The following is a 130,146-nucleotide window of genomic DNA, read 5'->3' on the forward strand; positions in this document are numbered from 1 at the left end:
AAGGGTAGGGAAGGTCGTGAAGAGTAGGGTAGGTGGTGAAGAGTAGGGTAGGTAGTGAAGGGTAGGGAAGGAGGAGGAGGGTAAGGAAGGAGGAGGAGAGTAGGGAAGGTTGTGGAGGGTAGGGAAGGGGGTGAAGGGTAGGGAAGGTGGTGAAGGGTAGGGAAGGTGGTGAAGGGGAGGGTAGGTGGTGAAGGGGAGGGAAGGTGGTGAAGGGTAGGGAAGGTGGTGAAGGGGAGGGTAGATGGTGAAGGGGAGGGCAGGTGGTGAAGGGGAGGGTAGTAGGGTAAATTGAGACTACGACCGTGTGCAGCACCTGAGCAGGAGCGTTCATTAGGCCCCCTGCTCAGGGGGTGCAAAGGTGTATAGTCTCAAGAGGTTCTGGGGGATTTCCCAGGTGTGGGCGCGTGCCGGGCGTGTGCCGTCCGGCCGCGCGGCACTTGACAGTGGGTAGAATCATGTTGGAGTGGGGGAGTGGCATGTGGGGGTATGTGGGTCATGTAGGATAAGTATAGGAAGCGGAGTGATGAACGTGTGAACAGGTGAGGAAGAGTAGTAGATGAATATGTATGAGTATGTGCCGTAGAGTTAATCCTGTGTGTAGATAGGTCTCTGCTGTCAAAACTGTATTGGTCCAAACACTCTGATCTGATAGGAAAGAACTTACTGACTCCCAACGACCTGAAAGTACTTGTAAAAAAAGCTATGATTTGTTCAGATCTGAAACCTATATCAATGGGCAGCACAAAACGTCCACTAGACTGTGCGACACAGTGGTTGCAAGGATCAGGTTGGGTTACCGTTACCTGTGGCAGGTGGCTGCAGGTGACAGATCTCCCAATCCTGAGCACTCCAGTTGCAAACCCTGTGAGCAGGAACTACGGCACGATCTCCCGCACTACATCACTGAATGCCCAGTTATTAGACCTTTCAGACCAGTTGGCATGGGGTACCTGGAGCTTTGCAATTACTTTATTCACTCTCGTATTCTTGAAGATATCCTCACAGTGTACCCAAAATTTGCCAGTGCCGGCTACTAAACATATAGCCCTGTATGACTAACCATCCTGCGAGATGGGGACTTGTATTACCACTGCTATCTTATTCAATCTTGTGTTGATGATATCCTCAAAATGCATCCGGAGTCTGCCAGTGCAGACTGCTTATCACATGCCTCTGTATGACTAACCATCCTGTGTGATGAGGATTTTTTAGCATCACCTAGTTAGCTTTTTTTTGACACACTGTACTCCACTTCATATAGTCTAGGGCGGCTGCACTAATGCAGATGTACCTCATATTTTAATAAAAAAAAAATAGATGAGAGTATGTAGGATATGTTGAGGCGGGAGGGGCCCTCCCTCCATCTTCCCTACCCTTCACCACCTTCCCTACCCTTTACTACTTACCCTACCCTTCACCAACTTCCCTACCCTTCACCACCTTCCCTACCCTTCACCACCTTCCCTACCCTTCACCACCTTCCCTACCCTTCACCACCTTCCCTACCTTTCACCACCTTCCCTACCCTCCACCACCTTCCCTACCCTCCACCACCTTCCCTACCCCTCATCACCTTCCCTACCCTTCACCATTGTCTCTACCCTTCACCACCTTCACTACCCTTCACCACCTTCCGTACCCTTCACCTACCCTACCCTTCACCACCTACCCTACCCTTCACCACCTTCCCTACCCTTCACATACACACACACAAAAAAAAAAAAAATTATGCCAAAATTATGAGAAGGATTAAGACAGAAGAGGACTGTTTGAGGCTTCAAGAAGACCTAGACAAACTGCAGGAATGGTCGAACAAGTGGTTGTTAGAGTTTAACCCAACCAAATGTAATATAATGAAGATAGGTGTAGGGAGCAGGAGGCCAAATACAAGGTATCATCTGGGAGAGGAAATTCTTCAGGAGTCAGAGAAAGAAAAAGACTTGGGAGTTGATATCACGCCAGACGTGTCTCCTGCAGCACATATCAAGAGGATAACATCAGCGGCATATGCCAGGCTGGCCAACATACGAACGGCATTCAGAAATTTGTGTAAAGAATCATTCAGAACTTTGTATACCACATATGTCAGGCCAATCCTGGAGTATGCAGCCCCAGCATGGAGTCCATATCTAGTCAAGGATAAGACTAAACTTGAAAAGGTTCAAAGATTTGCCACCAGACTAGTACCTGAGCTGAGAGGTATGAGCTACGAGGAGAGACTACGGGAATTAAACCTCACTTCGCAGGAAGACAGAAGAGTTAGGGGGGACATGATCACCACATTCAAGATTCTCAAGGGAATTGATAGGGTAGATAAAGACAGGCTATTTAACACAAGGGGCACACGCACAAGGGGACACAGGTGGAAACTGAGCGCCCAAATGAGCCACAGAGATATTAGAAAGAACGATATTAGTATCAGAGTGGTTGACAAATGGAATGCATTAGGAAGTGATGTGGTGGAGGCTGACTCCATACACAGTTTCAAGTGTAGATATGATAGAGCCCGATAGGCTCAGGAACCTGTACACCTGTTGATTGACGGTTGAGAGGCGGGGCAAAGAGCCAGAGCTCAACCCCCGCAAGCACAAATAGGTGAGTACAACTAGGTGAGTGTACACACACACACACACACACACACACACACACACACACACACACACACACACACACACACACACACACACACACACACAGGGAAAATGGCTGGTCAGGGAAATGGTTACTGGAGTTTAACACCAGTAAATGTAAAGTTATGGAAATGGGATCAGGTGACAGGAGACCAAAGGGACAGTACACAATGAAGGGGAACAGCCTACCTGTAACGATTCGAGAAAGAGACCTGGGAGTGGATGTGACACCTAATCTAACTCCTGAGGCACATATAAATAGGATAACGACAGCAGCGTACTCTACACTGGCGAAAATTAGAACTTCATTCAGAAACCTAAATAAGGAAGCTTTTAGGGCGCTTTACACTGCCTACGTGAGACCCGTCTTAGAGTATGCCGCGCCATCATGGAGCCCCCACCTGAAGAAACACATAAAGAAACTGGAGAAGGTTCAGAGGTTTGCGACGAGGCTTGTCCCAGAGCTACGAGGGATGGGATATGAAGAGCGGCTGAAGGAACTGAACCTTACGACACTAGAGAAAAGAAGGGAGAGAGGAGATATGATAGGGACATATAAAATACTCAGGGGAATTGACAAAGTGGAAATAGATGAAATGTTCACACGTAATAATAACAGAACGAGGGGACATGGGTGGAAACTGGAAACTCAGATGAGTCACAGAGATGTTAGGAAGTTTTCTTTTAGCGTGAGAGTAGTAGAAAAATGGAATGCACTTGGGGAACAGGTTGTGGAAGCAAATACTATTCATACTTTTAAAACTAGGTATGATAGGGAAATGGGACAGGAGTCATTGCTGTAAACAACCGATAGCTAGAAAGGCGGGATCCAAGAGTCAATGCTCGATCCTGCAAGCACATATAGGTGAGTACATATAGGTGAGTACACACACACACACACACACACTAACAAAGAAGGCACTAAAGGGCCGCCTTTTGGTACTGTTAGGGGGTTCAGTCAGGGGGTACTGTCAGGGGATTCAGTCAGGGGGTTCAGTCAGGGGGTACTGTCAGGGGGTACCATCAGGGGGTTCAGTCAGGGGGTTCAGTCAGGGGGTACTATCAGGGGGTACTGTCAGGGGGTACAGTCAGGGGGTACTGTCAGGGGGGTTCAGTCAGGGGGTACTGTCAGGGGGTTCAGTTGACGTCCCTACCCTTCCGTTCTAGGCCTTCGCCAGCAGCTCGGCCAGAACCTGAAAGGCTCTCAGCATCACTGGGGTTGAAACACCTTAGTCGGGAGATTCTTCCACGTTTTCTTTACTGCGAACGGGATGGAGCGCGACTTCGTGCCGAGAATGGCGGTCTGTCGTATCTTTAGACACGCTCATACGCTCGTTATACTCATAATGTCCTTCACAGCGTCATTAACATTCTCCAAAGACCCGGACACTTGCACGTCAGCCTCCTTGTCGCCCTCCGGAGGGACGGTGATCTTCACATCATACTTGGCCTGTAGCCACCTCAGACGCCTTGAGCGTTTTCCTATTATGCGGCGCCGGTTGTAGTAGGGCACCGCTACACCGATGGTTACCGTCTCTAAGTCGTCGTCGGTGTTGTCGCCATCGGTGTCGCTACCGCTGACTGCGGTGTCGTCCCCGCCAACTGCGGTGTTGTCGCCGTCAACAGCGGTGTTGTCGCCGTCAACAGCGGTGTTGTCGCTCGTTATACTCATAATGTCCTTCACAGCGTCATTAACATTCTCCAAAGACCCGGACACTTGCACGTCAGCCTCCTTGTCGCCCTCCGGAGGGACGGTGATCTTCACATCATACTTGGCTTCTAGCCACCTCAGATGCCTTGAGCGTCTTCCTATTATGCGGCACCGGTTGTAGTAGGGCACCGCTACACCGATGGTTACCGTCTCTAAGTCGTCGTCGGTGTCGTCGCCGCCGACTGCAGTGTTGTCGCCGTCAACAGCGGTGTTGTCGCTCGTTATACTCATAATGTCCTTCAGAGCGTCAATAACATTCTGTAAAAACCCAGACACTTGCACGTCCACCTCCTCGTCGCCCTCCGGAGGGACGGTGATCCTCACATCATACTTTGCCTATAGCCACCTCAGACGTCTTGAGCGTCTTCCTATTATGAGGTGTCGGTTGTAGTAGGGCACCGCTACTCCGATGGTTACCATCCCTAAGTTGGCGTTGGTGTCGTCCCCGCTGACTGCGGTGTTGTCGCCGCCGACTGCGGTGTTGTCGCCGTTTTCGGCGTGTTGTGTTGTGTTGTTATATGTTTTCCCCATTTTGTTGTTTTGACCGTATGTCTTAAAACACAATTACCTTGTTTGAAGGAAGCATTATAAACTTGATATCAGGATTATATCTAAAAGTTTGGTTGGAATCTCACAGAAATGATAATATAGATATTTGTTTATGTATAGATTTTTCAGACAGCTTTATGTACAGGAATCTTAGCAGATTCCACAAAAATGGTAAGAGAGAAGACACACTATATTACAAACCCTTATCGTTGAACTGCATGGTAGTTAAAATACCAGACAAATATAATTCCAACTTTTGACACGTGTATAATACTGGAGAACAATTATCATTGTCAACATGAACGATCTACCAGAGAGAACATAAAAATATATGAACATGTTTGCTGATGATGCTAAGCTACTGGGTAAATTGAGACATTTAGACGATTCTTAGGCCCTTCGTGAGGACCTGGACAAAATAGGTGTAAGGAGCAATACTTCGCTGATAGAATTTAACGTGAGTAAATGCCACATTAGGGAATGTGGAATAGGAGAAAATAAGCCACACACAACCTACATATTAAGCGACAAAGCAATAAAGAGCTCTACTTTACTTGGCACCTTCTTTTGAGAACTACTACTTTAGTGCACAACTTTTTATACACTGCTTTAATGTATATAAAATGTAATGACGATTGTTCGTAGTGAATGTCTCTCCTGCTCTTCCCCTTCAGAGCAGGAGAGATTGCTGAAATAGAAGGAATACAGAGAACATATACGACATGCAGAGACGCGATAAAGCACCTAAATTATTGGGTTCGTCTCAAAGCTCTCCAAATGTACTCTCTGGAAAGGAGACGAGAGAGATACCAAATAATATACACGTGGAAGATACTAGAGGGTCAGGGCCCAAATCTACACAGTAAAATAACAACGTACTGGAGTGAACGATATGGAAGAAAATGCAGAATAGAACCAGTGAAGAGCTGAGGTGCCATAGGCACAATCAGAGAACACTGTATAAACAGACCTGTATAAACATCAGAGGTTCACGGTTGTTCAACATCCTCCCAGCGAGTATAAGAATTATTGCCGGAACAACCTTGGAATTCTTCAAGAAAGCCTGCACAGTTTTCTGCAAGATGTGCTGGACCAACCAGGCTGTAGTGGATATGTCTACCCAAAACACTAGTAGTGAAAACTAGGCCTATAAACCGTGCGCGACCTTCATTCAGTTTAAATTTATTCGGTTGAATTCAGTTTAGAGAAACGTTGTAACACTTCGGAACGTCCACCCAGGGTGTTGAGTGACATGGCAACTATGCAACACACACGAGAGATCTTGAAGTGTCCTGACGTTTCAGGATGTAAAACTGACAGTTGAGTTGGGAAGACAGTTTAGTGAGGGAGTGAACGCTGCAGATGACGAGCTGTTTGTAAAGTAACAGTATAGAGGGAGAACAAATACCTGTGAGCCCTCGAGTCTTTCACTCCCACTCCAGGCTGTCCGCTCCAACCTTCACAACGTCACTAAAATGATGTACTAGTGGGCCTGACGGCCGAGTGGACAGCGCTCGACGTTAGCTGTTCACTTGTTCAGTCTGTTCACCTAGCAGTAAATAGGTACCTGGGAGTTGCAGCTGCAGCGGGCTGCTTCCTGGGGTTGTGTAACAAAAGGGAGGCCTGGTCGAAGACCGGGCCGTGAGGACGCTAAGCCCCGAAATGATCTCAAGATAGGTGGTGGTGATGATGGTCCCGTGTTGCGGTAGTACGACACGTGGTACAGCGATGATTGACCACGTGCAACAGACAGGTCGTTGCACGTGTCTGTCTGTGGCAGGTGATAACTGATGGTTTCCTCCATCCCCCAACAGTCTGTACGGTCACGGTGATTCCACTTGACCTAAGTAACTTTTAACACTATCACTCTAGTTCACCACCTACAAAATTCTCAGGGAAATTGACAGGGTGGATAAGAACAAACTATTTTGCACGGGCGGGACACGAACAAGGGGACACAGGTGGAGACTGAGTACCCAAATGAGCCACAGGGACGTTAGAAAGAACCTTTTCAGTGTCAGAGTAGTTAACAAATGAAATGCATTAAGCAGTGATGTGGTGGAGGCTGACTCCATACACAGTTGCAAGTGTAGATATGATAGAGCCCAGTAGGCTCAGGAACCTGTACACCAGTTGATTGACAGTTGAGAGGCTGGACCAAAGAGCCAGAGCTCAACCCCCCTTCCCCACGAGCAAAACTAGGTGAGTACTTGAATCATATGTGAATGGTAGTAACGAATTTGGATTAAGTTTAGTAAATAGCCAGCCAATGTTGACCTGGCATGACTGGGCTCCTGTGTGTAGTGAGTGTGGAACCTGGGATCCAGGGAGCAGAACTCCCACAAGTAACGTAGTGGAACACTCACCTTAGAATGCTTGCTTGGTGGAACACTCACCTTAGATAGCTTGCTTGGTGGAACACTCACCTTAGAAGGCTTGCTTGGTGGAACACTCACCTTAGAAGGCTTGCTTGGTGGAACACTCACCTTAGAATGCTTGCTTGGTGGAACACTCACCTTAGGTAGCTTGCTTGGTGGAACACTCACCTTAGAAGGCTTGCTTGGTGGAACACTCACCTTAGAAGGCTTGCTTGGTGGAACACTCACCTTAGAATGCTTGCTTGGTGGAACACTCACCTTAGAAGGCTTGCTTGGTGGAACACTCACCTTAGAATGCTTGCTTGGTGGAACACTCACCTTAGATAGCTTGCTTGGTGGAACACTCACCTTAGAAGGCTTGCTTGGTGGAACACTCACCTTAGAAGGCTTGCTTTGTGGAACACTCACCTTAGAATGCTTGCTTGGTGGAACACTCACCTTAGATAGCTTGCTTGGTGGAACACTCACCTTAGAAGGCTTGCTTGGTGGAACACTCACCTTAGAAGACTTGCTTGGTGGAACACTCACCTTAGAAGGCTTGCTTGGTGGAACACTCACCTTAGATAGCTTGCTTGGTGGAACACCCAGCTTAGAATTCTTGCTTGGTGGAACACCCAGCTTAGAATGCTTGCTTGGTGGAACACTCACCTTAGAATGCTTGCTTGGTGGAACACCCACCTTAGAATGCTTGCTTGGTGGAACACCCAGCTTAGAATGCTTGCTTGGTGGAACACTCACCTTAGAATGCTTGCTTGGTGGAACACCCACCTTAGAATGCTTGCTTGGTGGAACACCCAGCTTAGAATGCTTGCTAAATGGAACACCCAGCTGAGAAGGCTTGCTTGGTGGAACACCCACCTTAGAATGCTTGCTTGGTGGAACACCCAGCTTAGAATGCTTGCTTGGTGGAACACCCACCTTAGAATGCTTGCTTGGTGGAACACCCAGCTTAGAATGCTTGCTAAATGGAACACCCAGCTGAGAAGGCTTGCTTGGTGGAACACCCACCTTAGAATGCTTGCTTGGTGGAACACCCAGCTTAGAATGCTTGCTTGGTGGAACACTCACCTTAGAATGCTTGCTTGGTGGAACACCCAGCTTAGAATGCTTGCTTGGTGGAACACCCAGCTGAGAAGGCTTGCTTGGTGGAACACCCAGCTGAGAAGGCTTGCTTGGTGATTGATCTCCTCAGCACAAAAAGTCTGGTTATGAAATAACTAATTGAAGTGAAGCATTTCCGCAGGTGCTCTTGTGAATGGTGGTCATGTCAAGAGCCCCAGGAAGCGGAATCCCAAAACCAATCTGAAGCTCGACCGTCACTCTACCGTCCACCCCAAGTGGTTGGGCCGGGTAGAGACACCAAGACTTCAGAGTCTTACGGAATCGAGAACTGATCAAATATTATCGTTGTCCAACAGCAAATATTCCGATGCTTAAACGATTTGTTTATTTTCAGGAGCCTGGTGACTGAAGCCTTGTGGAGTGGTCGACTCCATTTATGTGGAGGAACATAGGTAGGTGAGATGGTTACTTTGTTTATAATCCCTTAATACAAGGTAACCCGATGACATTGAGATTGGTCGCTTTATTGGAGGCGATTGCCCAATACTGTCACTATGGCGGTGTGTCCACTCACAAGATGAGTGGCGCTGCCCAATACTGTAAATATTACGGTAATATTGACAGTCTTCGATGTCAATATTACGATGGTTTGCTCGTTTTAAACGAGTTAGTTGGGCAGCACAACTTGACCCACAGTTGAAAACAGATGCCTGCTCATGGAGCTGCATGAAATTTTTTACCTGTGCTGGGAAGAAGGAGAGGTGCCACAGGACATGAGGGATGCCAACATCGTCACGCTGTATAAGAATAAAGGTGACAAGGGCGACTGCAACAATTACCGTGGCATCTCCCTCCTCAGTATTGTCTGAAAGCTGTTTGCTCGAATAACATTGAAGAGGCTCCAAGTACTTGCAGAGAGAGTCTATCCAGAATCACAATGCGGATTCAGAGCTGACAGGTCCACCATCGACATGGTCTTTTCTCTCAGACAACTGCAGGAGAAATGCAGGGAACAGAAGCAGCCACTCTTCGTAGCCTTCATAGATCTGACGAAGGCCTTCGACCTCGTCAGCGGGGATGGCCTGTTCAAGATCCTCCCCAAGATCGGATGCCCACCCAGGCTCCTCAGCATCATCAGATCTTTCCATGAGAACATGAGGGGCACCGTGGTCTTTGATAGCCTAACATCAGACGCCTTCGACATCCGAAGTGGAGTAAAGCAGGGCTGCGTCCTGGCTCCAATTCTATTCGCGATTTTCTTCGCAGTTATGCTGCAGCACGCCATCGGATCTGTCACAGAAGGCATCTACCTCTGAACCAGGTCGGATGGAAAGCTCTTTAATCTCGCCAGGCTGAGAGCCAAGACAAGGGTTCGGCTGAGGTGTCTGTGCACTTCCTTTTTGCTGACGACGCAGCAGTCACAGCCCACTCAGCCGAAGACCTCCCACGGCTCATGACCCGCTTCAGCGAGGCTTGTCAGGCTTTCGGACTCACCATCAGTCTGAAGAAAACACAAGTCATGGGACAAGGAGTGGACTCCCCACCTGACATCGGCATCTCCGATTCCAAACTGGAAGTCGTTCACGACTTCGTGTACCTGGGCTCCACAATCTCTGACTCCCTCTCTCTTGATACGGAGCTAAACAAACGCATTGGTAAGGCATCTACTACCATGTCCAGACTGACAAAGAGAGTGTGGGCCAACAATAGGCTGACTGAGTGTACAAAGACCCAGGTTTACAGAGCCTGTGTCCTGAGCACTCTCCTATATGGCAGTGAGTCTAGGACACTCTGCGCCCATCAGGAAAGACAGCTGAATGCGTACCACATGCGCTGCCTCGGACACATCTTGGACATCACCTGGCAAGACAAGGTAACAAGCAACAACGTCCTGGGGAGAGCTAGAATCACCAGCATGTACACAATGCTGAAACAGAGACTGATGCCCTGGCTCGGGCACATTGTGCGAATGGGCGACGGCAGGATCCCCAAGGATCTCCTGTACGGAGAGCTGATGCAGGGAAAGAGTCCAACAGGCATGCCCCAGCTACGGTACAAAGACGTATGCAAGAGGGACCGGAAAGCCATGGACGTCGATCTTGCCACGTGGGAAACACTGGCCGCAGACCGTTCAGCCTGGGGGAGGGGGAGGCAGTCTGTTCAGAGAGTTCTCTCCAAGTTCGAGGAGTCACTTGCCAAGAAACCGGAGGCAAAGAGACAGAGAAGGAAAGCCGGTAGCCGGGAAGACAGATCAGAATCGGACTTCGTTTGTGCTCAGTGTGGGATGGACTGCCACTCTCGGATTGGCCTCATCAATCACACCAGACGCTGCACCAGGATTGACAACCAGGGCGCAACGCCATAGTCTCCTGAGACTTAAGGATGCCTACTACTACTATGTACAGAACTACATTCACAAAACTATTCTCAAAATCCTTTATTCACATGACGATCTTCACAATACTGCATTCAAAATACTTCATTCCCAGTATCGACTTGAGAATGGTCCAAGACGGACCAAACGTCGTCGTCCCTTCACCTTCTAGTGTGTGGTCTGGTCAACATCAATCGCAGTACTTTATACTTAATACTGCATTCACAACAGTCTAGTCACAATACTGCATTCTCAGTAGGTTTACTGCATTCAAATTGCTGCATTTACAACATTAGGCATAATGATATTAAAATAAATCTGAGTTATATATATATAAATGTATTTATTCTCATATTTACATAATTGACCCCTATCTGTACACAAATAAAATAAAACATTATAAATTAGGTTGTGAATCATCCGTCATCATTAAGGACAATGGACCGCCCAGCATGTACGCGTCAGCACCTACATTCATTATTATTTAATGCTTTCCTGGATTACTTATACATGATTGAACAAAATGTGAACACGTTGATAAAATGTTTAATATCATGTTTAACGCTTAGGCTGCTATCAACGCATATAAACGTTTTGTAACACTTAAACTCATGCTGATAACTTTTTTGTTTAAACTGTTCAAATGAGTAAAACTGAGTTCTGGTTATAAATTATTCCTGTGAAATAAGTGAGCAGTATACGGCTGAAGTGAGAGAATCGGGAGTGATAGGTGTTCTTTGATGACTATCCGCAAGCTGGGACTATCCTTCCTCCTATCCCTGTGGCGAATATCGGAGTTCAGAGTTTAGCCACACCTCGGGGGATAACTGGCGCCGTTGACGGTACAGTAGTAAGAGAGGGAGAAGGTGATGGCTGTGTTGGTGGAGGTGACGGTGACGGTGTAGGTGCTGGAGGTGGTGGAGATGAAGGTGAGGGCGATGCGAGGCTCCCTAAAGTCTGTGTTGGCGCCCTTCTCGTACTCAGCCAGCGACCCCTCCAGCTGCGCCGCCCTGTAAGTTAATAATAATAATAATACTTATAATAGTTCAAAACTCTTCCCACTCAAACATGCCTCCCAAGCCACCAAGCTCTATCTATACAAAACACTTATTCTCCCACTCCTAACATATGCACCGATCCCACTCTCACTTGCAGCACCAACAAATAGGAAGAAACTCCAGCGTACCCAGAACAGGGCTTTGAGATGGGTGTTCGATACCCATTGGCAGGACTTCACCACCAGTGAGGCCCTGCATGAGTGGGCGAACATCCCACCTCTGAACATAACCTGGGATACTATGGGGAAGAAACAGATTAACAGAATTCTCACCTATCATGACAACTACGACACGTTCCTCAGAAACGTCCTAAGCAGACCCAGACATACGCACAACCTCTTTAACCTGATCGACGACCCACCTCCTGCTCCGTCCTTTACATGACCCCTCTCCTCTAATACCACTACTCAAATCACCAAACTTCCAACTATAGCCTCCTAACTCTTCTCCCCCCTCTTTAGGGGGGGACCAATTAGCTCCCGTTTTCTGGTGCCTTGGGTGGGGCACGATGCTGATTAGCAGATCTAAGACCACATCTGGTGTGAGCCTCCAGGGCACACCCAGCTGAGGGCTGCTGTCTCCGTGGGTGCTCAGAAAGACGAAATGTTGTCACAAAGATCCGATTCCTTGCCTTCACTGCCTAGTCTGGTCATAACGATTTCAATGCCATGCAGCTGGGTCTAGCCCTGGCACTTTACCTCATACTGAAAACCCTTCCTCTCACCCCCACTAAGTCTTCCCCTATCCCCACTTCCACGCTCACCCATTAGGGCATCTTGACCTATATTTAATTCATTCATTCATTCATAATAGTTTGGGGGTAGAAATAGCCTAAGCTACTCTATCCCTTTGAGATGTATTTCTTTCTTGTCTCAATAAACATACTTGAACTTGAACTGAACTTATAATAAAATAGGTTATTCTTGTAAAAGTACGTTCATTTAAAATAAGTTACAAACATAATGTTGGATTTATAGATAGGTTTAAAATTTACTGTGCCTGAAGCCACTAATATGCACAGCGTTTCTGATCATGTTTGGCACATGCCATACAGTAATCAGGGTGTAAGTGTTACACCCTTTTGTGTGTTCCAGTTAATCACAACGTTCACTCTGTCCTCCGTCCTCCACTACAGTAGCCGCCATTCATTATGTACAACTGCATTTCTACACACATATATATATATATATATATATATATATATATATATATATATATATATATATATATATATATATATATATATATATATATATATATAACACGAATTTTCTCAATCTTTCGTACATTTCTTTTCACTGTTGGAGGTAATTCAAAAATCAATTCTCCAAAATTCATTTCATTTCTAGTCCATCTATAAAATAAAATGAATTTTGGAGAATTGATTTTTGAATTACCTCCAACAGTGAAAAGAAATGTACGAAAGATTGAGAAAATTCGTGTTAGAATTATTAATCTTACTTTTTCGGTCATATTTAATAATATATATATATATATATATATATATATATATATATATATATATATATATATATATATTATCCAAACATTGTAATGTCTTGTCTGTCTGTCTCTTGGAGGCTCGAAGCCAGACATTTGGGGTATCCTAAGAAAACTTTACATACTGATTTCTGTAGGACATGTTCCACACATGATCAGATTAGAACATGTGAAACAAATACAACTTGAGACTGTGACTGGCACCCCCACGACAATATTTTTGCTCTATGTTTTTAGAATGATATAAAATATTATGCACTGAGGTCTTCAAATATTCAAATTTTTTTATCCATCATATTTTGCCTGTTATAAGCTGTAATATATACATTGATGATGCCACTCTCCGTGTCCCAACATCCTCCCACTGCTGGCCAATATATGACAGTCCGCCCCACCATGCAGCGTTGATAACATGTTTACACCCGGGGCAGGTCACCACATTGTTTCCCGTTACCCCTCTGTCTCCTGTCTCCCGACACCATCTGTCCCCCGTCACCCTCTGTCTCCCGTCACCTGTCAGCCAGAACAAAGTTCCTTACTCATTTGCTATAATCCGCTCATCCTCAATGGGAGTGTAACGCTTGAACCGGCGACGCTGACAGACAGGTGCGTTGACGGTGAGGGCGCAGGTGTAGGGCCGGATGGTGGTGGAGGTGGTGAGGATGATGGCTGTCTTGGTCGACCTCTTGGCCACGATCCTCGCGTCATCACTGTCCCGAGCTGTCAGGAGAAGACCACGTTAGTCATCTTTGATATATATATATATATATATATATATATATATATATATATATATATATATATATATATATATAACTGAAAACTCACACCCCAGTTGTATATAGTCCTGGGGACCATTCAGGCTTGTTTGCATATATATATATATATATATATATATATATATATATATATATATATATATATATATATATATATATATATATATATATATATATATGTATATATATATATATATATATATATATATATATATGTATATATATATATATATATATATATATATATATATATATATATATATATATATATATATATATATATATATAATGCACAGACTACCTTATTCCAGTAGCTGAAGTTTATAAGTTTTTAGACACTCAACCCACCAGGGGACTCGAACACTGGCCAACAAGGTGGCAGTTGCATACTGTATCCACTACACCATACTCATGGCTTTGAAGTATGGTGTAGTGGATACAGCATGCAACTGCCACCTTGTTGGCCAGTGTTCGAGTCCCCTGGTGGGTTGAGTGTCTAAAAAGTTATATATATATATATATATATATATATATATATATATATATATATATATATATATATATATATATATATATATATATATATATATATATATATATATATATATATATTAGTATATTTTGGTAGCAGTCTTTCCTGTAGACATATATTATTAAATATGACCGAAAAAATAAGATTAATAATTCTAACACGAATTTTCTCAATCTTTCGTACATTACGCTTCACTGTTGGAGGTAAATCAAAAATCAATTCTCCAAAATTCATTTTTATTTCTAGTCTGACGCGACACGGGCGCGTTTCGTAAAACTTATTACATTTTCAAAGACTTTAGTTCACAAATACACAACTGATTAGAACTTACGTATCTCCGATTTTATATCTACATTTGAGTGAGGTGGGAGGGGTGATGTGGCATTAACACAACACAGAACAAGAGGGGATATTAATAGGGTATTAAAAGTATCAACACAAGACAGAACACAAACAATGGGTATTGAATAGAAGTGTTTGTAGAAAGCCTATTGGTCTATATTTCTTGATGCTTCTATATTGGAGCGGAGTCTTGAGGTGGGTAGAATATAGTTGTGCAATAATTGGCTGTTGATTGCTGGTGTTGACTTCTTGATGTGTAGTGCCTCGCAAACGTCAAGCCGCCTGCTATCGCTGTAACTATCAATGATTTCTGTGTTGTTTACTAGGATTTCTCTGGCGATGGTTTGGTTGTGGGAAGAGATTATATGTTCCTTAATGGAGCCCTGTTGCTTATGCATCGTTAAACGCCTAGAAAGAGATGTTGTTGTCTTGCCTATATACTGGGTTTTTTGGAGCTTACAGCCCCCAAGTGGGCATTTGAAGGCATAGACGACGTTAGTCTCTTTTAAAGCGTTCTGTTTTGTGTCTGGAGAGTTTCTCATGAGAAGGCTGGCCGTTTTTCTGGTTTTATAGTAAATCGTCAGTTGTATCCTCTGATTTTTGTCTGTAGGGATAACGTTTCTATTAACAATATCTTTCAGGACCCTTTCCTCCGTTTTATGAGCTGTGGAAAAGAAGTTCTTGTAAAATAGTCTAATAGGGGGTATAGGTGGTGTGTTAGTTGTCTCTTCAGAGGTTGCATGGCTTTTCACTTTCCTTCTTATGATGTCTTCGATGAAACCATTGGAGAAGCCGTTATTGACTAGGACCTGCCTTACCCTACAGAGTTCTTCGTCGACTTGCTTCCATTCTGAGCTGTGGCTGAGAGCACGGTCGACATATGCGTTAACAACACTCCTTTTGTACCTGTCAGGGCAGTCGCTGTTGGCATTTAGGCACATTCCTATGTTTGTTTCCTTAGTGTAGACTGCAGTGTGGAAACCTCCGCCCTTTTCCATGACTGTTACATCTAGAAAGGGCAGCTTCCCATCCTTTTCCATCTCGTAAGTGAAACGCAGCACGGAACTCTGCTCAAATGCCTCCTTCAGCTCTTGCAGATGTCTGACATCAGGTACCTGTGTAAAAATGTCGTCAACATACCTGCAGTATATGGCCGGTTTCAAGTTCATGTCGACTAAGACTTTTTGCTCGATGGTACCCATGTAGAAGTTTGCAAACAGGACACCTAGGGGAGAACCCATGGCGACCCCATCTACTTGCTTATACATGTGCCCATCCGGGCTCAAGAAGGGTGCCTCTTTAGTACAAGCTTGGAGTAGTTTCCTCAGAATATATTCTGGCATGTCAAGAGGAGTACAGGCTGGATCACGATACACTCTGTCGGCTATCATTCCGATTGTCTCGTCCACAGGTACGTTGGTAAACAGCGATTCTACGTCCAACGAGGCTCTTATCCCTGTGGCCCGTGTGCCCCGCAGTAAGTCAACAAATTCCTTTGGAGACTTCAGGCTGAAGGCGCAAGGATCATAAGGAGTCAGCAGGCCATTGAGTCGCTTCGCCAGTCTGTACGTGGGTGTGGGTATCTGGCTAATGATTGGCCGAAGTGGGTTTCCAGGCTTGTGCGTCTTGACATTTCCATACGCATATCCAGGTTTATATTCCCCAATGATCTTTGGCAGGTGGAGTCCGGATTTCTTGGCGTTCACAGTTTCGATCAGTTTGTTGACCTTTGCTTTTAATTCGGCTGTAGTGTCCTTCGTTACCCTTTGGAACTTAGTTTGGTCAGAGAGTATGATGTTCATTTTCGCCAGATATTCGTCTTTTTTAAGAATGACATATATTGGCGACTTGTCACCTCTCCTGACAACTATCTCCTTGTTCTCACGAAGGCTTTTAGCTGCCGCTTTAAGCTCGGGGGACAGTATGGTGCTTCTGTAGTTGCCTCGATTCTTTCCTCCTTCTGCAATAAGTTCTGCTTGTAAGGTATCTTTGGTAGTGACCTTCTTTTGTGTCTCGAGGTCGAATATGTCGTCCAACAGAATTTCCAACTCTACTTTCCGGGCCATCTCACTCGGTCTGGACATAACATGACAGTTTATGCCCAGATTTAGGAGAGTGACTTGGTCCTCAGTGAGGTTAATTCCTGCAAGGTTCAGGAAGCCATCTCTTGGTCGTGGATTTTCGAATTTTGGAGAATTGATTTTTGATTTACCTCCAACAGTGAAGCGTAATGTACGAAAGATTGAGAAAATTCGTGTTAGAATTATTAATCTTACTTTTTCGGTCATATTTAATAATATATATATATATATATATATATATATATATATATATATATATATATATGTATATATATATATATATATATATATATATATATATATATATATATATATATATATATATATATATATATATATATATATGCAACATCTATATAAAGAAAAATGTAAATGTTCGTTTGTTTTTATATACATACTATATAGCTGTCATGTCTGTGACAGGAAAAAACATGCTTTTTCGAAAAACTGTATTTTTCATGTGAGGGAAATCTTCGAAACCTCTTTAAAGATTGCTTTGAAATTTTGACACAACGATGCATTCAAATAGGCGCGTGTTTTTATATTCCTAACTATATACATGACTCACCTGTGACAGAAAAATATTTTTTTTTTTTTTTTAAGTAGCGCCATCCGTTGGACGCAAGAGTAACACACGCTGTAACGTTGGACGCAAGAGTAACACACGCTGTAACGTTGGACGCAAGAGTAACACACGCTGTAACGTTGGACGCAAGAGTAACACACGCTGTAACGTTGGACGCAAGAGTAACACACGCTGTAATCTCCGAAAGTTCTTCACCTTTGCTTTGCTTTGCTTTGAAATTTTGATACAACGTTCCATTCAATACGTGCGTATTTTTATATACAATTTATTTATTTTTATTTTTTATTTAGGTAAGGTACATACATACAATAAATATTTACAAGGATTGTTTAACTTATAGGTATAGCTAGTACATACAATGCCTAAAGCCACTATTACGCAAAGCGTTTCGGGCATAAAATACCTAATATACCTACATAATACCTACTATATACAGGCGAGGAGTCACAATAACGTGGCTGAAATATGTTGATCAAACCACACACTAGAAAGTGAAGGGACGACGGCATTTCGGTCCGTCCTGGGCCATTCTCAAGTAGATTGTGCATTCTCACAATCGACTTGAGAATGGTCCAGGACGGAACGAAACGTCGTCGTCGATTCACTTTCTAGTGTGTGGTTTGGTCAACCTACTATATACATGCCACACCTGTGACAGGTAAAAACTTGCTTTTTTTCTAAAAACATCGCCATCTGTTGCATGTAAGTGCAACACTCGCAATACTAAATATGTTACAATTCCATTTCAATATTTCCGACTGCATTGATAAATTGAAGTTTCATAGATTTCGATTTATTTCTATTTTGATATAATTATTTTGTGTGACATTGCGTTGGAAATGAGCTGTGTTGTTTACCATACTGTTCATTTCGTGCGTAAAGTTTATTTTTTATTTTTTCATTGTTTTTCATTTCGTTTTTTTAACTTTTTCTTATATTTCAATGATGAGAACATCAGGTCATTTTATGTTCCTAATTTTCTGATGGGAACATCAGATCATTTGGTAATACATCGGACGAAGGAGTGGGGAATGGTGGGGAGGGCGAGGGGATGGGAGAGGGGGATGGTGGGGGAGGACAAGGGAACAGGGTGAGGGGGGGGGGTTAATTGGGAGGAAGAGGGGACAGGGGAGTTGGGGATGGTGGAGACGAGGGGACGGACAGGGGAATGGAGAATGGTGGGGAGGACAAGGGGACAGGAGAGTTGCGGATGGTGGGGGAGGACGAGGGGATGGGGAAAATGAGAATGGTAGGGAGGACGAGAGGACGAATAGACGGTGGAGTGGAGAATGGTTAGGAGGACGATGGGACGGGGGAGTGAGCAATGGTGGGGAGGACAAAGGAAAGGGGGGAGATTGAATGGTGTGGAGGACGAGGGGACAGGGGAGTGGGGAATGGTTGGGAGGACGATGGGATGGGGGAGTGAGCAATGGTTGGAAGGATGAGGGGATGGGGATTTGAAATAGTGGGGAGGACTGGGAGACACGGAAAGGTTGCTGTGGTTCAGCAACACACACATGCATTGCTCTTCCACAGCAATGCATGGCCAGGGTGCAGCTGTGTTTTTCATGTGAGGGAAATCTTCAAAACCTCTTTACTGATTGCTTTGAAATTTTGACGCAACATTGCACTCGAATACGCGCATGTTTTTATATACCTATTATATACATGCCACACCTGTGACAGGTAAAACAGATTATTTTTTAAAAACAGCGCCATCTGTTGGACGTAAAAGGAACACATGCTATACTAAATATGTTATGATTCCATTTTAGTGTTTCCAATTGCATTGTTAAATTGAATTTTCATAGATTTCAATTTATTTTAATTTTGATTTAATTATTTTGTGACACTGCGTTGGAATTGAGCCGTGTTGTTTACCATACTGTTCATTTCGTGAGTATAGTTTATTTATTTTTGTTTTTTCATTTTTTCATTTCGTTTTTTTTTAACTGTTCTCATTTTCTTCATGGGAACATCAGATCATTTGGGAACGCATCGAACGGGGGAGTGGGGAATGGTGGGGAGGACGAGGGGACTGGGGAGGGGGGGATTTTGGGGAAGGACGGGGGGGGGGACGGAGGAGGGGTTGCTGCGGCTCAACAACGCCCATGTGTTGCTGAGCCACAGCAACCAGTGGCCGGGTACAACTACTACTGCTAATAATAATTAAAATTAATATAACAAATAATTATTAGGGCAAGACTGACCTTTGGCTCCGACAGAGAGATGACCCAGACACACGATGAGAACCAGCCACTTCATCCTGTGGGAGACACGCCATTACTAACAGCTGGTAGACGGTTGGAACAAGTTAGTTGAGAAGGTGGTGGAGGCCAAGACCGTCAGTAGTTTCAAAGCGTTATATGACAAAGAGTGCTGGGAAGACGGGACACCACGAGCGTAGCTCTCATCCTGTAACTACACTTAGGTAATTACAGCTCCCTCAGACACCAGTATGTGTCACACAGCTCTCTCAGGCACTAGTATGTGTCACACAGCTCCCTCAGGCACCAGTATGTGTCACACAGCTCTCTCAGGCACTAGTATGTGTCACACAGCTCCCTCAGGCACCAGTATGTGTCACACAGCTCTCTCAGGCACTAGTATGTGTCACACAGCTCCCTCAGGCACCAGTATGTGTCACACAGCTCTCTCAGGCACCAGTATGTGTCACACAGCTCTCTCAGGCCCCAGTATGTGTCACACAGCTCTCTCAGGCACCAGTATGTGTCACACAGCTCCCTCAGGCACCAGTATGTGTCACACAGCTCCCTCAGGCACCAGTATGTGTCACACAGCTCTCTCAGGCACCAGTATGTGTCACACAGCTCCCTCAGGCACCAGTATGTGTCACACAGCTCTCTCAGGCACTAGTATGTGTCACACAGCTCCCTCAGGCACCAGTATGTGTCACACAGCTCTCTCAGGCACCAGTATGTGTCACACAGCTCTCTCAGGCCCCAGTATGTGTCACACAGCTCTCTCAGGCACCAGTATGTGTCACACAGCTCCCTCAGGCACCAGTATGTGTCACACAGCTCCCTCAGGCACCAGTATGTGTCACACAGCTCTCTCAGGCACCAGTATGTGTCACACAGCTCCCTCAGGCACCAGTATGTGTCACACAGCTCTCTCAGGCACCAGTATGTGTCACACAGCTCCCTCAGGCCCCAGTATGTGTCACACAGCTCTCTCAGACACCAGTATGTGTCACACAGCTCTCTCAGGCACCAGTATGTGTCACACAGCTCTCTCAGGCCCCAGTATGTGTCACACAGCTCCCTCAGGCCCCAGTATGTGTCACACAGCTCCCTCAGACACCAGTATGTGTCACACAGCTCTCTCAGGCACCAGTATGTGTCACACAGCTCCCTCAGGCCCCAGTATGTGTCACACAGCTCCCTCAGACACCAGTATGTGTCACACAGCTCTCTCAGGCACCAGTATGTGTCACACAGCTCTCTCAGGCACCAGTATGTGTCACACAGCTCTCTCAGGCACCAGTATGTGTCACACAGCTCCCTCAGGCACCAGTATGTGTCACACAGCTCCCTCAGACACCAGTATGTGTCACACAGCTCTCTCAGGCACCAGTATGTGTCACACAGCTCTCTCAGGCACCAGTATGTGTCACACAGCTCCCTCAGGCACCAGTATGTGTCACACAGCTCCCTCAGGCACCAGTATGTGTCACACAGCTTCCTCAGGCACCAGTATGTGTCACACAGCTTCCTCAGGCACCAGTATGTGTCACACAGCTCCCTCAGGCACCAGTATGTGTCACACAGCTCCCTCAGGCACCAGTATGTGTCTCACAGCCCCTCTCACATCTCCTGGCGCCTATTTACTTATAGGTGAACAGAGGCATTAGGTAAAAGATAACACGTACAATCATTTCTTTTCCGCCGGGAAACAAGCCCGGGATTCCGGATTATGAGCCGGGGTTGTTCACCCAGGAGGGTTGTTGAACAAGCCAAGAGGGTTGTTGAACAAGCCAGGAGAGTTGTTGAACAAGCCAAGAGGGTTGTTGAACAAGCCAAGAGGGTTGTTGAACAAGCCAGGAGAGTTGTTGAACAAGCCAGGAGGGTTGTTGAACAAGCCAGGAGGGTTGTTGAACAAGCCAGGAGGGTTGTTGAACAAGCCAAGAGGGTTGTTGAACAAGCCAGGAGGGTTGTTGAACAAGCCAAGAGGGTTGTTGAACAAGCCAGGAGGGTTGTTGAACAAGCTAGGAGGATTGTTGAACAAGCCAGGAGGGTTGTAGTGACCCGAAAGGGTCCCTTCAGCAGTCTCCAGTTAATTTTTTTAATTAACTGTGTTCTAGTTAGTTGAAGGGGTCCACTCCATCCGCCTCCAGTCAGTTAACTGTTGTATGGTGACCCCTGAAGGGTCCACTCCAGCGTCATACTGGGTACCAGAATGAGCGCCAACAGGTAGACGACCCGACCAGAGGACGACTAATGCTCCGTCAGACGACTTCAAGACAAATCCGCAAAAAATAGAGAATAATCCGCCTTATGATCCAACCCACTTACGTGGAATGAATAGAGCAAGGACGTTTCCCTCCCTCCAGGACATTTATTATGTGATCACGAGGACGTTTCGGTTCATCCTGGACTCTTATCGTGTTACTCTTGATAAGGGTCCACGATAGACCGAAACGTCGCCCTATTAGCGTACAGAAAGAACCGAAACGTCGCCCCATTCGCGTACAGAAAGGACCGAAACGTCGCCCCATTAGCGTACAGAAAGGACCGAAACGTCGCCCCATTAACGTACAGAAAGGACCGAAACGTCGCCCCATAAGCGTCCAGCAAGGACCGAAACGTCAACCACTTCCTCTACTTTCATGAATGGTTTTGTTACGTGTTTCCGAGAGACTGTGAGTGTGTGGAGGGGCGGTGGAGCCCATACATCACCTCACTAGTACACCGGCGTCGTCAACACTTCCAGGTCTGCAGGTACACTTGACACTACCCGGCCAGCCACGAACTGTGGTCCCCACTGCTGCCTGGGTTTTATACCCCTCAGTGACTTTCTACCTGGGTTATCCTACGAGTGTCGGGGACTTGTTATAAATAGTTCCTACAGGACTTCCTCGTCTCTCCAGCAGCCGCCGCAGAAAGTTACCTGGAGGCTGAAGTTGCTGTTACACTGTGGTTCTACTTCTGGAGACTGGTTCTACGTCTGGATTAACCCTGGGATTGACCGGTACACGGCAGGATAATAACATTTTCCACTTGAAGGACGAGCAAAACCCAGAATTAAATGGGCCGCAAATAGTAAGATCAATTAATATTCCATACAGTTTCCTGCTGCGGGATGTATGAGGAAAATAGTGAGAGGTGGAGTATATTTAGTGTGGTGGAGGCTGGTGTGTGAGGGTGTGGGTGTGAGGGTGTGTGGGTGTAACACGCCACAGTGGGCGGTTCATCCACCCACTGAAGGATGACAACAGTTCCAAGCACCAAGGCAGATGCTGTAGACTCTCCTCACAGCCTCTACCCCTCACACTTGTGGCTCAAGGGTTCCGCTACACAATAAGACTCGTTTAGTGATGAAGCAACTCAATATATTTATACAAAAATACATAGATGACCCCTAAGAACTACTGTACAACAATATATGACCTTTCAGGTGGTTCCAAGAGACGGTGACAAAGATTTCCAAATAAATTAACATTGATCATCCCACAGGCTGACCACAGAGGGCGTTCACAGCGCCATCCCCGCGGCGTGGCTGGCTCCTGAGGGAGGAACCCCGCAGCAGGAGTGAGATCTAGCCGCACAGGGGCGGGAAGGAGGCGCCGTTGACGGTGCAGTAGAAGGAGACGGAGAAGGTAGTGGAGCTGTTGATGGAGGTGGTGGTGACGGTGTAGACGGAGGTGGTGGTGCTCCAGATGGTGAGGGCGATGCGGCCCTCCCGGCCCCCTGACGACGACAGCTCCGGCACTGAGCCGTGCAGCTCTTCGCTGTAACGAAAACATTCATGATAAGAGACGGCGCGTCGGAGCGGCAACCACACCTGGCTAATATTATCAAACATTAAAGTACGTGTGAGTGTGGACCCACTTCCGGTACACCGAGTCGTTTAATATCATGCAAATGTTAACTCATGTCACCATCAGTGGGAAGTGAGGTGTGCTGGACAGCACTCCCACCAGCACACCACACATACGGGCCCGAGTTCAAGCCCGGGGCGCGGCGACGGAGGAAGCATGTACGTTTAGGTTAGGGTTTCGGGAAATGAAAGCTTCGGTTATTATGAAAAGAACCAGAACTCATCAGCTCATGCGCATTTAGATGTCAACAAATATATATCTGTAAGAATGTTTGTTTGTCTGTGTCTGTCTGCCTGTCTGTCTGTCTGTCCATTCGGGAATAGAGGCCAGATGGTTGCGCTTTGCAACACGCAACTTTTAATGGTGACTTGTGATTGGGGAATGTCATAGGATGGTTGGGGTCGGCCCCCCATGCCCCGCTTAAGTAAGAGTGACTCCTATTGCGACAACCAACATGTCCTATGAGATCTCAAATATGATGCTTGTGTGTTCATAAAGAACTTTCAAACATAGTTAACGGCTGTTGTCGACGTTGCATCAACGTCGATAAATGGATAGATAAACGGATAGATAAACGGATATATAGGTGTTCCAGCTAGGAGTAAGTGAGGAAGGTGGTGGCATACTCACTAGTCATTCTCCAGCCCCCAGTTGTTGACTGATGAGTACCGCTTGTAGCGACGGCGCTGGCAGACCTTTGCGTTAATGACGAGGGCGCAGGTGTAGGGCGTGACGGTGGTGGAGGTGGTGAAGGAGATGGCTGTCTTGGTCGACCTGGCTGCCACGATCCTCGCATCTTCCTCGCTGCGTCCTGTTCAGTACAGATACTCTTTTGGTCATGTGGACTATGTAATCACGCGAAGACACGCACACAGCGTGTCCAGGAAGATCCTTAAGGTATGGAATACCAATGCAGAAGGAGTTACAAATAAAGCAGAGGAAATTAAAGAAAGGGTTAAAGAAAAGGAACCTGAGATTATTGCAATAGTGGAAACCAAAATATGCGAAATGATCTTTGATGCAATATTTTCAGATAATAATATTACCTGGAGTAATATTTATTATTACCTGGAGGCCAAGTAATATCTCAAGTATTTCTTGCCCGAAATGTTGTGTGTATTAGCAGCTTCATACATAATATACACTAGCTCTGTCTAGAAATCCACATTCTGCTTCTAACTAATTTTGTATGTAGGTACTTTTACTTAAATAAATAATAATAATAATTATTATTATTTATTATTATTATTATATAATTAATAATACGAGAGAGGAAGCAAATTAGGGAGCAAGAGTTCTATTTCTAGTCAAAAGAAAGTGAACGTTTGAGGAAGTTGAAGATATTAAATAAAATGGATACACAGAAGACTATATGATTGACATCAGATGGAACAAAGATAAGGTTGACAACTCACAACCCTCAAGCAAACAACAGAAGACTCTGAGAGGAATAATAGAACACGCACATATGACCTGCCAGAGGACAGGACAGAGACGGTTGGGCTGCAGTACCGCAGAATTAAGCTGGAGGCAGTTGTAAATAAAATGACATCAGCAGCAAGCCCTACAGTGAGACACGCAAGAACATCGTCCAGGAACTTAAATTAGAACTCGTTGAGACTGAAGTACACTACCTACGTGAGACCAGTTTTAGAGTATGCAGCCCCATTTTGGAGGCCCATCTAAAAAAAAAAACACTTGAGAATACCAGAAGAGGTTCAGAAGTTTGCAACGAGGCAAGTTACGGAATTGCAAGTTATGAGGGTTGAAGAAAGACTGAAAGAACTAGACTTAATGTAACTAGAGAAATGGAGAGAGAGAGAGAACACATGGTAGAGATTTTTATAAAATACTTAAGGGGATTAACAAAGTGGAAAAAGAAGAGATGCTCAAAATGAACACCAAAATAGCAAGAGGCCATATATGTAAACCTACAAGAGGCCAGGTATGTAAACTTACAAGAGGCCAGGTATGTAAACTTACAAGAGGCCATATATGTAAACTTACAAGAGGCCAGGTATGTAAACTTACAAGAGGCCATATATGTAAACTTACAAGAGGCCATATATGTAAACTTACAAGAGGCCAGGTATGTAAACTTACAAGAGGCCATATATGTAAACTTACAAGAGGCCAGGTATGTAAACTTACAAGAGGCCATATATGTAAACTTACAAGAGGCCATATATGTAAACCTACAAGAGGCCATATATGTAAACTTACAACCTACAACCTCCAATTACCAATCTATATCTGTAGCGGTTGAGGTCACGTGATTCTAGTAAGCTTAAGAGCTACACTGAGATGAATGGAATCAGTGAAGCCTTTACCAATAAAATTTCGGAAAATTAAAGTGCCTTTTTCTGGAATACTGATAACAGGGACCTGGATACTGAGCTGTGTGACAGTTTCTGGCCAGCCCGTCCTCCTGTTGAGGAAGGACTTATAGAGACGATGAGCGACTTCTCAATAGACTTGTGAATGGTCCAGGACGGACCGAAACGTCGTCGTCCCTTCACCTTCTAGTGTGTGGTCTGGTCAACATAGTATATATATACCGACCTTCAACGTAATTGGAAAGTAGAAATCGGTACTATTGAAGTTGGACAAATTGGAAAAGATTTTCTATTTATGTTGCAAAGTCAAACTAAACTATGCCAACCTAAGATGAGTACACGCTATCTAATACACGCTATCTGAGAGTGAATTATTTGTGTGGTTGACTATCTGGTTGGGTGTGGCAGAGATGGCTGGGTGTGGCAGAGATGGCTGGGTGTGGCAGAGATGGCTGGGTGTGCCAGAGATGGCTGGGTGTGGCAGAGATGGCTGGGTGTGGCAGAGATGGCTGGGTGTGGCAGAGATGGCTGGGTGTGGCAGAGATGGCTGGGTGTGGCAGAGATGGCTGGGTGTGGCAGAGATGGCTGGGTGTGGCAGAGATGGCTGGGTGTGGCAGAGATGGCTGGGTGTGGCAGAGATGGCTGGGTGTGGCAGAGATGGCTGGGTGTGGCAGAGATGGCTGGGTGTGGCAGAGATGGCTGGGTGTGGCAGAGATGGCTGGGTGTGCCAGAGATGGCTGGGTGTGCCAGAGATGGCTGGGTGTGGCAGAGATGGCTGGGTGTGCCAGAGATGGCTGGGTGTGCCAGAGATGGCTGGGTGTGGCAGAGATGGCTGGGTGTGCCAGAGATGGCTGGGTGTGGCAGAGATGGCTGGGTGTGGCAGAGATGGCTGGGTGTGCCAGAGATGGCTGGGTGTGCCAGAAATGGCTGGGTGTGGCAGAGATGGCTGGGTGTGGCAGAGATGGCTGGGTGTGCCAGAGATGGCTGGGTGTGCCAGAGATGGCTGGGTGTGCCAGAGATGGATGGGTGTGCCAGAGATGGCTGGGTGTGGCAGAGATGGCTGGGTGTGGCAGAGATGGCTGGGTGTGGCAGAGATGGCTGGGTGTGTCAGAGATGGCTGGGTGTGGCAGAGATGGCTGGGTGTGGCAGAGATGGCTGGGTGTGTCAGAGATGGCTGGGTGTGTCAGAGATGGCTGGGTGTGGCAGAGATGGCTGGGTGTGCCAGAGATGGCTGGGTGTGGCAGAGATGGCTGGGTGTGGCAGAGATGGCTGGGTGTGCCAGAGATGGCTGGGTGTGCCAGAGATGGCTGGGTGTGCCAGAGATGGATGGGTGTGCCAGAGATGGCTGGGTGTGGCAGAGATGGCTGGGTGTGGCAGAGATGGCTGGGTGTGGCAGAGATGGCTGGGTGTGTCAGAGATGGCTGGGTGTGGCAGAGATGGCTGGGTGTGGCAGAGATGGCTGGGTGTGTCAGAGATGGCTGGGTGTGTCAGAGATGGCTGGGTGTGGCAGAGATGGCTGGGTGTGTCAGAGATGGCTGGGTGTGCCAGAGATGGCTGGGTGTGGCAGAGATGGCTGGGTGTGCCAGAGATGGCTGGGTGTGCCAGAGATGGCTGGGTGTGGCAGAGATGGCTGGGTGTGCCAGAGATGGCTGGGTGTGCCGGAGATGGCTGGGTGTGCCGGAGATGGCTGGGTGTGCCGGAGATGGCTGGGTGTGGCAGAGATGGCTGGGTGTGGCAGAGATGGCTGGGTGTGGCAGAGATGGCTGGGTGTGCCAGAGATGGCTGGGTGTGCCAGAGATGGCTCGGTGTGGCAGAGATGGCTGGGTGTGCCAGAGATGGCTGGGTGTGGCAGAGATGGCTGGGTGTGGCAGAGATGGCTGGGTGTGGCAGAGATGGCTGGGTGTGCCAGAGATGGCTGGGTGTGCCAGAGATGGCTCGGTGTGGCAGAGATGGCTGGGTGTGCCAGAGATGGCTGGGTGTGCCAGAGATGGCTGGGTGTGGCAGAGATGGCTGGGTGTGGCAGAGATGGCTGGGTGTGCCAGAGATGGCTGGGTGTGCCAGAGATGGCTGGGTGTGCCAGAGATGGCTGAGTGTGCCAGAGATGGCTGGGTGTGCCAGAGATGGCTGGGTGTGGCAGAGATGGCTGGGTGTGTCAGAGATGGCTGGGTGTGCCAGAGATGGCTGGGTGTGCCAGAGATGGCTGGGTGTGGCAGAGATGGCTGGGTGTGTCAGAGATGGCTGGGTGTGGCAGAGATGGCTGGGTGTGCCAGAGATGGCTGGGTGTGCCAGAGATGGCTGGGTGTGGCAGAGATGGCTGGGTGTGCCAGAGATGGCTGGGTGTGCCAGAGATGGCTGGGTGTGCCAGAGATGGCTGGGTGTGGCAGAGATGGCTGGGTGTGGCAGAGATGGCTGGGTGTCCCACACCAGACGGAACACTTGGGCTCAGTATCACTCAGCCATAACCAGCACTAAGAAAGAGGATGATAACATGGCGAGGCCAAAAGTTCCATAACATAACAAGAGATAACATAGGAGATAACATTACAAGAGAAAAGTTATATGAACTTTTGGGTGAAATAACAAAGATACAAAGTTCACACAGAAGGGGTTGTGAAGGTTATGAACTCGGGGACCAAGATGTTGTAATGTTTTCCAAGAGAAATATTCAACATTGAACAACATTGTTAGATACGGGAGTAGTTTAGTCTAAACCACCTAACTACACCTGTGGCACCCACCTGCATACCCCCTGCCCCCCATAATATTAAACACCTGTGACAACACTGTAACCCCCTGTTATTACAGGTTGCTACAGTGTCCAGGTGTTGAGAAAAGTTGTATGAAAGCTAAAATGGGAGTTATGATAGTTCCTTAAACATATACTGAGACAACCTTGAATACGGAACACGGTAACAGTATGTCTGTATGTGTGTCTTACAGGCTCTCTCTGCCAGGGTACAGCACCAGCTGTATCACACACCTCTGTATATTGTTAGTGTTAGGAGTAGTAACTTTTAGTGTAAGTAGTGTTAGGAGCTATGTTAGTGACATAGCTCGAGTGCAATTGTGTAAAATCTTGGTTTATGTCTCGGAGAGGCTGCAGGATCCAAGTAAATTCAGTAGAATTTTTGGTTGTAATTCTTATACCATGTCGTAGCTCAGTCGATTAAGGCAGCGTCTGGGATGCTCTCGGACGCAGGTTCGAATCCGCGTCACGGTCCTTGTGGATTTGTTCCCCTTTGTACTTGTTCCTAATGTAAAGAACTATGGAGCTTCTATGTCCTACTGTGTTAACTACTCAGCTGTTGCCCTAATCACACTGTCAATCAGTGTATGTGATTATATACTCATTGACTTTCCAGATTCAAACACCTCTGCCTTTCAGAGTGTATACCAATCACTTTACTCTACAAAGCTCTGTATTTTGTGGTGAGGTAAACTACTCGCCACAACATCTAACACGGTAGTTCTCTCTCTCTCTCTCTCTCTCTCTTGGTGCTCCAAAGCTTTTGACGAAGATGAACACGCCAAATGTTTTAGATAATTGCTGAACAGAAAATTTTGTCCCGTCATTGGTAGATATCGCTATATTTCTTATCAGGTATACATATTAGCTGTGAAATGTCGTGTCCTCTGAACATTTCTCACTAAATGTCGTGTCCTCTGAACATTTCTCACTAAATGTCGTGTCCTCTGAATATTTCTCACTAAATGTCGTGTCCTCTGAATACTTCTCACTAAATGTCGTGTCCTCTGAATACTTCTCACTAAATGTCGTGTCCTCTGAATATTTCTCACTAAATGTCGTGTCCTCTGAATACTTCTCACTAAATGTCGTGTCCTCTGAATACTTCTCACTAAATGTCGTGTCCTCTGAATACTTCTCACTAAATGTCGTGTCCTCTGAATATTTCTCACTAAATGTCGTGTCCTCTGAATACTTCTCACTAAATGTCGTGTCCTCTGAATACTTCTCACTAAATGTCGTGTCCTCTGAATACTTCTCACTAAATGTCGTGTCCTCTGAATATTTCTCACTAAATGTCGTGTCCTCTGAATATTTCTCACTAAATGTCGTGTCCTCTGAATACTTCTCACTAAAAATGGGGGTCAAACAAGGTGATGTTTTTAGTACTCTATTATTTGCTGTCTATCTTGATCCATTGTTGACAGAGATAAGAGTCAGTCGAGGTGACAGTCCCATAAGCAGTACTAAGCTGAGGGCTGAGCCACTAGGCTAAGCTGACACCGGGGGCCATTAAGCTGACACCGGGGGGGGGGGGGTGTTACGGAGGACGCTTCATGGACAACGCCATCTATTGGTGGTGGCGTGATACCAGTAAATGGCTCAAGATTCCTGCCTTGGCTGGCAAGTGAGGTCATTGTGGATGACCTCTGGTGAGGTGGCGACTCAAGATCAGCGCCATCTAGGTTGTGCTACGGAGCACTATATCAACGTCCCCAGTGAATAAGTGTTACTTCTTGGTTTCACCAATACTGTCCAATAACTGATGACGTGTTTGCGTCCACAGAGGTGACGTGGGGCAGCAGTGGTACTGAGGACGGCAGGATACCTTGGGCAGCCTAAGCTCTCTCGACTTAGTCCCGCCAGACGATTAAATAAGCCGCCGCCGATCAGAAGCAGCGTGTGTTGTCTGCATTTGGAGTAGCATTGGAAGAGATCGGCGTATCCCGGGACTGGCTAAGTGTAGAGACGAGCAACTGTGAGGTACCTGTTGAGGATTGTTACTAGCCAGTCGCTAGAGGCTTCTGCCAGGGGTTCGCTACCCCTGTATTGATTGCGTAGTGGCCCCAATCAGTGCCTGGTTGAGGTTCTCTGCCAGAACTTGGCTGGAGAGTGGTCGTGGGGTAGAGGTACCTCGTGATACTGTCGGTAGGCTGGCCCACAGGAAAGGTAAACTCGCCAGTGTTTCCCAGTACTGTCGTGTAGTGGAAAGACGGGGATTGACGGAGGCTGCATTGTGTGAGCGTCTTGGAGTGTTCACGACACTGTGCGAAAGCGACACTTGGAATATTACTACACTTGTACTTATATACATTTATATATATATATATATATATATATATATATATATATATATATATATATATATATATATATATATATATATGGTGAATATATTGGTGAAGGAAACAGTGTTTTGTTCATTCCCCCTTGTGATTATTCGTGCATTATCCGGCCAATTCCTTGACAACGACGACCGACTCGCAGTCGGATACTCAAACAAGTTCATACATCAAGAACCCGGTTACTGGTCCTACGTGGCCGTAATAGAGGGCCACTTAGCTGACACTGGGGGCCACTAAGCTGACACCGGGGGCCACTAACCTGACACTGGGGGCCACTAAGCTGACACTGGGGGCCACTAAGCTGACACTGGTGGCCACTAAGCTGACACCGGGGGGCCACTAAGCTGACACTGGGTGGCCACTAAGCTAACACTGGTGGCCACTAAGCTGACACTGGTGGCCACTAAGCTGAGGGCTGACACCGGGGGCCACTAAGCTGAGGGCTGACGCCGGGGGCCACTAAGCTGAGGGCTGACGCCGGGGGCCAATAAGCTGAGGGCTGACGCCGGAGGCCACTAAGCTGACACCGGGGGCCAATAAGCTGAGGGCTGACACCAGGGGCCACTAAGCTGAGGGCTGACGCCGGGGCCCACTAAGCTGACGCCGGGGGCCACTAAGCTGAGGGCTGACGCCGGGGGCCACTAAGCTGAGGACTGACGCCGGGGCCCACTAAGCTGACGCCGGGGGCCACTAAGCTGAGGGCTGACGCCGGGGGCCACTAAGCTGACGCCGGGGGCCAATAAGCTGAGGGCGGACGCCGGGGCCCACTAACCTGACGCCGGGGGCCACTAAGCTGAGGGCTGACACCGGGGGCCACTAAGCTGAGGGCTGACGCCGGGGGCCACTAAGCTGAGGGCTGACGCCGGGGGCCACTAAGCTGAGGGCTGACGCCGGGGGCTACTCACCATGTGTCGGGGTGGAGAGGAGACAGAGCGCCAGCAACACAACCAGGGGAGCCATGATGGTCCTGGAACACAAACACACACATTAGCCCACCCAGCCACGACCTGCGGGGTGGTAACACTCCATCACAACACTTAACCACTAAAACACACTACAACTAAAATACGTCACTAAAACTCTTCTCCACTACAACACTCCACTACAACACCACTACAACACTCCACCACAACACTCCACTACAACACTACTACAACACTCCACCACAACACTCCACTACAACACTACTACAACACTCCACTACAACACACCACCACAACACTCCACTACAACACTCCACTACAACACTCCACCACAACACTCCACTACAACACCACTACAACACTACTACAACACTCCACCACAACACTCCACCACAACACTCCACTACAACACTCGCCTGTTCATCACCAACATCTGTCGACACAGTTGTACAGCTGTCCGCTCCTGCACCTCGACCTCTGTACCACCAACTGCTGTCACCAGGGACGCTACCGGAGTGTCGACCTGAGTACCGGAGTGTCGAACCGGCTACCGGAGTGTCCAAGTGAGTACCGGAGTGTGGAACTTGGTACTGGTGGACGAGGGTGGAGGAGAGAGGGGCTCACTACAAGCTCTCCCCGTTATATACTCTTGTGGCTTACTGCTGGTTTTTTTGTTTTCAAGACGTGACGTTGGCACATCCTCCCTGGCCAACTGTTGACCCAAAACGGAAAACTGTTTTTAAAAAATTCTCTTCGTCTCGCATTCTGGACAACAACACACAATATGACGATGATCCGGTGGACGAGCAAATATATAATTGGTAAAATATTCAACTATGTCATTGGTAAAACCTCTTAGCCACTAAAGAATAAATTCGAAAAAAATAAAAAACGAATTTTAGAGGCAAGTTTCCTGGTAAAGTTTGGATGGGGTGGCGAACAGTGGGCTATATTTAGCAGCGGGGCCGTTGTTGGACCAGCAGGGGCCCAGGGTCGCCGTCGACCGTGGCTCCCCGCGCGTCTCAGACCTGCTCCTCACATTACCTTTATACCGTCAAGACTCCGGCGCTCTGCTGGTAACTCACTGGAACAAATCCACAAGGGCCGTGACGAGGATTCGAACCTGCGTCCGGGAGCATCCCAGACACTGCCTTAATCGACTGAGCTACGACAGGGTTAAAAAGAGTTGAAACCGAAGTTCTACTGAACTTACTGGATCCCGTAGCCTCTCCGAGGCACAAACTAGGATTTTACACAACTTCCCCCTGCACCCGAGCTATGTCAATGCAGTGTCTGGGATGCTCCCGGACGCAGGTTCGAATCCTCGTCACGGCCCTTGTGGATTTGTTCATTTGATGCATCACGTTAGTGTGATCTCTGTGTGTAATGATGTAAGGGCGAAGAGGGAGAACGGCCTGTTGACATAGCTCGGGTGCAGGGGGGGGGGGATTATTTTGTTGCCGCCGACGACGGCTAGTTTATTGGTCACCCCATACTCATCCTGTGAGCGGTAGTTTATTGTGCACCCCATACTCATCCTGTGAGCGGTAGTTTATTGGTCACCCCATACTCATCCTGTGAGCGGTAGTTTATTGGTCACCCCATACTCATCCTGTGAGCGGTAGTTTATTGGTCACCCCATACTCATCCTGTGAGCGGTAGTTTATTGGTCACCCCATACTCATCCTGTGAGCGGTAGTTTATTGGTCACCCCATACTCATCCTGTGAGCGGTAGTTTATTGGTCACCCCATACTCATCCTGTGAGCGGTAGTTTATTGGTCACCCCATACTCATCCTGTGAGCGGTAGTTTATTGGTCACCCCATACTCATCCTGTGAGCGGTAGTTTATTGTGCACCCCATACTCATCCTGTGAGCGGTAGTTTATTGGTCACCCCATACTCATCCTGTGAGCGGTAGTTTATTGGTCACCCCATACTCATCCTGTGAGCGGTAGTTTATTGTGCACCCCATACTCATCCTGTGAGCGGTAGTTTATTGGTCACCCCATACTCATCCTGTGAGCGGTAGTTTATTGGTCACCCCATACTCATCCTGTGAGCGGTAGTTTATTGTGCACCCCATACTCATCCTGTGAGCGGTAGTTTATTGGTCACCCCATACTCATCCTGTGAGCGGTAGTTTATTGGTCACCCCATACTCATCCTGTGAGCGGTAGTTTATTGTGCACCCCATACTCATCCTGTGAGCGGTAGTTTATTGTGCACCCCATACTCATCCTGTGAGCGGTAGTTTATTGTGCACCCCATACTCATCCTGTGAGCGGTAGTTTATTGGTCACCCCATACTCATCCTGTGAGCGGTAGTTTATTGGTCACCCCATACTCATCCTGTGAGCGGTAGTTTATTGTGCACCCCATACTCATCCTGTGAGCGGTAGTTTATTGGTCACCCCATACTCATCCTGTGAGCGGTAGCGCAAAAACATTACAGAGGGCACATCAGACCTCATCTTAGATTATTACATAAACAATTTCATCTGTCCTTCACACCTTATAGTTACAATGTCAGATAGTTACAGAGAAAGTGCTATTACAAGAGCTATATATTTACAGTAAGTCATCATACATTAATGGTAGGTCTTATCGCTAATACATAATAGTTTGACCAATGCGGATATTACAGAGTCATAGGGGAGCTTCTGTTTATTATTAGTCCTCACAATACACTACTTGTTTCTGAATCTCATATGTCGGTCATCTACTGGAAGCGAAATATGGGTACAGTGCAAGGATTTCAGGTAATTTATCCATGGTAATAAGATAGGTTGCCATATCATACAGAGTGAGCTTAAATTTATCTCTAAATGGCTCAATTTTACTACAATCCAAGATATAGTGTTGGAGTGTGTGTCCCTGCCTATGTCCACACACTTTACACTTTACTTCATCTAGATCCCTATACAAGCCCAACTGCCAGAGATACTTGTAGCCAAGTCTTATACGAGCTGTGACAACATCTGTTAGTCTACTGACTTTGTTACTTGTCCCATACACATGTTTTACTTCACTTATTTCATTGTGATGAACAATGGACCTGCTAGTTCCAGTTTGCACTGTTCTACTTTCTTCAAATCCATCCAGGAGTTCTCGTCTAATGACACTTTTAAGGGACCTATTTGATAACTCAAGATTCCGTTCAATACTGTCTTTATTTACTGCAGCCTTAGCAAGGGCGTCAACTTTTTCATGTTCCTGCAGGCCAATGTGAGAAGGAATCCACAACATTTTTATATTTACTAAGTATTCTTATATATCTACGTCTAGCTTAATGGAGTTGTGTAAAATCCTGGTTTGTGCCTCGGAGAGGCTACGGGATCCAGTAAGTTCAGTAGAACTTCGGTTTCAACTCTGTTTAACCATGTCGTAGCTCAGTCGATTAAGGCAGTGTCTGGGATGCTCCCGGACGCAGGTTCGAATCCTCGTCACGGCCCTTGTGGATTTGTTCATTTGATGCATCACGTTAGTGTGATCTCTGTGTGTAATACCCACTGGAACTCTACTTGTAAACTGGGAGTATACCCACTGGGGGTTCTGCTTGCAAGCAAGGAGTATACCCACTGGAGCTCTGCTTGCAAGCAAGGAGTATACCCACTGGGGTTCTGCTTGCAAGCAAGGAGTATACCCACTGGAGCTCTGCTTGCAAGCAAGGAGTATACCCGCTGGAGCTCTGCTTGCAAGCAAGGAGTATACCCGCTGGAGCTCTGCTTGCAAGCAAGGAGTATACCCGCTGGAGCTCTGCTTGCAAGCAAGGAGTATACCCGCTGGAGCTCTGCTTGCAAGCAAGGAGTATACCCGCTGGAGCTCTGCTTGCAAGCAAGGAGTATACCCGCTGGGACTCTGCTTGTAAGCAAGGAGTATAACCACTGGGGATCTGCTTGTAAGCAAGGAGTATACCCACTGGAGCTCTGCTTGCAAGCAAGGAGTATACCCGCTGGAACTCTGCTTGCAAGCAAGGAGTATACCCGCTGGAGCTCTGCTTGCAAGCAAGGAGTATACCCGCTGGAGCTCTGCTTGCAAGCAAGGAGTATACCCGCTGGAGCTCTGCTTGCAAGCAAGGAGTATACCCGCTGGAGCTCTGCTTGCAAGCAAGGAGTATACCCACTGGGACTCTGCTTGTAAGCAAGGAGTATAACCACTGGGGATCTGCTTGTAAGCAAGGAGTATACCCACTGGAGCTCTGCTTGCAAGCAAGGAGTATACCCACTGGGACTCTGCTTGTAAGCAAGGAGTATAACCACTGGGGATCTGCTTGTAAGCAAGGAGTATACCCACTGGAGCTCTGCTTGTAAGCAAGGAGTATAACCACTGGGGATCTGCTTGTAAGCAAGGAGTATACCCACTGGGACTCTGCTTGTAAGCAAGGAGTATAACCACTGGAGCTCTGCTTGCAAGCAAGGAGTATACCCACTGGAGCTCTGCTTGCAAGCAAGGAGTATACCCGCTGGAGCTCTGCTTGCAAGCAAGGAGTATACCCACTGGAGCTCTGCTTGCAAGCAAGGAGTATACCCACTGGAGCTCTGCTTGCAAGCAAGGAGTATACCCACTGGAGCTCTGCTTGCAAGCAAGGAGTATACCCACTGGAGCTCTGCTTGCAAGCAAGGAGTATACCCACTGGAGCTCTGCTTGCAAGCAAGGAGTATACCCACTGGAGCTCTGCTTGCAAGCAAGGAGTATACCCACTGGAGCTCTGCTTGCAAGCAAGGAGTATACCCACTGGGACTCTGCTTGTAAGCAAGGAGTATAACCACTGGGGATCTGCTTGCAAGCAAGGAGTATACCCACTGGGACTCTGCTTGTAAGCAAGGAGTATACCCACTGGGACTCTGCTTGTAAGCAAGGAGTATAACCACTGGGGATCTGCTTGCAAGCAAGGAGTATACCCACTGGGACTCTGCTTGTAAGCAAGGAGTATACCCACTGGGACTCTGCTTGTAAGCAAGGAGTATAACCACTGGGACTCTGCTTGTAAGCAAGGAGTATAACCACTGGGGATCTGCTTGCAAGCAAGGAGTATACCCACTGAAGCTCTGCTTGCAAGCAAGGAGTATACCCACTGGAGCTCTGCTTGCAAGCAAGGAGTATACCCACTGGAGCTCTGCTTGCAAGCAAGGAGTATACCCGCTGGAGCTCTGCTTGCAAGCAAGGAGTATACCCACTGGGACTCTGCTTGCAAGCAAGGAGTATACCCGCTGGAGCTCTGCTTGCAAGCAAGGAGTATACCCACTGGGACTCTGCTTGCAAGCAAGGAGTATACCCGCTGGAGCTCTGCTTGCAAGCAAGGAGTATACCCGCTGGAGCTCTGCTTGCAAGCAAGGAGTATACCCGCTGGAGCTCTGCTTGCAAGCAAGGAGTATACCCGCTGGAGCTCTGCTTGCAAGCAAGGAGTATACCCGCTGGAGCTCTGCTTGCAAGCAAGGAGTATACCCGCTGGAGCTCTGCTTGCAAGCAAGGAGTATACCCGCTGGAGCTCTGCTTGCAAGCAAGGAGTATACCCGCTGGAGCTCTGCTTGCAAGCAAGGAGTATACCCGCTGGAGCTCTGCTTGCAAGCAAGGAGTATACCCGCTGGAGCTCTGCTTGCAAGCAAGGAGTATACCCGCTGGAGCTCTGCTTGCAAGCAAGGAGTATACCCGCTGGAGCTCTGCTTGCAAGCAAGGAGTATACCCACTGGGACTCTGCTTGCAAGCAAGGAGTATACCCGCTGGAGCTCTGCTTGCAAGCAAGGAGTATACCCGCTGGAGCTCTGCTTGCAAGCAAGGAGTATACCCGCTGGAGCTCTGCTTGCAAGCAAGGAGTATACCCGCTGGAGCTCTGCTTGCAAGCAAGGAGTATACCCGCTGGAGCTCTGCTTGCAAGCAAGGAGTATACCCGCTGGAGCTCTGCTTGCAAGCAAGGAGTATACCCACTGGGACTCTGCTTGCAAGCAAGGAGTATACCCGCTGGAGCTCTGCTTGCAAGCAAGGAGTATACCCGCTGGAGCTCTGCTTGCAAGCAAGGAGTATACCCGCTGGAGCTCTGCTTGCAAGCAAGGAGTATACCCACTGGGACTCTGTTTGCAAGCAAGGAGTATACCCGCTGGAGCTCTGCTTGCAAGCAAGGAGTATACCCGCTGGAGCTCTGCTTGCAAGCAAGGAGTATACCCGCTGGAGCTCTGCTTGCAAGCAAGGAGTATACCCGCTGGAGCTCTGCTTGCAAGCAAGGAGTATACCCACTGGAGCTCTGCTTGCAAGCAAGGAGTATGCCCGCTGGAGCTCTGCTTGCAAGCAAGGAGTATACCCGCTGGAGCTCTGCTTGCAAGCAAGGAGTATACCCGCTGGAGCTCTGCTTGCAAGCAAGGAGTATACCCGCTGGAGCTCTGCTTGCAAGCAAGGAGTATACCCGCTGGAGCTCTGCTTGCAAGCAAGGAGTATACCCGCTGGAGCTCTGCTTGCAAGCAAGGAGTATACCCGCTGGAGCTCTGCTTGCAAGCAAGGAGTATGCAAGCCTGGTGTCCTGACCTATCTGGAAAATAGCTCAGTGTTTACCTTAATCTTTGTCTGATACACTTAAGAACCAAACGCACTTCAGGGTGTGTTTGTCTGCTCTGTTTTATGTAATTACCAATTTCTTCCTTATGTCCTTTTTAAAATTTCCAACTACTCTGACAAATTGTTGGTCTAGATAGACTTTCCTAATATTAATTGGTTATTCGACCTGATCAATGTACATGGTGTCTTACCCTGGATGTGTATTCCCTTGTGTTACGGTATCGACACCGACGCTGGAGTATGGCGTGGCGATTTCAGCCCCATCTATGGGTCTGCACTCCAACTCCCCGGTATTGGTGGCTACGCACACAACGCCATCTGTTGGTGGTGGCGTGGTATTGATGAAAGACTCAGGTTTCCTGCCCCAGTTTGAAGAGGAAGTCGATGATGATGACCTCTGGTGGGTGACATATCGAGATCAACTCTATCAAAGTTGTGGCTACAATTTACAATTTCAATTTCCCGGAGGAAGGGTGTTATTCTAGGGTCACCCAGTGTACTGTCCGTCTAGTTAATGACTTTTTATGTTCACAGAGGTGACATAAGGAGGCGATTGCATCAAGGAGGGCAGTTCACCTTGGGCAGTCCAAGATTTCTTGACTTGGTCCTGTGAGAGGGCAAAGCGGCCGCCGTCGGTAGTAGCAGTGTGTTAGCTGCTTGCTTATGCAGTGTTGTATGGGCCGATGACCCGGGATTGGCCAGGAAGAGTTACAAGACAACAGAGGTGCGTCTGTTGAGAAGTGCTGCTAGCAAGCTGCTAGAGACCTCTGCCAGGGTGTTAGCTACCCCTGTATAGGATTGTTAAGAGACTCTGTCAGCGTGTTGTTGAAACCCTCTGCCGGCGTGTATCTGGAGAGTGGAGATGGGATATTGACACATCGTGAAGATACGGTGTGGACTGGCCCATGTTGAAGAAGGTGAACTCGACGGTACCTGGAAAGTGGATTCACCGAGATTGATGAACACTGCCGATGTATTGTGTCCTGAGTGAAAGAGACACTATTGTAAATACGTGTAGTAATACTTTAATTTAACATACAGTATATATGTAGTGGTGAAGGTGTTAATATATTGATGAAGATGTGATTGTGTATTGTTTATCCGCCTTTTATTCTTTGCACTAATAGCTGACAGTCAGTTCTTGAAAGCTTACCACCGTCTTGGGGGTTGGATATAGTAGAGAAGGTTATAGCAGCAAGAGCCCGGTTACTGGCCCAAAGTGGCCGTAACACTTTGTCATGTCACCCACCGCTCGACCCACGGCCCGTCACAAGGACAGTCCATCTCCTGTGTTCAGGTGCACCCAATCCATCCTTTCCTCAAAATCAGCTTTACTGAACCCTAACAGTGTAATAGCCTTCTCTCGCATCAATTTTCATTGCTGTTGTAAATCTAATTCCTCTTTAATCACCCAGTTCGTTGGCTGTTTCCTCATTAGTAATAATTTATGTATTTCTCAGGACCAAATGCATAATATTATTGCTTCGGGTGAGAGCAATAACGAGCTGTATAAGGAGACATCTCTTATCATCTGCAGGAGCTCTTCTGCCTCTTTAGGAGGGCAAGAGTGGAGTGTCTTGCCCTCCCCCTCCCCCCCCCGCGAGGGTAAACTGCACCGGCCATACACATCACTCACAGTTGATATCTTTTCAGCTCTCCACAAATTGGTTTACTGTCTGATCCATTTACAGCCGGTGGTCCGAATATTACTCCAATTGGGGCTATCTCGTGTCCCTCCTCACTGCTGGTCATATTGTTCCGTGCAAGGCCCTCACTTGGTCTCCTCTTGCCATGCACATCAGATCTCTCTCTCTGTTATGGACCCGAGTCCAGCGTCGTAGCACGGAGCAGTGACGACAATGCCATCTGTGAGTCCGCTCCCGAAAACCCCTCCAAATGAACAATGCCATCTAGTGAGGACGGGATATACCGGCCACAGGGGCTGGATTCCCGTCTTAATCAGCTCGTAACATAGCCGCTGCTGACCTCTGGTGAGGTGGCGCTTAGACAGCAACGCCATCTATGGAGTGGATAGGTGGACGTTTGTGTCTAAGCCCGTAAGTGAGGTTCCCTAGTCCCAGTACTAATGATGTGTCTGATTACAGAGTCGACCTGGGACTGCTGTATTGGACAATGGATCAGTCTACCCAAGGCAGCCAAGGTTTCTCCACGAGTTTGCTGAAGAAGCTGCGAGTCACCCCCGGACGAACTCTGCTGAGAGTGTTAGCCTGCCTGTGACGTGGCAGTATCAGGAATCGCCTTATCCGGGGCTGGCTGGTGGAAGAGACTAGCCACTGTGGTGCTTAGAGAGGAGGGTGATCAGAGGGATCACATGAGGCTCCTGCCTAGGGCTTGGAACCCTAGTATCGGTCGTGGAGTGGCCTACACAGTGGAGCTGATCGGAACCTGCCAGCTACTGGCTGGATTGTGGTTGAAGGCCTCCACGACGGAGCATCCAGTGGGACTGTGATTTGGCTGGCCTGTGGCCAGGGTAGATTCGCCGAGAGAATCATAGAGGATTCATCGTGGGCCACTGAGAAAGGAACCAGGGCTACCCGAAGTGCGCACCGTGGAGCATCCTGTGTCTTCAGAGGAAGACAACTCTGTATATTATAGTGTATTTATAACCCCCATGTGACTGTTATATATTTATTTATGGTGGTGGTGAAATAATATATATAAATCAGAACATTTGTATCCCTCCCCCTTTAAGTTAACTTGCGTTATGGAACACATCCCTTGAAAGCCTCTACTAACTTGGGGCCGGATTCCCAAATTCTAATAACACCAGAAAAGAACCCGGTTACGCCCCAGTAGGGCCGTAACACTCTCTCTTGCAATGCACGTCAGATCTCTCTCTCTCTCTTGCAATGCACTTCAAATCTCTTCTCACAGCATCTTCAGCTATTTTCTATATGTTATGTCAACATGGAAAGACTTGCATCTCTCATCACCTGTTACTCGCCCAGCAGGTGTCTTGAGTTGATGTTCACCATGTTTCAGATACCCAGGTACTGAGTACACACCTGAGTGCTACTGTGGCCAGGTGCTGAGTACACACCTGAGTGCTACTGTGGCCAGGTGCTGAGTACACACCTGAGTGCTACTGTGGCCAGGTGCTGAGTACACACCTGAGTGCTACTGTGGCCAGGTGCTGAGTACACACCTGAGTGCTACTGTGGCCAGGTGCTGAGTACACACCTGAGTGTTACTGTGGCCAGGTGCTGAGTACACACCTGAGTGCTACTGTGGCCAGGTGCTGAGTACACACCTGAGTGCTACTGTGGCCAGGTGCTGAGTACACACCTGAGTGTTACTGTGGCCAGGTGCTGAGTACACACCTGAGTGCTACTGTGGCCAGGTGCTGAGTACACACCTGAGTGTTACTGTGGCCAGGTGCTGAGTACACACCTGAGTGCTACTGTGGCCAGGTGCTGAGTACACACCTGATATTTCTACCAAAAACACTATACACTTGCCTTTTTGAGAGTCTCGGTAGTACAGGTGGCTTAATTTCGTTCATGACGCATCAGCGGGATCCCGGGTTCAGTTCCTACAAGGGACAGAAATGGTTGGGCACGTATCATTTCACCTAATGCCTCTGTTCACCTGGCAGCAAATATACGTAGCCCCGTCCTTGTCTGAGCACCGCACACGTCAGAGACCCGCCCTTAAGCGTCGTCATAGTGTTGACCTGTTGTTAGTGGAGTGCCCCGGGGCTCTGTCCTGGGGTCTCTGTTGTTAGTGGAGTGCCCCGGGGCTCTGTCCTGGGACCTCTGTTGTTAGTGGAGTGCCCCGGGGCTCTGTCCTGGGACCTCTGTTGTTAGTGGAGTGCCCCGGGGCTCTGTCCTGGGACCTCTGTTGTTAGTGGAGTGCCCCGGGGCTCTGTCCTGGGGTCTCTGTTGTTAGTGGAGTGTCCCGGGGCTCTGTCCTGGGACCTCTGTTAGGGGAGTGCCCCGGGGCTCTGTCCTGGGACCTCTGTTGTTAGTGGAGTGCCCCGGGGCTCTGTCCTGGGACCTCTGTTGTTAGTGGAGTGCCCCGGGGCTCTGTCCTGGGGTCTCTGTTGTTAGTGGAGTGTCCCGGGGCTCTGTCCTGGGACCTCTGTTAGTGGAGTGCCCCGGGGCTCTGTCCTGGGACCTCTGTTGTTAGTGGACACCAGACCACCCCATCTGTCAGACATCTGGACCTAGATTTACGAAGCTCCGTGTATTTCTTCGTAAGTAAGTGTGTTACGAAGGTTCGTAAGTATTGCCTAAGGACGTTCCTACGCCCAATTCAGAAAGATTTATTTACGATGATTTTAGCAACTTCACTTAAATCTCGCTAGATGTCACTAGGGCTTTTCGTTTGGCCAATCAAAGAAAAGGTAACATTTTTCGTCTTACAGCTGTAGCCAATCACGACGGCTACATACAGGTGCTCATCCATTATCACTTGCCACTTATTTATGTCGAATTTTCTTATAAAATTAGTATATTTCGAAGTAAAACTGTTTTTTTCAACTTGTACAGCCAGCACCGACATTGTAGTAAACAAATATGTTATATATTTTTTTTTTTACCTACGTAATTCTAAGAGATATTTCGTGGTTTTCCTTGTCGCTCCGATTTGAGAAGTGATGGTATTTATTTACGTATATATTTACCTAAATTTACCCAAGGACCACTAACTATCTAGTGGCCTCGACGAGGACAAAAAGCCAGCGGCTTGTTAAGTCCCGCCAATTATCCTAATGATATTTTCTAGCTGGATTTTGGCATTTACGGCTTCAGCGGGTAGGCGGTTCCATGGATTTATAACCCTCTGGGTGAAAAAAAACATCTGTTTTCAGTCCTACTTGAGAGAACATACTCTCCAACACTATCAGTGATTGTCCTGTTATCAGTGACTTCAGACCAAATGATATGAGGTTCTTTGAGCTCTGTAATTACTTCATACACTCAGGAATATTGGAAGATAATCTTGTGCTACACCCAGATCTTGCCAGTGGAGGCTCATAGATCAGCCTTACACTTCTCGTTCTCTCCTGATGCCATGTATGACTGGCCATCCTGTGAGTTGAGGATGTTGGATGAGCTTGTAGCTGGTTTTTGATCTACACTGTGTGATCCTTCATACAGAATAGGGAAGCAGCACATTGCTGTGTATACCTAAACATGTTAAAAAACTACATTGTTTGAGAGGAGTCTTGTAGAAACTGTAAGGTTAATTACTTACCACTTGTGAAAATCGTGAAGTTGTTAAGTCTGTTACGGCCACTTGGACCAGTAACCGGGTTCTTGCTGTTATAACCTCTTTCACTATATCCAACCCCAAGTCGATGGTAAGCTTTCAAGAACTGGTTGTTTCAAGTAGTAGTGCAATGAATAAATAATGGGGGGAGGGATAAGCAATATACAATTTCCCTCATCAATATATTATAATATTAAAGTATGCCTACACCTATTTACAATGGTGTCTCTTTCATGCAGGACACAGCACAACGACAGTGTTCATCAAGCCCAGTGAATCCACATTCCAGGTACATGTTGTCCACTCATATTGGGAAACACTGGCGAGTTCACCTTCTACACGGGCCAGTCCACCCACACAGTATCATGATGTGTCTACACCCAACCTTTCGCTCTCCAGATACACACTGGCAGAGGGCTTCAGCAACACGCTGACAGGGGTCCCAAACTAACACACACAGGGGCAGCTAACACCCTGGCAGAAGCCTCTAGCAGCTTGCTAGCAGCACTTCACAATAGACACATCACTGTCTTTCGTAACTCTTACAGGCCAATCCCGGGTACGTCGGACCATACAACACTGAGTACATCGGCAGCTAACACACTGCTCTAATCAGACGGCGGCCACTTAGTCCTCACACAGGACCAAGTCAAGAGTTCGTGGACTGCTCCAGGTGAACTGCCCCAGCTCAATCGCCTCCATATGTCACCTCTGTGGACATAAAAACGTCATTAGCCAGATGGAGAGTACACTGGGTAACCCTGGGATAACACTCGTCCACCGGGGACTTGATATTACGCTTGTAGCCACAACCTAGATGGCGCTGATCTTGATACGCCTCCCACCAGAGGTCGTCATCATCGACCTCACATTCTGACTGAGGCAGGAAACCGGAGCCATTCACCGCTGCCACGCCACCACCAACAGATGGCGTTGTCTGTGTAGCCACCAATACCGGGGAGTTGGAGTACAGACCCATAGATGGCGCTGAATCGCCACTCTATACTCCAGTGACGGTGTCGATACCGTAACAAGTCAGAGTTGACTTGTTTTTTGTATTGAGGCTGGTATTTTCTTCCCTGATTCCATGTATGACTAACCACCCTGTGAGATAGGAGTATTAGATGAACTTATAGCTAGGTTTTATCTACACTGTGTAATCTTTCATATAGAATAGTGTAGCAGCACATTGCTGTTTATACCTAAGCTTCTTAACAAAAAAATCAGTAATAAAGGTTTTAAATTATAGTTTGTATTAATACCAGTATTATGCTTATTAAATCATGTTAACCATGGATCATTAAGATCTCTTGTTGATATGTAATAGTCATATTTCTTGTGAATCATTCATTAAATTGTGCAGTATGTCTCAGTTTTTCACTTCTTTGGATACACAGTAGAAAAAGAGTTTATTATTTAAATAACTGGATCAATATTTTTACAGGTGACAGGATTTGTCTGACTCACAGGTGCATTATCTGTTAACAAAATCAGTTTATTGTTATACACAATGGTGCTCCACAGCCTTCCCGGCTTGGTGCCTTCTTTTGCTAATTACTTATTGTTACACACAGCCCAATGGTGGAACAGGAAGACGTCTTGGACACAAATTTGTTCCACGCTAAATGTAAAGGAATCAGCTGAGCATTCCTCAAATAAAATACGCTGCCTCAGCTTATAAGATAAATAAAATAAGCATTTCTCAGAAATATAGCTGCCTCACCTATTGCTGATAATTTTGTTGGATCCGTGTACAGCAACGCCTTATAGTATTGGTATTCTAGAAAAATAAAGCAGTATTGTAATACAACCTGTAAGATGAAAACTACAAATTTATATATATATATATATTATATATATATATATATATATATATATATATATATATATATATATATATATATATATATATATAAATATATATATATATATATATATATATATATATATATATATATATATATATGGGGGTGTTAGACTGTGGTGCTCAGGATTATCTATCCTCCCATCCCCACATTCCACCCTTCTTCCATCTGCCCCTTGGCCCTCTTCAGTCCCCATCCCCTTCATCCCTCCCACTATCCCCTGCTTCCCTTCTCTTTTTTAACGGGCCTTAATATTCAGTTATAGTAATAACTATAGGCCTAAGTATTCACTTACAAAGGTTTTTGAAGTTTTTACCCTTACCCTGACTGGCTGTCCACTCAGTCGTCAGGCTGAGTGGACAGCGCTTGGGATTCGTAGTCCTAAGGTTCCGGGTTCAATCCCCGGCGGAGGCGGAAACAAATGGGCAGTTTCTTTCACCCCTGATGCCCCTGTTCACCTCGCAGTAAATAGGTACCTGGGAGTTAGACAGCTGCTACGGGCTGCTTCCTGGGGGTGTGTAACAATAAGGAGGCCTGGTCGAGGACCGGGCCGCGGGGACGCTAAGCCCAGAAATCATCTCAAGATAACCTCAAGATATTCCCTTATCTAACATCATTTGTGCAACATATTTTTCTTTTATGCCTCACCCAGATTTAATTTCAAACTAAACACAAACTAAATAAATTATAAATGGGTATGTATAGCTAAGGTACACCCCTAGCTATACTTATTGCTGGGTGAACAGGGGCATTTGGTGATAGTAAATGTTCCCACCAGCCCGGGATCATCACCTTCTCTCATATTTCATGTTCACCAGTGTTTATTTACTTAATAACTACTGGTATAATATCTTGCTATTGCAGGCGATGAGTCACAATAACGTGGCTAAAGTAAGTTGACCAGACCCTCGTCTCTTCACCTTCCAGTGTGTGGTCTGGTCATCTTGCTATTATAAAACAAGAATGTACAAGAATGTAACAACTCTTGTATATATCTCAAAAAAAAAAAAAATTCTAATATCATAAAAGACATATTTACTACAAGTTTCAAGCCGAGAATGAACATATAACTAACACGAAGGACTCCTCCTTGAGTGAGACTCGCCAGCTAAATTGTTTGTTTATAATAAAATCGATCCTCCGTGTTGTGTAGTAGAGAAAAATTGAGTTATATCCAGTTTATGTAAACCTACGAGTGGTTGAGTCCGTTCTTAGTGCGACGGTGTTTACTTACGAAGATTTTCATTCTTAAAAGTCTACCTGAATCCCGACGTAGCCGCTACGAAGGAAGACGGTCCTAAGTACGTGCGTAACTGCTTCGTGAATCTGGTCCCAGGCCTCCAACTTTGAACAGACAGACAGACATTCTCTCTTAAAGTATATATAATAGAATATATGATTATGAGGCGTGTATCTGAGGGGACCATACCAGGTATGTTGTGATGGGGCCATACTGAGTGTGTAGTGAGGGCCACACTATCTAGTATATGACTATAGAGTGTGTCATCAAGGCCATACTGTGTCGTGATGCCGTACTGTGTTGTAAGTGGCCATAATGATGAGTGTGTGTGTGAGTCTATAATGAGGAGTGTACTCACGTAGTTGTACTCACCTAGTTGTGTTTGCGGGGGTTGAGCTCTGGCTCTTTGGTCCCGCCTCTCAACTGTCAATCAACTGGTGTACAGATTCCTGAGCCTACTGGGCTCTATCATATCTACACTTGAAACTGTGTATGGAGTCAGCCTCCACCACATCACTGCCAATGCATTTCATTTGTCAACCACTCTGACACTGAAAAAGTTCTTTCTAATATGTCTGTGGCTCATGTGGGTACTCAGCTTCCGCCTATGTCCCCTTGTTTGTGTTCCACCCGTGCTGAAGAGTTTGTCTTTATCCACTCTGTCAATTCCCCTGAGAATTTTGTAGGTGGTTATCATGTCTCCCCTTACTTATCTGTTTCCAGGGATGTGAGGTTCAGCTCCTTAAGCTTTTTCTCGTAGTTCATTCCTCTCAGTTCCGGGACGAGCCTGGTGGCATACCTCTGAATCTTCTCTAACTTTGTCTTGTGTTTAACTAGGTATGGACTCCAGGCTGGAGCTGCATACTCCAGGATTGGTCTGACATAAGTGGTATACAGGGTTCTGAACGATTCCTTATACAAGTTTCTAAAGACAGTTCTTATGTTGGCCAGTCTAGCATATGCCGCTGATGATATTCTTTTGATGTGGGCCTCTGGGGACAGGTTCGGTGTGATATCAACCCCCAGATCTTTCTCTCTATTTGACTCTTGTGTGTGTATGAGAGGCCATATTGAGGAGTGAGTGTGAGGGAGTGCAATGAGGAGTGAGTGTGAGGGAGTGTAGTGAGGAGTGAGTGTGAGGGAGTGTAGTGAGGAGTGAGGAGTGAGGGCCTCACTAACAAGTGCGGGAGAGCAGCAACACTCACCTCGCCAACAATCTCTCAGGATAACCACATTATAAATTAAAATTTTCCTCAAAATCACCAAAATTTCTAACATGAAGGACTGTGAGCTGAGGTAGACGCCCCAGTCACACGTGCATTACTAACAACTACTAACATTACTACCTAATACTAACTACCGTCAAACCTACCATTAACAACATCTCCCGGACGATGGTGAACACACAACGAAACACTTAAAAGATTTTCTAATTTTTCCTGCACGAGGAAGTGAGGCGGCGGAGTTTTTGTTGACATGTGTGTGTCAGGAGGTGAAGTGCAGGTATATAACCCCGGCCACACCTGCAGTTGTGCTCTCCTCTCCTCCTCCAGGACATTATCTCAGGTGAACATGACACTGTGAGTGAAGCCTTACTCATGATGAGTGAGTGAGGCAGCCTCGGCCCCCGACCACAAGCTCTGGTCGTGAGGCAGCCTCGGCCCCCGACCACAAGCTCTGGTCGTGAGGTAGCCTCGGCCCCCGACCACAAGCTCTGGTCGTGAGGCAGCCTCGGCCCCTGACCACAAGCTCTGGTCGTGAGGTAGCCTCGGCCCCCGACCACAAGCTCTGGTCGTGAGGCAGCCTCGGCCCCCGACCACAAGCTCTGGTCGTGAGGTAGCCTCGGCCCCCGACCACAAGCTCTGGTCGTGAGGCAGCCTCGGCCCCCGACCACAAGCTCTGGTCGTGAGGCAGCCTCGGCCCCCGACCACAAGCTCTGGTCGTGAGGCAGCCTCGGCCCCCGACCACAAGCTCTGGTCGTGAGGCAGCCTCGGCCCCCGACCACAAGCTCTGGTCGTGAGGCAGCCTCGGCCCCCGACCACAAGCTCTGGTCGTGAGGCAGCCTCGGCCCCCGACCATAAGCTCTGGTCGTCTATACGGTGTTGAGCGTCGTCAAGGCGATGTTCCCAACACCGCTGTCTGAGGCTGTGGTGGTGTGGTGGTCAAACAGTTTGGGCACGATTGGGGAGATGCCTCTGCTCCCAGTTCAACACTTCTCGCTGTGTGTTCATGAGTGTTCAGCGGTCTTTACTGTGTGATCATACCTGTTCACCAGTCCTCACTGTGTGTGTTCACATGTATTCAACAATCCTCGCTTTCTGTTCACAAACGTTCAATAGTTTATAATCTGTGACTTTACCGTTCAACACTCTTCACCGTGTCCACAAGTGTTCAACAGTCTGTACTGTGTACCCACGAGTGTTCAACATTCCTCACAATTTTGACTGACGGTTGTTCATAAAGTTAAAGAACGGTGAACATTTCTAATTACATCAATTGCATTAAAAGAGCCAGGGATATACATAGTTGACTGTATTGTACACATACAGACCATGGTGGGGCTGTATTGTACACATACAGACCATGGTGGGGCTGTATTGTACACATACAGACCATGGTGGGACTGTATTGTACACATACAGACCATGGTGGGGCTGTATTGTACATATACAGACCATGGTGGGACTGTATTGTACACATTCAGACCATGGTGGGGCTGTATTGTACACATACAGACCATATTGGGGCTGTATTGTACACATACAGACCATGGTGGGGCTGTATTGTACACATACAGACCATGGTGGGGCTGTATTGTACACATTCAGACCATGGTGTGGCTGTTTTGTACACATACAGACCATGGTGTGGCTGTATTGTACACATACAGACCATGGTGTGGCTGTATTGTACACATACAGACCATGGTGTGGCTGTATTGTACACATACAGACCATGGTGTGGCTGTATTGTACACATACAGACCATGGTGTGGCTGTATTGTACACATACAGACCATGGTGTGGCTGTATTGTACACATACAGACCATGGTGGGGCTGTATTGTACACATTCAGACCATGGTGTGGCTGTATTGTACACATACAGACCATGGTGGGGCTGTATTGTACACATACAGACCCATGGTGGGACTGTATTGTACACATACAGACCATGGTGGGGCTGTATTGTACACATACAGACCATGGTGGGGCTGTATTGTACACATTCAGACCATGGTGGGGCTGTATTGTACATATACAGACCATGGTGGGACTGTATTGTACACATTCAGACCATGGTGGGGCTGTATTGTACACATACAGACCATGGTGGGGCTGTATTGTACACATACAGACCATGGTGGGGCTGTATTGTACACATACAGACCATGGTGGGGCTGTATTGTACACATACAGACCATGGTGGGGCTGTATTGTACACATACAGACCATGGTGGGGCTGTATTGTACACATTCAGACCATGGTGGGGCTGTATTGTACACATACAGACCATGGTGGGGCTGTATTGTACACATACAGACCATGGTGGGGCTGTATTGTACACATTCAGACCATGGTGGGGCTGTATTGTACACATACAGACCATGGTGGGGCTGTATTGTACACATACAGACCATGGTGGGGCTGTATTGTACACACACAGACCCATGGTGGGGCTGTATTGTACACATACAGACCATGGTGGGGCTGTATTGTACACATACAGACCATGGTGGGGCTGTATTGTACACATACAGACCCATGGTGGACTGTATTGTACACATTTAGACCCATGGTGGGCTGTTTAAGTCTTCAGTATTGTCACAAGAATGTCTAAGTAACCTTGCGAGGAAGGACTATAATAAATGTAAGTCTTAATCTCCCTAATTTACCTGAGAGCCAGTAACATTAGTGTCCTCGACGAGGACAGGAAGCCGGCGGGTTGTCGAAAGTCTCCCAGATTTGCTCAGATGATATTCTCGAGCTGGATTTTAGAAGTTAACAGTTTTTTAGCATTTAGGGCTTTGGCGGGTAGGCGGTTCCATAGGGTGGTAACCCAGTGGGTGAAAAGGCATCTCCTTTTCGCTTTAATGTAGATCAATATCCGTGTATTGCATCCGTGTGTGTAACAGCCTCGTATGATGCACACAGTCGCATGTCTTGTGTGACCTTGATATGTACCCCGAGAAGTCAGGTTCATGTAGTGTTAAAGTGTTTAGTTAAAAGTAGTAAGTGTTTACTAGTTAACCACTTGGGCTGGACGGTAGAGCGACTGTCTCGCTTCGTGTAGGTCGGCGTTCAATCCCCGACCGTCCAAGTGGTTGGGCACCATTCCTTCCCCTCCGTCCCATCCCAAATCCTTATCCTGATCCCTTCCAAGTGCTATATAGTCGTAATGGCTTGGTGCTTTCCCCTGATAGTTCAATTCAATACTAGTTTACAGTAAAGTGACCTGCTGTAGTGAGAGGAGTAGTGGTGCTCCCGGTCAGTGAAGGCAGGAGTAGTGGTGCTCCCGGACAGTGAAGGCAGGAGTAGTGGTGCTCCCGGACAGTGAAGGCAGGAGTAGTGGTGCTCCCGGACAGTGAAGGCAGGAGTAGTGGTGCTCCCGGTCAGTGAAGGCAGGAGTAGTGGTGCTCCCGGACAGTGAAGGCAGGAGTAGTGGTGCTCCCGGACAGTGAAGGCAGGAGTAGTGGTGCTCCCGGACAGTGAAGGCAGGAGTAGTGGTGCTCCCGGTCAGTGAAGGCAGGAGTAGTGGTGCTCCCGGACAGTGAAGGCAGGAGTAGTGGTGCTCCCGGTCAGTGAAGGCAGGAGTAGTGGTGCTCCCGGTCAGTGAAGGCAGGAGTAGTGGTGCTCCCGGACAGTGAAGGCAGGAGTAGTGGTGCTCCCGGACAGTGAAGGCAGGAGTAGTGGTGCTCCCGGACAGTGAAGGCAGGAGTAGTGGTACTCCCGGACAGTGAAGGCAGGAGTAGTGGTGCTCCCGGTCAGTGAAGGCAGGAGTAGTGGTGCTCCCGGACAGTGAAGGCAGGAGTAGTTGTACTCCTGTGGGAACCGACCTGTGAGATTTATATTTATTTAATTTATATGAATATATATTTACGTTAATTTATATACTTCGATAGCAATTTGTATAATGATAAGTGGACTGTATTTCTGCAATAATCTCATAATCTCACAAATCGATCCTCTACACATTAGGGGGGGTTTATATAAGTTTAATTTATATATATGCAGCCAATCAAACTACAGAATTAGACTACATACATTGAAAAGGTTCCTTATCTTATAGTACAGCAGGCTTTAGTCCACCAGGTATAACTAGGGTGTAGACACCACATTTTCCCTCTTTGAGGTAGCTTCCATCACCCTGGTAACTGATGCACAAAGCATGCTTCCTCGTCTTGACCTGTCAAAAGGGCGCTAACTATAAAGCCAGAATCCTATATATGACAGGTATATCAGAGAAACACTGTACATGGAACAATGAAGACCTGGGCTAATTACCTTTAGTTTGAGGCTATATCGTGCTCTAACCGGATCACCCTATATAATGACATTAATGGCCATAAATGAAAGATAAACGGGTTTCGGAAAGAACACTTAACTTGAATTTGTTGACAGCGTGTTGAAGATGGTACACCTTTGGTTTCCATAACACTACGTCCAAGTAAAATTAACAGGAGCTGAATTGCTCCCGTGAGCCTCTGGTCTAGTATAAACAATGGCCGCTCCCTCCCTCACCACTGACGCCTGGCTTACATTGTCCAGATGACAGAAAGTGATAGAAGGGTCACATTTACTCTACTTTAATATTGATAATTAAGTTAATTTATATGAGATGTTTTTATGATGGTAAAGTCCAAAGACTAATGTATTTAAGAATAATTCCCACCAGAATAGCTGGTGAATTTATAATAGTATGTGGTGATGATATCCCGTTTTCTATAGACGGTAATTCCACTACAAGTTACGTTTTCTATGGGTTAACTTGTTTATACAATACAGCTATTATCTGTCTGTATGATATTAAATGGTGTCGGATTTTCCGACAACTCCCGGTCAGTGAAGGCAGGAGTAGTTGTGCTCCCGGTCAGTGAAGGCAGTAGTGCTGCTCCCGGACAGTGAAGGCAGGAGTAGTGGTGCTCCCGGTCAGTGAAGGCAGGAGTAGTTGTGCTCCCGGTCAGTGAAGGCAGGAGTAGTGCTGCTCCTGGACAGTGAAGGCAGGAGTAGTGGTGCTCCCGGTCAGTGAAGGCAGGAGTAGTGGTGCTCCCGGTCAGTGAAGGCGGGAGTAGTGGTGCTCCCGGTCAGTGAAGGCAGGAGTAGTGGTACTCCCGGACAGTGAAGGCGCTATTTACCATAATTGTCTAATGTTTCATTTTGATTTATTTTGACTACAGGATGAAGTGGCTGGCTCAAGGCGTGTTCCTCACCATCCTGTGCTTGGCACACGGTAAGTCCGTCCCTGAGTCCCAGAGTCCCAGCATCCTCCGAGTACTTAAGTCCTGAGTCCCTGAGTCCCGGCGTCTGAGAGTGCCAGAGTGCCAGAGTCCCAGCATCCCCCGAATACTTAAGTCCTGAGTCCCGGCGTCCGAGAGTCTGAAAGTGCCAGAGTGCCAGAGTGAAAGAGTGCCAGAGTGCCAGCGTCTCCTACAATGGCCCCATTACTAAAGCTCTCCTTTGTGCTGGTGCTGAGCAGCAAGCCTAGCCACAAGGCCAGATTCACGAAGCAGTTACGCAAGTACTTACGAACGTGTACATCTTTCCTCAGTCTTTGACGGCTTTGGTTACATTTATTAAACAGTTTACAAGCATGAAAACTGGCCAATCAACTGTTGTTATTGTTATAAACAGCCTCCTGGTGCTTCGGAGTTCATTAACTGTTTAATAATTGTAAACAAAGCCGTCAAAGACTGAGGAAAGATGTACAGGTTCGTAAGTGCTTGCGCAACTGCTTCGTGAATAAGGCACTCAGTCGGCAGCGTCGGTGCCATCCTCTCTAACAAGACTTTAGTAGTAAAGTAAAGACCAGTATAACCTTGCTCGCTGCTGGGCTGCTTGTGGTGCGTCAAGACTGGAGGTAAACACCGAGGTCTTGCTGGTGTGTGCTGGGAGACACAGACACCCTGGCCGGGGTCCGCCCTCTGTGAGCTACAGACTGCCTCCTCTCAGCCGTGGCTCAGGCTCTATGCCCATGACGTCAGAGGCCTAGGTGCGCTAGGATTACTGGGTTTCTCACCGGTATGGACTTAACAGACAGACACATGTTCTAACTCTAATCCTCTGGAAGATCTTTATTTAATATTGGTCAATATTGAGCTAGGCAATACTAATTAAGGATTAATCGACTTATTAAATATAAATCAGTTTTGGTTCAAAATATACAATATAATTATCCTATGTTTCCAGTTCAATATTTTTTGCAAATTAATACACTTAAAACTTATTTAAAAAGAGTCAATATTTAGAAAATTGGGTTTATTCGGCCACGGCGTAATTGTAACATTTCCTAATAACAATTTTGTGTACAGAGAGAAATCACATTATCGTAATTTATCAATGATCAAATCCACCGGAGCCGTGACGGTGGATCGAACCTATGTGTTGGGTGTTCCCAGATGCCCGCTGTAGCCTACTACGCCACGACACGGTCAAAATAATTGCAACCTGGAGTACTACATGTTCATTTCCACTATGTCGTGGTGTAGTGGACTAGAGCGTGCATCAGGGAACACCCAGCGCATAAGTTCGATCCCCCATCACGGCTCCTGTGGATCTGATCATTGATAAATTAGGATAATGTGATTTCTCTGTGTAATGAAAGAGGAGCGTCGGAGGTGGAGCTACAGGACGCCAGAGTCAGAGTACATGGGGAGGGAGGGAGGGGGTGCAACCATGGTTCGACTTCGTTTCATTTATTTATATACAAGAAGGTACATTGGGTTTATTAGAGTACAGAGACTTGAAGTATTACATTCTTGTAGAGCCACTAGCGTCAGCTTTAATGTGTGTTGTCAGGACGTGAGTCGTCGGACGCCAAGCTGCTGGTGGCGGCGTACTCGACCAAGACGGCGTACTTCCTGACCACCTCCACCACCACCACCCCCTACACCTGCGCCTTCAAGGTCCAGACCCAAGTGTGCCAGCGACGCCGCTTCAAGCGCTACTCCTCCGTCGATGATGTCGTCGTCAGAGACTTGTGAGTGGGGGCTGTCCCTTGTGGGGTGTGGGGAGGGGTGTGGGGTGTGGGGAGTGGGGAGGGGGTGTGGGGAGGGGGTGTGGGGTGTGGGGAGTGGGGAGGGGGTGTGGGGTATGGGGAGTGGGGAGGGGGTGTGGGGTATGGGGAGTGGGGAGGGGGTGTGGGGTGTGGGGAGTGGGGAGGGGGTGTGGGGTATGGGGAGTGGGGAGGGGGTGTGGGGTGTGGGGAGTGGGGAGGGGGTGTGGGGTATGGGGAGTGGGGAGGGGGTGTGGGGTGTGGGGAGTGGGGAGGGGGTGTGGGGTTGGGGGGTGTGGGGTGTGGGGAGACGTGTGGGAAGAGTTGGAGTGATTGTGGAGGGAATAAGTGTCCTTGTCCTTGTCAGAAGTGTCCTTGTTTAGCAACAAGACAGCAGCGTGTGGCTCCAACACGGCCTTATGTCGTAGCGTCGCCCTACTGACAGTGCCCAAACGTTTGGCTGCGTCCCCCAAGGGGGGGGGGTCATGAAATGTTTCTGGGAGGGAGGGGGGGGGGTCGCAGAGCCTAAGTTGAGAGTATGACTGAATAATCAGAAATTAGGAAATAGTGATCCTTATTAGACATTCTTTCAAAATGTTCTCACCTGCAGAATTTTTTTTTTTTACTGATATGACTAGATTTCTAATATAATTTTTGACTACCAATGTCTAAAGATTAAAAAATTTGGTCCAGGAAAGTAAATTTCTACTGGTTCCTATAGAAGATTTGAACCTAAGTCTATATCAATTTATATACAATTCTTTAAATTAATATCAAGCTGTATGCTGGTTGTCAAAGGAAATGTCATTGGTATCTTTGAGTTGAAAGATGAAATCAAGTTGTTTGTAAAAGTGCAGACACGACCTCCCGGCGCACTTTGATGCTGAAACTTAGCAGAAACACGACCTTCCGGGGCACTTTGATGCTGAAACTTAGCAGAAACACGACCTTCCGGGGCACTTTGATGCTGAAACTTAGCAGAAACAAGTTGTCTACTTACCAGACATTTTTGACCCGGATGAACAAGCTGAATCTGAAAGTTTAGGGAAACGAAAGGCAGATTCTCCAATGTGAAGACAATGTTCGAGGCACTTGCATACAAACTGTAAATCAGGCGTCAGAATGTCACCCTTGGAAACATTGTCATGAAAAATTATGTAATGTGGTAAGAGAATCTGACCTTGATGAGATCCTGAAGTAAGAGATTGATGGGCACCATGAATCCCTTGACAAGTCACTTGAGTGGTAGTTCCCCGAGTACTCAGGTGAAGAGGCTCTTACACAAGCACTCTGCCTCCACCAGTTTATCCAACATCCCCGTGAAGTCCAGAAGGATTTTTTGGATTTACTGAACATTCCTCAGCACGTGATTTCTTTTATGAAAAATCGCTGAATGAATCTTAGTTGCTTCAGCGATTTTGGTCATATGACATCAGTCATAGACGGGATTTTCAACCCTTTTACACATTAATACTAAGGCAAGAAATAGATTAAAATACTGTGCAAGCAAGAGGTTGACTTTGGCAAATACACAGCCACGAATCTATGTTGACGGTACACTAAAATTTTGATAAAAATATGTGATGAAGGATAAGTTTAAAAACATTTTCATTATGAATTTCTCCCAAAATTGTAAATTTTCATTGCTCAAAGAATATTCAAATACTTAATGATGTTTTCAATTATGAAAATGTGTCGGGAGGTCGCAGGCACTTTGAGTGTTAGGACACAGGGCCGGCAGCCCCAACAAGGGTTAGTGAGCACCGCGGGCAGCACAGAGTCCTCTTGCACTCTATAGTGACACTACACCAGGGCTCCTGGTGTAGTGTACGGTCCGGCACCCATCCACTTGGACTGATCGGTAGAGTGGCGGCCTTCCTTCTTGCAGGTGGGTGTTCGAGCCTCTGTGGTTCAAGTGGTTGGGCACCATTCATCCACCTCCCAAGCCCTGTGTAGTCATACAGGCTTGGTGCTCTAAGAGCAACCCGGCCTCTTAATAGCACGTCGCATTTTGACGTTTAGTCTACCCTAAGGCTAAAAATCGTCGTACTAGAAAATGGTAGCGGCTCGCGAAGTTGACATTCCGTCCTGTTTTCTGTTTTGGGTCCTCTGGTAGGTCAGGATATGGGCACTTTAGTACGACAGTTTCTTGACGTTGGGGCACCTTAGGAGGACGGGCAGCTCTCCTCCTATATGCCTTGTAAGGTCCAACCAGATAAAATAATTGTCTTGTGATTTCACAGGTCGCCCCTGGAAGGAACACTGGAAGATGCCATAGAAGGTGATGCGAAGAACAAGAGGAACCCAAGGATCGCCCTCACCATCTGGAGCACCACCACCTCCACCTACACCGTCACCTCCACCTCCATCAACTCCGCCACCACCTTCTCCCTCTCCTTCTACTGCACCGTCAGCGGCGCCTCTGCTCTACCAGTCTGTGGGTAATGTCTCATACACACGCCAGGGGTCCCTCACGCTCTTCATAACACCTGTCCATATCGCCATGAACAGCGTGGTGAACATCGGTGAACAGGGGCAGCGCCTGGCGTGACCGGACACCGCGCGTCGCTGGCTTCACTCTTCCTTCTGCACCTCGTGTTCCGTCTTGTTTGTTTACGTTTAAGGGGTCAGTTATGTAAATACTTCTCTCAATAAAGCTGTTTTCTCACTGTGTTGTTGCCTCCACAACCACCATTGTTCTTCCTAGTGTCTGTATGGTGACATTACCCGTTCTCCTTTGTATGGTGAGGCTGTCCATGCTAGCTTGTATGGTGAGGCTGCTCTTGCTGGCTTGTATGGTGAGGCTGCTCTCGCCTGCTTGTATGGTGAGGCTGCTCTTGCTTGCTTGTATGGTGAGGCTGCTCTCGCCTGCTTGTATGGTGAGGCTGCTCTCGCCTGCTTGTATGGTGAGGTTACTCTCGCCTGCTTGTATGGTGAGGCTACTCTTGCCTGCTTGTATGGTGAGGCTACTCTTGCCTGCTTGTATGGTGAGGCTACTCTCGCCTGCTTGTATGGTGAGGCTGCCAATTTATGCTTGTTTGACTGTTACCGCCAGTGAATACTAGTTTTTTTTTCTACCACAGACGTGGCCACACATATACAATGCAAACCAGCATATATACATTTTCTTCTGTCCTCCATGGACAGAGTGAGAGATCTGTTAAACATATAGTTCAGTGTTTTATATATCACTCAACCTCAGAAGGTGATTGTAGTGCTTATATAATGCTAATCTAATCTACATATAATGATTACATAAATATACTCACCTAAGCTTAGCTTCCATAAGGGAGCTAAATCTCACGTCCCTTGAAAACAGAAGAGTAAGGGGAGACATGCTAACCACCTACAAAATTCTCAGGGGTATTGACATTAACAAAGACAAACTATTTAGTACGGGTGGAACACGAACAAGGAAATACAGGTGGAAACTGAGTACCCAAATGAGCCACAGAGACGTTAGAAAGAACTTTTTCAGTGTCAGAGTGGTTAACGGATGGAATGTATTAGGCAGTGATGTGGTGGAAGCTGACTCCATACACAGTTTCAAGTGTAGATATGATAGAGCCCAATAGGCTCAGGAACCTGTACACCTGTTGATTGACAGTTGAGAGGCGGGACCAAAGAGCCAGAGCTCAACCCCCGCAAGCACAACTAGGCGAGTACACAGATTTATGTCTATCCTACATAAACAGTATTCGATGTGAATTTTTACATAATATCATTAATGGTGAAATGCAATTTTGACCAGCTTTCACATATCCTGTATACACATACATACATACATAAATACATGCATACATACATGCATAAGGTAGTATTCAGGAACGAGGCCACCAAAGAGGACATACTAGTAAAGAAGAGCGCTGAAAAAATGCAAGGAATTACAGAGAGGTATACCTTCAGAGGGACATGACCAGGGACGAGATAATAAGGGCAGCAGATGCAAGGAAAAGGCACAGGGAGAGGAAAGGGAACCAGGGATCAGCCTCCATCCCAGCAGTCCCAGAGGGAAGTGGGGAACCCCAACCCAGCAATTCAGGAACCCCAGAAGGGAATGCAACACTCCAGCCCAACACCCCATAAGGCCCCCTTCCACCCCCCATCTCAAATCCCTCCTTACCCCTACAATGCCCACCATATCACCAAAATCCTCCCTCTTCTTTTAGCCTGAGTATCTCCTGCCTTCCAATCCCCTGGTCTTCTTCCTGCCCGAAGCAGGCCCAGGCAAGACCTAAGCCCTCTATCCCCCACTTCACCTCCCCCCAAACTCCTGTTAACTACACCACAGGAGGGCGAGCCCTCCCTGCCCCCCCCCCCCCCCAACCCTAAACACTCTTTTCCTCCCCCCCCCCCCCCCACCCTCAGGACTTCTTCCTGTCCAAGCATGCCTGGGCAAGACTTAAGCCCTTTATTCTCCACCCCCACCTCCCCCCGAACCCCTGACAACTTTCCTACAGGAGGAGGAGCCTACCCAAGTAGACATGACCATGGAACAACTTCCTACACTTGTGGGGAGGGAGGGAGGGTGAAAATAGATATTGGAAAATGAGCTTCAAGGTAATGTACTCAAACATCGATGGAATTTACCAATAAAACAAGTGAACTGGCGGAAAGGGTTAGCAGGAACTATGACAATGGGTGGACCTAAAATAATAGTGACAGTCATTCACAACCCTTCACTAAACGACAGAAGACTCAGACAGGAGTTGATAGGAACAACATGGCAACCAATAATATAATAGAGAGAGCAGCTTCAGCTGCCTGCAGGAATGGCTCCAGATTCTTCATCACGGGCGATTTCAACCATGGAAAGATAGACTGGAAGAATGGGGACCCACATGGTGGTGCAGATACGTGGAGAGCTAAACTCTTGGAAGTGGCAACAAGGAACTTTCTGAGCCAACATGTCAGGAAACTCACAAGAATGAGAGGCAATAACGAACCAACTAGACTCGACCTGATATTCACCTTGAATGAGTCGGAAATATGAGAAGTCAAATTTGAAGCCCCCATAGGAATGAGTGACCACAGTGTATTGACATTTAAGTATCTGGTGGAGGTAGGGATAATCTATCCAAGAATGGGACCGGAAAGGAAAAAACTGAATTACCGAAGAGGAAAATATGATGAGATGAGGAATCAGACTTCCTAAGGGGAATACTATGCGAAACAGAGCTCAGAGAGAAGAATGTACAGGATATGATGGACTATGTCACCCAGAAATGCCAGGAAGCTGCAGATAGATTTATCACAGTCCAAAAGGAGAAAAGCGAAAAGCAACAGAAGAATCCATGGTTCAACCAGGAATGTAAGGTAGCGAAGCAATTTTTTTTTTTATTATTACTATTATTTTCTACCACAGACGTGGCCACACATTTACAATGCTAACCAGCATATATACATTTGCTTCTGTCCTCCATGGACAGGGTTAGAGATGTGTTAAACATATAGTTCAAGGGTTTATTGAACACTCAACCACAGAAGGTGATTCGGTGTTTTAAAAATGCTAAGCTAACCTACATACGTAAATACATAGATACACAGATTTGCGTATGCCCTACATAAAGTGTTTGATGTGTCTTTTACATAGTGTCATTAATGTGCATTTACAAAGGTGAAATGTAATTCTGATCAGCTTCCATATATACTTTATACACATACATATACATACACACACACACACACACATATACGTACACATACATACATGTATACATACATATATACACACACATGCATTCACATACATTTGTCTCTTTTACTTTGACAGGGCGAGATAGCTGATGGAGAAACTAGTGTGAAATTAAGCACTTAATCACTGAAGGTGATGAAGGTGCTTTTACAAGGTCAGGTTATATAGTTACACCACATACATACATTGTATAATTGATACATTACATGGTCAATCTTGGGTACAAGTCCAATATATCATCAAGTGTTCCAGTACTCATATAGTAACTACAGAGTTCAGCATACCTTAGCCCAGGAGGGCGAAAGTCAGTCAGTATGGGACATTCTACAATATAATGTTCAAGAGAGTGCATGTTTTTTCTTTCACAAAGTTGACACATTGTGTACTCGACATTTGGGTTTTGAGAAAGCTGCTAGATACGTCTATATCCCAGGCGTATTCTGGCCACTATAACATCACATTGGCGGGTTCTTGTTCTATTAGTCCCATATGTGAATGTCTCCTCACGATATCTATCATAATATTTAATGCTACAACTTTCAGGTCTTTGTGAATATGTTAGGTCTGTGAGATCTTCATTAGATATTTGCTTAAGTATTCTCTTTGTCACTGCTAATGAAACACCCATATCAATTTCTACCACTGGTTTTCTGCAGGCTGACTTAGCAAGCATATCAACAGTGTCATGCCTTGAGATGCCAACATGTGATGGTATCCATAGGAATTTAATTTCAAATCTGTTTTCTTTAGCAGCTAAAACATTCATTCGAATATCACTGACTATTTTCTGGGTGTCACTACTATGTGCGTTCAATGCCAGGAGTGCACTCTGCGAGTCACAGTATATAAGTCCACTGCCTTTGTCTTTTAAAAATTCAGTGGTAAGGTATATGCCTGCAAGTTCGGTTTGAGTTGTACTTGCCCAGTCATTGACGCGCTTCATTGCTGTATGTACGAGAGAAGATTGTTCAAATATATTGCATGCACATCCGGTACATCGTCCACCTTCTACAGAGCCGTCAGTATAGCACTGATACACATCGTTACCCATACTCTGAGTACTTTCAGTGATGCTTTTCGGTGTTAAGTGTTTTAATAATGTAGAGTGCACACTATCTTTATTGGGCGCATTTACAAAATCAACTGATAGATCCCAGTTATCCCATGGAGTAATTGGTTGATTAATCATTAATTGAGTTGGGTACATATTTAATATTTTGATGGAGTTGGCTACCTTGTAGAACCAATATACATAATCAGATTTCGTTCTTCTTCTATAGACCTCAGGTGAGTGCAGCATATTAGAAAGTTTAGCTTGAAACTTCATGTACTGTCTAGATCTACTCAATGCCTTCATGCCTAAAACTGTGCTAATAGACAAAATTCTCTCACTTATGGTAGGTAATTTTAACTCTGCTCTCATATTAACTATTCTCGTGGACTTTGGAGCCCCAAGGATGAGAGGCATAGATTTATTTTGCAAGGTTTCAAGAGATTTCAGCTCTTTGTCAGTATACAGTGTGAGATGTAGAGCATTGTAGTCAATCACAGAGCGTATAAATGATACATAAAACATTTTAGCAAGTCTCACGTTTAGTCCATGATTGACACCAACAAGGACCCGCAAGGGCTTTAATCTCTCCCAAAGTCTCCTCTTGAGAGAAGAAAGGTACCCAGGGTCGTTAATGGGGACACCAAGGTATCTGTAAGACTCGCAGTTCTCAAGTGCTCGCCCATCTATATGATAATTGGCTGGTGGAATACCACATGGAATGAGGGCACGAGTTTTCTGTACAGAGATAAGGAGGCCACATTCCTCAGCTCTAGTAGCAAAAGCGTCGAGCAGAACTTGCATTCTAGGCTCGGAGGCAGCCTGTAAACATATATCATCAGCATAACAAATGACAGTGTCTTCAGTATTAGTTGGAAGATCTTTAATAAGTTTATGCATCAGAACGTTGAACAACAAGGGACTGAGGACCCCTCCTTGTGGAGTTCCCAGTTCAAAGTGTTTGCTCTCTGTGCTTTTAACACCATTAAACAAAACATATGCTGTTCGATTAAACAAATAGCACTTTATCCATTTCAGTAATTTTCCTTGTATTCCCAGCTCGGCAAGCTGTTCCAGTATGATTTCTCTGTTTGCTGTATCAAAAGCTGCTGCTAGGTCGATGAAGACTGTTTGAGGGGAAGCTTCAATATGTGCGAAGTACTCAGCAAAACAGTGTTGTGTACTGAGCCCAGGCATAAATCCAAACAGTTGAGGTGACAGATGCCCCTGTATACGATACATGAGTCGGTTAAGAACAATACGTTCAAGCATTTTACAAACACACGATGTTAGAGATATGGGTCTATAGTTATCTGAGTGTGGTTTGGGGATGGGAACAATGACACTCTTTGTCCAAGCATCAGGTAATTCTAAGGAAACCTTATATTCTTAGATAGCCCAACATTCTAAGGAAACTACTCCAAGCTTGTACTAAAGAGGCACCCTTCTTGAGCCCGGATGGGCACATGTATAAGCAATAGATAGGGGTCGCCATGGGTTCTCCCCTAGGTGTCCTGTTTGCGAACTTCTACACGGGTACCTCGAACAAAAGGTCTTAGTTGACATGAACTTGAAACCTGCCATATACTGCAGGTATGTTGACGACATTTTTATGCAGGTACCTGATGTCAGACGTCTGCAGGAGCTGAAGGAGGCATTCAAGCGGAATTCTGTGTTGCGTTTCACTTACGAGATGGAGAAGGATGGGAAGCTGCCCTTTCTAGATGTCACAGTCATGGAAAGGAGCGGGGGTTTCCACACTGCAGTCTACACTAAGGAAACAAACATAGGAATGTGGCTCAAATGCCAATAGTGACTGCCCAGACAGGTACAAGAGGAGTGTTGTTAACGCTTATGTCGACCGTGCTCTCAGCCACAGCTCAGGATGGAAGCAAGTCGATGAAGAACTCTGTAGGGTAAGGCAGGTCCTAGTCAACAACGGCTTCTCCAATGGTTTCGTTGAAGACATCAAAAGAAGGAAGGTGAAACGCCGTGCAACCTCTGAAGAGACAACTAACACAACACCTGTACCCCCTATTAGACTATTTTACAGGAACTTCTTTTCCACAGCTCATAAAACAGAGGAAAGGGTCCTGAAAGATATTGTTAATAGGAACGTTATCCCTACAGACAAAAATCAGAAGATACAATTAACGATTTACTATAAAACCAAAAAAACGGCCAACCTACTCATGAGAAACTCTCCAGACACAAAGCAGAACGCTTTAAAAGAGACCAACGTCGTCTATGCCTTCAAATGCCCACTTGGGAACTGTAAGCCCCAAAGAACTCAGTATATAGGCAAGACAACAACATCTCTTTCCAGGCGATTAACAATGCATAAGCAACAGGGCTCCATTAAGGAACATATAATCTCTTACCAGAACCAAACCATCACCAGAGAAATCTTAACAAACAACACAGAAAAAAACACAGAAGGTTATAGTGACATCACAAACATTGAATAGCAAATGTATTACATAGTCAATCTTGGGTACAAATCCAATATATCATCAAGTGTTCCAGTATTCATATAGTAATTACACAGTTCAGCATACCTTAGCCCAGGAGGGCGAAAGTCAGTCAATATGGGACATTCTACAATATAATGTTCAAGGGAGTGCATGTTTTCTCTTTCACAAAGTTGACACATTGTGTACTCGACATTTGGGTTTTGAGAAAGCTGCCAGATACGTCTATATCCCAGGCGTATTCTGGCCACTATAACATCATATTGCCGGGTTCTTGTTCTATTAGTCCCATATGTGAATGTCTCCTCACGATATCTATCATAATATTTAATGCTACAACTTTCAGGTCTTTGTGAATTTGTTAGGTCGGTGAGATTTTCATTAGATATTTGTTTAAGTATTCTCTTTGTCACTGCTATTGAAACACTCATATCAATTTCTACCACTGGTTTTCTACAGGCTGACTTAGCAAGCATATCAACAGTGTCATGCCTTGAGATGCCAACATGTGATGGTATCCACAGGAATTTAATTTCAAACCTGTTTTCTTTAGCAGCTAAAATATTCATTTATTGGGAGTTTATTGTGCACCCCCATACTCATCCTGTGAGTAGCAGTTTATAGTGCAACCAGTACTCACCTGTGGAAAAATAAGTCACTTCTAAATGAGTCACTCTTTACACAGAGGGAAATGTAATGTTGCACAGTGTGGGTCTTAGTTCGCGCTCTGTACACTTCAGTTGACCCAGAGCCGTGTACAAGGTGACCTGATGTACACTTATACAAGCGTACACCAGGTCGTACACCAGCTCCACCTCGCCAAGTCGTGGTGGAGCTGCGGCAACACCCGTTGGCCCACTGACTCTTGTTTGACTCATGTTCATGTTTCCTTGAACACATTTAATTTTGGTAATGGATATGCGAGTTGCTGTGTGTCGTCCTCCGCTTTTGTTTCACGTTCATAGTCAACTAGTCAACTTGCAAGTTGGTGGTTCAGTTGCTGACTCTCACAATCTGTTCAGTTGTGGTGGCAGCACTTGCCGTAGCTGAACTGAGAGATCCTTCTGTGTTTATGGTCGGTGTGATGGTGAGACTATATGGTGGACTCAAGGTAAGGGGAGATTATTTCCCTCTTCCCTCTATAGTGACACTACAGTCTTTTGACTGGTGAAGACTATTCCCCTCTGTGTATAGTGACACTATCCTTGATTTAATTTTAGGAAGATTCATTCCTCACGCGGGCATAGTGACGTGATTACTTCTGGTCTGTATGGTGACACTATCACCTTACAGGTGTGAGGAGGAGAGCACTCTAAGCTATTGTGGTGGCTTTAATAACTCTCCAGTTGATAGGCGTTAGGCCCAACACCAAAGCAAGAAGTGGTAGTTGTAGAAGTAGTAGTGGTAGATGTAGAGGTAGTAGTGGTAGATGTAGAGTAGTGGTAGCTGGTGTGGACGCAGCAGCAGGAGCAGCGGTGAGGGTGAGGCTGGTGTGTGGCGGCAGGATTAAGGGGCCACCACGGCCAGGAAGGAGGACGCTGTACCCAGGGCAGGATTAAGGGGCCACCACGGCCAGGAAGGAGGACGCTGTATCCAGGGCAGGATTAAGGGGCCACCACGGCCAGGAAGGAGGACGCTGTACCCGGGGCAGGATTAAGGAGCCACCACGGCCAGGAGGGGGACGCTGTACCCAGGGCAGAATTAAGGGGCCACCACGGCCAGGAAGGAGGACGCTGTACCCGGGGCAGGAAAACTGGAGGTTTATCACAAGGGGGGCGGCCGTGTTATTAAGGTTGGTGGCCGCCAGGGGAGAGGACGCCGCTATATAAGGTGGGGGCAGGTGTGTGGTGGCAGCTTGTGGTGTCACGGTGTTGTCAGGTGTGTGTGTACTCTCCTGTCTCTGTGCCGGGTGAGCGTCAGCTCCTGGGCCCGCCTCTAATAACTGTCATTTAACTCTGTAGTTGAACTTCTTTCTAGTCCGTTTATAGTCAGCCTCGACGACCACCTCATTACTAAGGTCGTCTCTCCACTACTCTTATCCGAGTGACAGATTGATGAAGATTATGCCACCCAAAAGGTGGTGACACGGGATGAATAGGTGGTAGATTAGTTTTTGTTTGGGAGGGTGGATGACTACAGTGTGCTGAGGTCGCATTTACTCGTGAGGCGACTATCGCGGGGAAGGATACTGCTTGACAGTGTTTATGAGGGTCTCCCGCTGCTGGACACCTTTTTTGACCAGAAGCGTGGCAGTGTTGATGGCTTCAGGGTGGTTACTGCAAGAGTCAGGGACTCTTAAAGCTCTTCTAAGGTCGTTGGTTGCTTCACATTCCAGGACATAGTGAAGTAATGGCTTTTCTGTGACAGTTTGATAGAAGATGCATTCTCTCTGTCGGTGTTCACCAATCTCCCAGTTGCATCTTTAACCTAGACGTAGTCTATATAACCTAACTGCTATTTCCCTGTAGACTCCTTTAGGGATATTTAACCTGTCTAACTTGGTGGCCTGAAGATACCATATTGTAGAGGACGAACCTTCTGCTGCTCTCTGGTGTAGATTGTTAAAGTGTAAGAGTTTGTTGATACTGTTTAGTGTACTCTTGGCTGGTTGGATGGTTTTGTGGATCACTGGATGGCTGTGGTGTGCCAATTTAACAGTTTCATCAGCTTTCTCATTTAATGTGATTCCAATATGGGATGGGATCCAGTTTAAAGTTATGTTGAGTCCTTTGCCTTTAGCGACTGCTCCAAGATACAAAATGGTGGTAATTATTTCCACGTTATCTTTCCACTGTTTTTGTCCTAGTATTTGAAGTGCAGCTTTTGAGTCTGTGTGTATGATTGCATTTTGAGTGTTTTGTGCAATCACATATGCGAATGCCTGTTGTATGGCAAACAGCTCAGTTTGGGTTGATGATACTAGTCCTCCCAGTCTCCAATATGCCTGTATGCTGGCCGTGCAAAGAGCAGCGCCAGCACTCTCATATTCTGTGTCCACCGATCCGTCTGTGAAGATGTGGGCGGCTCCTGCTGCTGCAATAATGCTCATTTGCTTTCCTGTGATGCGCCTTAGGATTGTCGGATCATAGGCAGCCTTTTTCATGGGGAGACTTTCTGTTACTAGAAGGTCGGCTCCTCCCACGGTGGAGAACAAGTGTAGATTGGTTGATCACCTCTATCAAGGATCATTCTTTTTAATTGTAGACTGTTTAGGAATTTTCCCGCTCTGGCTGGCCCTTCGAAACTTTGACGTCGTGATCATATCTCCTCTAACCCATCTGTCCTAAGAACGTAAGATTATTTAAAACTATAAACGGTCTGTTGGTCCACGTGTAGCAGGTCTTATTCACATGCCTCGTACTGTCCATTACAGGCCCCTTGTTAGGCCTAGCGAGGCCCCTCTAGGCCTACTATCATTGATGTTCCATAGGATGCATCCCACAATAGTTGCTGAATTCCCAGGCATATATTTACTGCTGGGTGAACAGAGGCATCAGATGGAAGTGTTGAGCGGGAGTCGCAATATATTCTCAATATTCTCTTCACAAGTAATGCAGCGCCTGTGATGACCCTTGTCACCCCTGTGATAACCCTTGTCACCCCTGTGAGCGGGTGTTCCAGGCCCTGTACTCACCTAGTTGTACTTGCGGGGGTTGAGCTCTGGCTCTTTGGTCCCGCCTCTCAACCGTCAATCAACAGGTGTACAGGTTCCTGAGCCTATTGGGCTCTATCATATCTACACTTGAAATTGTGTATGGAGACAGCCTCCACCACATTACTGCCTAATGCATTCCAATTGTCAACCACTCTGACACTAAAAAAAGTTCTTTCTAATATCTCTGTGGCTCATTTGGGCACTCAGTTTCCACCTGTGTTCCATAGTGCGTGTGCCCCTTGTGTTAAATAGCCTGTCTTTATCTACCCTATCAATTCCCTTGAGAATCTTGAATGTGGTGATCATGTCCCCCCTAACTCTTCTGTCTTCCAGTGAAGTGAGGTTTAATTCCCGTAGTCTCTCCTCGTAGCTCATACCTCTTAGCTCGGGTACTAGTCTGGTGGCAAACCTTTGAACCTTTTTCAGTTTGGTCTTATCCTTGAATAGATATGGACTCCATGCTGGGGCTGCATACTCCAGGATTGGTCTGACATATGTGGTATACAAAGTTCTGAATGATTCTTTACACAAGTTTCTGAATGCCGTTCTTATGTTAGCCAGCCTGGCATATGCCGCTGATGTTATCCGCTTGATATGTGCTGCAGGAGACAGGTCTGGCGTGATATCAACCCCCAAGTCTTTTTCTCTCTTTGACGCATGAAGAATTTCATCTCCCAGATGATACCTTGTATCTGGCCTCCTGCTCCCTACACCTATCTTAATTACATTACATTTCCTTGGGTTAAACTCTAACAACCATTTGTTCGACAATTCCTTCAGTTTGTCCAGGTCTTCATGAAGCCTTATGCAGTCCTCCTCTGTTTTAATCCTTCTCATAATTTTTGGCATCGTCAGCAAACATTGAGAGAAATGAATCTATACCCTCCGGGAGATCATTTACATATAACAGAAACAAGATAGGACCGAGTTCAGAGCCCCGTGGGACTCCACTGGTGACTTCACGCCAATCGGAGGTCTCACCCCTCACCGTAACTCTCTGCTTCCTATTGTTTAGGTACTCCCTTATCCACTGGAGCACCTTACCAGCTACACCTGCCTGTTTCTCCAGCTTATGTACCAGCCTCTTATGCGGTACTGTGTCAAAGGCTTTCCGACAATGCAGTGAAAATGCAAGAAAATGCAGTCCGCCCAGCCTTCTCTTTCTTTTATAATCTTTGTCACCTGGGGTGTGTACATCCATGTGTGTACTCACCTAGTTGTACTTATCTAGTTGTGCTTGCGGGGGTTGAGCTTTGGCTCCTTGGTCCCGCCTCTCAGCTGTCAATCAACTGGTGTACAGATTCCTGAGCCTACTGGGCTCTATCATATCTACATTTGAAGCTGTGTATGGAGTTAGCCTCCACCACATCACTGCCTAATGCATTCCACCTGTTAACTACTCTGACACTGAAAAAGTTCTTTTTAACGTCCCTGTGGCTCATTTGGGTACTCAGTTTCCACCTGTGTCCCCTTGTTCGCGTCCCACCAGTGTTGAATAGTTTATCCTTGTCTACCCGGTCGATTCCCCTGAGGATTTTGTAGGTTGTGATCATGTCTTCCCCTTACTCTTCTGTCTTCCAGAGTCGTAAGGTGCATTTCCCGCAGCCTTTCCTCGTAACTCATGCCTCTTAGTTCTGGGACAAGTCTAGTGGCATACCTTTGAACTTTTTTTAGCTTCTGTTTGTGCTTGACAAGGTTCGGGCTCCATGCTGGGGCTGCATACTCCAGGATTGGTCTTACATATGTGGTGTACAAGATTCTGAATGATTTCTTGCACAGGTTCCTGAAGGCTGTTCTGATGTTAGCCAGCCTCGCAATATGCCGCAGACGTTATTCTTTTTAACGTCTCGCCAATCTGAGACCTCACCCCCTCACACTGACTCGTTGTCTCCTGTTGCTTAGGTACTCCTTTATCCAACGGAGTACCTTCCCTTTCACTCCTGCTTGCATCTCCAGCTTTTACACTAGCCTCTTGTGTGGTACTGTATCAAAGGCTTTTTGGCAATCCAAAAATATGCAGTCTGCCCACCCTTCTCTTTCTTGTCTCATTTTTGTTGCCTGGTCGTAGAATTCAAGTAACCCTGTGAGGCAGGACTTGTGTGTGTGTGTCTGTGTACTCACCTATTTGTGCTTGCAGGATCGAGCATTGGCTCTTGGATCCCGCCTCTCCAGCCATCGGTTGTTTACAGCAATGACTCCTGTCCCATTTCCCTATCATACCTAAAGTATGAATAGAGTTTGCTTCCACAACCTGTTCCCCAAGTGCATTCCATTTTCCCACTACTCTCACGCTAAAAGAAAACTTCCTAACATCTCTGTGACTCATCTGAGTTTCCAGTTTCCACCCATTTCCCCTCGTTATGTTACTATTACGTGTGAACATTTCATCTATTTCCACTTTGTCAATTCAACTGAGTATTTTATATGTTCCTATCATATCTCCTCTCTCCCTTCTTTTCTCTAGTGTCGTAAGGTTCAGTTCCCTCAGACGCTCTTCATATCCCATCCCTCGTAACTCTGGGACAAGCCTCGTCGCAAACCTCTGAACCTTCTCCAGTTTCCTTATGTGTTTCTTCAGGTGGGGGCTCCATGATGGCGCGGCATACTCTAAGACGGGTCTCACGTAGGCAGTGTAATGCGCCCTAAAAGCCTCCTCACTTAGGTTTCTGAATGAAGTTCTGATTTTCTGATGAAGTTTCTGATGATTTTCTAATGAAGTTCTAATCTAAGGTGTGTGTGTGTGTGTGTGTGTGTGTGTGTGTGTGTGTGTGTGTGTGTGTGTGTGTGTGTGTGTGTGTGTGTGTGTGTGTGTGTGTGTGTGTGTGTGTGTACTCACCTAGTTGTACTCACCTAGTTGTGTCTGCAGGATCGAGCATTGACTCTTGGATCCCGCCTTTCGAGTATCGGTTGTTTACAGCAATGACTCCTGTCCTATTTCCCTATCATACCTGGTTTTAAAATTATGAATAGTATTTGCTTCCACAACCTGTTCCTGAAGTGCATTCCATTTCCCCACTACTCTCACGCTAAAAGAAAACTTCCTAACATCTCTGTGACTCATCTGAGTTTCAAGCTTCCATCCATGTCCTCTCGTTCTGTTACTATTCCGTGTGAACATTTCGTCTATGTCCACTCTGTCAATTCCTCTGAGTATCTTATACGTTCCTATCATGTCCCCCCTCTCCCTTCTTCTTTCTAGTGTCGTAAGGCACAGTTCCCTCAGGCGCTCTTCATACCCCATCCCTCGTAGCTCTGGGACGAGTCTCGTTGCAAACCTCTGAACCTTTTCCAGTTTCATTATATGCTTCTTCAGATGGGGACTCCATGATGAGGCGGCATACTCTAAGACTGGCCTTACGTAGGCAGTGTAAAGCGCCCTAAATGCCTCCTTACTTAGGTTTCTGAATGATGTTCTAACTTTTGCCAGTGTAGAGTACGCTGCTGTCGTTATCCTATTAATATGTGCCTCAGGAGATAGATTAGGTGTTACGTCCACCCCCAGGTCTCTTTCACGCGTCGTTACAGGTAGGCTGTTCCCCTTCATTGTGTACTGTCCCTTTGGTCTCCTATCTCCTAGTCCCATTTCCATAACTTTACATTTGCTCGTGTTGAATTCTAGTAGCCATTTCTCTGACCATCTCTGCAATCTGTTCAGGTCCTCTTGGAGGATCCTGCAATCCTCATCTGTCACAACTCTTCTCATCAACTTTGCATCATCCGCAAACATCGACATGTAGGACTCTACGCCTGTAAACATGTCGTTAACATATACAAGAAATAGAATTGCTCCCAGCACCGATCCTTGTGGTACTCCACTTGTTACTGTTCGCCAGTCCGACTTCTCGCCCCTTACCGTAACTCTTTGGCTCCTTCCTGTAAGGTAGTTCCTTATCCATTCTAGGACCTTTCCCCCCACCCCCGCCTGCCTCTCGAGCTTGAACAGCAGTCTCATGTGCAGTACTGTATCAAAGGCTTTTTGGCAGTCCAGAAATATGCAGTCTGCCCAACCATCTCTGTCCTGTCTTATCCTCGTTATTTTATCATAGAATTCCAGAAGGTTTGTTAGGCACGATTTCCCTGTCCAGAACCCATGTTGATGTTTGTTCACAAACCTAATGTTCTCCAGGTGTGCAACCAGTCGCAGCCTAATTATTCTTTCCAGTATTTTACAGGGGATGCTTGTCAGTGATACAGGTCTGTAGTTAAGTGCCTCCTCCCTATCTCCTTTCTTGAAGATCGGCACGACATTTGCCTTCTTCCAGCAACTGGGCAATTCTCCTGACATAAGTGACTCATTAAAGATCATTGCCAGAGGCACGCTGAGGGCCTGTGCTGCTTCTTTTAGTATCCACGGTGATACTTTGTCTGGTCCAACTGCTTTAGTTACATCTAGAGTTGTCAACTGTTTCATTACCTCCTCTGCTGTCACCTCTATATCTGATAGACTTTCATCTAGGGTAACCCCTTCCAACAATGGGAGCTGCTCAGGCTCGGTAGTGAACACTCCATGGAAACTGGCATTCAGTGCCTCGCAGATTTCCTTGTCACTTTCAGTATATGCCCCCTCTGTCTTCCTTAGTCTTGTCACTTGGTCGTTCACCGACATTTTTCTTCTTATATGACTGTGTAGTAACTTAGGTTGTTTTTTCGCTTTGATTGCAATATCGTTCTCATAGTCCCTTTCCGATGTTCGTCTTATGTTAATGTAATCGTTCCTAGCTCTGTTGTATCTGCTTCTGTTGTCCTCTGTTCTTTGTCTTCTGTACTTCCTCCACTCCCGTCTGCTGGCCATTTTTGCTTCCTGACACTGTCTATTAAACCATGGGTTATTATATTCCTTCTTATTTTTTCCCTTTACCGTTGGTATAAATCTCTCTTCGGCCTCCTGGCATTTCTGTATGACTAGGTCCATCATATCTTGGGCTGTTTTTCCTCTAATTTCTTCCTCCCACTGCACTTCACCCAGATAGTCCCTTATCCTCATATAGTCCCCTTTCCTATAGTCAGCTCTCCTTTCCCAGATCTCTTGTCCCATGGTCATAAGTTTGAATTCCATCATGTAGTCAAAGACTAGGACACAATGGTCACTGGCCCCTAGAGGTATTTCATGCTCTAAATTCTCGATATCTTCTACGTTCTGGGTGAAAATCAGGTCTAATAGGCTCGGTGCATCTCCTCCTCTTTCCCTTGTGTCTTCCTTCACATGTCGTGTCAGGAAATTCCTGTCTATAACATCTACTAATTTTGCTCCCCACGTTTCGTCCCCTCCATGGGGATTCCTTGATTCCCAATTTATCTCTCCATGATTTAGGTCCCCCATGATCAGCAGCTTCGCTCTCATTCTGTGGGCTAGTGTTGCTAGTGTTGTGTGTGTGTGTGTGTGTGTGTGTGTGTGTGTGTGTGTGTGTGTGTGTGTGTGTGTGTGTGTGTGTGTGTGTGTGTGTGTGTGTGTGTGTGTGTGTGTGTGTGTGTGTGTGTGTGTGTGTGTGTGTGTGTGTGTGAACTCACCTAATTGTACTCACCTAATTGTGCTTGCGGGGGTTGAGCTCTGGCTCTTTGGTCCCGCCTCTCAACTGTCAATCAACAGGTGTACAGGTTCCTGAGCCTACTGGGCTCTATCATATCTACACTTGAAACTGTGTATGGAGTCAGCCTCCACCACATCACTGCCTAATGCATTCCACCTGTTAACTACTCTGACACTGAAAAAGTTATTTCTAATATCTCTGTGGCTCATTTGGGCACTCAGTTTCCACCTGTGTCCCCTAGTGCGTGTGCCCCTTGTGTGTACATCCATGTGTGTACATCCATATGTGTGTGTGTGTACATCCATGTGATTTCTCTGTTTTCTCTTATTGAAAACAATTCTTTGATTGTTTGCCTTAAGATCCCCAATAATTATGACTGCCAAGTCTTCTTGTCAGCAGACATACCAATGTCTGTTTCGTAGCCTTATATTTGTCCTCATTAACTTCCATCGGCCGAATTAGAACTTTTCAGAATTTATGTCTACATTTGTTTGTATCGTCGGCAAATTTTTAAATGTCTTCAAACATGAGGACCCGAACCCGTCTCGTGTTCAATCCTGTTTATCAGGTCTAACAGAACCCATATCCTCGGAGAAGAGAATAAAGGGCATTCAGTAACATGTGTGGGGAAGAAAAGAGGTACCAAGAGTGCCACCGTGGCACTCTGTATCGGCCACAGGCGGCCTTCCTGTGCCTGTCCACTCTCTCCTGACCCACAGACATGACCTGATCACGTTCAGGACACCAAGCAATACCAAGCTCCTCCACTGTGGCTGCGACACACTACACAACTTCGGAATCTCTCCAATATGAACCGTTTAAGACATTCTGGACAAGAATGGGGTCGACCCCAACCCGTCCTCTGTGGAAGGCAGCACGAGGCGTCTCAGACTATCCTGGCATTAACACAAGATGGAGTTTTAAGGGGTTTATGTGATAATATTTGAGCCAGAGGTGACGCCTGTGTGGCGAGGCTCTGGGGACACGGAGCCTGCAGGTACCTCTCCAACACGCAGCCCTTCAAGCTACGTTGTTACCTTTGTACAGGGAGAGTACTTTGTACTGCTCCCTTTGTCGCTGTGTAATAAGTACAGGAAGTGTGAACTTACGGTGATGGAGGTTCCTGTAGGCCAGCTACTGGTCTTCGACACGGTGCCACCCACAATAGTTGTTGAGCTCCAGAGTATCTATTTAACTACTTGGTGAACAGGTACATAAGGAGAAAGATGATACGTGCCCAGCTCCTTTTCGTTCTGCCTGGGTACTGAATCTTGATCTCTCGGTTGTGAGCCGAGAACGAAGACCACTGTGTTACAGATTCAAAACAAGATTATGACACGTTGTCATAAGTTGTGGTGTGTCATAAGTTGTGGTGTGTCATAACCTGTGGTGTGTCATAACCTGTGGTGTGTCATAACCTGTGGTGTGTCATAACCTGTGGTGTGTCATAACCTGTGGTGTGTCATAAGATAATTACCAGGAGTCCTCACTACACCACTAAGACCATACAACACTCACCAGGACCACCAGGACAAGCCGCTGGCACGGGAGCACAAGGACCTGAGGTATAAGACTCTGGTCCACGTCAACACTGACCTGCCACGACACATAATGTGGAACCCAAACACAGGTTTACTGCTTCCTGTAAACTGTGGTCCACCAGGGCGGTCCACCCGGGCGGTCCACGCGGGCGGTCCACGCGGGCGGTCCACCCGGGTGGTCCACCAGGGCGGTCCACCAGGGCGGTCCACCAGGGCGGTCCACCAGGGCGGTCCACCCGGGTGGTCCACCAGGGCGGTCCACCAGGGCGGTCCACCAGGGTGGTCCACCAGGGTGGTCCACCCGGGTGGTCCACCAGGGCGGTCCACCAGGGTGGTCCACCAGGGCGGTCCACCAGGGTGGTCCACCAGGGTGGTCCACCAGGGCGGTCCACCAGGGCGGTCCACCAGGGCGGTCCACCAGGGTGGTCCACCAGGGTGGTCCACCAGGGCGGTCCACCAGGGTGGTCCATCAGGGCGGTCCACCAGGGTGGTCCACCAGGGTGGTCCACCAGGGCGGTCCACCAGGGTTACTATGGGCCTTAATTGTATCTTTTTCTTCCAGGATGAAGCTGTTGGTGATTGTGATGAGCTGCGGGCTGCTGGCCGCGGTCCTCGGTGAGTGTGTTGAGTACCTCGAGATGAGTGTGAGTCTCAGAGTGAGTACCACTCTCCCAGGGTGAGTACGTCTCCCAGGGTGAGTACCTCTCTCCCAGGGTGAGTATGTCTCTCCCAGGGTGAGTACCTCTCTCCCAGGGTGAGTACGTCTCTCCCAGGGTGAGTACCTCTCTCCCAGGGTGAGTACCTCTCTCCCAGGGTGAGTATCTCTCTCCTAGGGTGAGTACCTCTCTCCCAGGGTGAGTACCTCTCTCCCAGGGTGAGTACCTCTCTCCCAGGGTGAGTACTTCTCTCCCAGGGTGAGTACGTCTCTCACAGGGTGAGTACTTCTCTCCCAGGGTGAGTATATATGTACCATGTTTAGTTCATGGAGTTCTTGGTGAGCACATATGGGTAATTCTGAATGAGGAAATGTTACACAGATGAGTATGACTGTTACACAGATGAGTATGACTGTTACACAGATGAGTACCTCTCTCGGGCACAGAACACGTGGATGAGGATGAGTAACATTTTCTAACGTAATTATAAACCTCTAAGGGTGAGTAAATACGACTCACCAGTGAACATAGGGTGAATAGAGTGAGTCACACCATGAGTCCAGGGTGGGAATGAGTCCAGGTACAGACGGACGGTTCGATATCATGAGTAACTACAGCCCAGCCGTCTAAAACGATAGCGAAGATATCAACTATTTGCCAGAAAGTACAGAAGTATATTAACTGTGTTCAGGGCACGATATCATAGCCTAAACCAAATGTAAAAATTGTTAGGCCTTGTATGGCTCATATGTGTACCCTATTAGGCCTAAAATAGCTTATTTTATAGGCCTAAAATAAGCTATAAAAAGCCTATAGGCTTATTTTATAGCTTATTTATCTATAAAAAGCCTATGGGCTTTTTATAGCCTATATAGGCTTTATATAGCCTATAAAAAGCCTATAGACTTTTTATAGACCTAAAATAGCTTATTTTAGGCCTAAAATAGCTTATTTTAGGCCTAAGGTTTCTAGTAGAGGCTTGGTTCTTTAGTTATAATTCATTTTTTAACATGCCATTTGTATTCAAAATACAAAATGTGAACTTTGGGGGCTTACAACAGTCCATTTTTGTACGTTTGACCAAATAGTCGATATTTGTACTATTATTTTATGGGGATGGGTTGATCAACAGGTGTGGGAGGGAGAACCCACACCTGTTCCCCTTAGAGGAGGTGCACATGTGTTGTCTTGGCCCAGAGCAGAGCCACTCACCCCTCCCTCCCTCCCTCCCTCCCCCTGCAGGTGTGAAGGAGGAAGACGCTCGCCTCATCGCAAGAAGGTCCACCAAGACCAACGTGATCTTGACCACCACCACCACCATCGTGCCGCTCACCTGCCTCAGAGACCCCTCCGCCCTCCCCTGCAGGAGACGCCGCCTCCGTCGCTACATCCCGACGGGCGCTGTTAATGACGACGCCCACCTGGACCAGTGAGTACATCCCCTGTAACCTTCCTGGCCAGCTCTTAGGCTCCTTCTCCCTCCATGTTTACACTCGGCTTGTGTAAAGTGCGTCTCCAGCTCTCTCTGTTCACCTTGACCAACCCGTCCTCCTATTAGAACGTCGCATTTTGACGTATACTCTTCCTACGGCCCAAAATTGTCGTACTAGAAAATGTTGGCGGCTGGCGAAATCTATAGTCTATGACGGAGCGCACATAGGCTGTGTACATCATTTTAAGCACGGCAATAGAGGCTCCATGTCCATTCTAGGTCATAGCTTTCAGTGCCCTGAGTCGACGCTTGCCTGTTCCTATGAGTTGATTGAGCTCCTCTTTCTTCCCCTTGTTAGAGCCGACAGTGACGCCAAGGTACCGATAGTGGTCAACCCATTCAAGTGTTACACCATTAATTTGTAGTTCTTCATTTTCTCCCCACTGAAATTTAAATTTAAATTGAAATAAGTTTATTGATGTAAAATACACACAAAGGGATGAGGTAGCTCAAGCTATTCTCACCCCGTTCAGTACATGTGTTAATACATACATAGACACACATCACAAACAATAAACATATTACCAAACATTCTGAGAAATTAACAACATTATTGCCAACAGCATTTGGTGTTCCCAGGCAGTTACCCATCCAAGTACTAACCAAACCCAACGTTGCTTAACTTCGCTGATCGGACGAGAAGTGGTGTTCCCAACGTGGTATGGCCGTTGGCTCTCCCCACTTGTGATGAGAGTGTTCTTTTGTCTTGTTTGTGGAGAGAGTGAAACAGAGTTCAACACATTTCCTTCCAAGGAGTTTAATGGATTGTTTATTTTTTCCCAAGGTGGGAGCTTGTATTAGGACATAATCTGCATATCCCACTTGTTGTGTTCCTTCTGGAAAATCAATATTTGCAATGGCGTTCATAAGTACATTGAATAGTGTAGGGCTTAAGACTCCTCCTTGAAGGGTCCCGAGTTCCATACTCATTGTTCTGGAGACTGCTCCATTGAAGCAGACCTCGGCTTTCCTTCCTGTGAGGTAGTCTTCAACCCATTTCATGAGTCTCCCCTTGACACCCATGCATGCAAGCTCGTCCAGGATCGCAATCCCCTGTGCTTTGTCGAAGGCTCCTTTGATGTCAACCAATACAGCGTACCTAGCCGTGTCATTACAAACTTGTTTAGGCCTTCAACAATCTTCAAAATGAGACTTTAAGAATTAAGATCAATACAGTAATAATTACGATAATAACCAAGTTGTTATGACAGGGAAAGTGTGCATTGATGACGTCACTAATTACATACCCAGTGACGTCATAGGTATCGTATATCTGTCGGGAGCGTCAAAGGCCAACACCAGGCCAAGTAGTCACTAAATCCCACCCTTAGTGACTTCCACCCCCCCTGGGCACAGCACTATGCTACCCCCCCTCCCCCCAGGAGACACAGACGCCACCCCAGCACCTGACAAAGCTCTCCTCCCCAACAGGTCGCCGGAGCTGTCCGGGACTCTGCCAGTGCAGGAGGGGGCGCGGGGGGGCCGGGTGGCCATCACCCTGGTCACCTACGTGTCCAGCACCTACACCGTCACCTCCACCTCCGTCAACACCGCCGTCACCTTCTCCCTCTCATACTACTGCTCCGCGCCCAATGCTGTCGTGCCGCCCACCTGCGGCTAGACGCACCCACTGACGCCCACCACCTGCACCAGTGGCTGCCACACCACTCAGGCCTCCGTGGCGTCTTGGACGTGTCGTGGACGAGTTTCAGACGTGTCTTGGACGTGTCTCAGACGTGTCTTGGACGTGTTACGGACGTGCAGCTGAGCTGGATGAGAGTCGTCACTTGACTGAGCCTCAGCCAAATGCTGTTAAGTGAGGATTGTTGGTCTTAATGATGACTGGAGCTGTGAGCTGAGGAATTCATGTGTACTCATACACTTACACTGACTCTAGTCAGTGTAAGTGTATCATGTGTACCTCAGTATACTGATTATTCTAACCTTATACATAATACATAACGAGGGGTCATAATGTAGTGAAAAATACACACTGTATACACTCTCGCTAGTTTCATTCCCCAGACTATACACCGTGGCGTGAGTCAGTGTTCATGTATGATGTATTTAATCCTTGTTGTCATACTCTCTTATTTGTTCAGTTAATGTATTTACCTTCAGCCTATATATAACAATGAGTCTATTAACCTCTTGTGTATAGATAGTTTCACTTCCTTAACAGCCTCTCAGGAAATTGGGTTGTTAACATTTGGACCAAATTTCCGGGTGAGGTGAACGATTCCTTGATTGTTTCAAGTGTAGGTTTGACATATATATGAATGAGTTTGGGTGGATATAATATATAGGAGCTGCCTAGTAGGCCTACAAGAGCTGCCTCATTTGAACCAATAGGATCCGCTTCGTAGAAGTCAATACACCTACAGCCTACCACAGTACACAGGCTACACCTGCAGCCTACCACAGTACACAGGCTGCAGAAACAACACAGAAATCATCGATAGATACAGTGATAGCAGGCGGCTCGACGTCTGCGAGGCACTACACATCAAGAAGTCAACACCAGCAATCAACAGCCAATTAATGCACAACTATATTCTAACCACTTCAAGACTCCGTACCAATATAGAAGCATCAAGAAATATGGGCCAATAAAAATAGGCCTTCTGCAGTTACCTACCTTTAATACCTGTTTGTATTTCATTGTTTCGTGTTCTGTCTTGTGTTAAAAGTTTATTTTCACATCATCCAAAACTATTGTAACATGTCACTTCACCCAAATGTAGGTATAAAAACTCGAAAGGTGTTTAAGCTCTATTCAGTTAAAGTTGTGTGTGTGTGTGTAAACTAAAGTCTTTGAAAATGTAATAAGTTTTACGAAACGCGCTCAAGTGTCGCGTCAGACTAGAAATAAAAATGAATTTTGGAGAATTGATCTTTGAATTACCATCAACAGTGAAAAGAAACGTAAGAAAGATCGAGAAAATTCGTGTTAGAATTATTAATCTTACTTAATCGGTCATATTTAATAATATATGTCTACAGGAAAGACTGCTACCAAAATATTCTAATATATATATATATATATATATATATATATATATATATATATATATATATATATATATATATATATATATATATATATATATATATATATATATATGGGTGTATACTGGCAGCAGGTTTTCTTTCAAACATGTTTCATTGAATATGACCGCATATTCTGTATTTATTATTTTCTGGTTTAGGGCTTCTATCCCTCTAACTATTTTCTTAGCATCAGGGCTTAATTGAAATAGGAGTTCTCCAAAACTCATTTTCGTACTTTTAAGGTGAAGAAAAGAAGTGATTTACTATAGAGTGTATTACACTTATTTGTATAATTTGCACGACGTTTCGAACCTCCATGGTTCATTCTCAAGTGAACAGATCTTACAATACTAGTTGATTTTATACCCGCATTAGGTCAGGTGATAATACAATGAAGGTGAAAACATGGGGGGATACATAAGGGATAAACATAGGGGCTGCAGAAGGCTTATTGGCCCATACGAGGCATCTCCTATCTAAACACAAAGATTAATCCAGTGTAATTGGCCTGTTATGTTGGACATTGTCTTCTGTGTTGGCATCGATATGTTCTTGTCTTGTCCTTACTCTCATGGTGGGTACTCTCAGGTCGTCGGTCAGGTGAAGTCACAGTGAGAGGTTGTGTTAACCGGAGCTCCTGAGTGTTGTTATTTTATCATAGCAATATGGAAGTTGTAGTGAAGGACCTGGTGACTCTAGTGGGAGCCCTGAGGACAGAGTTGGACTCTCTGCGGGAGGAGGTGCGTCAGCTTAAAAAACAACGAGAAGTAACGAAGGAGGAGACCAGCAGTAAAGGGACCTCGTCTTGGAGAGTTGCGAAAGACAGGGGCCTTAAGAAGACTTTGATAAAACCGCCTTCAAACGCCATAGCAACTTCAAATTCATTTGACGTTTTGGAGGACGAGTGCTGTGGAGAGACTGTGGATCGCGCAAAAGGGAAAGCAACGAAGAGAAAGGAAGCGCAGGCCCCTCAGAAAGTAAAGGAAGTACCTAAGCAAACATTAGTTGTGGGAGATTCCCAGATAAGGTATTTGGATAGAACGTTTTGTGCTAGAGATAGGGGGAACAGGTTAAGGGTTTGCTATCCCGGAGCTGGCATTGGTGATATTATAAACAACATGAATGATATTATGGCTGGTAATGGGAACAATCCCATTATTTGCATTAGCGTGGGAGGAAATGATGTTGGTCGAGTCAGGAGTGAGGAACTGATTCAGAGGTATAAAACAGCCATAGAGTTAGTTAGGAGCAAGGGAGGAATCCCGATCATATGTGGCATTCTTCCAAGAAAGGGAGTGGGAAATGAATGGATATCGAGGGCACTTGGTGTCAATTGCCGGCTGGAAAGATATTGCAAATCAAATGCAATATCTTTCATAGACAACTGGGAACACTTCTATGGAAGAAATGAAATGTATGCTCGTGATGGGGTGCATCTATCGAGAGCTGGGGTTGTTGCTGTTGCGAACTCGCTAGAAGAAGTGGTTAGAGGTGTTTGTTTGGGTTTAAACTGTTAGTAGATAGAGGTATGGGAATTGATTTGGAGGAAGGAGGTAATAAAAGTATGTGTTTGTGGGAGAAAGGAATTGGCAAAACGATCAGGGAAAGAGAAGGTCCGCAAAATAACAATTCACTTAGGGTATATTACACTAACAGTAGAAGTCTAAGAAATAAAATTAACGAATTAAATGCTCTTGTCTGCACAGAAAAAATAGATATTATTGCACTTACCGAAACGTGGATGAATGTAGAAAATAGAGAACTATTAGCTGAATATCAAATATATGGATTTAAACTATTTCACACAGATAGATATATTAGACGAGGAGGTGGAGTAGCCATATATGTTAGGGACAATTTGAAATGTAGTCTCAAAGAGGGAATCAAAACAGAGCCACACTCAGAAACTATTTGGATTGAATTAAACGAAAAAGCTAATAATATTATAATAGGAGTAATATATAGGCCACCAAATTTAGACAGAATGGAAGCAAAGCATCTATGGGATGAAATATCTAGAGCATCTAGATCTAACAGTATTTATGTCATGGGTGACTTTAATTTTAGCGGAATAAACTGGTTGAACAAAACAGGGAATAGTGAAGCAGAAGATTTTCTAGAATTAATTGACGATTGCTTTCTTACGCAACACATTAAGGAACCAACACGGGAAAATAATATTTTAGATTTAGTGTTAACTAACAGGGAAACGCAAATTAATGACATCGAAATAGGGAGTGAGCTAGGGAGCAGTGATCACAAAGAAATCAGATTTAGCATAGAATGGAATAGACCAGTAGGAGAAAATTCTGTTAAAGTGCCAGATTTTCGTAAAGCTGATTTTAATAGCCTAAGAAATTTTTTGGGTCAAATTGATTGGAAAGGCTTGGGTATGGGGTGTGGGCCGGTCTTGGAGCGAGACATGAACCCAGCGATAGGTGACTTAAATGGGGATTTCGATGTGGATTCAATATATAACTTATTTAAGAATATTCTAAACAAAGCACAGGAACGTAGTATACCATACAAATTGAATAGATCGTATACTAATGACCCAAAGTGGATAACAAAGAATTTGAAGAACCTTATAGGTAAAAAGAGAGCTTGGTACAAAAGGATTAAAAATGGGGAGGTCACTTTAGAACAGGAATTCGTACAACTGGTTAGAAATGTTAAAAAAGAGATAAGGAAAGCAAAAAGAAACTATGAAGTTCGCATAGCAGGGCAAGCAAAGACAAATCCTAAAGGGTTTTTTCAGTTATATCGTACTAAGACTAGGGAAAGGATAGGTCCATTAAAAACTGAGACAGGTCAAATAACAAATAGTGATGAAGAGATGAGTAGTATTTTTAATAAATATTTTGTATCTGTATTTACTAAAGAAGAACTTAACAATATGCCTTCAGCCGAACAAGTCTATGTGGGTGGGGACGAGGACAGGTTGACGAGTTTAGCAGTTACCAGGGAGGATGTTCTTAAACAAATAGTAAAACTCAAACCAAACAAATCCCCAGGGCCGGATGAAGTGTTTGCTAGGGTGCTTAAAGAATGCAAAGAGGAGCTTTGTGACCCACTGTCAACCATATTTAATAAATCAATAGAGTCAGGCAGAGTGCCAGAGTTTTGGAAAGTTGCTAATGTGATACCAGTTTTTAAGAAAGGAGATAGATCACTTGCGTCTAACTATCGACCAATTAGCCTAACGTCTATTGTGGGAAAGTTACTCGAATCTATAATAGCAAATAAAATTCGTCTTCATCTTGAAAAACATAAATTAATAATTGAGTCGCAACATGGTTTTATAAATGGCCGTTCATGTTTAACAAATTTGTTATCTTTTTATTCTAGCATTGTTGAGGCAGTTGATAGTGGTAAGGATTGCGATGTTGTATACCTTGACTTTAGCAAAGCTTTTGATACAGTGCCACATGAAAGACTGATTAAAAAAAATAGAGTCTCATGGTATTGGGGGTGCTATATTAAGCTGGATTAGGGCATGGCTATACCAAAGGAAACAGAGAGTTAGTATAAATGGAATCAAGTCAGAGTGGGAAAATGTTGTAAGTGGAGTGCCTCAAGGCTCTGTCCTGGGACCTCTGTTGTTTATAATATATATAAATGATTTAGATTCAGGTTTGAGTAGCAACATTTGCAAATTTGCCGATGATACGAAAATCGGTAGGGAAATTAATTCGGAGGAGGACTCACTATCACTTCAAGTTGATCTAGATAGGGTTTTGAAATGGTCAAAGGATTGGCAGATGCAGTTTAATGCTGATAAATGTAAAGTTCTGAGGTTAGGTAATGATGATAGAGTTACAAGATACGAGCTAGATGGTGTTGTGATTGCGAAGTCGGATTGCGAAAGGGATCTGGGAGTTATGATTAGTAAGAATTTAAAACAAAAGGATCAATGCATAAATGTTCGTAATAAGGCAAATCGGACACTTGGATTTATTAATCGCAGCGTTAGTAACAAGACACCTGGTGTGGTTCTCAAGCTATATCTTGCTCTAGTTAGGCCCCATTTAGATTATGCAGTTCAGTTTTGGTCGCCATATTATAGAATGGATATAAATTCACTTGAACGTGTCCAGCGTAGGATGACTAAGTTAATTCCCCAAATTAGAAATCTTTCATATGAAGAAAGATTAACAAAGCTTAAGTTGCATTCACTGGAAAGGCGAAGAGTTAGGGGTGACATGATAGAGGTTTACAAGTGGATGAATGGACATAACCGGGGGGATATTAATAGGGTATTAAAAGTATCAACACAGGACAGAACACGAAACAATGGATATAAATTGGATAAGTTTAGATTTAGGAAAGACTTGGGTAAATACTGGTTCAGTAACAGGGTTGTTGATTTGTGGAACCAATTGCCGCGTAACATTGTGGAGGTGGGGTCCCTCGATTGTTTCAAGCACGGGTTGGACAAGTATATGAGTGGGATTGGGTGGTTATAGAATAGGAGCTGCCTCGTATGGGCCAATAGGCCTTCTGCAGTTACCTTTGTTCTTATGTTCTTATGTTCTTATGGTAGAGTAAATAGTTCCGTGATTTGGGTGTTCATGGTAGGTCGCTCTATTCTTATGTGAATTGCCTCAAGAATTTGTAATCTTCTTGAATCTTGGGTTTTGTCTATTATGCAAGTATTCTTGTTCAACATTTCTCTTGTTAGAGTAATGTCATGGGCTTGTCTCATGTGATTCCTAGGGGCACCAGATTGAAGATGGCATGTCAAACGCCTCGTCAGCTTGGTCGACGTCATACCTATGTACTTACATTGAAGGTTACATCCTTCGTGGGGGCAAGTGTACATGTATACAACGCTTGACTGCTGTAGAGGGTTCTCCGTCGGCTTCGGGCTGTTTTTGATAAGGAGTTCGGAAGTCTTCTTGGTTTTGTAGAATATTATCAGGTTTATGTTTTGGTTAGGAGTAGTGCTTTTTACTCCTTTACGGATTATTTCTTTCATTATTCTTTCCTCTTTTATATGTTCACTGTGCATGGTTGATTTGTAATATAATTTTATTGGGGGTGTTGTGGTTTCTGTTCTAGGTTCTGAATTATACCAACGGTCCAAGTGTCTTCTTATAGCAGCGTTTATTTCCGCGTTGCTATATCCGTTGTTCACCAATACCTGAGTTACTCTTTCAAACTCTCTACTCACGTTGCTCCATTCAGAGCAGTGGGTAAGCGCTCGACGAATATAAGCATTGAGAACACTGGCTTTGTATCTTTGGGGGCACTCACTTCTACCGTTCAGGCATAATCCTATGTTGGTGGGCTTGGTATATACATTGGTGCTTAAAGAGGTTCCTGTTTTTGTTATTAGTACATCCAAGAATTGCAGACTGTTATTTTCACTATTTTCATGTGTAAATCGGAGTACTGACTCTCTCTCTAGGTGTCTTTTTAGGTCAATTAGTTCATCTGAGTCTTTTACTATTACGAATATGTCATCTACATAACGGCAGTATACAGTTGGTTTTTGTCTGCTACTGAAGACCCTATCTTCGATGGTTCCCATATAAAAATTAGCAAATAAAACTCCTAAGGGGGAGCCCATTGCTACTCCGTCTATTTGTAAATACATGTCTCCTTGTGGACTGATGAAAGGGGCTTCCTTTGTACATGCTTCGAGAAGACTTTTCAAGTGTGGCTCAGGTATGTCTAATTTGGGGGTGCTCTCGTCTCTGTATACTCTGTCCAGTATCATTCCTATGGTTGTGTCGACTGGGACGTTGGTAAAAAGGGATTCAACGTCCAGGGAAGCGATGATTCCATCGGGCTGGGTAGATTTGATCAATTCTAGGAAATCTGCTGATGATTGTAGACTAAACTTACTTGGAGTGTATGGAGTTAGGAGTTCATTGAGTTTCTTTGCCAGGTGATAAGTTGGGGTTGGTATTTGGCTGATAGAAGTATTAGTATTTGGCTGATACTAATTAGAAGTAAATAGAAGTTAGTATTTGGCTGATAGATAGATAGATTAGAGGGATAGAAGCCCTAAACCAGAAAATAATAAATACAGAATATATATATATATATATATATATATATATATATATATATATATATATATATATATATATATATATACACACACACACACACACACACACACACGCGCGCGCGCGCGCGCATACATACACATACATTTATGCCTCTCTTACTCTGAGCGGGTAAGATAGCTGATATAGAAACTAATGTGTATATCGACTTGAGAATGGTCCAGGACGGACCGAAGCGTCGTCGTCCCTTCAACTTCTAGTGTGTGGTCTGGTCTACATACTTCAGCCACGTTATTGTGACTCATCGCCTGCATAGAAACTAGTGTGTTATTAAGCACTTAATCACTGAAGGTGATTAAGATGCTTTTACAAGCTCAGGTTATATAGTTACATCACATACATACATTGTATAATTGATACATTACATGGTCAATCTTGGGTACAAGTCCAATATATCATCAAGTGTTCCAGTACTTATATAGTAACTACAGAGTTCAGCATACCTTAGCCCAGGAGGGCGAAAGTCAGTCAATATGGGACATTCTACAATATAATGTTCAAGGGAGTGCAGTTTTCTCTTTCACAAAGTTGACACATGGTGAATTCGACGCTGTCACAGAGTTGATACATTGTGTATTCGACACTTTCATAAAGTTGACACATGGTGTATTGAACACTTTCACAAAGTTGACACATTGTGTACTCGACATTTGGGTTTTGAGAAAGCTACCAGATACGTCTATATCCCAGGCGTATTCTGGCCACTATAACATCACATTGCCGGGTTCTTGTTCTATTAGTCCCATATGTGAATGTCTCCTCACGATATCTATCATAATATTTAATGCTACAACTTTCAGGTCTTTGTGAATTTGTTAGGTAAATAAGTATAACATTCAGGGTTTTCTAAAGATCTTGTTCTGTACTACTGAAACACTTGTTCACTAAGAATTGTAATGTATAATTGCCTTGTAACACTTATGTATATGTAACTTATATTGTATTTTTTTAAATAAAGATAAAAAAAAAAAATATAACACCCATATCAATTTCTACCACTTATTTTCTACAGGCTGTCTTTGCAAGCATATCAACAGTGTCATGCCTTGAGATGCCAACATGTGATGGTATCCATAGGAATATAATTTCAAATCAAGCATTCATTGGACGACCAGCCGTCGGTCAGGGAGGACCTGCTGCTCCGACGACCAGCCGTCGGTCAGGGAGGACCTGCTGCTCCGACGACCAGCCGTCGGTCAGGGAGGACCTGCTGCTCCGACGACCAGCCGTCGGTCAGGGAGGACCTGCTGCTCCGACGACCAGCCGTCGGTCAGGGAGGACCTGCTGCTCCGACGACCAGCCGTCGGTCAGGGAGGACCTGCTGCTCCCAGCGCCCTGACTTCTCGGTTCCAGGATTGCTTTTTCCCTTCTAATATTATTGATATGTATTTACAGTCGTTCAGAGTAGGACAGTTGTGATTCGGTTTAATAAAGAGATCTTGTATTCTTGCCCATGCTGGCTAATGTTTTAATTCACAATATTTTCATAACCACTCTTATATAATCTAGCAACCGGTCAAGTGTGCAATATATGTATCTATATATGACTTGACTGATCTACCTTGGTAGAGGTAGATGCTTCAGGACACTAATTATGGTAGAGAAAGTAATATTTCATCTTTTAGGCATTGCGAAGCCTCACAATTATTGCGTCAGTTTGTGTACTGGACGGAAGGTACTGGTGGGAGGTGGTGGTACTGTCAATGGCAGGATTACTAGTGGGAGGTCGTGGTACTAGAAGGTAGGTACTGGTGGGAGGTGGTGGTACTGTCAATGGCAGGATTACTAGTGGGAGGTCGTGGTACTGGACGGTAGGTACTGGTGGGAGGTGGTGGTACTGTCAATGGCAGGATTACTAGTGGGAGGTCGTGGTACTGGACGGTAGGTACTGGTGGGAGGTGGTGGTACTGTCAATGGCAGGATTACTAGTGGGAGGTCGTGGTACTGGACGGTAGGTACTGGTGGGAGGTGGTGGTACTGGACGGCAGGTACTGGTGGGAGGTGGTGGTACTGGAGGGCAGGTACTGGTGGGAGGTGGTGGTACTGGAGGGCAGGTACTAGTGGGAGGTGGTGGTACTGGAGGGCAGGTACTAGTGGGAGGTGGTGGTACTGGAGGGCAGGTACTGGTACACCGGAGGGTCCACGCCTGCACCACCAGGGTCGTACCGTATAAGGACCTGCACCTCCTTGGGCTTCATGGACCTGGAAGATGGCAGAGCAAGAAACTAGTCAACATTCACACAATATTGACTAAAATAACAACAGTTGCAATGTTCAATTATGTCTATAATTTGTACAACATGTTCCCAACCATCACAGTCTGGTGGAGGTAATCCTGTCGTGACGTAGTCAGCTTGGTGCTGATGCTCTCCTTCTTATCCCATTATCTCTCTCTCTCTCTCTCTCTGTTTCTCTCTCTCTCTCTGGCTCTATCTCTGTCTGTCTGTCTCTCTCTCTCTCTCTCTCTCTCTCTCTCTCTCTCTCTCTCTCTCTCTCTCTCTCTCTCTCTCTCTCTCTCTCTCTCTCTCTCTCTCTCTCTCTCTCTCTCTCTCTCTCTCTCTCTCTCTCTCTCTCTCTCTCTCTCTCTCTCTCTCTCTCTCTCTCTCTCTCTCTCTCTCTCTCTCTCTCTCTCTCTCTCTCTCTCTCTCTCTCTCTCTCTCTCTCTCTCTCTCTCTCTCTCTCTCTCTCTCTCTCTCTCTCTCTCTCTCTCTCTCTCTCTCTCTCTCTCTCTCTCTCTCTCTCTCTCTCTCTCTCTCTCTCTCTCTCTCTCTCTCTCTCTCTCTCTCTCTCTCTCTCTCTCTCTCTCTCTCTCTCTCTCTCTCTCTCTCTCTCTCTCTCTCTCTCTCTCTCTCTCTCTCTCTCTCTCTCTCTCTCTCTCTCTCTCTCTCTCTCTCTCTCTCTCTCTCTCTCTCTCTCTCTCTCTCTCTCTCTCTCTCTCTCTCTCTCTCTCTCTCTCTCTCTCTCTCTCTCTCTCTCTCAAGCTGACTATATAGAACATGTTCCTTATAAGGAAGACTTTGATCCAATTAGCTCTAGTAGTGATTTCCCTCTAGGTTGTTACACCAGGCTTGACTCCTGATAACTTGGTCCAACAGCCTGTTGCTTGTAGTGTCTCGCAGGTCCACATATCCACTACAGCCTGGTTGGTCCGGCACTTCTTGCAGAAAACTGTCTACTTTTTCTTGAAGCTTTCCACCTTTGTCCCGGCAATATTTCTTACACCTGCTGGGAGGATTTTGAACAACCGAGTACCTCTGATGTTCATATTTCTGATGTTCCGTGATCATGCCGATGGCACTTCTACTCCTCACTGGCTCTATTTCGCATTTCCTGCCATATCGCTCACTCCAGTATGTTATTTTATTGTGTAAATTTAGAACCGGCCCTTCGAGTATCTTCCATGTATGATACCTCTCTCGTCTTCGTTCCATAGAGAACATTTTGAGAGTGTAGAGACGGTCCCAAAATGTTAGTGGCTTGATGTCAGAGAGTGTATCTCTCAAGATTCTCCCACAGCTGACTAGAATGGCTCATTGCAGTGCACAGTGCACCGACTTTGTGCACAAGGTCCTATTTCTGTTAACCCAGGATAGTGACCTGGCATGTTGGGTATCTCCAGAATGCCCACTTAACCAGGAACACTTTCATAATACGGAGGCCCCCGTATGTCCAGGCAGGAAGTAGATACAGGGAGTTAAGCATACTTGCCACCAAGGGTCAGTGGGTACATTGGCCGGTTCGGAGCGTGAGACAGAGGGGAGACGCCAGCAACTGACTGACCTCTGGGGTCAACCGGCGCGATGGAGAATAACAGCTATGACGTGGTCGTGACGTGTTCATGACGTCACCTCTCCTACTGATCATCGAACGGTCATTATGATTGGTTCCCGCTCATTTGCTGCAATGCTATTGGTCAAATTGTAACTCTTTTGTGCTGTGTGCCACGAGATGCTCGGCAGCCCTTGTAGAGTATTCACGTGAGGGAGACCTTACCCAGAGGACGTGTAGCTGTTCTGTCTATCGGCCAATAGACTGAACACCGTATATTCCTCACCGTCAAGTTAACTCAGCGTCTCTGTGATATACCACACACTCGCCCAGAATCATGAGTGTGAATATATTGTTCAGAAGCCTAAAGTGACAAATCTCCAGAGCGAAACAGACTGGTATCAGGTAACCCCTGGTGACAAACGTCGTTGTGTAGAAGAACTCCCAGAACCCCATCAACCAGGTATCCTCCCACGGTCTCGGGGAGCCGAGAGAAGGTCCTGGTGGACACTCACGAGAGTGGTGACTTGTGAGTCTTATAAATATCTTGGAGTCGAGGTTAATGATACAAATCTCGTCAGCAACCTGCGCAAAAAACTAGTTGAGCGTCTTAAACCTCTCAAAACTCTTGTTGGCAAAGGATTTGGCATTAACATAAAATATGCTCGTAGTTTTTATATTGCCTTTATACGATCTGTTGTTGATTATTATGCCTTGCATCTTCTTAATTTTTCTCCTAAACAATTACAAGGCCTAGATGTAGTACAGAATGATGCCATGCGCATCATCCTGGGTTGTCCTAGAACTGTCAGAATTGTTAACATGAGAAAGGAACTAAACTTACCTTCCATTTACGAAAGAATAGTTCTACTTAGTACTATGTTTTGTGCCAAAACTTTGAAAAATAATGGTCCCCCCAGCTCTATTCAAATTACATTGAGATCCATTCTAAACAATTCTGACTGTTCCCTCAATCCGCCGCAAAAAGCTCCCTACAGTGTGTGGCTCAGTTGTTGTGCCTATGCTCTTCTGAAACTGAATGTGTCTCTTAACCCTGATAAAACTATTCACTATATTCCCCCTTGGAAAGATGTGGAGGTCTCTCTGCATTATACTCCCATCAGTGTAAAACAAATGTAAAACACTGAAAATTTGAGATGTATAACATTAGAAGCTATTGACAGTCATCTGCAAATTCTCAAACCAACTGAATCTTACGCCTTTACTGATGGCTCTGTGCAGTTAGGCACTGGTAGAACAGGTTGTGCATGTGCAGTGTATAAAGGGAATGAAATGATCATGTCTAGTACACAGAGATTGAACAACTGGGCAAGCACGACACAGACCAAGCTATTGGGCATTTATCTAGCCACTGAGTACCTTAAGCTCAGTGGTGGTGGAGGTATTTTCTGTGACTCTAAAAGTGCTCTGCAGTCCTTAAATAACCCATTACAATGTATGTCGGAAGTAGCTTGTAATATTAAATGGAATGTAATTTTTGCCAATGATAATAACTCTTGTATAAAAATTTGTGTGGATCCCATTCCATGTTGGAGTTGGAAAACATGACTTTGTAGATCGATTGGCCAATGAGGCTTGCAGGAAAGAAAACATTGATTATGACTTTGGACTATCTAATGCAATTATTAGAAACATACAAATTAAAGAAATTAATTCAGATTTAGAAGAACTAAGAAATGCCCAGAGACCTGAAAGCTGCAGTATTAAAAGCTATGACAAGTTTTGTAATAATAGGTATTTGTATGGTCAGCACAGTAACCGGACCAGGCAATGTGATGGAGTCATTGCGCGAATTCGCCTTGGCTATAGACACATCTGGCAGGTTAGTGAGGCTGAGCCACTACCAGAATACTCAGATTGTAAACTCTGTGATAAACCTTTAATGCATTCACTAGAACCCTATATTGTTGAATGTGAAGCCGTAAAGGACTTTAGGCCTCCTGGCCTCTTGTACCACCAACTGTGTAACTATTTCATTGACTCAGGTGTTCTGGACGACATCCTAACAATTTATCCAAAATTTGCTTGTCCATTTTAAAGAACGAAGGACAATTTTTATTTATATTACTTCTAAGCTGCATCACTTATGAACCCATCCTTGCCCTTGTGTGGCAGTGCACAATAGAAAGTTGTTTTCACATATCCATACATTAAAACATTGATTGTAACCATGATATATATGTGCTTCAGCCTACAGTTTAGACCTATTGTCTTATGTATGACCCTCTGTCCTGCGTGACAGTGAATACCACCATTATCCTCACATTAATAAGACTTAATCGAAATCCTCAGATTAGGCAAAATTGTAATTCATTTTGTCAATAAAGATGTTAATAATAATAATACTCACGAGAAGGGCGAGGCGGGCCAGCCCACGACGAGGAGAGGGGTCCCTCGCCACCGTAGCCTCCACAGCAACTTGTGGTGGGCGCGCACGTCCAGGTCCCACAGCAACAGACACTGTCAACACACACCCCGTCAGTCACTGCCTCGCTCTACAGCCTCTTGATGTATTCATGTCCATCATATGTGTATATTATCACATGTACCTCTGGCAACATGCAGGTACACTGGGAGGACAGAAACTTACACTCATTACTCCCTTGTAGGTGTAGTCATCTGCTATCTCGTTCATCTTGATCCAGAGTACATGGTGGGTGCTCTGAAGAGAGTAGAGGGGTCCAGAGTACATGGTTAGTGCTCTATAAGGAGTAAAGGGGGCCAGAGTACATGGTGGGTGCTCTGTAGAGAGTAGAGGGGTCCAGAGTACATGGTTAGTGCTCTATAAGGAGTAAAGGGGTCCAGAGTACATGGTGGGTGCTCTGTAGAGAGTAGAGGGGTCCAGAGTACATGGTTAGTGCTCTATAAGGAGTAAAGGGGTTCAGAGTACATGGTGGGTGCTCTGTAGAGAGTAGAGGGGGTCCAGAGTACATGGTTAGTGCTCTATAAGGAGTAAAGGGGTCCAGAGTACATGGTGGGTGCTCTGTAGAGAGTAGAGGGGGTCCAGAGTACATGGTGGGTGCTCTGTAGAGAGTAGAGGGGGTCCAGAGTACATGGTGGGTGCTCTGTAGAGAGTAGAGGGGGTCCAGAGTACATGGTTAGTGCTCTATAAGGAGTAAAGGGGCCAGAGTACATGGTGGGTGCTCTGTAGAGGGTAGAGGGGTCCAGAGTACATGGTTAGTGCTCTATAAGGAGTAGAGGGGTCCAGAGTACATGGTGGGTGCTCTGTAGAGGGTAGAGGGGTCCAGAGTACATGGTTAGTGCTCTATAAGGAGTAAAGGGGTCCAGAGTACATGGTGGGTGCTCTGTAGAGAGTAGAGGGGGTCCAGAGTACATGGTGGGTGCTCTGTAGAGAGTAGAGGGGGTCCAGAGTACATGGTGGGTGCTCTGTAGAGAGTAGAGGGGGTCCAGAGTACATGGTGGGTGCTCTGTAGAGAGTAGAGGGGGTCCAGAGTACATGGTGGGTGCTCTGTAGAGAGTTTGGGGAATAGAGTTTGGGAGAGGTCAGGGAAGGAGGCTGAGGGCCACTGTGGGTCAGGGGAAGGGGGCTGAGGGCCACTGTGGGTCAGGGAAGGAGGCTGAGGGCCACTGTGGGTCAGGGAAGGAGGCTGAGGGCCACTGTGGGTCAGGGAAGGGGGCTGAGGGCCACTGTGGGTCAGGGAAGGAGGCTGAGGGCCACTGTGGGTCAGGGAAGGAGGCTGAGGGCCACTGTGGGTCAGGGAAGGGGGCTGAGGGCCACTGTGGGTCAGGGGAAGGAGGCTGAGGGCCACTGTGGGTCAGGGAAGGAGGCTGAGGGCCACTGTGGGTCAGGGAAGGGGGCTGAGGGCCACTGTGCGTCAGGGGAAGGAGGCTGAGGGCCACTGTGGGTCAGGGAAGGAGGCTGAGGGCCATGTGGGTCAGGGAAGGAGGCTGAGGGCCACTGTGGGTCAAGAGAAGGAGGCTGAGGGCCACTGTGGGTCAGGGAAGGGGACTGAGGGCCACTGTGGGTCAAGGGAAGGGGGCTGAGGGCCACTGTGGGTCAGGGAAGGGGACTGAGGGCCACTGTGGGTCAAGGGAAGGGGGCTGAGGGCCACTGTGGGTCAGGGAAGGGGACTGAGGGCCACTGTGGGTCAAGGGAAGGGGGCTGAGGGCCACTGTGGGTCAGGGAAGGGGACTGAGGGCCACTGTGGGTCAAGGGAAGGGGGCTGAGGGCCACTGTGGGTCAGGGAAGGGGACTGAGGGCCACTGTGGGTCAAGGGAAGGGGGCTGAGGGCCACGGTGGGTCAGGGAAGGGGACTGAGGGCCACTGTGGGTCAAGGGAAGGGGGCTGAGGGCCACTGTGGGTCAGGGAAGGGGACTGAGGGCCACTGTGGGTCAAGGGAAGGGGGCTGAGATCCTGGGAGAGAGTATAAGTGTCCATTCATAAGCGAGTATTGGCTAGGAAAGGCGCTGAAAGGGAGTATAAAGGTAAAGGAAGGTCCTAAGAGGGAGAATAAGGGGTCAGGAATGGCACTAAGAGGAAGTAAAAGGTCAAGGGTAGACACTCCCGGCCAGACCTTCTGTAATGCCATTAATCAAACTTAAGAGTTTATATTCTTAACATTATGCAGACCTTTTCTTGTGCTCATCATGATGTGTTTCTCTACTGTAACACAAATGGATATGTATAAATTAGTCTCACTCTCTCTCTCTCTCAAAGCATGAGGCTGGCGGAAGCATTTAAGGGCATGAGTATGAATGAATGAGTAAAGTAAGATGGTAAGATCAAATTGAAATTCAAATTTCAAATTCAAATTCAATTTTCAAATTTCAAATTCAAATTCAATTTTCAAATTTCAAATTCAAATTTCAAATTCAAATTTCAAATTCAAATTTCAAATTCAAATTCAAATTTCAAATTCAAATTCAAATTTCAAATTTAAATCTTACTAGTGTGGACCTACCTGTACCTTACTCATGAGTACGCATCATGACTGGTATATGTGTGTGAATTATGAAGTGAGTGTATTGGACCAGTAACTTCAGACTCGAGTTGATCTCCAGAGGCGAGGGTGAGAGTGAAGAACCCGAGTGAATGTGTTGTGAGACGCGAGAGTGAGAGTGAAGGGCCCGAGTGAACGTGTTGTGAGGCGCGAGAGTGAGAGTGAAGGGCCCGAGTGAATGTGTTGTGAGGCGCGAGGGTGAGAGTGAAGGGCCCGAGTGAACGTGTTGTGAGGCGCGAGAGTGAGAGTGAAGGGCCCAAGTGAGCGTACAGAGTTGCGGGGCAGCAGTTGCGTGCTGCAGGGGTTGGTGGCGCCACCGTCCAGGTGCCGCCCGCCGGCCAGCAGCTCCGTCAGCTGCAGGTCGTAGGCGGCGGGCTCCAGCCTGCAGGGGGAGAGACAGGACCTGTCAGTGGTGGTGTCCTGGGGGAGTGTTGAGGGTGTTCTGGGGATTATTCAACACTGGTGGTACGCGAACAAGGGGACACAGGTGGAAACTGAGTACCCAAATGAGCCACAGGAACGTTAGAAAGAACTTTTTCAGTGTCAGAGTAGTTAACAGGTGGAATGCATTAGGCAGTAATGTGGTGGAGGCTGACTGCATACACAGTTTCAAATGTAGATATGATAGAGCCCAGTAGGCTCAGGAACCTGTACACCAGTTGATTGACAGTTGAGAGGCGGGACCAAAGAGCCAGAGCTCAACTAAGTGAGTACACACACACACAGTTGGCAATTGGGGGGTCTTGTAGCTGAGTGGACAGCGCGTGGGACTCGTAATCTTGTGGCATGGGTTCGATTCCCGGTGCAGAGACAAATGGGCAAAATTTCTTTCACCCTGATGCCCTTGTTACCTAGTAGTAAATAGGTACCAGGGAGTTAGACAGCTGCTACGGGCTGCTTCCCGAGGGTGTGTGTGGGTGTAGGACATTTCCAACACCCAAATACTAACCCTAGTGCCATAATATAAATTTGTTGTATTAGGACTTCATATTTACTAACTTTACTAATACGTAGCCTCATACAGCCACATTCCTACTAATGTCAGGGACCAGTATTGGGTCAGTCGCCCGGCTTCCTCGAGAATAAATTATATATTTCCATAAAATGAATTACACCTAGTATAACCTTATAGAATTTATTAAGGAATATAGATTGGCGATAGATATATTTATTTAGCAAATTATACAGCCGTTTATTGGAAATAGTTTTATACAGCTGCGATCAGCTGATCCAATAAACAAAGTAATGAACTAAATTTCCCATGCGAATATATATTTTGCATCTAACGTCATTTAGGTTAAATGATTTGCACAGCGAGAAACAATCTGCTGTTACCTAATGTACGTTACTGTGACGCAAAATAACGTCAGTAATGTTTCCATCCATTCGGAAATTTGAATAAAATATTGCGAATAATTTACCAAGTTTCGACGACCCGGCGCTAGGTGGCGCGCACGTCACTGACTATAGAGACTTGGCAGAGAGACGCCATTATGTGGGGTGACCTGCAGCTGGTCATTATCATCGATCAAATTGAGGATCATCCGTGCAATAACGAACTTCAGATCGATTCGGCAGCTTCAATAGATTACGGACACTGCGTCCAGCAAGGCAGAGTACCACTGATTTGTTAAGTTGGCCATTATTAAATAATCATGTTGGTGTCTTGTCGTTACGCAGCTTGCAAATCTAATAACTCCCGTGAGTGTCATTCTTATTCCCAATTCACTTAGACTTCATGAGTAAATGTATAAACATATGCTCTTAAATGGAAATTACATGTGATTCATATTTCAGCGTGGAGTTAACTGCCAGAGAAACGTAATTCAGCCGGTAGAGTCACGTGACGCCAGAGATCACGGACTGGGACTGGATTAGACAGGTTATAAGACTGTTGGACGTAATCTTCGTTCAACATTGGCAGCTAAGCCTCTAATTGTTTCCATTCAGTAGTTAGTTTATTAATCCATGCAATAATTAATGTTTATGATCCATGAATATTATTCTCTATTATATGCAGACAAACATTATAGAATTTACCCCCCCCCCCTAAAAAAAAAAAAAGATGTGTATGGGAATCACTTCACTTTAAACACTTCTCTAAATTTATTTTTGAATTAATTATTAAATTTATTTTTTGAGATCCATAGATCACTGATTCTCCGAGCCCATGACAACTTTTATAGTCATCATAAATTGTTAATATTATTATATGTTAGAGTCAATTTCCCCACAGTACGCGTGAAAAAAATTTAGTAGTTGGTACAGTTGATTGATTGACAGTTGAGAGGCGGGCCGAAAGAGCTCACCCCCCCCCCCCCCCCCCCCAGCAAGCACAACTAGGTGAATACACACACACACACGTACACCTCATTCACTGGAAGAGAGAAGAGTTAGTGGAGGATATGATCACCACATTCAAGATTCTCAAGGGAATTGATAGGGTAGATAAAGACAGGCTATTTAACACAAGGGGCACACGCACTAGGGGACACAGGTGGAAACTGTGTGCCCAAATGATCTACAGAGATATTAGAAAGAACTTTTTTAGTGTCAGAGTGGTTGACAAATGGAATGCATTAGGCAGTGATGTGGTGGAGACTGACTCCATACACAGTTTCAAGTGTAGATATGATGGAGCCCAATAGGCTCAGGAGTCTGTACACCTGTTGATTGACGGTTGAGAGGCGGGACCAAAGAGCCAGAGCTCAACCCCTGCAAGCACAACTAGGTGAGTACACACACGCACACACACTCCAGGCCGACACCTGAGAAGCAGAGCACATTACCCCAGGGGGGGGGGAAGCCCCTCTCACCTGTGGAGGTCCCTGAGAGTGACGTCTGGGGCGGTGTTGAGGGCGGTGTGGGCGTAGTAGTTGCTCTGGAAGTACGCTGTGAGGTGGGCGCCGGTGACGCCGAAGTGGAAGGTCCTGGAGACCTCGGGCACCAGGCACTCCCGCCCCTTCTGGTTCTCCGGCAGTCTCAGCCACATGTCCCAGTCCGCCAACTGTGGGCAGGGGTGCGGTGCTCTAGTTAGTAGGGGTGGAGCAGTGGGTCTAGGTCAGGGGTGAGGCAGTGGGTCGAGGGCAGGGGTGGGGAAGTGGGCCCTCATGCGACACTAATCTATACTATTTTGTGAAGGGAGTTATGTAGTATTTTGTCTAGAGTATAAAAACAATGGTTGTTGTGACGATAATCTCTTTCAAAAGAGATTGAGCCTGCTCTTCCCTACATAAAGTTACTTACACATATACAAGAATAAGATGCTACCTTCAAGATACGTCTACCAGTAGCATAAAACGTTTTGACTAGGAGGCAAAACGTACCCTAAACCCCCACCCACTCCACACTCCTTCCATGCCGGCTCGCCCGTCGTCAACCAACAAACTACCATTCCAGCCTGCCTGCTTCTGATTGGTGACCCGCCATCTGCACCTCTGCACCTCAGCGCCCTCTACCTAAGTCGATGTCTGGGCTTGAACCAGCCATTGAAGTCAGAATATCCTTGTGCTCTCAAGCTGTGAACAACCAACTGATACACGTCCTGTTTATTGGTGGAGGTTCCCAGCTAGCGCTATATTCTCAGCACCTGTTTATGTCATTTTGTCTTTATATTATTCCTAGAGTAATTTATCCCTGTTCTTAATTTTTATGACTTGTTTGTTTGCACTGTACATAGCCGAGGGATTCTCTTTGTTTTTAAATTTGCTTTCCAGTTAATTAAAGTTTCATTGTTCATACTATGTGTTTTGTGTGTCTTTCCTTACTCTACCACAGACAACAGCCAAGCAATCTCTTTTTTTTTTTTTGTAAATGTGACAGGCATTGACACCAGCCATTAGGAGGACTGCCGAACATCTACACTCCTACACTTTCGCGTCACATTGTAAATATGTGATCATCGAGGCGGTATATCCAATCCGTTCTCGCCAGTGTTCTCAACGTCAAGAAAATGTCGTACTAAAGTGCCTTATCCTAACCTACCTGAGAACCTACCAACAGAAAAAGAGACATATTGTTCATGTCGCGAGCCGCTACCATTTTCTAGTACTACAGTTTTTGGCCTTAGGCAGAGTATACGTCAAAATGCGACGTGCTATTACGAGGACAGGTTGTTTGTTAAGTGTCGGCTGCCTAACCTCAGGGAGGCGATATTCCTCCGCCCAGCAAAGTAGTACGCTTATATATTCGATGATTATGGATAACCAGTGGAATGTATATACACATTTTGTCAATGAAAATGGACTCCTTTATGTTAGCTTCTATAAAGTATTTTGAAATGGGAACAGTCATGGATTATTGAGTAATGATTGGACATGTGGTATTGAGGGGCGGAAGTGAGAGGACGTCCGTAGTGACTAGACCAGATAATGGCGGATAGACAGAGCTCTGCCAGACTCACATTTCAGAAGTTTCACCTCTCCAGACAGTCAGGTAAGCCACAACTCATATTCATTTAACTTGTAGAATATCATAATGGTGTTTGAGTGACTACAGAGTACTTATATATACAGAGAGTTCAGATTTCAGAATATATTTGTGTGACACTGATGATGATCTTGCCTGAAAGGTCATCATGTTGCTAGACTAAAGTGTCTATGTTGATCTATATATAAGTAATATTGTGAACATTCTGCCTATCTTGATAGCTCTGATTCTTGCATATTGATCAAGGTAGAAGAAGGATATGTGGCAGCCCCACCTGAGTAAATGTATTCACACTGAGTATATTAACTTGACTCACGTTCACACTGTGTTGATAACTTGAGGTGAGTGTGCTCACCTATTTGTACTTGCTGGGGTTGAGCTTTGGCTCTTTGGTCCCGCCTGTGACCAATCAGCCGCCACCTGGACTTCCTTCACACACTCAAACATCCGGGCCCTAATTACCGCTTGGTACAGTTGTCAAATTAATAAAGTTATGGTAGCTAATTGAAGCACCGTGGCGAGGATACGAAGCAGGTCCACCCACTTGTGAGTCGGGTGTACAACCACCACGCCAGTGAGCCACACCCACCTTGTCATAGGGTGGCCAGTTGGGCATGACATCCTCATATACCCTCCTGGAGAGGAGCCAGCCGAGGCCCGCCATGGTGTCCACCCGCAGCACGAGGGTCGGGTCGCCGCCGGCACCAGCCTGACTCATGTCGTTCCAGGCTGAGACGCAGTAGAGGCTCGGGTCCCGGTCCATCAGGGGGGCCGTCTGCGCGAAGTAACTGGGAAAGGGGAGAAAGATTGTCCAAGCTGTGTAAAGTGACATAAAACACTTAAGAACTTTGTCACACGAAGGTCATACTTAGCGAAGATTGGATAAGGCGGCGCGGTTTACAGCAGTAGAGTAATATGCTCTAAAGTACACCTTTATATTAGGGATTTTATTTAAACTTCTAAAAGAACTTACTTATGAATTTAACAACTTATGCAGAGAAGAAAACAGAAAGATCAATATTTTCTGAATCGAAGGGTAATTTTGCCTTTTTTTTACAATTCATTATAAAACTCTGCTTTCTCTTGGTAATTACCTCATCTTTCTTATAGCTGTAGACTCCTCTCATTGTTGAGTAGTGAGGCAGGCATGAGGAGGACGAGACACAGGAAGACACACTACACAAAGTTAGAGGAGCTCCTTGAGAAGTGAGAGAACTGTTCAAGCAGTGGCATGGGCGCCTGACAGCTGGGTGGACAGCGCTTCGGATTCGTAGTCCTGAAGTTCCGGGTTCGATCCCCGGTGGAGGCGGAGACAAATGGGCAAAATGTTTCTTTCACCCTGATGCCCCTGTTACCTAGCAGTAAATAGGTACCTGGGAGTTAGACAGCTGCTACGGGCTGCTTCTTGGGGGATGGGGGGTTGTAACAAAAAGGAGGCCTGGTCGAGGACCGGGCCGCGGGGACGCTAAGCCCCGAAATCATCTCAAGACAGGATTTACCTCCAGTAATTGAAAAATTAAGAAGATGAACGCCGCACTCTCAGTTCTCTCCTATAAAGAACGTCGTCTTTCGCACGTATGCGTCACATACGGCTAAAAATGATCGTACTAGAAAATGAAGGTGGCTGGCGAATGTGACGAACTGTCCCGTTTTCTGTTTTGGGTCCTCTGGTAGGTTGGGATGAGGCTGCCTTACACTGACCGTTTTCTTGACGTGGGGGAACCTGAGGAGGACTGAGTAAAGGAGTTGTGTGGCCGGAGGTGAGCCCCAGACACGGAGAAGCAAGGAACCACTACCAGGTGGCACTGAGCCAAGACGCTCAGTGCCACCTGGCGGACGCTCAGTGCCACACGGACTACCATCACACACTTGAACAAAGACTCGCCCGGGAAGTATGTAAACAAACATGGCCGATCACTGGGACAAGTGCGACATGAGCCTCGAGGCAATATTTTGTCAAACACACAATACAGCTGGAGAAAATCCGGATTCATTGCACTCGACTTGTCTCAGAGAAGAGAAGCTTGAGTTAGGAAAGACCAAAGAAATTATTCTAAACAACGCCAGAAAAGAGAGACGATACAAGAGGGGACATGATCACCACGTAAATAATACGCCAGACACTCACCTGTAGAAGTCGAGGGCGACGTAGAGGTCCTCCTCGAGGATGATGACCTTGTCCGCCCAGGGGAAGGTGGTGAAGGCGGCGTCCATGGTGACCTTGTAGTGACGGGTGATCCGCAGCGTCACGTCCCGCCCTCCAGCGTCGTGACCCATAAACTGTTGGTGACACCTGGGAGAGTGAGGGGACAGCTGGGAGAGTGAGGGGACACCTGGGAGAGTTAGGGGGACAGCTGGGAGAGTGTTGGGACACCTGGGAGAGTGTTGGGACACCTGGGAGAGTGAGGGGACAGCTGGGAGAGTGAGGGGACACCTGGGAGAGTGAGGGGACACCTGGGAGAGTGAGGGGACACCTGGGAGAGTGAGGGGACACCTGGGAGAGTGAGGGGGACACCTGAGAGAGTGAGGGGACACCTGGGAGAGTGAGGGGACACCTGGGAGAGTGAGAGGACACCTGGGAGAGTGAGGGGACAGCTGGGAGAGTGAGGGGACACCTGGGAGAGTGAGGGGGACAGCTGGGAGAGTGTTGGGACACCTGGGAGAGTGAGGGGACAGCTGGGAGAGTGAGGGGACACCTGGGAGAGTGAGGGGACACCTGGGAGAGTGAAGGGACAGCTGAAAGAGTGAGGGGACACCTGGGAGAGTGAGGGGACAGCTGAGAGAGTGAGGGGACAGCTGGGAGAGTGAGGGGACAGCTGGGAGAGTGAGGGGACAGCTGGGAGAGTGAGGGGGACAGCTGGGAGAGTGAGGGGACAGCTGGGAGAGTGAGGGGGACAGCTGGGAGAGTGAGGGGACAGCTGAGAGAGTGAGGGGACAGCTGGGAGAGTGAGGGGACAGCTGGGAGAGTGAGGGCACAGCTGGGAGAGTGAGGGGGACAGCTGGGAGAGTGAGGGGACAGCTGGGAGAGTGAGGGGGACAGCTGGGAGAGTGAGGGGACAGCTGGGAGAGTGAGGGGACCGCTGGGAGAGTGAGAGGACACCTGGGAGAGTGAGGGGACAGCTGGGAGAGTGAGGGGACCGCTGGGAGAGTGATGGGACCGCTGGGAGAGTAAAGGGACAGCTGGGAGAGTGAGGGGACCGCTGGGAGAGTGAGGGGACAGCTGGGAGAGTGAGGGGGCAGCTGGGAGAGTGAGGGGACACCTGGGAGAGTGAGGGGACCGCTGGGAGAGTGAGAGGACACCTGGGAGAGTGAGGGGACAGTTGGGAGAGTGGGGGGACAGCTGGGAGAGTGAGGGGACCGCTGGGAGAGTGAGGGGACCGCTGGAAGAGTGAGAGGACACCTGGAAGAGTGAGGGGACACCTGGGAGAGTGAGGGGACACCTGGGAGAGTGAGGGGACAGCTGGGAGAGTGTTGGGACACCTGGGAGAGTGAGGGGACAGCTGGGAGAGTGTTGGGACACCTGGGAGAGTGAGGGGACAGCTGGGAGAGTGAGGGGACAGCTGGGAGAGTGAGGGGACAGCTGGGAGAGTGAGGGGACAGCTGGGAGAGTGAGGGGACAGCTGGGAGAGTGAGGGGACAGCTGGGAGAGTGAGGGGACAGCTGGGAGAGTGAGGGGACAGCTGGGAGAGTGAGGGGACAGCTGGGAGAGTGAGGGGACAGCTGGGAGAGTGAGGGGACAGCTGGGAGAGTGAGGGGACAGCTGGGAGAGTGAGAAAGCACATACTTATTAGCACGTGTCAGGTATTGTCAGCCCGTGTCAGGTGTTGTCAGCCCGTGTCAGGTATGTTGTCAGCCCGTGTCAGGTATGTTGTCAGCCCGTGTCAGGTGTTGTCAGTCCGTGTCAGGTGTTGTCAGCCCGTGTCAGGTGTTGTCAGCCCGTGTCAGGTGTTGTCAGCCCGTGTCAGGTGTTGTCAGCCCGTGTCAGGTATGTTGTCAGCCCGTGTCAGGTATGTTGTCAGCCCGTGTCAGGTATGTTGTCAGCCCATGTAAGGTAAACTAACAGGTGTTTATGGTAATTACACCAGAATGGGACATTGTATCGAAGCTGACAGCCAATTAAGATGTCAGCAACTGTCAGGAGAGGATAGTTACAAGGTAATTCAGACACCATAGACGGTTTGAAAATCAAACCTGACCAATGAGGTGAGCACTAGAGACCCAGACCAATCAGAGTACACCGCTGGGTGGCATTAACCAATCAGATGGTCCAAGGGGCAAGAGACCAAATTTCCGGGGGGGGGGGGGTGTAAGTGACGAATTAAATGAATTCATTATTAATAAAAAATGAAGGACTCCTATTGGAGAGTTTGCTGACTCTCTAACAGTGTGGCGGTGGTCTGTATGGTGGTGAGGTGACCCCCAAATTGGGGTCACATAGGGGTCATACTCACAAATACAGAATTCTTAACTTGTTAAGAATGATGTAATTTGAGGTTACATTCTGTAAGGTCACAGCAAGAGGTCAAGCCTCAAGGGGTCAGTTTAAATACCGCAGCGGGACTCTTCTGAGGAGTAATTGGTCAGTTGAGGGAGCGAGAGGTTAGGAGTGGTTGTTGAGGTCAAGCAGGAGCAGTGAGGTCACCCAGTGGTGAGAGTTGTCTCTCTCTCTGTTACGGACCCGAGCCCAGCGTCCGAGCACGGAGCAGTGACGACCACGCCATCTGTGGGTCAGCTCCCGAAACCCCCTCCAAATGGACGGCGCCATCAAGTGAGGACAGGAAATACCAGCCACAAGGGCTAGTTTCCCGTCCTGATCAGCTCACAACACAGCCGCTGCTGACCTCTGGTGAGGTGACGCTTAGACAGCAACGCCATCTATGGAATGGATAGGCGGGCGTTTGTGTCTAAGCCTGTAAGTAAGGTGCCCTAGTGTGTCCCTATTACTGATGACGTGTCTGATTACAGAGTCGACTTGGGACTGCTGTAATGGAAGTTGGATCAGTCTACCCAAGGCAGCCGTCTTGTCTCCAAGTATTTGCTGCAGCAGCTGTGAGTCGCCCCCCCCCCCCCCCCCCGGATGAACACTGTGGTGTTAGCCTGCCTGTGACGTGGCAGCTGAGGGATTGTTATACCCGGGACTGACTGGTGGAGACGCTTAACCACTGGGGTGTTGTAGTGAGGAGAGTGACCTGTGGGATCACACGAGGCTCCTGACTAGGGCTCGCTACCCTAGTATCGGTCGTGGAGTGGCCTAACCAGCGTTGCTGATTGGAACCTGCCAGCTACAGGCTGGATTTGTGGTTGAAGGCCTCCACGACGGTGCCCCCAGTGGAACTGTGATTTGGCTGGCCTGTGGCCAGGGTAGACTCAAGAGAATCGAAGGATTCGTCGTGAGGCCACAAGAATACCAAGACTTTAGCATCGACGAGCACCGTGGAACACTCCGCGTCTTCAGAAGAAGACTACGTTGTACATTCTAGTGTTTATACCCCCCCCCCCCCCGTGTAATCTTTTAAATAGTATTTATGGTGATGGTGACAATTATATTATTAAGTTTTTGCCTTTGTCTCCCTTCCCCTTTAATTTACTTGCGTTACGGATCACATCCCTTGAAAGCTACTACTAGCCTGGGGCCGGATACCCTACCTCTAACAACATCAGAGAAAGAACCCGGTTGCGACCCGAGAGAGCCGTAACACTCTCTCTCAGTAACACACTGGTAAGGATCAACCAGTCGCAAAGGTTTGATGATATTCTGGATCATCAGAATATACGAGATATAAGAATTTTGCACCAAGAATGAAACCTTTGGTTGATTTGTCTGAATGTCTATCGCAAATTGCCAATATATTCCTGGTCATAAAAGTATGTATGTTATGTATATGTCTGGTAACATACTGCATGTGTAAAGGAAGAAATGTCTATGTTTATCACTCAGAATGGTCGGCAATATGTTTATTGTTTGTGATGTGTGTCTGTATATGTATGAACCCGTTGTACTGAACGGGGTGAGAATACCTTGAGCTGCCTCATCCCTTTGTGTGTATTTGATCTCAATAAACTTATTGCAATTTCAATTCAATTTCAGCCAAGGCAATAAATCTGACCTTCATTCCATAAAGGTTGACCAAGGCAGCGACCTCTCGCAGGCCACCGTCAGGATGGCCGTCAGCCACCACCAGCGTCAGCCCAGGGTCGCTGCCAGCCACAGACATCAGTCGACGCAGGCACCTGTAACAAGGCAACTACAACAGCCTTCCTTAAATGACTGGCTCTTAACGAGCACTGTCTAGCTCAAGACAGACAGCAGGGCTCCCTGTGAAAGTAGACAGAAGTACTTACAGTGGTTAGTAACTACTGACCAGTGTAACAAGTGTTTCCCTATACCAGAGAGGAAATGCCGACTGCTATGAAGGCCATTAATCACTTAACACAATATCTTCTTGAGGTAAACAATGGGAGGTTATGTTTGCGGCAGAGAAGGTACAGTCGGTGATCATAACTAGACTGCATCATGTAGACCACTCCTGTGCCAGGTAAGTCCACTACGGGCTCACCATAGCCCGTGCTACTTTTAACTTTTGGTTCCCAGTAGCTGAGGCTAAAACACCACCAACAGACGTTGTAACCATTCAAACTCTGCACTTGATAATGTTAACAAGAGTTAACGGAAGGCGCCTCTTAGCGTCAGGCTAAATACAATAATAAAATGAGTTTTGGAGGATTAATTTTTCAACTTCCTTCTCAAATGAAGAAAAACAAAAGAAAAATAGAGAAGATTTGCGCTAGAATCATTGATCTCACACAGTACACATACAGTATATGTAATGTGTGAGAGAGGAGGAAGAGGACCTTCACACAGCACACACATACAGTATATGTAATGTGTGAGAGAGGAGGAAGAGGACCTTCACACAGCACACACATACAGTATATATAATGTAAGAGAGAAGAGGAAGATGTGTAGAGAGGAGATACAGACCTGTCCAGCAGTAGAGGCCTGACGCTGGCCACCACCACGGTGGGGATGACGCCGACCCCCGCCGCCTCCCTCACCTGCTCGGCCCGTCAAGGAAATCCATTCAATAAACTTCATTTCATGATAAACATTTCATAATAACATTAATCATTAAAGGTGTTCGTAGTGATCACTACAGCGACGGAATCCATAGATGTTTACACTGTGGTGTCTAGAGTTTAAGGGGCTTTTCATAATAACATTAATCATTAAAGGTGTTCGTAGTGATCACTACAGCGACGGAATCCGTACATGTTTACACTGTGGGTGTCTAGAGTTTAAGGGGCTAATAAGTTGAGACCATTACTTAGGGACATTACGGGAGAAGGGAGTGTGGTGGGGAGCTCTCACCTGTGTGGGCGTGGGTGGGAGAGGGCGGGGATGGTGACAGCTGCACAGGTCACCGTAGCCCTCATAACTGTGACAGAAGCGACGCCTGGCCGCCCACGTCCCGCCCCGCGGCCACACGCCCTCACACCCACTCCCTGTGGCCGCCCCACCCACACAACACATACTTAAGCAACAACTGTCAACAGATAACACGTGTTATAGAACAGTATAACAATTGAACATTTCTCTATCATTTATGTGCATAAAGAACATACACGCAGACGATGGCCTATACACACCTGTGAAGGGGGCGGTGGGCAGGTGTGCGTGCAGGTGTAGAGGGCCGCCCTGATACACAAACCTGGGGTTCCTGGTGGAGAACACCGCCCCCTCCGCCCACGTCCGCCCCCCCTTGGTCCACACCCACGCCCACCTGCAGTATCTTCACACTCGCATCTGGTCTACCTGGGTACTGGGCGACCCGGGCACCGCCGGCTTCACACTTTTTTGTTATATATATATATATATATATATATATATATATATATATATATATATATATATATATATATATATATATATATATATGGTGGCACTATATACTAGGGGATACAATATATAGTGTATATATACTACAAGCGTGAGGGCCCGCCAGCTCTACCACTGTACCATGAGACTAGACACAGTAGGAAGTAATAACAGACTAGCCTCATAGTGTACAGTGATAGGAGCTTCTGCCTCACACTGCTGGGGTTGGCGGTTCGAGTTCCCTAGTGCCTAAGTGAGTGTATACATATACACATACATATATACATACATATAAACATAAAAATATACATACAGATTCATATCGTGAGATGATCACAGATGCTATAACGTGTAAGTTCGAGCCACGCCTTAACTTATTAACTAAGAGACAGGTGAGAGTAACACACCTGTCACCGACGGTGCCATCTGTGACGACCTTTGACCCCAGGTGTGCCAGCAGGTGCACAACTGCTTCTGACAAGCCTGCGAACCCGTCGTGCTGACCCACACACAACAACAACAACACATTTTATTACCAGGTAAAGAAACAATAATGATTAACACTTATTAAATAAACAAATAGAATGGACTCAAAGATGAAGTGTATGGACACACGGGGGTCAAGGGGTCATGATAAACACATGGGGTCAGTGGGGTCATGATAAACACACGGGGTCAGTGGGGTCATGATAAACACACGGGGTCAGTGGGGTCATGATAAACACACGGGGTCAGTGGGGTCATGATAAACACACGGGGTCAGTGGGGTCATGATAAACACACGGGGTCAGTGGGGTCATGATAAACACATGGGGTCAGTGGGGTCATGATAAACACATGGGGTCAGTGGGGTCATGATAAACATATGGGGTCAGTGGGGTCATGATAAACATATGGGGTCAGTGGGGTCATGATAAACACACGGGGTCAAGGGGGTCATGATAAACACATGTGGTCAGTGGGGTTATGATAAACACATGGGGTCAGTGGGGTCATGATAAACACATGGGGTCAGTGGGGTCATGATAAACACATGGGGTCAGTGGGGTCATGATAAACACATGGGGTCAGTGGGGTCATGATAAACACACGGGGTCAAGGGGGTCATGATAAACACATGTGGTCAGTGGGGTCATGATAAACACATGGGGTCAGTGGGGTCATGATAAACACACGGGGTCAAGGGGGTCATGATAAACACATGGGGTCAGTGGGGTCATGATAAACACATGGGGTCAGTGGGGTCATGATAAACACATGGGGTCAGTGGGGCCATGATAAACACACGGGGTCAAGGGGGTCATGATAAACACATGTGGTCAGTGGGGTCATGATAAACACATGGGGTCAGTGGGGTCATGATAAACACACGGGGTCAAGGGGGTCATGATAAACACATGTGGTCAGTGGGGTCATGATAAACACACGGGGTCAAGGGGGTAATGATAAACACATGTGGTCAAGGGGGTCATGATAAACACATGGGGTCAAGATAAACACACGGGGTCAAGGGGGTCATGATAAACACGTGGGGTCAAGATAAACACACGGGGTCAAGGGGGTCATGATAAACACATGGGGTCAAGATAAACACATGGGGTCAAGGGGGTCATGATAAACACATGTGGTCAAGGGGGTCATGATAAACACATGGGTCAAGATAAACACACGGGGTCAAGGGGGTCATGATAAACACATGGGGTCAAGATAAACACATGGGGTCAAGGGGGTCATGATAAACACATGTGGTCAAGGGGGTCATGATAAACACATGGGGTCAAGATAAACACACGGGGTCAAGGGGGTCATGATAAACACATGGGGTCAAGATAAACACACGGGGTCAAGGGGGTCATGATAAACACATGGGGTCAAGATAAACACATGGGGTCAAGGGGGTCAAGATAAACACACGGGGTCAAGGGGGTCATGATAAACACATGGGGTCAAGATAAACACACGGGGTCAAGGGGGTCATGATAAACACATGGGGTCAAGATAAACACACGGGGTCAAGGGGGTCATGATAAACACATGGGGTCAAGATAAACACATGGGGTCAAGGGGGTCAAGATAAACACACGGGGTCAAGGGGGTCATGATAAACACATGGGGTCAAGATAAACACATGGGGTCAAGGGGGTCATGATAAACACATGGGGTCAAGGGGGTCATGATAAACACATGGGGTCAAGATAAACACACGGGGTCAAGTGGGTCATGATAAACACATGGGGTCAAGGGGGTCATGATAAACACATGGGGTCAGTGGGGTCATGATAAACACACGGGGTCAAGGGGGGTCATGATAAACACACGGGGTCAAGGGGGGTCATGATAAACACGGGGTCAAGGGGGGTCATGATAAACACACGGGGTCAAGGGGGTCATGATAAACACACGGGGTCAAGGGGGGTCATGATAAACACACGGGGTCAAGGGGGTCATGATAAACACACGGGGTCAAGGGGGGTCATGATAAACACACGGGGTCAAGGGGGTCATGATAAACACACGGGGTCAAGGGGGTCATGATAAACACACGGGGTCAAGGGGGGTCATGATAAACACACGGGGTCAAGGGGGTCATGATAAACACATGGGGTCAAGGGGGTCATGATAAACACATGGGGTCAAGGGGGTCATGATAAACACACGGGGTCAAGGGGGGTCATGATAAACACACGGGGTCATGATAAACACATGGGGTCAAGGGGGGTCATGATAAACTCATGGGGTCAAGGGGTCATGATAAACACACGGGGTCATGATAAACACATAGGGTCAAGGGGTCATGATAAACACATGGGGTCAAGGGGGTCATAATAAACACATGGGGTCATGATAAACACATGGGGTCAAGGGGGTCATGATAAACACATGGGGTCAAGTGGGGTCATGATAAACACATGGGGTAAAGGGGTCATAATAAACACATGGGGTCAAGGGGGTCATGATAAACACATGGGGTCAAGGGGGTCATAATAAACACATGGGGTCATGATAAACACATGGGGTCAAGGGGGTCATGATAAACACATGGGGTCAAGGGGGGTCATGATAAACACATGGGGTCAAGGGGTCATGATAAACACATGGGGTCAAGGGGTCATGATAAACACATGGGGTCAAGGGGGTCATGATAAACACATGGGGTCAAGGGGGTCATGAGAAACACATGGGGTCAAGGGGGTCATGATAAACACATGGGGTCAAGGGGGGGTCATGATAAACACATGGGGTCAAGGGGGTCATGATAAACACACGGGGTCAAGGGGGGTCATGATAAACACGGGGTCAAGGGGGGTCATGATAAACACACGGGGTCAAGGGGGTCATGATAAACACACGGGGTCAAGGGGGGTCATGATAAACACACGGGGTCAAGGGGGTCATGATAAACACACGGGGTCAAGGGGGGTCATGATAAACACACGGGGTCAAGGGGGTCATGATAAACACACGGGGTCAAGGGGGTCATGATAAACACACGGGGTCAAGGGGGGTCATGATAAACACACGGGGTCAAGGGGGTCATGATAAACACATGGGGTCAAGGGGGTCATGATAAACACATGGGGTCAAGGGGGTCATGATAAACACACGGGGTCAAGGGGGGTCATGATAAACACACGGGGTCATGATAAACACATGGGGTCAAGGGGGGTCATGATAAACTCATGGGGTCAAGGGGTCATGATAAACACACGGTGTCATGATAAACACATAGGGTCAAGGGGGTCATGATAAACACATGGGGTCAAGGGGGTCATAATAAACACATGGGGTCATGATAAACACATGGGGTCAAGGGGGTCATGATAAACACATGGGGTCAAGTGGGGTCATGATAAACACATGGGGTCAAGGGGTCATGATAAACACATGGGGTCAAGGGGGTCATGATAAACACATGTGGTCAAGGGGGTCATAATAAACACATGGGGTCATGATAAACACATGGGGTCAAGGGGGTCATGATAAACACATGGGGTCAAGGGGGGTCATGATAAACACATGGGGTCAAGGGGTCATGATAAACACATGGGGTCAAGGGGTCATGATAAACACATGGGGTCAAGGGGGTCATGATAAACACATGGGGTCAAGGGGGTCATGAGAAACACATGGGGTCAAGGGGGTCATGATAAACACATGGGGTCAAGGGGGGTCATGATAAACACATGGGGTCAAGGGGGTCATGATAAACACATGGGGTCAAGGGGGTCATGATAAACACATGGGGTCAAGGGGGTCATGATAAACACTACATAGGTGTAAACACCTATGTAGTGTTTACTATGTAGGTCTTGATAGATAGGTATATGATATGGACGTAGACGCCCTGCAAGACTCACCATGGCAGCCACCACCACTATCCGGCCTGGCTGGACGCCCTCCAAGACTCACCATGGCAGCCACCACCACTATCCGGCCTGGCTGGACGCCCTCCAAGACTCACCATGGCACCCACCACCACTATCCGGCCTGGCTGGACGCCCTCCAAGACTCACCATGGCACCCACCACCACTATCCGGCCTGGCTGGACGCCCTCCAAGACTCACCATGGCAGCCACCACCACTATCCGGCCTGGCTGGACGCCCTCCAAGACTCACCATGGCACCCACCACCACTATCCGGCCTGGCTGGATGCCCTCCAAGACTCACCATGGCAGCCACCACCACTATCCGACCTGGCTGGACGCCCTCCAAGACTCACCATGGCAGCCCCCACCACTATCCGGCCTGGCTGGACGCCCTCCAAGACTCACCATGGCAGCCACCACCACTATCCGGCCTGGCTGGACGCCCTCCAAGACTCGCCTCAGCTCCTGGTCAGCGGAGTCCTCAAAAGTCCTGTGTCTAGAGTAGTGGAGGAGGGAGGCGGTGGCCGGGTGGAGCACCGTCAGGTACACTCCGCCCTTCCTCATCATCCTCACCTCTGACTCAACCATGGTCTCCACCGCCACCTGGTGACCAAGACAACTCATCAACCAGCCACACCAACTACACAAGCCACACCAACAACCTGCTCTTTGCGATTGTGTTTTATATTGTATTTAATATTAATTATTATTTAATTCGTAATTTGTTATATTGATCTTCATTGTTGCATTATAATTCATTAATAGTTATATTATATTGTTATATTAATATTCTTTCATTCCTCAACTTGGGTAAATCTGGTAAATATCACATGTACTTATATACAGAAATTGTCCAGAGTTATCATCGCAAATAATAAATGATAATATTTGTTGTTGAAAGTAGAGTAGGGTAAATTAGGACTACGACCATCCACAAGCACTTGGGCAGGAGGACAGGTGGTCCACCGGAAGCCCAGGAGGTGCGGGGCGAGCCGTCTTAGTTGTGTGAGTGGTGCCCTGTGTGGTCGTTCGTAGTCCTATTGTGGGTAAGTGTTAGGTTAGATTAGGGTAAAGGTGTTCGTGGACGGGGTGAGAAGGGCATCATGCGCGCACCATCTGTACACACTCTTCCGGACGCTCTCTGTTCATGAACACCTTTACCCAACCTAACCTAACACGTATTATCCACATTAGGACTACGAACGGCCGCTTGGATCACTGCTCAGACTGCTGAGACAGCTAACCCCGCACCTCCTGGGCTTCCAGTTGACCACCTGTCCACCTGCCCAGGTGCTCACAGACTGTCATAGTCCTAATTTACCCTACTGTTGAATACGCTGGTGTGTGTGTGTGTGTGTGACATCACACATCTCTCAATAACCTTACCTGTTTCCCATTAACCATGATCAGGAGCTTCCACTTGCTGACACTAACGTCAATATCAATACCGCTCTGGAGTGTCTCTCCCTCGGCCTCACCGGACTCCTCGCTCTCCTCCAGCTTCTCTCCTGCAGTCTTCACCCCCACGTGGGGACGAGTGCCATCGTCAACGCTGGTGTCTGGTGTCGTCACAGTGACCCCTGCTGGAGCACTCCTCGCTGAGGTCAGGTCCATTGGTCCATCATCTTCCTGAGCCAGAGAGAACACCAGCTGGCTCCCCTCACTCTGTGTAAAGGTCTGCTCCAGCAGGTGCGCATGTTGTCTGTCCTCCTGCAGGTGAGCATGCGCTCTGATGTCCAGCTGAGGCATGTCCTCTAAGACTCAGAGAGACAGATGATGACATTAGTGTCCAGCAACTCAGTAGCTTCAAATAAAAATAATTATTAATATTATTTGTAATGTAAAAAAATACACAAACGATATGTGTGACTTCAAAATACAAGAAACCAATTTGTTTATTTAATGCTGGTCCCAGAAGGATTGAGTTCTTCAGAACATGATTGTTCTCCCTTCCCCTGTGAATGTAACACCCAAAACATAAGTATAGTAGAGAATGTGTAAATACAAAATCACCCAGATAGTGTTGGTAGATGTGTCTACTAAATATCTTGTAAGATTTGTTATATAGTTTCCATCACCTGCAGGATTTTGACCGTCCGATGGACTGAACTTTGTCACTCACCTGTTTGCCTCAGCCATCATGCAAACAAGAGAATGACAGGATACAGTGAACCTATATATGAGGTGCTTCTTCACCTTCACCTCATCCTCAGGTACATATCATGCAGGAAGACAATTTGTAATCATTCCTGCTCTCTTTCTGTCGAACATAATGTCCTTGTTGACATGTCTACAGCATACACCTGCAGGTACCTGATACTGAGTGTTTGCTGCAGCTTAAAGATACTTTCAAGCGAAGTCTTCTGTTATGTTTCACTTATGAGATGGAGAGTGAAGGTAAGTTGCCTTTCCCACATGTAACAGTCTCGAAATAGAACAGTGGCTGTCACAGTGCGGTCTACACTAAAGAACCTAAGATTGGAATGTGCCTTAGTGCTAGTAGACGAGTGCCTTGACAGGTAGAAGCAGAGTGTTGTCAATCCCTACATCAACCGCGCCCTCACACACAGCTCCAGTTGGCCGCAGGTTGATGAGGTCCTGGTCAATAATGGCTACTCTAACGTATATGTCCAAGAGATAATTAAAAGGAAGGTGAGCAATACTGCCTCTGATGACACATTCAACAATACATTATCTGTCTGTGTTATTAATATATTCTTCAGGAATTTCTTTTCCGTGGCTCACAAAAACGAGGTAGAGAGTCTCTTGAAAGATATCATTGATAAAAACGTGAACGAGTTAATAATATACTATACGACCACCAAGACTCGACTTGCTCATGGAAAACTTTCCCGTTACCAACCAAAACGTCTTGAAAGATATGATTTCATCTATGCCTTCACTTGCCCACTTAGGGACTGTCAGCCCCAATGATGGCACAATATACCATAACAACATATCTCTCTAGGCACCTGACAATACACAAACAGCTAGGGTCCATCAAGGAACATATAGTCTCTACACACAGCCAGACCATCACCGGAGATATCCTGACAAACAACACTGAAATAATCGACAGGTACATCGATCAAAGAAGATTAGACATAAACGAAGCACTACACATCAAACACACTCAGCCAACAACCGCTAGCTAACATAGTTAACTTACAAAGGGCTCATTGGCCCATGCCACACTTCACCTCACTCTCAGTTACATAGTTGTTTGTTCCAACTAGACCCATGACACCACTGGATACCTTTTCTAAATTGTCTGTCTTCAATGTTAGAGGACAGACGCCTGGGAGCTAGCCTCGTTATCTTTGCCGGATGAAGGGTAGGTGCAATGGGGCGGTCATATGGGGATCGGGTTATGCCCCAATGCCCATTTGGAGGGGTTGGCCCAAATGCCATCCTTGAGAAATTTATGGGAGATAAAATATTCGACGCCAAGTCCATAGAGTTTTGCACTTGCATTTGATTGATTTAATAAATTCCATCGTCACTAATCTTCATCCAGCATATTATTTTCAACATGATAATTAGGTGTTGGGAGCCTCCAGAATCTTTACTCTGCCTAGATGGGGTATGTGTCGCTGCCCAGGTAGTGAAGATGGCAACAGTGATAAAAACAGCATGTAGTGTTGACTATTACAGTGATGCAGGTTGTGTGTAGTGAAAGATAGTGCCAGTGATGAAGGAAGCGTGTAGTGTAGATGTTGCCTCTGTTTTTCCCCCGAGTAGCGCTGGGTACCCCGCCTGGCTTCTAGGTCTATAAGAGAGTATTAAGTGTTTGTGTGTCAGTTTATAAAAGGTCAAAAGGTCATACACACTGGGGCCTAGCCTCACCTAACTTTGTAGGGTGACTGGTGAGGGGGAAGAGGGCGTGAACCATCATAGGCAGTTTGAAGTCTGCCCCATTCCTCCCATAAAAGGGGGTTCGAGGATGTTACATATTAGCAGCTATCATATGTAAGTGATGAACAGTCACCTGCTCTGCTACTCACCTGGTGTATACAGGTGGTTGAGCCTGTAGAGTAAGAGGGAAAGGACCAGCAGGTAGACGACGCCCACGCCCACGGCCGCCCACGCCCACTGCAGCGCCCATGGTCCACAGCAACACACACACACACGCCCAGGGAGAGGAAGACAGCTCCAGGTTAGCTGAGTGTGGTCCGCTCTCAGGTGTTGTTCCCCAGTGGTTACTGTGAGGTAGTTCCCCTGTACCTCCTGCTGGCCTCCAGCCTCCCCTGTACCTCCTGCTGGCCTCCAGCCTCCCCTGTACCTCCTGCTGGCCTCCAGCCTCCCCTGCTGGCCTCCAGCCTCCCCTGCTGGCCTCCAGCCTCCCCTGCTGGCCTCCAGCCTCCCCTGCTGGCCTCCAGCCTCCCCTGCTGGCCTCCAGCCTCCCCTGCTGGCCTCCAGCCTCCCCTGCTGGCCTCTAGCCTCCCCTGCTGGCCTCCATGCAGCCTCTCCTGCCCGTTGTCTTCACCTCACACCTTCACATTACACCCGCTGGTGTGTGTGTGTGTACTCACCTAGTTGTGCTCGCGGGGGTTGAGCTCTGGCTCTTTGGTCCCGCCTCTCAACCGTCAATCAACTGGTGTACAGGTTCCTGAGCCTACTGGGCTCTATCATATCTACACTTGAAACTGTGTATGGAGTCAGCCTCCACCACATCACTGCCTAATGCATTCCATTTGTCAACTACACTTACATTAAAAAAGTTCTTTCTAACGTCTCTGTGGCTCATTTGGGCACAATTTCCACCTGTATCTCCCTAGTGCATGTGCCCCTTGTGTTAAATAACCTGTCTTTATCTACCCTATCAATTCCTCTGAGAATCTTGTAAGAGGTGATCATGTCCCCCCCTAACTCTCCCGTCTTCCAGCGACGCAAGGTTTAATTTCCGTAGTCTCTTCTCGTAGTTCATGCCCCTCAGTTCAGGTACTAGTCTGGTGACATACTTCTGAACCATCTCCAATTTGTCTTATGCTTGGCGAAATATAGACTCCATGCTGGAGCTGCATACTCCAGGATTGGTCTGACGTACGTAGTATACAAGGTTCTGAATTATTCCTTACCCAAGTCTCTAAAGGTCGTTCTTATGTTGGCCAACCTGGCATATATCGCTGATGTTATCCTTTTGATGTGGGCTTCAGAGGACAGGTCTGGCATGATATCGACCCCCAGATCTTTCTCTCTGATACTAGAAGAATTTTATCTCCCAAATGATACCTTGTATCTGGCCTCCTGCTCCCTACACATATTTTCATTACATTACATTTGCTCGGGTTAAACTCAAACAACCATTTGTTTGACCATTCCTTCAGTTTGTCCAGGTCTTCTTGAAGCCTCATGCCATCCTCCTGTCTTAATCCTTCTCATAATTATGGCATCAGCAAACATTGAGCGGAATGAGTCTATACCCTCTGGGAGATCATTTACGTATATCAGAAACAGGATAGGTTCGAGTACAGAACCCTGTGGGGACTTCGCTTGTGACTTCTCGCCAATCTGAGGTCTCACCCCTCACTGTAACTCTCTGCTTCCTATTGCTTAGATACTCCCTTATCCACTGGAGCACCCTACCAGTTACTCCTGCCTGTTTCTCCAACTTATGCACCAGCTTCTTATGGGGTACTGAGTCAAAAGGCTTTCCAACAGGCCAAGAAAATGCAGTCTGCCCAACCTTCTCTTTCTTGCTTAATCTTTGCCACCTGATCGTAGAATTCAATTAAGCCTGTAAGGCAAGATTTACCCTTACTGAACCCATGTTGATGGGTTGTCACGAAGTCCCTTCTCTCCAGATGTGTTACTAGGTTTTTTCTAACGATCTTCTCCATCACCTTGCATGGTATACAAGTTAAGGACAGTGGCCTGTAGTTCAGTGCCTCTTGTCTGTCACCCTTTTTGTATATTGGGACTACATTAGCCGTCTTCGATATTTCTGGTAGGTCTCCCGTCTGCAGTGACCTACTATACACTATGGAGAGTGGCAAGCAAAGTACTTCTGCACACTCTTCCAATACCCATGGTGAGATTCCGTCTTGACCAACAGCCTTTCGTACGTCCAGATCTAACAGATGCCTCTTTACCTCGTCCCTGGTAATTTCGAACCCTTCCAAGGCCTCCTGGTTTACTGCCACCTCTCCTAGCTCAAGGACTTCATCTCGTTCTGTTGTTAAGACCTCCTGGAATCTCTTGTTGAGTTCTTCACACATCTCTTTGTCATTCTCTGTGTAACTGTCCTCAACTGTTTTTAAGTTTCATCACCTGTTCTTTCACAGTTGTTTTCATCCTGATGTCTTTCACAGTTGTTTTCGTCCTGATGTGACTGTGGAGTAACTTTGGTTCGGTCTTGGCTTTGTTTGCTATATCATTTTCATACTGTCTCTCTGGTTCTCTTCTCACACTAACATACTCATTCCTGGATCTCTGGTATCTCTATCTACTTTCTGCTGTTCTGTTATTTCGGAAGTTCCTCCACGCCCTTTTGTTCCTTTCCTTTGCTTCCACAGTAGTAGTAGTAGGCATCCATCAGTCTCAGGAGTCTTCCATACATGCCCTATTAAACCATGGATTCTTCTTTTGCTTCTTATTTTTTTCCTTTTGGGCTGGGATAAACCTGTTTACAGCCTCCTGACACTTTTGGGTGACATAGTCCATCATGTCTTGTACGGTCTTTGTTCTGAGTCCCATGGTATTTCTCTTAGAAATGTTCTCATCTCATAATTTCCCTTTCGATATACCTGCCCCTTGTTTTGTAGTTCTTTTTGGGGGTTAGATTGCTCCTAGCTCTACCAGGTACTTTAATATCAGTACACTGTGATCACTTACTCCCAAGGGGGCTTCCAACTTAACTTCCCTTATATCCGACTCATTTAGGGTAAATATCAGATCAAGCAAGGCTGGTTCATCTTCTCTCATTCTTGTCGGTCCCTTGACGTTTTGGCTTAGAAAGTTTCTTGTTGCCACGTCCAGCAGCTTAGCTCTCCATGTGTCTTGTCCTCAATGCGGGTCTCTGTTCTCCCAATCTATCTTCCCATGGTTGAAGTCTCTCATGATTAGTCTACCATTAAGTCTCCCAGCTCCCAGAAGCTGCTCTCTCTCTCTTATATTAATGGTGACCATGTTGTTATTATCATATTCCTGTCTTGGCCTTCTGTCATTTGGTTGGGGCTTATATATGACTACTACTGTAAGTTTTTGTCCTCCAATTTCTATGGTACCTGTTATGTAGTCACTGAAACCTTCACAACCCTGGATAACAAGCTCCTCAAAATGTCATTATCTTTTTATCAGCAGAGCTGCTCCACTCTACCTGTTCCTTTCCTCTCTTTCCTTACGACATAGTATTCCTGCAGAAACACTACATTTGTTTTGGTTTTCGTTAGCTTTGTTTCTGTGAGTGCTATTATGTCTGGGTTTCCATCTCGGTCCCATTCTCCAAGTTCACTGGATTTGTTTGTAATCCCATCTATATTTGTATACATTGCCTTGAAGCTCACTTTTTCCTGGCCATTCTTGTTTCCTCTTCTTGGTGGTCTTTCTGCTGATGGAGGAAGCTGTGATGGGTCATTGTGTGATGGTCAGTGTTGAGGTCGTCCTCCACCTGCGTGTTGGTCAGTGTTGAGGTCGTCCTCCACCTGTGTGTTGGTCAGTGTTGAGGTCGTCCTCCACCTGTGTGTTGGTCAGTGTTGAGGTCGTCCTCCACCTGCGTGCCACCTACCAGCCCTCGTCCTCCACCTGCGTGCCACCTACCAGCCCTCGTCCTCCACCTGCGTGCCACCTACCAGCCCTCGTCCTCCACCTGCGTGCCACCTACCAGCCGTCGTTCTCCACCTGCGTGCCACCTACCAGCCGTCGTCCTCCACCTGCGTGCCACCTACCAGCCGTCGTCCTCCACCTGCGTGCCACCTACCAGCCGTCGTCCTCCACCTGCGTGCCACCTACCAGCCGTCGTCCTCCACCTGCGTGCCACCTACCAGCCCTCGTCCTCCACCTGCGTGCCACCTACCAGCCCTCGTCCTCCACCTGCGTGCCACCTACCAGCCGTCGTCCTCCACCTGCGTGCCACCTACCAGCCGTCGTCCTCCACCTGCGTGCCACCTACCAGCCCTCGTCCTCCACCTGCGTGCCACCTACCAGCCCTCGTCCTCCACCTGCGTGCCACCTACCAGCCGTCGTCCTCCGCCTGCGTGCCACCTACCAGCCCTCGTCCTCCACCTGCGTGCCACCTACCAGCCCTCGTCCTCCACCTGCGTGCCACCTACCAGCCCTCGTCCTCCACCTGCGTGCCACCTACCAGCCCTCGTCCTCCACCTGCGTGCCACCTACCAGCCCTCGTCCTCCACCTGCGTGCCACCTACCAGCCGTCGTCCTCCACCTGCGTGCCACCTACCAGCCCTCGTCCTCCACCTGCGTACCACCTACCAGCCCTCGTCCTCCACCTGCGTGCCACCTACCAGCCGTCGTCCTCCACCTGCGTGCCACCTACCAGCCGTCGTCCTCCACCTGCGTGCCACCTACCAGCCCTCGTCCTCCACCTGCGTGCCACCTACCAGCCCTCGTCCTCCACCTGCGTGCCACCTACCAGCCCTCGTCCTCCACCTGCGTGCCACCTACCAGCCGTCGTCCTCCGCCTGCGTGCCACCTACCAGCCCTCGTCCTCCACCTGCGTGCCACCTACCAGCCCTCGTCCTCCACCTGCGTGCCACCTACCAGCCCTCGTCCTCCACCTGCGTGCCACCTACCAGCCCTCGTCCTCCACCTGCGTGCCACCTACCAGCCCTCGTCCTCCACCTGCGTGCCACCTACCAGCCGTCGTCCTCCACCTGCGTGCCACCTACCAGCCCTCGTCCTCCACCTGCGTACCACCTACCAGCCCTCGTCCTCCACCTGCGTGCCACCTACCAGCCGTCGTCCTCCACCTGCGTGCCACCTACCAGCCGTCGTCCTCCACCTGCGTGCCACCTACCAGCCCTCGTCCTCCACCTGCGTGCCACCTACCAGCCCTCGTCCTCCACCTGCGTGCCACCTACCAGCCCTCGTCCTCCACCTGCGTGCCACCTACCAGCCGTCGTCCTCCGCCTGCGTGCCACCTACCAGCCCTCGTCCTCCACCTGCGTGCCACCTACCAGCCCTCGTCCTCCACCTGCGTGCCACCTACCAGCCCTCGTCCTCCACCTGCGTGCCACCTACCAGCCCTCGTCCTCCACCTGCGTGCCACCTACCAGCCCTCGTCCTCCACCTGCGTGCCACCTACCAGCCCTCGTCCTCCACCTGCGTGCCACCTACCAGCCGTCGTCCTCCGCCTGCGTGCCACCTACCAGCCCTCGTCCTCCACCTGCGTGCCACCTACCAGCCCTCGTCCTCCACCTGCGTGCCACCTACCAGCCCTCGTCCTCCACCTGCGTGCCACCTACCAGCCCTCGTCCTCCACCTGCGTGCCACCTACCAGCCCTCGTCCTCCACCTGCGTGCCACCTACCAGCCGTCGTCCTCCGCCTGCGTGCCACCTACCAGCCCTCGTCCTCCACCTGCGTGCCACCTACCAGCCCTCGTCCTCCACCTGCGTGCCACCTACCAGCCCTCGTCCTCCACCTGCGTGCCACCTACCAGCCCTCGTCCTCCACCTGCGTGCCACCTACCAGCCCTCGTCCTCCACCTGCGTGCCACCTACCAGCCGTCGTCCTCCGCCTGCGTGCCACCTACCAGCCCTCGTCCTCCACCTGCGTGCCACCTACCAGCCCTCGTCCTCCACCTGCGTGCCACCTACCAGCCCTCGTCCTCCACCTGCGTGCCACCTACCAGCCCTCGTCCTCCACCTGCGTGCCACCTACCAGCCGTCGTCCTCCGCCTCAGTGCAGCGTCACCAGCACACAGTGTGAGGACTGAGACTCTTCCCTCAGGAAGATGCCTCAGTACAGCGTCACCAGCACACATTGTGAGGACTGAGACTCTTCCCTCAGGAAGATGCCTCAGTACAGCGTCACCAGCACACATTGTGAGGACTGAGACTGTTCCCTCAGGAAGATGCCTCAGTACAGCGTCACCAGCACACATTGTGAGGACTGAGACTCTTCCCTCAGGAAGATGCCTCAGTACAGCGTCACCAGCACACATTGTGAGGACTGAGACTGTTCCCTCAGGAAGATGCCTCAGTACAGCGTCACCAGCACACATTGTGAGGACTGAGACTCTTCCCTCAGGAAGATCGTTCACATGTATCAGTAACATGTTTGGGAGGCCACCATATAATGCCTGTTCTCGGGACCGGAAGCCTGTGTATATATGTATACTTTAGGCTTGTACCGAAGGCCTCTCACGGTCGAACTACTGACACCCCCCCCCCATACAACTCCATAACAGCTGTCTAACTTCTGGATAACTGTTAAACTGCAAGGTGAACAGAGGCATCAAGTGAAAGGACAGTGCCCAGTCGTTTCCGTCCCGTCCGGGGATTGAACCCGGGTGCCTTGGTTGTGAGCTGATGACGTAGACAGCGCCAGTATCTTCGTAAATCATATCCTCGTGAGACAGTTGGCTTCATTCGCGACCCACAAGCCAGGATCCCGAGTTCGATTCCCAAGCACAATATTGTTCACCTAGCAATAAATAGGAACCCAGAAGTTAGAGAACTGCTGAGGGGTACCTCCTGATTTTACCTGAGAGCCACTATCTCTCTAGTGTTCCCAAGGAGGACAGGAAGCCTGCGGCTTGTCTAAGGTTCCCCCATTTGCCGTGATGATTTTGTCGAGCTGGACATTGAAAGTTCAACAGTTTTTTGTCATTTAGGGCTTCTGCGGGTAGGCGGTTCCATGGGATTATGACCCCGTGGGTGAAGAAGCTGCTCCTGTTCTCAGTCCAACATTGTGGCTTGTTGAGCTTGGAACCGTTGCTCCTTGTTTGTGTTACATCTGACCTTTTGAAGAAGTTGTCAGGATCAACATCCTCCAAATTGTTCAATATTTTGAACATTTCACTGAGATCCGCCCTGTCATGTCTGGCTTATGTTGTTAGCCCTGTGACCCTCAACCGTTCCTGGTATGAGAGTTGACTTAGCTCTGGAACTATTTCTGTTGCTCGGTGTTGCACGTTCTCCAGAGCAGCTGTGTTCTTCTGAAGATGTTCTCCGTGCTTGGATGCAGTAATCCGAGTCAGCACCAGAGATTTATACAGTTGAATCTTCTATCTTCTTTTCCTTAAAGTCAAAGGAACACTTGATTATTCCCAGGGTTTGATTAGCTTTTTTTTACTGTTGCTGCCACTTGTTGTGCAACTTTTAGTGAATGATGGACTCTGACTCCACGGTCCTTTCCTTCCACAATTTGTTGTAATGTAATGTTATTAATTTGGTAGTTGTGGCGTGGCTTGTTATGCCCCGCGTGAAGGGTCTTGCATGTGTCGATATGCATTTTTCCGTCTTCTGGCCATTTGTGGAGATTATGTAGACCTCTTTGTAAGCCTTCAACATCATTTTGACTTCGCACTTTACAATAAATCTTATTGTCATCTGCAGAGTTAATGATGCGGTTTATAGTATTCTCACATATGTCATTGATGTACATATAAGGGTTGGCCCCAAAATGAACCCCTGTGGTACCCCACTCACCCCATTTCTCCAGTCAGACTTATTTCCGTTAAGGACGACCCATTTGTTTTAACCATTGTTTTATCCATTCTATTATTATACCATTTATCCCATGTGCCTGTAATTTTCTGTGATGACATCACATTGACATTTGCATATTTCCTGTCTAGGATGAACAATACCTTGTTCCTTGTTTTAACAAGAATTTTGTTAAAAAGTAGTTTCTGTGATAAGCATATTTCATCTGCCAGTTCCTTAATGACTTCGGATACAATGCCATCCACACCTGAGGCTTTTGAGTCTTTCAGTTTATCAATGTTCTTGGTGATTATGTCGCGCATTATGGGTATATCCCAAGTGGTTGGGCACCATTCCTTTCCCCAGTCCCATCCCAAATCCTTATCCTGATCCCTTCTAAGTGCTTTAATCCACCTGGACTCAGGTGGAAACTTAGTACCCAGATGAGCCACAGAGACGTTAGAAAGAATTTTTTCAGTGTCAGAGTAGTTAATAAATGGAATGCATTATGCAGTGATGTGGTGGAGGCTGACTCCATACACTGTTTCAAATGTAGATATGATAGAGCCCAATAGGCTCAGGAACCTGTACACCTGTTGATTGACAGTTGAGAGGCGGGACCAAAGAGCCAAAGCTCAACCCCCGCAAGCACAATTAGGTAAGTACAATTAGGTGAGTAGTCATAATGTCTTGGTTGCTTTTCCCTGATAGTTCCCTCCCTACCCCATATTTTCAGGGTCGTGGAGGATGGTCAGCAGTTAGACGTTGTGGGGACCTCGATACAAGCATAAAGTGTATATATACACACAACCTTCCTGTCCCCGACAAAACCAATTACTATATATGACTAACTATTAATGATTGTCTGATTGTTTAGCGGGACCTCAACACCACATCCTCCAGAGACACACTTGGACCCGCTATACACTTACAAGATATATTATGTGTAATAATATTTACCTTCATGACGTAGTGGAGCCTTAATTAAGGTATTGTACTCGGGCCATTGTGAGCTGTTCCGGTGTGTGTCCATTCACTCGTCTCGTAGCTCTGTGAGTACCATCTTTGTTTCTCACTCTCACAACGGCTTTAACGACACGATTTGTGCTCGCTCTCACAAGACCTTTAACTAGACGCTCGTTACTCGCTCTCACAAGGGCTCTAACGATACCATCGCTGCTTGTTCTATATCGCGTACAGGAAAACATGTGTAAACTACCTCACAAGAGTTGCCCCCGAGCGACGGCCATGCTTACGTGTAACGTTTTCTCTTATAAATAAGATGTTCAGAAAACGTGCACCAGGAGTCGGTTTAGTGGGTGACTTTAATAAAAGTTCAAGATACCTAACCCGCCCACTTTTGCAGTCATAAATTTAAATTTACCTGAATTTATCTGAGGTCCACCATACCTCTAGTGACTTCGACGAAGATACGAAGCTTTCGGCTTGTCAAAGGTTCCCATATTGGCCTGATGATTTTACTGAGCAAAATTTTTAAATTTAACTCAGTATTTTTTTTTAGTTATATATATATATATATATATATATATATATATATATATATATATATATATATATATATATATATATATATATATATATATATATATATATATATATATATATATATACATATATATATATATATATATATATATATATATATATATATATATATATATATATATATATATATATATATATATATATATATATATATATATATATATATAAAATTATTGATTTTATTTACGGGTTCGGCGGGTAGGTGGTTCCTTGTGTTTATAATTCTGGGTGGAAAAACATTCCTATTATCTGTGTTAGAGTGTGGCTCGTTGAGCTAGGAACCGTTGTTCCTTGCTTGTGTTGATCTGACCTTATGAAGCACACTGCTATAGTGGCTTTACAAGAATGTAAAATACTCATCATTACTATGTACTGTCTTAACCACCAATGTACCTTCTTGTATATAAGTAAATCAATAAAAAAGAAGTTGTCTTGATCAACATCCTCCAATTTATTCAATACAGCTTAATAAATTAATTATAATTCATTGTGTCGGAGCAGAGGCCTCCAGTTTATACATTAGACTACATTTTGTATTCAGGTAAAGGTACATACCTTGAAGGTGAGTTACAAACATAATGTTGGAATTTAAAGATAGAGCGAGTACATACAATACCTGAAGCCACATACAGTGGCTTCAGGTAACCACTGGTAGCGACCACTGACTAGGGGCCTGGTAGCCTGGTGGATAGTGCGCAGGCCTCGTAATTCTGTGGCTCGGAAAAAGTAGTTAGTAAAGAGTTGATTGACAGTTGAGAGGCGGGCCGAAAGAACAAAGCTCAACCCCCGCAAGCATAACTAGGTGAATACTGTACCTTGAATTTGCTCTGTACCTAGGGTTACCCAATCTCCTAATTTTTATGTATTTAACCCAAACAACCTTATCATTGTGTTCATTGCTGTCTTCTTTTATGTGCTAGCCATATGCTGTATTGTGACTACCAATTTCTGTCAACTACCATTCAAGCTGTCATTGCAATCCATCTTAGCTACCTATGTGCTTTAATATACTCTACCTACAATTTTCTCTCATCTTTTTTTTTTCTTGCCATGTAACTGCTATCATTTTTTTTATAAATTTTGCAAGTATTTACCTACTTAAAATGTTCTTAGATTAAGGACCTGCCCGAAACGCTGCGCGTGCTAGTGGTTTTACAAGACTGTAATTACCATGCTATGTATCCTCACATTCACAATGTTCCTTCTTGTATATGCATAAATAAATAGATAAATAAAATAAATAAATACTCTACATGTTATAGACTAATATTAAGGGCCACCAGACCGAATTACAGACCCCCCCCCCCAGGATACAACCCCACATCAAGAGTACTAACTTGAGTACCTATTTACTGCTGGGTGGACAGGAGCATTAGGTGGTAGGAAATGCACCCAACCATTTCTGTCCCGTACGGGAGTCGAACCCGGAATTCGAGATTATACAGCTTTTCCTCGCATACAAAGATCCAAGGTTGTTAATCCAGCCGCCAAACCCCCTGTTAATCAACCTGTCCCCGACTCAAGTCCATTCCATCCAGCGGTCGACCCCACAGACGCATTCATAAATTTTTACATGATATTCATACAAAACAGGTATTTTCTCAAATATAAATAAATATTAAAATATATTAGCATATTGTGCATATATAGGCATAGGTTAGGTTAGGTGTTTAGGTTCTGTTGACGATTATTTGTATTTGTAGTACGTGGGTGAAGCATTTACAGCGTTGTGGTTCGAACAAAATTCGTCAGTGAAGCACTTGTTCCGGAAGTGTTCGAACGTCATCAGTTGAGTCGTGTATAAACCGTTTTTCATTCATAAACAGCTGCGGGGGGGGGGGGGGGGTTGGCGGGTGGATGGAATCACTTTTGGGTCTTTGTTTGGAGGACGAGCTGTTGTTAATAATTGAAAAGCTATTTACACACGACTCACAACTGATGAACACTTCCGATGTGTACTAGCTGGTGCTAGTTAGTCTAGACGTGTACTAGAGCTGGTGCTTGTTAGTCTAGACGTGTACTAGAGCTGGTGCTAGTTAGTCTAGACATGTACTAGAGCTGGTGCTAGTTAGTCTAGACGTGTACTAGCTAGTGCTAGTTAGTCTAGACGTGTACTAGCTAGTGCTAGTTAGTCTAGACGTGTACTAGCTGGTGCTAGTTAGTCTAGACGTGTACTAGAGCTGGTGCTAGTTAGTCTAGACGTGTACTAGCTAGTGCTAGTTAGTCTAGACGTGTACTAGCTAGTGCTAGTTAGTCTAGACGTGTACTAGCTAGTGCTAGTTAGTCTAGACGTGTACTAGCTAGTGCTAGTTAGTCTAGACGTGTACTAGCTGGTGCTAGTTAGTCTAGACGTGTACTAGCTAGTGCTAGTTAGTCTAGACGTGTACTAGCTGGTGCTAGTTAGTCTAGACGTGTACTAGAGCTGGTGCTAGTTAGTCTAGACGTGTACTAGCTGGTGCTAGTTAGTCTAGACGTGTACTAGCTGGTGCTAGTTAGTCTAGACGTGTACTAGAGCTGGTGCTAGTTAGTCTAGACGTGTACTAGAGCTGGTGCTAGTTAGTCTAGACGTGTACTAGAGCTGGTGCTAGTTAGTCTAGACGTGTACTAGCTGGTGCTAGTTAGTCTAGACGTGTACTAGAGCTGGTGCTAGTTAGTCTAGACGTGTACTAGAGCTGGTGCTAGTTAGTCTAGACGTGTACTAGCTGGTGCTAGTTAGTCTAGACGTGTACTAGAGCTGGTGCTAGTTAGTCTAGACGTGTACTAGAGCTGGTGCTAGTTAGTCTAGACGTGTACTAGAGCTGGTGCTAGTTAGTCTAGACGTGTACTGGAGCTGGTGCTAGTTAGTCTAGACGTGTACTAGAGCTGGTGCTAGTTAGTCTAGACGTGTACTAGAGCTGGTGCTAGTTAGTCTAGACGTGTACTGGAGCTGGTGCTAGTTAGTCTAGACGTGTACTAGCTAGTGCTAGTTAGTCTAGACGTGTACTAGCTAGTGCTAGTTAGTCTAGACGTGTACTAGCTAGTGCTAGTTAGTCTAGACGTGTACTAGCTAGTGCTAGTTAGTCTAGACGTGTACTAGCTAGTGCTAGTTAGTCTAGACGTGTACTAGCTAGTGCTAGTTAGTCTAGACGTGTACTAGCTAGTGCTAGCTCGCCTGGCCCGGGAGAGAGGTGGCATTCTTAAAGCGAAAGTGGTGAGGCGGGTCCTAGTGTGGTGTTGTGCATCCCAATGGTGGTGGTGGTGGTGGTGATGGTGGTGGTGATGGTGGTGGTGGTGATGGTGGTAGTGGCGGTGGTAGTAGTGGTGGTGGTGGTGGTGGTGGTGGTGGTGGTGATGGTGGTGGTAGTGGCGGTGGTAGTAGTGGTGGTGGTGGTGGTGGTGGTGGTGGTGGTGGTGGTGATGGTGATGGTGATGGTGGTGGTGGTGGTGGTGGTGGTGGTAGTGGTGATGGTGGTGGTGGTGGTGGTGGTGGTGGTGGTGGTGGTGGTGATGGTGATGGTGGTGGTGGTGGTGGTGGTGGTGGTGGTGGTGGTGGTGGTGATGGTGGTGGTAGTGGCGGTGGTAGTAGTGGTGGTGGTGGTGGTGGTGGTGGTGATGGTGATGGTGGTGGTGGTGGTGGTGGTGGTGGTGGTGGTGGTGGTGGTAGTGGTGATGGTGGTGGTGGTGGTGGTGGTGGTGGTGGTGATGGTGATGGTGGTGGTGGTGGTGGTGGTGGTGGTGGTGGTGGTGGTGGTGGTGGTGGTAGTGGTGATGGTGGTGGTGGTGGTGGTGGTGGTGGTGATGGTGGTGGTGGTGGTGGTGGTGGTGTTTTTTCTACCACAAACGTGGCCACACATTTACAATGCTAACCAGCATATATACATTTGCTTCTGTCCTCCATGGACAGGGTTAGAGATGTGTTAAACATATAGTTCAGTGTTTCAGTGAACAATCAACCACAGAAGGTGATTAGGTGCTTTTAAAATGCTAAGCTAACCTACATACGTAAATACATAGATACACAGATTTACGTATGGCCTACATAAAGTTTTCGATGTGTCTTTTACATAGTGTCATTAATGTGCATTTACAAAGGTGAAATGTAATTCTGATCAGCTTCCATATATACTTTATACACATACACACACACATATACATATATACACACACATGCATTCACATACATTTGTCTCTTTTACTCTGACAGGGTGAGATAGATGATAAAGAAACTAGTGTGTTATTAAGCACTTAATCACTGAAGGTGATTAAGGTGCTTTTACAAGCTCAGGTTATATAGTTACATCACATACGTACATTGTATAATTGATACATTACATGGTCAATCTTGGGTACAAGTCCAATATATCATGAAGTGTTCCAGTACTCATATAGTAATTACAGAGTTCAGCATACCTTAGCCCAGGAGGGCGAAAGTCAGTCAGTATGGGACATTCTACAATATAATGTTCAAGAGAGTGCATGTTTTCTCTTTCACAAAGTTGACACATGGTGTACTCAACACTTTCACAAAGTTGACACATTGTGTACTCGACATTTGTGTTTTGAGAAAGCTGCCAGATACGTCTATATCCCAGGCGTATTCTGGCCACTATAACATCACATTGCCGGGTTCTTGTTCTATTAGTCCCATATGTGAATGTCTCCTCACGATATCTACAATGCTACAACTTTCAGGTCTTTGTGAATTTGTTAGGTCTGTGAGATTTGTTGGTGGCGGCTCCTGACCTGACCTAACCTGACCTAACCTAACGTAACGTAACCTAACCTAACCTAACCTAACCTAACCTAACCTAACCTAACCTAACCTAACCTAACCTGACCATACCTGTGTTAGGTTAGGTCAGAAGTAACCCCTGGGAGGGCCACACATTAGCGCCATCTCTCAATCTCTCGCAATACCTCAAATGTTCTCTGCGTCACCACAGGCTCTGATGCCTTGCTCGTATTTTCCCTCATTGCTCATTTTTTCTGTTGTTTAATTCCTAAGAGCTATCACCCCAACCTCACCTATTGTAAAACAAAACAAATACATTTCTACAGTAATTAGACCCGTTGTTATTAAATTATGCCCGAAACGCTTTGCGTAATAGTGGCTTTAGGCATTGTATGTACTAGCCCTATCTATAAATCCATCACTCTTTGTAAAATCTCTTGTATGTATGTACCTTACCTAAATAAACATTTGATTTGATTTGTTGTTGTTATTTTAGTGACGTCACAAAAGCTGCCTCAGTATAGGGATAGAG

The 130,146-nt window shown here is 46.7% G+C and overlaps 6 protein-coding genes and 1 non-coding gene across 8 annotated transcripts; 3 read left to right on the forward strand and 4 right to left on the reverse strand.

Moving 5' to 3' along the window:
- Positions 1-11,028: 11,028 nt before the first annotated feature.
- On the reverse strand, positions 11,029-19,847 carry LOC123763036 (uncharacterized). The gene is made up of 3 exons (XM_045749982.2): positions 19,793-19,847; positions 13,802-13,982; positions 11,029-11,714 (listed from the first exon to the last, which is right to left on the reverse strand). Exons 1-3 carry the CDS (start codon positions 19,845-19,847, stop codon positions 11,510-11,512), a joined length of 441 nt encoding a protein of 146 aa, XP_045605938.1. The 3' UTR covers positions 11,029-11,509.
- Positions 19,848-23,137: 3,290 nt separating this feature from the next.
- Positions 23,138-74,800, reverse strand: LOC123762891 (uncharacterized). Of its 2 annotated transcripts, XM_045749631.2 has the most exons (5): positions 38,734-39,132; positions 32,410-32,705; positions 31,976-32,037; positions 24,274-24,454; positions 23,138-23,553 (listed from the first exon to the last, which is right to left on the reverse strand). In XM_045749631.2, the coding sequence occupies exons 2-5, from the start codon at positions 32,424-32,426 to the stop codon at positions 23,361-23,363; spliced, it is 453 nt and encodes a 150-aa protein (XP_045605587.1). In that variant the 5' UTR covers positions 32,427-32,705; positions 38,734-39,132; the 3' UTR covers positions 23,138-23,360. The 2 variants fall into 2 exon arrangements, with proteins under 2 accessions (XP_045605587.1, XP_045605588.1); XM_045749632.2 differs by lacking the exons at positions 32,410-32,705; positions 38,734-39,132 and adding an exon at positions 74,600-74,800.
- Positions 48,403-57,759, forward strand: LOC123762892 (uncharacterized). Its single transcript, XM_045749633.2, has 4 exons — positions 48,403-48,459; positions 53,277-53,329; positions 54,895-55,075; positions 57,334-57,759. Exons 1-4 carry the CDS (start codon positions 48,452-48,454, stop codon positions 57,533-57,535), a joined length of 444 nt encoding a protein of 147 aa, XP_045605589.2. The 5' UTR covers positions 48,403-48,451; the 3' UTR covers positions 57,536-57,759.
- A 178-nt stretch (positions 74,801-74,978) lies between the features above and the next one.
- On the forward strand, positions 74,979-79,183 carry LOC123762890 (uncharacterized). Its single transcript, XM_045749630.2, has 4 exons — positions 74,979-75,055; positions 75,594-75,646; positions 76,930-77,116; positions 78,611-79,183. Exons 2-4 carry the CDS (start codon positions 75,595-75,597, stop codon positions 78,798-78,800), a joined length of 429 nt encoding a protein of 142 aa, XP_045605586.2. The 5' UTR covers positions 74,979-75,055; position 75,594; the 3' UTR covers positions 78,801-79,183.
- On the reverse strand, positions 77,734-77,852 carry LOC123763127 (5S ribosomal RNA). The gene has a single exon (XR_006773400.1). It is a non-coding gene; the product is annotated as a 5S ribosomal RNA (ribosomal RNA).
- Positions 79,184-87,224: 8,041 nt separating the features above from the next.
- Positions 87,225-113,479, reverse strand: LOC123763035 (protein O-linked-mannose beta-1,2-N-acetylglucosaminyltransferase 1-like). The gene is made up of 14 exons (XM_069301925.1): positions 113,117-113,479; positions 112,136-112,333; positions 107,769-107,860; positions 107,133-107,266; positions 106,849-106,988; positions 106,468-106,532; positions 105,593-105,716; positions 101,614-101,765; positions 100,075-100,273; positions 97,874-98,064; positions 95,328-95,439; positions 92,687-92,758; positions 92,447-92,556; positions 87,225-88,509 (listed from the first exon to the last, which is right to left on the reverse strand). The coding sequence occupies exons 1-14, from the start codon at positions 113,477-113,479 to the stop codon at positions 88,398-88,400; spliced, it is 2,064 nt and encodes a 687-aa protein (XP_069158026.1). The 3' UTR covers positions 87,225-88,397.
- A 635-nt stretch (positions 113,480-114,114) lies between these two features.
- On the forward strand, positions 114,115-121,623 carry LOC123763034 (uncharacterized). Its single transcript, XM_069302303.1, has 2 exons — positions 114,115-114,127; positions 119,423-121,623. The coding sequence occupies exons 1-2, from the start codon at positions 114,115-114,117 to the stop codon at positions 121,621-121,623; spliced, it is 2,214 nt and encodes a 737-aa protein (XP_069158404.1).
- Positions 121,624-130,146: the final 8,523 nt, after the last annotated feature.

This window comes from Procambarus clarkii, chromosome 47, assembly GCF_040958095.1.
Source record: "Procambarus clarkii isolate CNS0578487 chromosome 47, FALCON_Pclarkii_2.0, whole genome shotgun sequence".
Taxonomy (NCBI): Eukaryota; Metazoa; Arthropoda; class Malacostraca; order Decapoda; family Cambaridae; genus Procambarus; species Procambarus clarkii.

What these genes read in the sequence shown, in the direction of transcription:
- LOC123763036 (XM_045749982.2), bottom strand. Translation starts at nt 19,847, where the DNA reads ATGAAGTGGCTGGTTCTCATCGTGTGTCTGGGTCATCTCTCTGTCGGA. An exon ending in TCTCTCTGTCGGAGCCAAAG is followed by an intron (nt 13,983 to 19,792) that starts GTCAGTCTTGCC and finishes TTCTCCTGACAG; the next exon opens with CTCGGGACAGTGATGACGCG. An exon ending in GAGCGGATTATAGCAAATGA is followed by an intron (nt 11,715 to 13,801) that starts GTAAGGAACTTT and finishes ATTAACTTACAG; the next exon opens with GGCGGCGCAGCTGGAGGGGT.
- LOC123762891 (XM_045749631.2), bottom strand. An exon ending in CCTCTCCACCCCGACACATG is followed by an intron (nt 24,455 to 31,975) that starts GTGAGTAGCCCC and finishes TGTACTGAACAG; the next exon opens with GACGCAGCGAGGAAGATGCG. An exon ending in TGGGGGCTGGAGAATGACTA is followed by an intron (nt 23,554 to 24,273) that starts GTGAGTATGCCA and finishes TTTTCGTTACAG; the next exon opens with CGAAGAGCTGCACGGCTCAG.
- LOC123762892 (XM_045749633.2), top strand. An exon ending in CATCCTGTGCTTGGCACACG is followed by an intron (nt 53,330 to 54,894) that starts GTAAGTCCGTCC and finishes GTGTGTTGTCAG; the next exon opens with GACGTGAGTCGTCGGACGCC. An exon ending in GATGTCGTCGTCAGAGACTT is followed by an intron (nt 55,076 to 57,333) that starts GTGAGTGGGGGC and finishes GTGATTTCACAG; the next exon opens with GTCGCCCCTGGAAGGAACAC.
- LOC123762890 (XM_045749630.2), top strand. Translation starts at nt 75,595, where the DNA reads ATGAAGCTGTTGGTGATTGTGATGAGCTGCGGGCTGCTGGCCGCGGTC. An exon ending in GCTGCTGGCCGCGGTCCTCG is followed by an intron (nt 75,647 to 76,929) that starts GTGAGTGTGTTG and finishes CTCCCCCTGCAG; the next exon opens with GTGTGAAGGAGGAAGACGCT. An exon ending in GACGACGCCCACCTGGACCA is followed by an intron (nt 77,117 to 78,610) that starts GTGAGTACATCC and finishes CCTCCCCAACAG; the next exon opens with GTCGCCGGAGCTGTCCGGGA.
- LOC123763035 (XM_069301925.1), bottom strand. Translation starts at nt 113,479, where the DNA reads ATGCCTCAGCTGGACATCAGAGCGCATGCTCACCTGCAGGAGGACAGA. An exon ending in GCCCACCGCCCCCTTCACAG is followed by an intron (nt 106,989 to 107,132) that starts GTGTGTATAGGC and finishes GGGCGGCCACAG; the next exon opens with GGAGTGGGTGTGAGGGCGTG. An exon ending in TGGCCCGCCTCGCCCTTCTC is followed by an intron (nt 88,510 to 92,446) that starts GTGAGTATTATT and finishes GCCATCTTCCAG; the next exon opens with GTCCATGAAGCCCAAGGAGG.